Source organism: Protopterus annectens, chromosome 4.part0 (genome assembly GCF_019279795.1).
Source record: "Protopterus annectens isolate FY-2018-M chromosome 4.part0, PAN1.0, whole genome shotgun sequence".
NCBI classification, from domain to species: domain Eukaryota; kingdom Metazoa; phylum Chordata; order Ceratodontiformes; family Protopteridae; genus Protopterus; species Protopterus annectens.
In genome coordinates, this window is record NC_056733.1 from 1,326,190,373 (window position 1) to 1,326,334,551 (window position 144,179).

Consider the following 144,179-nt stretch of genomic DNA (forward strand, 5'->3'; position numbering starts at 1 on the left):
CTTAGACACCAATTTCTTCCTCTTATTATAAAGCCTGTTAATTGCAGTTGTCCACCAGACAGGTTTGCTCTTCCTTGAGGAGCTTGTTTTGATCCTATCAATGCAGTTATACAGGTGTTTGCATAATACATTGGTGTAGAGCTTAGCATAGTTGCCAGTTCCATCTGAGGCAGGAGATCCCATAAGAGGTTTTAATCTGTTTTGGTGATTTTTTTTTTCAGTTTAGTTGCTGCTAGGGGAGGGGACAGGTGTGACAGTTACTTTGAATGAGACCGATTTGTGGTTAGATCTCACCAGGGAAGACATCAAAGTGGGGGTGCTACAGTGGTCCCCATATTGATAACCACCAGATTCAGGATGTTGGCTCCCCTTATGGGGGTGATAACCAGCTGGTCCAGGGCATTGCAGTTAATGAAGTCAAGGAACCTTTGGACAAATGAGTTTGAGAAGACGTAATATGCCCAGTCAATGGGGGTCTATATTACGTTATCGAAAAACATGGTCATCAAACACGTCTTAGCCGACCAATAAACAGTGAAATCACTAATCTCCAAACAGCCACTTCAGCAAATTTTTTCCCGAGGGAAAAAAATCGCTTGATCAAACAAAAACAAAACAAACTTTCAAACCCTAAAAAATGAGGGGCTTTGCCACCAAACCTCAGATGTGGGTGGGGGGCTGTGCCTCCCACACCCCCCAAACTAAATATACCAACTCCAAGATCGTACTACAGTGGGGAAAAGGACAAATCCCTGATGACAGCTAAGTGTTTTTTTCCCTGGAGAAAAAATTTGTTGAAGTGGCCATTCAGAGATTAGTGTTTTCACTGTATATTGGTCATCGAAGACATGTTCAATGAACACATTTTTCGATAACGTAATATAGGCCCGTCAATGGATGGGTAGTTAAAGTCACCCAAAAACATGTTTTTCAGATGTATCTTGATAGAATCAAGTATATACTAATAAACAGAGTGAGTTTCCTGATTCATGGAGGGGGTCCTGTATCTGGCAATGACTTGAATAGGTGCCCTATAAACAGCTAATTGCACCTGAAGTGTATCCAGGGAGTCATAATGTTTAGTCAATCTGGATGTATATTTATCTTTAATAAATAGTGATACATCACCTCCTTTATTTTTCACGCCCTCAGTTTGAAGTCTGAATGTGTGGTAGAAGGTGTAACTGGTATGGATGGGGGTGCTCTCCATAGCCTTGAAACAGGTCTCTGTGACCACGCAAATATCTGCATCTTCCAAGGCGAGGACAGCTTCCAGTGAGTGCAGTTTCATAATGAGACTTCTACTGTTTAGCTGCATAACATTGAGTTTGTTTTTGGATGAGCTACTACAATGGGAATTTTGTCCTTGAGACACTGCCTAAAAAGGGCACTATAGGAGTGGCAAGAGCATTGGCCAATAGCTGAAATTCCAGGGGTGACAGATGAAGACCCTCTCTGGCAAAAGATCAAGTCTGTCGATCATGTCATCCCACGCTGACATATACTGCATCCCCTTAGAATGATACCCGACACTAAACTAATTATGGAGGTCAGTCATTTTCTGTTTGTATTGAGGCATCATCCTAGGTGAAGGTGAGATTCTGCTCAAGGCTAGGGACATACCTGCCTGAGACACATAGTCCAAGAGTTCAGTCATGTCTCTTTACATATAGTCCAGAGAGGTACAGCTCAAGTTATTCACACCAACATGGACTATGATAGAGTCATAACAGTACCTGTTATTGACAGACTTGAATGCATGTGTGATATGTCATATCCTGGCACCTGACATACAGCTGACCATGACCTTTTCTTTATCCAGTCTAATGAGAGAGACATCAGTGTGTATCACAATGGAATCACCTATAACTATTATGTTTGTTTTTGTGTTTTTCCTTAGATGTTTACCTGGGGAGACACTGGCGCATCAGTTATTATGTGTAATGTGTTCTGCAGACAAAATATTATGTGTAGCCTGCCTGTGTTTGTGTTTTTGGAGGTCTCTGGTGTTTAGTTGTGTTTCTGGTAATCTTCTTCTTCTTTCGGCTTTTCCCGGTTGGGGGTCGCCACAGTGGATCACCTGTCCGCTCATGATTGGCAGTGGAGTTTTATAGTGTTGAGTTGCCAGCCCAGTACCCAACTTTCCACAGAAGGTACACATATGCACACACTCACACCTAGGGCCAATTTAGAGTCTCCAATCCATCTACAGCATGTCTTTGGGATGTGCGAGGAAACTGGAGCACCCGGTGGAAACCCACACGACCACAGGGAGGACATGCAGACTTTGCACAGTAGGCACCCCAGCCAAGGATTGAACCGGAGAACCTCTTACTGTGAGGTGGCAACGCTAACTGCTGCACCACCGTAGCTACCCCTAGTTGTGTTTCTGGTAATGACCTCCACATATGTAGGCATGTGTGATGTGGGCTTGGGTGGAGGAAGAGGGGAGGTGTGCATGCTGGCAACTCACTCATTGTTATATGTACTGACTGGCGTGAGAGAGAGCATGGATTCAAGGTTCTTAAAGGAGTTGCATCTCTCACACGTTGCATTTTTGTGGACTAGGAGTAGAGGTGTTGGTGACGCTGTCCACATATCTTCAACAGACACTGCTAATACCATTAGCAATAGATTATTGCCTGTGTGTACTTTACAACAGGCCATGGGTAGTCAGTGGCCTGACAGATGCTTAAATTTCAGATGTTATTACCATTGTGGTGTCTTTCTAAGGTAGAACAGTACCTGACAGTGTGAGATAACATGGTGTATTGAGTATGCTGCTTTGCCAGGTATATGGCACTTTCCTGAGCCGTAATCCTGCTATTAGGCAGGGCTGCAATAACAGACTTACAAATGCGACAATGTACAGCTACAACAAAGTAAGGCTCATGCTACTGCACCCTTGGAGTTCACAGCCTCAACCATACTCTCTGTATGCACTCTTTGCAGTGAAGATGTGGGTGCCTGTGCATGCACAGAAAACCTGTTCAACTTTGCAGTAAGTAGTTTGGCATTGTAAGGCTACAATGCCATCAAACAACCACACAGCAAATGGATGTTGTGTGAAATAATGTGGCACTACAGTTTGGTGTTCTGGGAACCTAAATGTATAGTAGGACCTACCTAGGATATGCTGTAGGGACAGGAACATCTCCCAAAGGTGGCTACTCCTCTGCAGTAGGCCTCAAATCCATGTCACGCAGATCACCTCCATTGCTTTGTTGAAGGTTAGGCTGCTTGAATTGCTTTGAAACTGCTACCTAACATGGATCACTGCCACTGTGGACCTTGCTAGAACAACCTTGGACATCAATGTCACCTGACATTTAACATTATATTATGATGCAGCAGCTATGTTCCTAATAACTATCAGGTCAGTACACTAGTCAAGTCCTAGAAACTTTGGAACACAAGGCATAATGCATGCAAAACTGAATTGATTTGTCTGTTTGCTATTTAAGACATCTACCTGGAAAAGGCTACAAGCCTACAGGCCCTTGCATCATCTGGGACAAGTGTGTGAGTCAACAAACAAGCTGTGGTGTGCTTCTTATCTTGGCAGTGGTGCTAAGGTTTTGCTTCTGGTGAGAGGAAAAACAAGCTGTGTTGTGCTTCTTATCTTGTGAGTGGTGCTAATGTTTTGCTTCTGGTGAGAGGAAAAGAAAAGGAAAATTATATCCCAGCAGAACAGAGCTGTGGTGAGACCAGCTGTTGTAATAGCCAGGCAGTAGCCATTTATGAAAGTCTCCTGTTTTCAGCATTCTTCACAAGGTAATTCTTTGTCTTCAGTAAACACTGCTTGATTTGTGTCTAACTTCAGAATAGGTGCCTAAATACTCCATCCTTAACTTTTCAGGGTGTGTTTATCAGTTTCTCCTCCAGTGTTTGGCATTACTCTGTACAGACTCAGACAACTTGAGTGAAATTTTACCTGGGAAAGTATGATGAAACTTACTCCAATACTGAGTTGCACATGGGGCAACAAGCCTGCAGTGACAAGCACTGTCCCCATAGTTGCAAAACAGATGCTTGTGACATTGATTGATATTCTCAATACAATTGTTTAATCAGAAAAAAAGGGTTTGTTCCCATGGATATGACCTTTCCCACTGTGACTGTTACCACATTGGTGGATATGGGCATCCTGAGGCAATGTAGAAATTGCCTCATGTTTACCAACAACCAGTTCATTCTCAAACAAACTGATATAGTATGTGAGAGATGTATTTACACAGAGAATGTCACTGAAGGCAAAGCTCTCACATGACAGTACTCCTAATGTCAATAAGATAGTTAGTAGTATACACACCGCACCCATTACACACAATTCAAAGCAGACGTGTGCTGAGGCACTGAAATAAACTTTCATAAATCGCAAAGACCTCATAGACAAAGTGCAGATAACAAGTACCCTCAGCAGCCCCAAATGCACTCTGCAAAAACAACACACATATCAACACATAGAGCTATATCTCATGGACGCTCAACCTGTAAGCCCATAAGGCAAGCTAACACACAATCCAACATTTTAATTATTGCAGACTCCATTGTGAGACAAACTGATGTCCCTCTCACCAAGCTGAGTAAGGAGAAAGGCACAGTCATTTGCTTATAAGGGGCTAAGATCCACCATATTATGCGTGCACTCATGTCATTGGACCACAAGTAATGCAAATTCAGCATGTCAGAGATGTAACTATATCAGCACCCTGGACTGCAGGCTATCTTGCACGCCAGTCAGTACATATGACAATGAACAGGTTGTCACCCTAAACACCTCACCTACCACCTCATCCAAACTCACATCACACATACCTACATATGCGGAGGTTATCACCAGAAACATGCATACACATCAGAGACCTCCCAGACACAAACATAAGCATGCTACTCATAATACATCCACTGCAGAACACAACACACATAATAGTTCTTGCACCAGTGTCTCACCTGTCAAACCCTTAAGGAAGAACACTAAAAGCAACATATTAGTCATAGGCGATTCCATTGTGAGATACACAGATGTCCCTCTCACCAAGCTGAATAAGGAAAAGGTCACAGTCAGCTGTCTTTCTGAAGCCAGGATCTGCCATATCACACATGCACTCACGTATCCCCAAAACAGGTACTGTTGTGACTGTCATATTACATGTTGCTGTGAATGACTTGAGATGTATCTCTCAAGAGATATATGACTGAACTTTCGAACTATGGGCCTCAGGCAGGTATGTCCCTAGCCTTAAGCAGCATTTTACCTTCATCTAGGATGATGCCTCAGTACAAACAGAAAATAACTGACTTCAATAATTACCTTAGTTTCTGGTGTCATTCTAAAGGGATACAGTATTTGTAAGCCTGGGATGACATAATCAACAGACTTTGATGCTTTGCCAGAGATGATCTTCATCTGTCACCCCTGGGATTTTAGCTACTGGCCAAGGCTCTTGCAACCCCCATAGTGCCCTTTTTAGACCACGTCTTAAGAATAAAAGTCTAGACATGAAAACCCCATATAAAAAAAAACCCTCACGGTTATGCTGCTTAACGAATGCTGTCTTAACATGAAACTGCACTCACTGGAGGCAGTCCTCACCTTGGAAGACTTACACACTTGTGCAGTCTGTAGGGAGCATCCCAGCCATATCAGGCTACACCTCCTTCCCCATGTTCAGACCACAAACTGAAGGCATGAAAACTAAAAGAGCCGGTGTATCGATATTTATAATAGATAAATACAACTCCAGTTTGGTTAAACAGTAGGATTCCCTGGCAATACATCAGGTGCAATTAACTGTTTGTAGGACACCTATTCAAGTTATAGCCAGCTACAGACCCCATTTGTTAATCAAGACACCTGCTCAGCCAATTTGGATCTGTTTGAGTCAATCAAGATAAATCCGAACATCCTGGCTTTGCGTGACTTTAACTAACCATCCATTGATTAGGTAAATTACTCGTGCTGTAACTCACTTTCCCAAAGGTTCCTCAACTTTAACTCCAAGGCACTGGACAAGCTGGTTGACACCCCCACAAAGGGTATCAACATCCTGGATCTGGTGCTTACCAATATGGGGGAGCCAGTCCAGCACAATCACTGTGAAATCTTTCATAGTGATATCTGACCAAAAATCTGTCTCATTCAAAGTAACTATCACACTATCACCACCCCCACAGCAAAGAAACAGTTCTGCAAAGCACATTATTATTTCTTACAGGATGGTATAAATAGCTGCACTGCACCTCCCCCCTCAGATGGAACTGGCAACTATGCTGAGTTCTACACCAATGCTTTATAGAAACAACTGTTTAACTGCATTGACTTGGCCATACCTAATAGGAACAAAACAAGCTCCAGAAGAAAATCAAACCCGCCTAGTGAACAACTGCTATTAACAGGCTTTACAATACATGGAATAAATTTCAGTGTAAGAGTAAGAGGGAGGGGGCCCTAAACTGAAAGCACTCCCTCCTCAGCTTAAACAAGCCAATAAGACTTCTTGTGAGGTCCTCAAAGGCAAACTATGAATCCAAATTATATTCCTCAACTAAAGACAATCATAAGGTGTTCTTTAATTATATCCATTACCTAAAAGGACAGGCCTAGATTTGTGCCAAACTGGTAGCTAATAATACTACATATACTGAGCCTGTGGACATAGCTAACCTGTTAGCTGACAGGTCCCTGTGACATGTACCTCATGACATTTCTATCACTTGTCCCCTATCTTGCATCTGTAGAGAGCAAGTTGTAAACACCCTCTCTAAGGCCAAAAACACAACATCTATGGAACCCGATAACATCTCAGGCTGCATCTTACATGTGCTCCAACAAGAATTAGCAACACTATTGAGAACTCTTTTCAACCATATTATAAGCACAGGCTTAATTCCAGATGAGTGAAAAATGGCCAAAACTACTCACCTGCACAAACTTGATGCTTCCATGACACAGGGAACTGCAGACCTATTAGCCTGACTAGCCTTATCTGTTAGGCCATGGAGTGAATCACCATAGACCTTACAAGTAAGATACAGCACCAAAAGATGCTGAAAAAAGCACAAACTGTTGAAACAAACACCAGACCATGGAAATGCCTCAATAAAACACCAAATTGCAGTAAACATGTAATAGAAGCACTGCAAGTTGTAAAATTATTCTTCCAAGTAGAATCACAAATGTATTAACACAAAAGAGTAGCACTTTCGTCCCTTCATCATGAAGAAACTTCATCAGATCTTACCTGTTTACTGCAACGTGATGTTTTATTGAGGCATTTCCATGGACCAGTGTTTGTTTCATCATGGACCTTATCAACAAAGATGTAGGTAAGCTCCAAACACTTGTCACTACTCAGTTTGGATTTGTCAGCGGAAGATAATGTCTGTGAAACATTGTGGACTTCTTCAAGACAGTCAAACAATTTCTTTTTAGGTCTTCTTTTTTTGCTCACATTAAATTGTACCTGGGATATTTGGGCGACTTATTTGTGGCATGGATAGGACCTAGGCACGAAATTTAAATTTTATCACATTTCTTAATGAAAGTACTAGTTTTCTGAAATTTACGGCTAATATTGAAACATATGAGATCCCTTATTTAGCTGTATTAATTACTAGATATAAAGATGGATACATCAAGTCTTTTATATTCAGAAAACACACATATTCAAATACTATGTTACATTTCTCTAGCAGTCATCCAAAGCATGTTAAATGTGGGATTGTAAAAGGGCAGCTAGCTAGAGCTACCTGTATGACATTTTTTTGAAGACTTTTTACAGGAATGTAACATTATGGCAAAATGTTTTTAGATAGGGGCTACTCAATACGACCTGTTCATAATATCCAGCAAGAAGTCATTGGTAAATGAAAAACAGGGATATATAAAACTATCTTAAATATAATAGAACAAGGTAACTCAGTCCAGGTAAACCCTTTTTTAATAACAGTAATGACTAGTACATCTGTCTTTAGGGCTGAATTTAGAGAAGAAATAGCAATGGTAGATGAAGTAGAAGGTTCTCATAATAATTTCATCAAAAAGGATTTTTGCCCTTTTGTCTGTACATATTCAAAAGATAGCCATATTATACAGGATGTAATGAAGAAAAATTGGACTATTCTTATGCAAGAATTAACTATGTATGACACATTTGGCCTATGCCCTGACATTGTTTTTAGAAAAAGTAACAACATGAAAAGTCTGTTGGAAAAACCTAAAAAAAGTATGCAAGAAGGACATATGTCACTTTGCGGATTATGTCAATAATGTAAACGTTATGAAAATCTCAACAGTTAAAATAGGGGGTAAGGTGATAAAAATCAATGGGAAATATAGTTGTTACACACATGCAGTTGTTTATGCTGGTCTTTGTTGTCATTGCAGCGCTTTTTATATAGGTAAAACACAGAAAACTAAGTCAACGTATATATGAACATTTTTATGAAATAAAGCAAAAGGATGAAAAAAATGCATTATATAAACATATCAAAGCTAATTCACATCACAGCTTCAAATTTGTAGTGTTACAACAGGTAAAGGGTGAAATAAGAGGTCGTCCTTGGAAACTTTATTTAGAGGATAGAGAGACCTGGTGGCAATTACATTTAAATGTTCATTCCCCACCAGGGTTAAACGATATTATATCCATTACAAGTAAGTTGAAGCTCAGAACCTTTGATAGACAGGTAAACACACATGCATTTATTTATATATATATATTTTCAAACATTTTTTCCCTATCTAGTAACAATCAGAATCTTGTTGATATAAATTATTGCTTATATAAATGCTTGTTTATATATATGCATATATTTGTTTATACTTGTATTTATGTAGTGTTTTATAAAATTATTTATTTATAGTACACTAATTTTGCATATAAATATATTTATTAATGGTTAGTCTAAGAACATTGATCCTATTTTTGTTTTTATAAATTTTTATAATCATGGTTTTGACAAAAGTAAGAAATTGGAAAGTATTGTTTTAAAAGTCCACTTAGTGATGTAATGAAGTGATTAAATTAATTAGGTATTTCATTGGTTGACATTTTAATTGGAATGAGTATTTTTTGAAGGGTTGGGATTTGTAATACTGTCTGATGAAGTCTGGTGATAGACACCGGATGAAAGCGCTAACCTTGTTTCAATAACATTTTATACTGACGTATTTCTATTGGTTCCAGCCTTGTGTGTGTATTTTGGATTCTTCAAGACAGTCACCAAAGCCCTGGACAAGGGGAAATCTGAGAGTACAGCCTACCTAGACATAGCCAAGGTGTTTGACACTATCTCCCAGTTAGGCATCATTGACAAACTCACTCAGCTAGGTATCAACCCTTATATCATTAGATGGGTCATTAACTGGCTCAGTGATAGAACCCATATAGTCAAAACAGGGGAATCCACCTCCACCAATATACCTGTAACCAGTGGTGTTCCACAGGGACCTGTCCTAGAACCTCTACTGTTTGGAACCTAGTTCTCCAAAGTACAAGCTAAAACTAAAGGTCTGTGGCTTACAAAGTTTGCTGATGCCTGCAAACTGGGAGCAGACATAGAATCTACAAATTATGTCAACATCCTACAAGAGGGTCTTACACATGCAAATATTTGATGCCAACGTCATGGCCTTAACCTTAATTCCAAAACATGTATTTTCATCCCTGTCAGTATGTTCAATGTTCCTGCTAACTACCACATAAATAACAAAACACGAAGTATGCACTCACTGGTGCGAGACCTGGGCACATAGGTTGACAGTAACCTTAGCTTTGATCAGCATGTCTCCACAGTGGTAAGAAGGGCATTCTATAATGCTCACCTCATAAGTAAGGCCATTGCATCCAGAAAATGAAAGAAGTTATAACCTCTCTGTACTCTCCTCTCATCAGGCCAATAATGGATTACAACACCTTTTTTGGTATGCACATTTCCAAGCACCTGCAGCAGTTGGAGAGACCATAAAGGTTCCTCACAAGGATAATTCAAGTTCTTCAGCATCTCTCCTCTGTGGATTGTGAGAGATCACTGTCACTTCATTCTGTTTCATGCAGACTACTCATAGGCGATCTATGCCTTGCATATGAGACAATCTTTGACCATGCTTTATTTGAAATGCATATCCGAAAATCAAATGGTACACGGGTTACTCAATCTAAAGACCTTAACCTTGTATGCAACAGTATTAGAGCATGCTGGAGGGTCAGATTTGTCTCCCAGTGGTTACCGCACCTTTGGAACAGACCCCCACTTCATGTCAAACAGAGGACCTCGTTGCTACTTTTCAAACACAATGTGGACAATTTAATGTGTAACCGTAAATTCACACTGGGGGTTCTACCTGTGTTCTTCTTGGGCCGGGGCAATTGTTGCTGATCTTGAAAATGAGGGTAGAACTTGGCTAGGCTTGTAACACCCCGAGGTCCATTAGCCTAGTAACTTCCTAAGATATGACTCAGTCATAGTCCATGTGGGAGTACATGACTTGTGACATACCTCCCTAGACTATACTTAGATAGTTATTTGTGGTCTCAGAAGACATCTGTGTGGTCCCTGGCACATGACTTAAAGGCACAAAGAGCAAGATTATTAGGCCTCCTATGCATTGAGATCAGCTAATTCACAGGCAGGGCTAAAGGGGGAGATGTCTCTATGTAAATCAAAACTTAAGATACTTCAAGGCTGGTTAAACAGGACAATGGACTTGAGCTGCTTCTGGTTAGATTCACAATAGGCAAAATCCAATACTACTTCCATGCAAGCTGTAAGGTCTCTCTATGACCCAGAATACCCATACGATGTATGTAAACTTATTAGAAACACTAACCATCCAACCCAATACCATATTCATCAGTGACTTCTATTATCCCACTGTTAACTGGGAATCCTATATGACAACAAACATACTGGCACAGACATTCCTGGCTTTTGTAAACACAAATTCATTGGACCAGATAGCTGATACACCAAACACGGGTGCAACTATATTGGATCTGGTCTTCAACAATATGGGTGAGTGATGCACAACCCCATACTGAAATGTCTTCCCTGGTAAGGTTTAAACACAAATTGGCTTCCGTTGAAGTAAACATGAGACACGGACCTCTAGCTGGACATGGAATATTCAGAAACTATTCTAAGGTTAACCTCCAGCTATTAGTTGATAAACTAGCCAAATTTCAAGCTCCAATAAACACTGATATCACAGCACCCTCTGCAGCAGTGTTCACAGAAACCCTGTGCGAGCATGTTAATAGCTGCAAAGAGACAGCCATACCCACCAGGGAGAAGTACAGAACTAAATGAAAATCAAACCACACTGGTGGAATCACAGAATCAATAGGCTGTATAACAGAAGGAAGAATTCATAGCAAAAGGTAGGAAGTGCAGTACACAGCAGGATAAAAGTACTGTCATCAAAGTGAACAAAAGAGAGGAACAATTAAGTCTACGAAAGCCAGAATTTAGGTGAGTTCAGACTCCCAGGCCAAGGATAACCACAAAGCATACTTTAGCTATGTCTGCAACATCAAAGGCAAGCCACAATTGTGTGCATATCTCATTGTAAATGGAACCACTTATAATGAGGCAGAAGAAAGAGCAAACCTCCCGGCTGATAACTTGAGCCCCAACTTTACCCCTCTCACCCCTCAACCTTCCCTCAGGAAATACCATCAAATAGAAGTAACCCTGCTATCACCAGGAAACAGGTCCTTAATGTTCTCTCTAAGAACAAGTGCACTGCATCAATGGGCCTAGACAATATCCCAGCATGCCTTCTAAATAGCATGGAACATGACCTTTCATGGCCTCTGGAATTATTAGTTCACTGTAGCCATCAAACAGGCTTTGTGCCTCATGAATGGGGAACAGCAGCAGTCATCCCTCTGCACAAGGGTGGGCCATCTACAGACCCTGGAGTCTCACTAGTCTGATATGTAAAGTCATGAAAAGAATTATCATGGAAATAATCAATAGAGATGTAGTACACCCAGAGACACTGTACCAAAACCTAGTTTGGTTTCATTGAGGGCAGATCATGCTACCCAACCTGGAAAACCTATTTGAGAAGGTAACCAAAGCAATGAATGAGGGAAAAATGGTTCACACTGTCTACTATATCCTGACAAGGCACGTGACACTATACCTGCATCAAGCATTGTTAAACTCAAAATGTTAGGTACAAACTAGTCTGCCAGCCTGTGGATAGGCAAGTGGCTCACAGACAGGACCCCAGGAAGTTAGCATAGCAGAGTCCACCTCTAGAAACAGGCCAGTCCAAGTGGACTCCTTCATGAATCATTCCTGAGTGCTCGTCCTAGGCATTTACTTGTCTGAAGCAATGCTACTGTCAATGGCCTCTGGCTGACTAAATTTGCAGATGATTGCAAATTAGGAGCTGTCACTGAGTCTGTGTTTTGGGAAGTCATCGACCCCTGGTAAGTATCATATGGACAGTGCACCTCTAACAGTTGACCCAGTAGTGAAGGACCTAGGGACACACATAGATAGTGATCTAGCCTTTGACTAAATGTCTACAGTAGTGGGGAAATCATTCTATGTTATGCAACTTATTAACAAAGGTATGGCATGTAAGTCCAGGGAAGTCACTGTTCCAATGTATTCTGCATTCATCAGACCTATCATTGAGTGCAGTGTCACCTTTGGTATGTACCAAGCCAGGCATATCCAACAATTGGAACATCCACACAGATTCCTCACTAAACCAATACAGAGTGTACATAAAATGTCCTATGCAGACTGTGTCAAGGCCCTATCCCTGTATTCTGTGTCCTACAGCCTTTGAAAGGGAGACATATGCCTTTCATACAGGGCATTGTCTGACCCCACTGTGGACCACCTGCATAGTCACAAAACAACTATCACCAGAATTACCCATTCTACAGACCTACACCTTGCATGTGGTATAAATAGGATGTGCTGGAGAGACAGGTGTCTATCCTACAGACTATGCCCTACAACCATGTGAAGCAGAGTTCCACCCTTATGTAAGTCAAGTGTAAGTTACACACTTTGCCCTGAGTGAGGCTTGAAGTCACAGCCTTGGCATTGTTCTAGTACTGTGTTTAAGTACCACATGCTAACTGAGTGTGCCACTGGAAATGGAGGGGGAACAGGACAAGCATCCCTGGTTTGGGACCTATGTCTCTAACTGACACAGTGAAACTATAAATGGTTCATTTCCCAGGCCCCTGCTTGTAAGTGTTTCATCTCCCAAAACCCTGCTTACCTTGTCAGAGATTTTGGATGCATGCCTAGGCTTAAAGAAGCCCTTGTGTTTGTTAGCCTAGTAAACACCTATGAACCTGTGGACCCATGAACCTATGCTGTATTACCTTTCTGATGACATTTCTCTCCTGTGCTAACATTCAACCTGTGCTGTAATGTTGATGGGTTGATTGTAGATGTGTACCCATCGGTGTGTCCATAATCCTGAAAGTGAAATGTAAACATTTCAGACACATTTTATTGTGTGACTCCATAGTCCTTACAACAGCATCTGCCATAACATATACATGTTATGCTATACATATTCTAAATGGTAAACTACAATATGTGTAAATGACCAGTACAAGTAACATGTCTACAGCATCAATGGATTAAATGAATTCATATTAATGTAGATAGCCACTCTGTGCATCACACACATAGCTTTATTTCCCTGCATCTATGAGAAAGATGATAAGGATGTGACACAGTTATCATCACATGCACAGGGTGTTGTGTGAGGGTGCAGGAGGCCTAGGCTGACCCAATAGGTTGGCAAGCGTGTGTGTGAGTCAGGAAGGGAAGCAGGCAAGATGGACCATGGAAATGTTGCATGTGTGTCTGTAGGTGCCATCAATGTCACAGCGGTGCATGAGTGTCTGCATAAACACAGCCGAGATCAGTGCTAGCCCTATGTATCGGTATGTTGTACAGCTGTGAGCCACGCATGGTAGTGCTGACAGTTCATTGTCTCCACCATCAGACATGAGAGCTGGCACTGCCAGGAGTTGCACTGGCACCACCACGGCCAAGGTCAGATGATGTGATACTGCTGAGGGTGACTGATATCTGCTTTAGAATGTGTCCTCCACAGTAGTGCCTAGGACCATGAGCCCATGGCCTGCTACATCTTGGTGTGGACAGCACACTCCCCCCTGAAACATGATTATTATGCTTTCAATATATGTAGTAATACACCGCCATTCAGCATAGCACAGCATTGCACAAAAATTCTTTAAAGAAAAGAAAAATTGTGGATACAGGAAAGTGGTGAAATGGGGTGCAAGCAGGGGGAAATGCAAAGTGAAAGGCAAGTAGGTATGTGCAGGAAGCGTGTAGGAAAGAATCATAGCTATCCATTTCTTCAACAGCAACAACTTTGCACTTTAAAACAGTTTCAGTTGAATTTGGACTTCCACCCCCAGAGAGAGAGATGGCAACAACATAAGTGTGTTGTCAACCCAATTGGACCAAATTAAGTGTGTCCAGTGAACACGTGTGTGAAATGGAGAGCTATGTATGGGACAATAGATTTTTTGGGACAGGTGCCTTTTTTATTTATTTATTTTTTTTTTTAAGGAGAGAGTGGCATGCTGTGGAAGGGGCGTATGTATGTGTGGGGAAGGTAAGTTGGGAAGGTGAGGAATCATTTGTAGACAGGCAAGACATACAAGACAGCAGATAGGGTTGGTGAGGGACACAAGAGGGAGGGAAAACACCTTGGTTGGGGAGGGAGTTGGGGATCCCGGTCCCATGGACATTAGTTGGGGAGGGTGTTGGGGGATTCTGATCCCATGGACGTCAGACACAGTAACAGTGTGAATCAAGTCCTCACCAATGAGACTTTCTGCACTGCACCTTCACTGTTCCTGTGAAGGCAGTTGTCAACACTGGCACCTGGGGAGAGACTGCCCCACTAGGATGGACAGCATGCTCTCCATCCAGCATAGGCATGCACCAACAGTTTGGCACACAAGTCTATGCACCGTGCTTGGCAGTTGGTCTTAGGTGATGAATGCACCCCCTCCGCATACACCCCCAGAAGGGGGCACACCCTCAACCTGTGCGGTGGAACTACCCAATGGAGTAGGTAGTGCAGGGGCAGCCAAGGGAGTGCCATGAGGCTGCGGCCCAGATGTACTGGGCCCTGGTTCCTCGGCTAGTGGAGCCAAGGTAGATGGATCACTGGGAACCAGCATACCTTGTTGCTCTGTGGTAAATGACATATAAACATAAAGGGAAAATAAACATAACCCAACAAACAAATGTAATTAATAATATAAGAGAAAACAATAATGAGTAATGGAAACAAATTGAAAATAATATAATGAGGAACACAAAAATAAATAATGTAAATTAAAGTTTTTTAAAAGCAATGCAATATTAAATTATGCATAAGGCCAACATAAGTTGGCTGGTATCAGATTTGAACCCACAAGCAGAAACTACTGGAATACTGAACATTTTATTTGAAAAAAAATATCAGAGCACCATCTCCTTTTACAATTTATTGATTTGTGTTGTTTCAAATCTTGCATTTACACACATGGATAGCTGTCAAGGACTTCTGTTAAATTAAACATTTACCCTATTCATTCACTGAGTGCAATCTACAACATATTTCAGACAATGAGCAGACCAATACATTAACTAATGGTCGGAAGCTATGCTACACAGGATTGCATGCTTACTTGCTTTAACTTGCTGTACTAATTCAGATATGCACTGACACATTAATAAAACTCTTTGATGTCCCAGGTATTTCATATATGACTGTTAAGACTGCAATAACTTTATTTACTTTAATTTGTTATTAAGTTATGCATTATGTTATTATTTTATTGCATTTCTTACATACCATATGCTTGTCTCATACTTGCCAAATGCCTTGCATGGGACTGGACATTGAAAGCCCACTCTTCTGCAGTTGTGGTAAGAGAAGGAAACCATTATGCATACCACTTTTGCAAAGATTCAGCTTGTATATTTATAAATTACTAGAAAACATACTTACATATCTGTGGAGTGTGCCTATCCCTTGCTTCTTGGATCCAGGTATCTGAGTTCCCCTCTTCCTATGATACAGGTCATAATAGTTGTGACGACACTACTCACCAGTGTGTGGGGGAACCAGTTGCACTAGTCAGGCCCCTGGCCAAACTATCCCAGGCCTCAGACTTATACTCTGAGCCATGGTAGTCACCCTGCAGCAGCCAAGGTCTGTAGTGTTCTACCAGGAGTCCAATGAAAACCCTTGACTCCTGCACACCCCACCTTTGTGCACTAAATCACAAACCTTCCCACATGACAGCAGCCATACCCACAGTCAAAGTCAGGCGCCAAGGAATAATGTGAAATTCCCAACTATTGCCCTTAAAATAAACTGCATTCCCACCCTTGCACATCATACTGTAACTTTCAAAAAATGCGTTGCATTACTTAGTATCATGCAAACCCGCACAATCCATATTGAAGTGAAGCTTAACAGTGCTCAAACAGGCAAATACTATCTTTAACTATTTGGTTAGCATTGTGCACCTTTTTCTAAATGTAGCAATTATTTAATTTAAAGTCAACCGATGTTTCAGTCACCTAACACAGTTTCAGAGAACTATATGTAAAAGGTATTGCTGTCCATGACTCGATTCTGTGACCTACTGCACTGTAGGTCATGACTCAACCTATCTAGCCACTGAGATAGGGAAGGAAACTCCTATATCTTCAGATATACTGTGAAGGTGCCTGTCAGCATAGTGCAGCTTCACTGCATGGGTTTACATGCCGATAAGCACTGCAGAACTACAACTGAATGCAACCAGTTTCTATTCTTAGCTGTCCAGTGGACATCTAATGCATAAGTACACAGCATTATGCATAACTAAATAACGCAGTGCACTTGCAAACAAGCATACAAATATAAAAAAAAATTGAAACTGAATACATCCAATTTCTATTTTTAGATGTCTAGCAAATGTCTAATGCATGAATGTGCAGTGCTAAGCATAGCTAAAATAATGTGGTGCATCACGCAAACAAACACATAAAAATTAAAAAAAAATTAAAATTGAATGCATCCTGTTTCTATTCTTAGATGTCTAGCAAATGATTGAAAAAGCTGTTGTGAAAAGTTAAGCATAGCAAAATAGCACACTGCACCCCACAAACAGGCACATAAATGTAAAAAAAAAAATTTTAAATGAATCCAATTTACTGAAATACAATGTGTTATAGACCTTTTCATTAAGGTTAATGGGCTGAAAGGTATGTGGCTGTGCTGTCAGTCTTACACAGATTCAGTATCCATGTCGCTGTGACCTCCCTTAAGTGCGCACCATAATTAATATGTATGGTGCACTTCCGAGGTAGAATCATGGCCATGTACATGGATACATTCCATGTAGGCTCTACACAGAGCCTATACAGACTTTACTGAAGCCACAGGAATGTTTTTTTCTGCATTTAAAATTACTTTTAACATTCCATGACAGGATTACCCTGCCTCCATGAAATGAAAGTCTGTGTAGTCCTTTGGAAAGATAGCCTGTATTTCTGATGCAGAAATATCTCTGCTAAAACAGGTATATTTTCTGCACTGAAGTTTCTTACTTTAGCTTTAATGTCTACAGGTATACAAGATATCTATTTTATTTACTAGTATCACAAATATTCTTCTAAACTGAATGCTGCACACACACACACACACACACACACACACACACACACACACACACACACACACACACACACACATATGTTCTCCATGTGATTCAGAGAACCACTGTTGTTCTCTGAAGACTCACTTATTTGTCATATATCAAGTTTCCAAGTTTCCAGAGATTATGGATAAACTTTACTAGCATTTCTGTGTTCTAAATAAAGTGTATTACTTCCCGTTGTCTGTATTACTCATATGTCTGTCAGACGATTTAGTGGACTGTAATGTTTAAGATGACTGATGGTTGCCTATGAAATTATTTTATCTTATTCATTAATGCTACCTTTTATTATAGTCACTGAGCTACCACTTTTTGCACACTTAAAACACATTTCTTGCTCCCCATCAACAGTTTTAGCTTTGATACCAACATCATAGCATTTTACTTTGATGCTTCCCTGCTTCACTCCATTGATGCTTCTCCATTCAATTGATAGTGCACCCAGCCTTAAAATTTATATCCTTTGTGTCAACCACATTTTACTGAATATTTTGCTTTTTCAGCTGTACATTGTGGATGTCTGTGTTTTATAATACAATTTACCATTTAAAATTGTCTTTTTAGATTCTTCAGTCTTCTGATCATCCACTGTATCAATCTAATTCTAGGGTATATTCAATAAACCATACACAATCTGCTAAGACTGTGTGCATGTCTTGCCATGACATAGACATGGTAGCACACTGTTTTGTATTCAGTAAGTGGCTCTACATGATGTATACACACATCAATATAATGAAGACAGCATTAAAAAATATTTTATATGTTCAGGCACTATAGCTTGTGACATATGAGAATATAATATATGTTCTGCTGACAGTATTTTATGTGCACAGCTGTATGCATTGCCTATCTACAATGAGTACCAATCAGTAGCCTGCAAAATGCAAACATCCTGATGATGCTTGCTGATTATGAACTGTTGCAAAGAAATCTCTAGCTGCACAAGTGTCAGTAAACCTAGGTAGGCCGCAACTGTGTTTTAACAAAAACATCCAAGGTGTTGTAGGCAGATAGCATACCAGAGCTGAAATACAAGGCATGCTGATTACAAACTGTTGCAAAGAAATATCTAACTATATGTGTCAGTAAAGCTAGGCTATAAATGGGTTTTAACAAAAATTAATAAAAAAACCCCCAAGGTGTTGTATACCAATGCAACACTAATCTTTAATTGAAGGGCATGCCATACAGTCTACAAACAGCAGTGCAAATACTGCCACAGCAGACACCCATGCAGTCTATGAGTAGACAGGCAATAAACAACTAAGTCAGTGGAAAATACAGACACACATAAAAGTGTGTCAAACCATACATTATAAGCAGCAGCAATCAAAGCACTAAAACTTGTATTAAAGGCAATCACCCAGATTTAATAAAGCCTACATGGTGCTGCACCATTTTGGATTAAGTAGGTGGTACGCACCATGGCACAAACAAGGTAAACACAGCGGCATGCTAATTACAACATAAGCAGCTGAACTGTATGCTAATCAACCAATCTAAGACAGAGGAGCTATTCAACGAGCTATAAAGCAACCATGTAGACTCAGTGCTGTTTTTCTCTGTGAATTCCAAAACCTACTGGAACACAGCCACAGAAAGCAGTCTACACAGAAACAATGTTAGGGGCTGCTGTTGCTTTAATTCATGTGTATGTGCAACAGGCTGAAGTCTGGATTGCTTCTGCTGTTATTAGACCACAGCAAAGAAGGAGAAGAGTTTTCAGACCATGTTTAACTTATCATAACCTACATGATGTGGAAATTGTAGAGTGCTACAGGGTGGATAGAGACACACTACAGAAACTCTGCAACCTTTCTTGTCCTCAACGCAGACCCAGGGCAACCAAGGGGAACCAATACAATTGGAGACAAACTTATGTGTAGCACTTAGACTTTTTAGCTACAGGGACATGCTGAGGGTGTCACTATCATCCAGGATCATCCATCAGTTTCTGAATGCTAAGCTCCAACATGCCATTGACCACATATATGTTCACAGTACGTCTGAGGACAGGGCCAGAAATATGCAGGAGTTCTACCCTGTAGCACACTACCCTGAAGTACTGGGTTTCATAGACTGTACACATATAGAAAGCAAGGCACCACCTGGTGAACAGGGAAATGTCTACATAAATAGAAAGGGCTTCCACTCAATTAACTGCCAAGGCATGTGTAATGCTAAGGGAAGCATCTTGAATCTGTATGCTGGCAACCCAGGCAGTTACTACGACTCACATATCTGGCCTACCTCCCAACTGTATTAGATGTTCACAAGGGGTGATATCCCACAGAGTCATTTACTACAACACCCATCAGAAATGCACACACTCCTGCTGAAGAATGCTAAAATGAGGTACATGCTCAAACCAGAAATAACATAGAGTGTGTGTTTGACCTGCTGAAGTCACAGGTCCACTGCCAAGATACATCAGGGGGAGCTCTGCAGTACAATCCACATACATGTACTGAAATCTTCACCATCTGTGCCATGCTTCACAACATCATCCTGAGAAAAGAGCTTTAGCAGGACCAACAAGGGGAAGGGGCACACATCCCACCACCAGTGGCAAGGTCATCACCACTGCATACAGCTGAGGAGTCAGAGGGGGAACCAGCAGCTGCTGTAGGCAAAGCAGACATAGGTGTGCTCAAGATGCCTTCCCATTGGCTACGAGACAACTCATACCACACTCACTCACCACCTAAGGGGCTAAAATCTTCATCCTATGTAGATACATATAGTAAAATTGATGTCAGACAATGCTGACAAAATTTACCTACCAATGTAGGGCGGCGGCGCAGTGGTGCAGCGGTTAATGCTGTCGCCTCACAGCAAGAGGTTCTCTGGTTCGATTCTCGGCCAGGGTGCCTTCTGTGTGGAGTTTGCATGTTCTCCCTGCATTCGCGTGGGTTTCCTCTGGGTACTCCAGTTTCCTCCCACATTCTAAAGACATGCATCTGGAGCATTTCTCCCTGGGCCTCCGCTGAAAACAGGATCTGTGGAACCTAGTCGGACTTTCCCAGTCAACAAATGTTAAATAAAATATGTGTACTCCTAGCATGCAACAGAATTAGCCCTGAACTAAAACTGTAGCAACTGCTGGATTTATAAGGTGAGTATTGAACCTGGAGTGTTAAAACAGAATTGTGTAATAATACAACTGAATGGCATATCCTTGCATGTTGTTACTTAGTAATGTAAGTGAATGATGGATGATTTGTACAGCAATGACATTAACATGTGACAGCAGAGACTTATGTGAATACATGTGTGCTCTATCAAGCAACAGGCTTCAGGCATCAAAGATTCACACATTCATACTTCACAAAAGTACTGATGGTCTCCAAATGTCCTCAGCTTGGCCTCATACTTTTGTACTGGAAAATCATTAAAGAGAGAAGTTAAAAAGTAATGAGACACTTTCAGTTTCAGACTTCATAATCCTCAGAAGATTCTTAAAAATACTGATGCAAAAACTGTTTTGATTGTATCAACTGTCGAACTTTGTAAGACGAAAATATGTCAAAAGTACAATTAGCAAAACAACATCACAAACACAGCTATACAAAGCACTAAGTCAGCTATACAAAGCTTATCTGTCCCTGAATCTAAAACATAGAAAACAAGGATATGGCAGAGTTATAATCAGTTGCTCATGGTGTTGTGTGTGTGTGTGTGTGTGTGGATGGGGGGGGGGCCTAGGCTGACACAAATGGTAAGTGAGTGCATTTTAGTAAGAAAGAGAAACAGGCAAACGTGGATAAAGTAATAAATGGTCACTGAGATAGAATGAGCTTTAAGCTTCATTGCTGAAACATGTAACTGTCATGTGTGTCTGTATGGGCCTGTAAGTGAAATCAGTGTGCGAGTGTCTGCAAGAACACAACCAAGCTCTGTGCTAGCTCTACATCTTGGTATGTCAGACAGGTATGAGCCATGCATGGTAGAGGTGGCAGTTCATCGTTTTCATACCTGGCCATGAGATCTGGCTCTGCCAGGAGTTAAACTGGCACTACGATGCCCACGGCCAGATGCACTGCAGCTACTTGAATGTGACTAATGTCTGCTGGGCCAGTTCTCCTCATGAGGATGCCCAGGACCATGACCCCATGGACTGCCATGTCTGGATGTGGGCACCTCAACCACTGACAGAGCAGTGGAAGTAGTGCCACTATGGGAGAGTAATCAGGCATGGTTAAATTAGCTAACATCAGATGATGTGGCTGACCTACGTCCATGTGGATGCTATACCCCTCCCAGCAGATGTTCCATCACAGATACTGCCCATTACAATGTGTCATTCATCTGATCCATTGAATTGGCAACGTGGTAGAGGCAATGATTCATGTCAGCCTGTGTCATGTCTACAACCTTAAGCATTTCTCGGGAGGACCTATTGGAACATGCCTATGGTGGCCCTAACATACATTGAGTGGAGTGGGAAGACACACATGGATCAGGTGGAGGATAAACAGCAGGTCTCCTCCAAGCACTCCCAACAACCCTCTTGCATGGCACCTCACCCACACTTTGGCAACTGCCAGAGTTAACAAACACTAAAGCCACAGTAACCACACTGCCCTGATTGAATGTCTCACCCTCCACCTGTCCAGTATCTGAAGGCTCACTACAATGGTTTGACATAGGCCTACTGGCTGTATCCATTGGAATTACAGAGGGTGGCTGAATTTCAATCTCAGTGTTAGATTTAACTTCTGCACACCCTGACTGTGCCCCTCATTGGCCAACATCATCATTAGAGTGCCGATATACTGACATCAGGTGGTAAGAGTCCTACACTTCCACTGTCAGCAACAAACACAGAAAATAAATTAATACTACACTACTGTAGTCCAATATATGCTAACAAAGTAACAGTGATGCCACTATTACAGACAGTACAGCAATACACACAACAGTTCTGACACCCACATCACATATATGGATAAATTAAATATTTCTTTGAACTGCTCATCAGTACTGACAAAAATGTTTGGCTTACCATGTGCAGATGATTGTAGGCTCCCTATGGAGCAAAATGTAAGGACACCATAATCACAATTAACAGTAACACAGGGGGTTAAAATGTTTGCCCATTATATCTACATTAACAATACTTTTAACAAGAACTTGGATGACACATCCACCCCAGGCTCATGTGTAATCGACCAGAATGTGTTGTTAACCATACAAAACTACAACTATCCCCCCCCAAAAAAAATTATGTTAAACATAACTTAAGTATTGCTGTCAGTATTTTACTATACAAGAAGTATTTAACAATTGAGATAGGTAAGCCTACCTGGAAGTTCCTGCTGGGATGTACTTGTCCACCCTGAAGCAGCAGTACCAACATCAATGACATGCTGTTGTGCACTTTCCACTCAGTTGTCTGGATCCATGACAGTGGGACAGGAAGTCATTTGGCATCAGTGGTGGCTCTGTAGCAGCCCCCCCTGGTAGCTATCCATTCAGGAGCCACTGCAGCTGCTCTCCTCCAGGCTGATGAAAGCATGTCAGTGGCCCTATGTTGCCCCTAATAATATGCCTTGCTCAGGCCACCTACTGTGTTCACTGCAGCTACTCTCTGCTGCCAAATTTGCATTCTGCCAGACATATTACCATGTCCACTCTCAAGCAAAAAGGTATCATGTCACCTAAATGCTTCCATTATGACTTCATTATAAAGGTCACTGAAGGGGGGTTTGCAAGGATTAGGACACTTGGGTGCAATAGTCTTATGTGATATAAAACACAAAAGAAGTATAATGGACATAACAATCATATTAATAAAAGTCCTGCTTAGATATAACACATAAAATATAATATTTCAATATTACCCACTGGGGAAAAAAATTAAGATATTCAAATATAAAAAAGGAATTATGTGGTTGTAATATATTCCAATCACACACAAAACAATGTTGGATCCAAAACAAGGAAAGTAACAATAGCAAATTTGTTAATGACAATACAGAAATTGAACTTGGCTCCCCCACTACCAAAACAACAGGCAAATGGCATTTTTTGCTAACAAACCATCAGTGAATTGCTAGAAGTGCTATCAAATAAACTGTTCAAAAACCATGTGCACACATTTACCACAGAACATTCAATTTTATGCACTTGCCAGTCATGTCTACCTGTGGCCAGCACTCCCTTAGCAATGTCTATGAACCATCCTAGAAGGCTAACACTCCTGTGTCATTGACAATATAGGACATTTACATTGCACTTTAATAGCAATAGAAAAATGTAAAGAGAAAAACAGTTGTAACATTAGCACTTGTGATGACAGTTAATAAGGATGTGCATTTGAGAAAGAAAATGCCCTGAAAACATGCCTAAGCCATCAGTAAACCTCTAAGAAGTGTATACAGGTAGAAGTGGCATAGATAGATAGATGGATAGATAGATATATAGATAGATAGATAGATAGATAGATAGATAGATAGATAGATAGATAGATAGATAGATGCAGATATATAGATGTAGCTATAGATATTTAAGGAGCATATCCAGTATCTAACTGAAAATGTAAGCATACCTTATCAAGATCAGTGCAGATAAATCCAAAGTAATATCTTCTTCTGTGTTATCCACAATTATCCACAAAAACAAGTCTCTTCACCTTTAGGTTCCCTAGCTACACTGTTCCATTTTTAAAGTGTAGATTTAGGGTAGTGAGCATGGTGAATATGCAAATGAGGTATGAACTCATTAGAATTGCTAAATTCCAAATATGTGGCTATGTGTAGCTGATGTAAACATAGTGCATGAACTATGTTTATACAGTGTTTGTTGCTAATGAATTGCAACTGTGAATGATTATTGGTAGAGAGAAGGAAAGCATAACCACATATCAGGCTCCCTTACCTTCATTTCTTGTCAACTGTATATTATTCCCATTTAATATCCTCATACATTTTAAGGACAATGATACAGAATGCCTTACAGACTGCATGCCTCAGATTACTTGTGATTAAAGACAAGCACGAGCAAAAAACACAGACAGATAAGACAGAGCTGCATTTATGCAAACAATAGTCATTAGTGGTTATGTAAACACTCAGTGCACTACATCTGAAATTAATTCATTTAAAAACAACTGTCATATGTTTTGTTAATACTGTGGATGAAGTTGCAGTTGCTTGTATGTACAATTTATGTGGCAAAGAGGAATAAGACATCATTACTGTGTTTTGAATGTTCATTGGAGTGAGAGCTCAAATCCAGACCTGTGAAAAATATTTCATGTGTACCAGCATATAATTTTGAGATGCTATTTATTTAACAGATTTACTTTCTTCTCTTCTCATAATTTCACCCATTTTTAATGCCAGTGTTTGTACAGTGCGCAGCTGAGTTCAAACTGGGAAAATGTAAAAACACAACAAATGTCAAATTTAACTTTGTGGTCTCAGTTGCACGATGCTTAGCATGTGCAATCCTGGACTAGTGGCCCACACAGGAAGCACACAGAACACCTGCAGACAAGGTGCAGACATTCTAAATATCAAACAGGATACATTGTTACAGTTGTTGCTTTCCATCACACAATACCACTAACTGACATTGGTTGGTGGTTAGCAGGGTTCACAACACCTACAGCCATCAAACAATTGCAGAGAGGAAGCAGACAGTCAACAATTTCAAACCGGATACATTAGATTAATTCTGTTGGGCAAAGTGCAAACACAGTAAGTGACATTGCATGAAGGTTAACATACAGAAGTTAATAATGAATAGCCAGTTATTCAATTATTATTTAACTATTCCTGTGGCAGTAGGTGTAAGTGTAGGGCTGGAATAAAAATGGTCCTGGGTTCTATAACAGGAAGGCAGCATACATATTTTTACTGTTGTGACAGTTTAGTTTATAGTAATGAACAGGAACATGTCAAGTGTTAGTTCAATATTCCTGTGGCAATGGCTGTAAATGCAGAGCTGCCATACACATGGTACTGGATTCTAATACAGGAAACGTCAGACATATTTACTGTTGTTCCATTTCACATTATATTACATATCACGTATAACAATTTATACATAACTATAAATATTTGAGTTGATATGAATTATGTGTATGAGGGATAAAACTCTCTTACTGTATTTTGAAGGTTCAGAAGTATGGCTGAGGGTATACTGTCTACTATGTTTCTTAAATATAATTCTGTTATCTGGACTTCGATGGCCTTCACATTTAAATAAGATACATACACACGTGAATATATACATGTATACATATATATATATATATATATATATATATATATATATATATGGGTTCATATCAGATAAACGACACGTTGTTCCATCGACAGCCGGCAGATGGACTTCAATTAACCGAAACGTCAAAACAACGAAAACTAACATAAACGAAACTCACTCAACCGACAAGTCTAAACTACATACTAGCACTAAACAACACATACCTGCAAAGTACAATCACTACCACAGAAACACATACACAACTACATACATACTCGCACTGCTACCTACGATATACACCTCATACACTCCACACCACAACAACAATAATTAAAAAACAAAACAGATCCCCACTCAAAACACCACACACACAACACAAGCAAACCAAACTCCTACCAAAGCAACACTAAACCTGACATACACACCTATCGACAACCCTGACCCAAACCCTAACCCTAAGGTCCGTCACTCTCGCACACTCACCTAACCCGCGCCCTAACCCTAACTCACTTAACCCACCCCTAACCCAAAAGATATCACTACTACACACTTACCCGACCCGAGCCCTAACCCTAACTCACTTAACCCACCCCATCCCCACAGACCGTGTACATCGCACACTTACCTTACTCACACCCTAACGTCCGTCACTACTGCATACATACACATCCCTTACACATTTCGTTTACCTCCGCGTCGGTGTCGGTTGACTGACTTTCGTTGATTGAAGTTTTCGTTCCTTTGACGTTCGGTTAACTGACATTCGTTGATTTCAGGTTTCGTTCCTTTCACGTTTCGGTTACTTGAAGTCCATCTGCCGGCTGTCGATGGAACAACGTGTCGTTTAACTCATAGGAACCCCTATATATATATATATAGATATAAAATGACCTTGCAGGTGACACACATACATTGTTAATGCCTCAGTCTGTCATCTGTATTTATAAATGATTATTGACTATGTCTGAGAAGCACTTCTTCTGGGACAAAGATGGAAAATCACTACTGTGGAAGAAACTGTTTTGTCCTTAATACATAGGTTTGAATCCCACACCATAAAAATAAATTCTTATCGGTGTGTAAAGCCAAAGAAACATGCATGAGGTAATGAAATTTATGCCCATAGTGCATTTCAGCAAAGTTAAATCACCTAACAGTTACAGCAGCAAACACCTCTCAAATTAATGGCATGTGTCAGATTAACCTCACAAGATACTGCTGATGTCATCACCTATAAAGTGTTGTCTGACACTCTCCAAGACAGACTTATGCTGTGGCACTTGCTTAAATATGGAATTCTCTATTCAGTGTACTTAAGTAGAGATTCTGTTCTCACAGCAGTCAACTGGAGGGGATGTCTGTCTAGTCAGAACAGCATAATTGTGTATCCTGCAGTCACCACTCCAATCCCATAGAGTACCCATATTTTCACAGTTGGACATGGCTACACATCCATTTTATTCAGGCCTCCCAACATCTTCTCTCCAACATCCATTGCTGATGTCTTCCAGTATAAGTTGCCCTGCAGCCTTGTAAAAGTCAGATTTGTGCCATAGCACTTGCGTAAAATACTGAGTTCTCTAATCAGTATACCTAGGTATGGGTTCTGCTCTGAATGCAGTCAGCTGAGGTGTGTGTGTGTGTGTGTGTGTGTGTGTGTCTGTGTGTGTGTGTGTGTGTGTGTGTGTGTGTGTGTGTGTGTGTGTGTGTGTGTGTGTGTGTGTGGGTGTCTGTGTGTGTGTGCACTTGCTTGACATTAAAGGGAGCATTTTACACCAGCTAATGGGACACTGCTATTACCATTTTCTCCTCACCAGATACTGCTGATGTTATCACCTATAAAGTGTTGTCTTACACTCTCCAAGTGAGACTTACACTGTGGTGCTTGCATTAAATACAGAGTTCTCTAAATAGTGTACTTACATTGATAGGCATTCTGTTCTAACTGCAGTGAGCTGGGGTATGGGTGTGGGTGTTTGTGTACATGTTTGACATTAGAGAGAGCATTTTACACCAGCATGTGGGATACTGCTATTACCATCTTCTTCTCACTAGACTCTGCTTGTGTCATCACCTATAGCTGATTTGCAGATGTTCAGTACTGCCATCAGGACAGGGTCAGAGACTGGCCTGTAGGCCAGGCACAAGTCACCTCATCCTATACAATACAGATCACAGTGACAGGGCTTTCAGTCTATCCACATACTTCATGCCATGGTTTGTAGGCCCTGTATTTTCTTGTTGAGAAACCCTAGTTGTCTCTGCAGCTGCTGCAGGTGTGTGGTGAGGTACATGCAAAAGAGAGCATTATACTCTATTTGTGTTTTGATGAGGGTTGAGTAGAGTGCTGTCATAACATCCTCAGCTGTCTGTGAATAAGATGGCCTGATGTATGAGGTGCATGACATAGCCTTTCCATACCACTGTGGATATGTGGTGGTCTAAGTTCAAATTGCTATTTATTTGTGTTCCCTGGACTTGCTCGACCGTGTTTCATAGGGAGAGTGTTGTCAATGGTGTAATTAATGGGGAATTTCACTTTTCACAAGGCAAAAATAGTGACACATCTTTGCATTTATTTGTAGACAGCGTGGTTTTGGCACCAATCATTTGTTTGTGTTAGCCCATCCTCTAATATGTTAACATTGTTGGTGTACACAATGATTGCACCCAGTATGCAATAATCAGCAAACATGGTAAGCCAAAGGCTTTATATGTTAGCCTGGACTGTCAAGAAATAGATTCCAAACAGTAAAAAGATCAGCACAAGTCTGTGGGGTACACCAGTAGTACTGATAGAGCTTGATTCACCAGCTTTCACAGTATGTGTTCTGTCGGTGAGCCAGTTAGTTAACCATCTAGTGAAGTAAGGGTTAATCCCCAGCTGGGAGAGTTTCTCAATTATACCTGAGTAGGAGACTGTGTACAAACCCTAGGCCAGATCAAGATTGGCAGTACACACTGACATACCTTCAATTAGGCCTATCACACAGAATCAGTGGGCTTAGACAACATCACAGATCACCTATGGTATGACTCAGAACATACACCTACCTGATATGGTTGGATAAACACTTCAACACACCCTCAAGATGGAATATGTTCCCATAGAAGGGTGAACATCAACATGCATCCATCTGGGTGGGGGGAAGCAGCATCTGATGCATGCATGTATAGACATATCCCGACTCACCTCATTTGTGAGGTAGACTAACATGTAATCATGGACCTTTTCTAAATGGACACTAGTAATATTCTGGCTGTGTGCAACAGATATGTGGGAGTTGTCAATGCTACATCCGTGTCTGTTATGTCTGTTAGATATTGTCAAAGAGGTCATCATCTTGTGGAACTTGACCAAGCCAAGGCATTTGACTCAAATACAAATGTGACACAAATTTCACATACAAGTATAGTAGTGTCCCTCCTTATACCTCCAACAGATGTTGCAGTGTCGAGCTGGTGTGCTTGATTACCCTCATAGATTGCTGACATGTCATAATAGTTGTACAAGTGTGTTCATGCATAACCATCTATGATCACTCATAATCACATAATGTTAAGTCAGAGACAGGGGATTACTGGTGGTATTATTCTGATATTGTCCATGATTGTACATGCTTCTGTTTACTGTTATCCATGTGGCTGTAACTGTTCCCAGTTGCTGAAGACTTCTGCTGACATTACAGTGATATTCAGGCAAATCACTTTGCACAGCTTCACAATATGTACCCAACCCTACTTGTATATACCATCACTGATAGATGTCCTTTACATTGTTCATGTCAGGATGCTTATATCACAAAGACATCTCCGTTGTTATGTCACCTTGTCTGACAGTCACATAATATACATTTTCACTGTGCAATCCATACTGTACCATGCAAAACTAAAAAAGGCGGAGGAGTTGCAATTCTATTCAAAACAGAACTTAGTGTAACATTAATACCCTATGATAACCCAGACAGTAATAAGACTGAACTTCTCATCTCGAAGCTGCAACTAAACCCTAAAAAGTCCATCTATATTATCTGTATATATCTACCTCCTGGAAATAATTCCACTACTATAGAAAATATCCTTAGTTGGCTCACCACCTCCTATCCACAAGAAACCATAATTCTTGGTGACCTCAATCTGGACTGGTCCTCTTTAACCACTAATAACCCAGCTTCCCATATCAACCTCTATGGCTTTAGTCAAATAATAAACACCTCTACTAGGATTAATAAATCTAACAACAAAGAAAGCACTCTAGATTGGATACTTATTAACAAACCTCAACTTAAATATCAGTCTGGAACAGTACCTGATGACTTTAGTGATCACAATCTAACCTTTCTTATTAGGCAAAGAAATGCCTCTAACAATACACCTATCTATAGGACCCTATGTAATCTCAAATGTTTCAACCCTACTCAATTTAGAACTGAACTAAAGGCCTGCAATTGGAACCCACTAAAGACACTTCCCCTTGAAGAAGCTGTGCTTTACTTCAACACCGCTTTCCTAACTATTCTAGATAATCATGCACCATCATGCTCCATCTGAATTAAATCTAAACCTGCCCCCTGGCTATCTAAAGATACAAGACAAAAAATGTTACTTAGAAACAAAGCATGGAAAAAATGGCGAGCTAGCAAATCTAGTGTAGACCAACAGACCTTTAGACATCTAAGAAACTGTACCAAAAAAGCTATTTTCTCTGATAAAAGAAGTTATTATAGTAATCTCCAACAAGCTAACCACAATAACCCTCAAAAATTCTGGTCAACCCTTAACAGGCTTCTACACCCTGGACAGACTACCACTCCTTCCCCTACCGGATCTGAAAAGAATTCCACCCTTGATACTGCCAACACTTTCAACTCTTTCTTTATTGATACTATTAACTCTTTGGCCTCGCACCTCTTTAGTGACAACACTAGTATCCCCAACCCCGCCTCCTCCAAACTACCAACCTTTAGGCTACAACCCATCTCCACTGCCATTATACAAAAATGTATTCACAAACTCAAACCATGCACCCCCTCAGCAGACCAACTCCCATCTGAATTCCTTCAAAAAGCAGCCTCTGAAATTGCCTACCCCATATCTATTCTCATTAACAGAACTATAACTGAAGAAACCATACCTGACATCTGGAAAATCTCTCACATCATACCCTTACACAAAGGAGGTAACTCCTATGAATACTCTAATTATAGGCCCATAGCTCTCTTGTCCCCACTAGCAAAAATCATGGAAAAATGTGTCCATTATCAGTTAATGGACCACCTAATAAAAAACAACATTCTCACTCCCTGTCAACATGGCTTTAGGCCTTTTCATAGCACAACCACCGCTCTCCTCACCTCTACAGACCTTATTAACAAGAACCGAAATAATAACACCCTGTCTTCAGCTCTCTTCATTGACCTATCTAAAGCCTTTGATATGGTCAACCACTCTATTCTCTTAAAAATTCTTGAATCTCTCTCCTTAGAATCTAAGGCTGTCCACTGGTTTTGTTCCTATCTTACAAACAGGAAACAAGCCGTTCTCTGGGATAATAAACTCTCATCCCTTCTCCCAATTTCACTTGGCATCCCCCAAGGCTCTATTCTTGGACCACTTCTTTTCTCCCTCTTTATAAATGACTTACAAACAGCTATCCCCCAGGCTACTTGTATACAATATGCTGATGATTCCACATTAATTTGCTCTGCTAAATCCATCTCTGAACTTCAAACTAATACTCAAGCTGTTTTCTCTAAAGTTGAAACTTGGTTCTCAAAACGCTGCCTACTCCTAAACGCTAAAAAAAACAAACTCCTACTCTTTAAGCCCACTACCAGATCCCCTACATTAGACTTTACTATCCTATCTAACAATGGAACCATTATATCACCTGACCCCAATACCAAACTGCTAGGTGTCACGATTGACAACAACCTTACCTTTGATTGTCATATCAACAATACCATTAAATCTGTAAACAGGAAACTCGGCTCTCTCTATAGAATTAAAACTTTCTTAACCTCCCAAGCCAAAGCTACTCTTGCCCACTCTCATCTTATCTCGACTCTTCTCTACGCCTCACCAATCTATACTAACCTTAAGAAAAATAATCTCTCAAAATTATCGTCCACGTACAATAATATAGCTAGATTTGTCACTGGTAAACCCTTCAGAGCTCACCACTGTCTGAATCTGCAGCAACTTAACTGGCTTGAACTGTCAAACATGTTGCTTCAGTCCCAACTGACATTTGTCCAAAAAGCATTCTACCAACCTCACAACACACCTATACTCTCCAACCTCATAACCCCCTACTCTAATCTGAACTCCCTCCGGTCATCAAGTAAGCTGCTAGTTACCTTAACCAAATCCAATAACCTAGCAGGTGATTCCCTTTTCTCTAATACTATTGGAAAACACTGGAATCAACTGCCTACTGAACTTACTTCCATTGCATCTACTGTTCTGTTTAAACAAAAACTCAGAATTTACCTTAAAAGCCACTGGATGTGTCCCTGCTCTAATCCTGACTAAAGTAATTTGCTTCATCTAATCCATCTTTGTCTCCCTACTTTTCTCTCCATCCTGCTTCCTCTCTTTACCTTTCTATCTCTACCTCTTTAAACTCCTCCTCTTCATCTTTCCTCCTTATGGCTACAAATCTCTTTCAAACAAGTATTTGTCTCTTTTCTGCTCTCTCATTTTTCGCTGCTTCTCTCTCCTTGATCTTTAATCTCTCTTCTTGGTATTAAAACATGTTAGTATGTTCATCATGATGTTACTTATTCCCTAGAAAGTCAACTTCCTCTTCTTTCTTTTGATAACTTTCTTTCATTTCTCTTGCCCTGCTCTTACTCTTACTATTCTTGTTCTAGAAATAGGTAATAATGTGTATTATGATATTTGTGCTTAAAATGTATTTCCTTTTGTTTAAATGTGGAGCTTTTCTCCCCGGGCCTCTGCTGAAAATGGAAATATATCCAGTTAGACTAGTCCGGTCAAGAAATGTAAAATAAATAAAAATAAATAGTGCTCCTGCTACAGCTGTCTTTCATTTACATGCCATCATCTGCTGTACATTACACTGTTTCACTTGTCCTTTTTCCCTGTGTTCATTCCTACAGTTCATCTGTGTGTCCCTATTCAATGCACACACTTCCCTTAACTGTTTATTTTAAATGGCAATTCATTTACCCTTACAGATCATTTACACACATTTTGTGCAGAATGCCTGGAATGGGATCCCACAATACTCTGCACTGTAGACACTGTCCTGTAATGTGTTTGGACAATATACATTGCTATATGATAAACCCTGGTAATCATTGTGGCATTTCGAGTAATCCCGCTAACCTAGTTTGTTAATAGATAAACAGGTTTGCTGTCTGTGTTGCTTTATATGGTTTCCTTGCCAGCAACACTGTTGCTACCCATGAAGTCATGCTTGTTTATATTAAAACATAGTACATGGCATGAATATATAATTAGCTCTGCTGCTAACTGCACAAAAATCTAAATGCCATGTAGGGATTCTCATGAAGGCTAAAATGGAGTTTATTGAATCCTGGTGTCTATTATTCTCTGAAGGATGTTACACTGACTACATTATCTATCTGCCTTCTCTGCTTTGACCAAAAAGAGTGATTTTATTTGGAACTGCATTGTGGTCTCCTAGCACAAATTCACCTTATCTGTGCACTAAGTCACTTGATATTCTGCCATCTTTTAAGTTTTCCCAAAGTAAGACTATCATGAGGCAGAAGGTGTTCTTTATTATCTGTTTCTGTCTCTGCCATGTTTATATTTTGCTACTTTTCTTTATGGACCAGATGCATCCAACCTTCTTTCTTTTGCTTAGATCTCGTGCATTGTGACAGAAATACTATTACAGATCTGTTCAAGGTTAGAATAGACTACATTCTCCTTTTTGTCTGTTATGTAACTCTTCTTCTGTTCCCTTCTGTTTCAAATTTATTGAATACCACCACCATCCTCTCAACTCTTTCTTCTCCTCTAGTTTGTCCACCCTCAGTCTCAGTATGACAAAGCACAACCCTCTCAATTTATTTTCTCCCGACATCACTATCCCTTTGCAGGGGGTACTTAAGATCAGAACCAATCTTCATTTTTACATTTCTCCTAAATTACAGATATCTGTTGCCTACAACATTGCCTTATTTTAGGTTTCTGAGTTACACTGACAGAAGTTGATTTAAAATTCTCACCAGGTACTGTATCTCCTTTCAGCTACCGTAGTGAATATTTGTTTACTGTTACGTTCCTCCCTTTCAATACCCAAACTGCTGCTTAGAATTCTCCAGTGTTAGTGGAGTAACATGCAGTATATTCACCTTTCACGCAGAAGGCTGGGGGTTCTGCTCCCACACTACAGTGTTACATAAGAGAGAGTGCTCCCCCCTGAGTGTATTGTCCTTTGGATAAGCTGTTAAACCAAGGTCACATCTGCCTGAGTTGATGGCATTTCTGATGGGTGTAAGAGTAGGGGAAATTCCCTAATACCTTGGCCAAAAAATAATAGTAATAAATATATAATATAATAATATATATAAAATATAAAATAGATAATATATATTATACATAATAGTAATATAAATGCCACCTTGGATCTACCCTGCAAAGAGACTGCTAGCACAGTGGGACTAACCATGTCAGCAAAGGATAAATAAAAAATAAATACACTTCTAAGACTTTATGTTTTTGCTTGTTGACATGTCTAGAAATCAACTCAAATTTTATATTTTCCATACTTCACAACTTTTTGCTTTATAATGCAGTCTCTCAAGTAAGTGATTCTTTCTGTTTGGTTGCGCTAGTTACTTTGATTTCCTGCTCTCAATATTTCCAGTCTGAAGTAATGTTTTTACTCTCTGCTTTGTAATATTTATGTCTGCAGTTGTTATATCTACTCTGCTTTGCAATACATCTGGACTGAAATATCCTGTTGTGCAAAATATCCTGTTGTGCAACTCCCTTTCTTTTACAGCTTTAGCTCTTGTAGACTGCTATATCACAGCATGCTGTGTAAGTTCCATCTTCCTACATGTTTTATTCTTGCAAGCTGCCCTAATACAGGGAAAGTTGACGCATATCTTTAAATGGTGAACACTGTTCTTCACTGTATCCCCCCAGCCAATCATTGTACGCTTTCCAGTAGCATATCTAGATCCTGGTTGGATTCATACACTTCAGTGCATGTGTCTGGCTTTTGATCTCCCTGTCTCTAATTTGAGCAGATGCATATCTGTATGTTTATTCACTTACTACTTCCCTTCTTCACACTAATAGTGTGGTCTATCAAAGATGCATTGTCTTCCCAAACCGTTTAAAGAAGGGAAACTCTTTCATAATTATCATATAATTTGTTAAATAAGGAATGATAACAACTGGATGAAGTTCCTTCTTAAACACCATGTGTATTCCTGTTTTAATGCACATACCACCTCTGCTGCTTTGTTAGTAGCAGTTTACTTCTTACATACACTGTGATCTTTTATGTGTTACCATACAGCCAGAGTGTAGCACTTCTTGCAGTTCTCTGCCATCTTTTAAGATATTAAACTTAATTTTGTATTAGGGCAGAAACAGAATTCAATTTTGACCATCTTACCACAAAGTTTATCATATTTCTTAGGCACAGCATCACTAGTAGCATGCTTTTCAGATGCAATGTTTTTCACATGTGTAACAGTGATACAAAACCCAGCTATAACTTTCCACATTTAAATCAGAGCATATCAAAAGTTATTACTTTTTGGATACAGGTTTTACTAAAGTATGTACGGTTCATTTATGTGCGTAGTTTCACAGAATAACAATCTTTCTACTAAAGCAACAAAACTTTCAGTCTTTGGTGTCAGTCTGACATACCCAGTTTCTTAAAGCAGTAAGTAAAGTTTTTTTTTTTTTTAAGTTGCTATCATTTTGGATTTTATTATGATGACCCTCAGAATCTATCCACAAAGAAATTACATGCTTTATGTCAGATAATTATAACATTACCATTTTATTATGCCAATTACAAAACATTTGAGTTTGTTTGTTTGAGGTAACAGCAGTTCTGGGAAATAAAGCCTTTTTAACTTAATCATAGTCCTGGTAATCAGCCCCCTTTATGTCCATGAAGGCCATCAGCGGTTCTCCATTTAACTGGGCTAATAAAATCCTGTCCCAGTTAGCTTGATCACTTCCTCTTATGATGGCCATACCAATCAAATGTGATAAGACATGCCTGAGATCATTTTTCCTATCAGATGTTTTAGTGGTGGCAATGTCCTTGGGGAAGGCGTTGACTTGGACTCAAGTTACAACTTGTAGTAACTGCACTACTGCAGACATCTTGGCAGATGAATTCACAAAGAGGTGCACAAAAAATTCCAAACACACAGCAATGCATTACTTTTTGGAGAAATGACATTCATGTTGGCAGCAATAGGTCTCAGGTCTTTGGCATAAGTAACTAGTGCCAAAATGTTAGGTGCAATCTACCACTGTCGATAATTAGTGTAGCTGAGACCTCCAGTCCCTATAAAAAAAGTACAGTTTATTATGCAGTGTTGCAAAATTAAGTCTTACGTTTTTTAAATAAAATACACAACTAGTACCTTTAGTTCAGCCTTATATTGTTTTGAAACTATCTCAGACTGTAGCTCTCTCTCTCTCTATCTCTCTGTATTCCTTCTGCCAGAAATATCTTCCAACTTCTTTTCCTAGGTTGTTCTTCACCTTGGCTGGTTATCTCTCTTTCTTCCCCTAGAACCACTGCTTTGGACACTAAATTCCCATTAACAAAGACAATCACTCTCTGCCTGAGCTTTTCCCAGCCTTCTTTTTATATTGGCTCTAAATGTTTGCTCAGCAAACCTGTTCTTACTAGTACTCTTAAAGTAACACATACAACTGAATACAACAATGATTACATTTAAAGCTTTATAGGTTAATACTAGGTTAACGACATCAAAGGCCTTTATAAGCCTAGCCTTGCATCCTGACCCAAATTGTGTCCCTTTGTATGTGAGGCATTTATTAGGAGGGGAGTATGTTAGTTTGTTTCTAAAGGTTACATAGGGAGTATGTTAGTTTGGGTATAGTTGCTGCCTACCTCTGTCTAACAGAGACATGGGGGCCAGACCCAAGGTGAATTTCCAATTTCCCATCCATTAGTCAGGATTATACTTAAATAGGTTTAAGGATGGACTATGCTTTACTCAAATGGGGAGCCTGTTCCAGAACATGAGGATCCTGTGAGACACATATCTGTCTTACTAGCATGCTCTATTCATGTTGCAATCAAAATTAAATCCTTGGATCTAGTGGTTTTAATGTTGATCATTCTGTGGATGTGGAAAATGTCCATCAGTGCTGGATTAGAGGATGTTCTGTATGCCAGGCACAGGATTACCTCTCAGCAACCTGTAGGAGACTGAATATAGAGATAGAGTCTTAAGGTGACCCATTTATGATAAAGTGGTCATACTCTAGACTCTTTTGGTGAGGAATTTTTGTGGGTGCTCTAGCAGTTGCATGTGTTTGGTCACACACATGCCAAAGGGGGCTTTATACACAATGATGGGTGTGAGAAGGGCAAACTTAAGTGGCACTATGACTTCCTTAGACTTTCATGCCATGCCCATACTTATAGGTTGGGTGACATAGAATGAATTTCTTACTATCTTGGCTACATATTGCCCAAAGGCCAGATTACTGTCCACATATGTTCCAAGATCCCTGACTACTGAGTCACCTCTTACAGCTGTCTCCTAGATGGAGATATTAGTCTGGATGGTCTTATTCCCTAAATGCACTTTAATGCATTTCTTGCCATTGAGTTTTAATCTGTGTCGTTGGCACTAGTCATTTGTTTGTGTGAGACTCTCTTGCAAAATGTTTGCATTGTGGAGTGAGTCTATAATAGCTCCCAATTTGCAGTCACCTTGAAGCTTGGCCAGCCAAAAGGCCTTTGACATTAGTCTTGACCTCCATGAAGTAGATGCCAAATAGGAGTGGGCCTAGTATGGAGCCTGCCAGTGACCTGTCTCTTAGTGGAGGTGGTCTCATCAATCCTAACATCCTGAGTTTTGACTCCGAGTCAGCAGATGCTCCAGTGAGTTATGTAGGTGATTATGCCCAGTTTGGTGAGTTTGTCAATTATACCTGAGTAGGGTATTGTATCAAACACTTTAGCCAGATCCAGGTAGGTAGTATGTAGCATTTTCCCATCATCCATTGCCTCAGTGACCTTCTCAAAGAAATCCACCAGATCTGATAGGCATGACCTTCCCTTGACAACCTTGGGTCTGAAGGTTGCCTATGTCCCTTTTGATCATATCCATGATAATTTGCCCATGGTCTTGCATATTAGAGTAATCAGGCTAATGGGTCAGTAGTTTCTGTGAGGAGAGCTTGTAGGGTATGGAGTTTGTTGTTAAGGTTCCTAGCAGTGAGCAGTATTATATTGATGTGTAAACAGACTACCTTTAAAGAAAAAAAGTAGCATATTTATGCATTTCTGCATGACAAAGATTATTTACACAACAACACACACATGTTCAGGTCACAAACATTATTTACACTACTAATTACATGAATTTTAGTCACTTGTACTTATATACATGTATGTGCATGTCTGTGTAATTTGTCATAAACATGAAATAACACAGAAGTGTATATTAAATATACAAAAATTATGTTTACCAGGGTAACACAGATCTTCACTGTTTATTATTAAATCAACTATAGTGGCATAAAAAAGGATGTCCTCAAACTTGCTAACTCAAACTTTTGAATCCTTTTACATAAATAAATCACTGATTTCAGATTATGCTGTGCTGCCTGAAACTGCACATCCCTGTGCCTCCTGTACTAGAAGTTAATGATACCAAACCCTTTACATCTGGGAATTTGACTTTTCATGGATTTTGAGATGCTTGTGACATGTTTGCAGCAATTTTAATTCAGTGCTTATGTTGCTGTTGTCTCTTGTGAGAGGAGGGTAGCCTATTGTTCTCTAGGTATTTAATTGCTATAGGCTGTTTCCCAAGGGGTGTTCTGTTTGTGTACTTGAACTTGTCTGTTTTAAATTCAGTTTAATTGAGCAACATAGTGCTTGCCGGTGCTCATGTGCCCCATACTACATGTCTGTGTACCCAAATTTCTGGAAAAGAAACAGAAACCATGCCCTTAATATCTGGGAATTTAATTCTTCAATAGAGTTTCAGACTCCTGTCTCCAGCATTTGGTAATTTTAATTTAGAGCTAATGTTACAATTTACTTTGATAGCTGGACTGGAATCCTGCAGTGTCCTAAGTATTTATTTGTGAACAATGTCTGTGGGGTTTCGAGTTGCAATGGATATGCATCAGCACTAAGCACTGAACTCACTCCTGCTTATATTGGTCAGGGACTACATTAACAAACAGGCTGGAGGGAAGAGATGAACAAACCTGATGCATGCAGACAATGTGGCACTAAAAGCAGATTCTGAAAAGGAAAAGGAACTTCAGCAAATGATACAAGACTGGAATGTAAACCTAAAGGCACATGGAATGAAAATGGATACATTCAGGGCAGTGCTCATGTCAACAAATGAGAGACATCCAAAAAACCTGAAAGCTGAGGCAGAGAGAAAGTAATGGAACAAGTTAACAGCTTTAATTCATGTCAAGGAGAAGAGAAGTCTGAATGTGAAGGTCAAAGCTAGAATCAGAAGTGCTGCAGCCAACTGCCACATCATTTTGGGGTAGAGTGTGATGAAGAATGATGAAAAAGTTGAACAGTAAGGGGATACAAAACAGTGGCATAACCAGTGCTTTTGTATTGCACACAAACCTAGGCAGGGAATGCAAGGAAGCTGAGAAAGCTAGATTTGATGTGAGTCAAATCCCTGATAGAGGTAAAAGGATGCTTACCATGGTAAAGATGAAGATATGAGCACATCAGAGAGGAAGCCAAAGGAACTTCAATTGTAGAAAAGATCAAGAACTGATTATGGTGGTTCAGCCATGTGAAGAAAAATAGACGATAATATGGTAAATACATTTTGGAAAAACTGGAATAATGCAAGAAAATGTGAAGATGTCCAGCCAAGAGATTGATGGCTTTTAGAAGCCTACACATGTGATTCTCATGAATGACTGCCAAGGAAGGTAACAGAATGGCTATGACTCGAGGGAGTTGGCAATAGCTGATGTGACACCAACTCTTTCTGGAAATGGAAGAAAGGGGTTACTAATTATGATGATGGTGATGAGGATGATGATTTGATGTATGTTATTTATCAGATTGGGGTTCAACTGGCTAAGTGCTTGAATTTGATTGCTATAAACTCAGCTGTATTGCAGAGCATGGTGCTTGCTTGTACTGAGCTGTCCTGTGCAGTTGATATGTATGCCTAAACTACCCAGAGACACTTATACCAACCTGTTAAATCTAGGGATTGTTGGGTTGTGTGCAGAACTGTGGAGGTATGTATTAGATAATAGCTAGTAGGGAAATATCAAAACTCCTAGAATTTAAGCAGAGCACTTTATTTCATGCCCTTAGACTTAGCAATTCTCCACCTAGATCTAATTGTTTTCTACATTTGAAGAGATCAATTTAAGGATACATAAAGCAGGATACGTGGCAAACTAAACATAAACAGAGATTCACTATTTCTAACTATATGAGGAAGAGTATTTATTGACCTTATATTTTGAAAATCATGAATGTGTCCCTCATTTGGATAATCTGATATGATTTGTTATGACTAGTACTATGATTTTTAATGATCAGAAGTTGAAATTATGTCAATAGGTGCTTTCTTTGCTTACCAGCTACACTCTATTTCACGTATCCCTTTTCTGTAAACCCTGCAATGTCTAGCAATTGGAAGTCAAGAATCCTACAATCAAACTAATTTTGCAGCTGGGAACTCAGTGCAGCAGTGCTAGTTAGCATTGTTTAGAAGCCATCATGTGCACTTTTTCATTTCTTCATCCTGTTGTTTCCATAGATCCCTATTATGGTATAACTTTCCTAATTGTCCTGCAACAGCAATGTAAAGGGAAACTTTTACTATAGTATCTTGCTGCATTACATTTTATTTCCTTTTGTTATTTATTGTTGTATCTAAATGTGCATTGTATACTATAGTTGTGCTTTTTTGTTGTATTCTCCAGCCATTAATGTATTGTAGTGTCCGTCTACCTATCATTTATTGAATCTCTCTGGTAACTGCAACATTGTCTAACTGCACTTATCTAATATCCAGTTATTTGGTCCAGACTGAGTTAGCATTATCTGTTTGGTTCCAACCATATATGTTCTGTATTATTCATCCAGCACTGCAGTTCCTTACCCACATCAATACTACACTTATCCATTTCATTGCATGTACATTTCACTGTATGCATTTTTTTGTATTTCTCTATATAATGAATTCTATTTCTCTGAGCATATCTCAACAGTGTCTCACTGCCTGCAGAACAAGGTTCCCTAGCCATATCAGCACCATTTATTTTTTTGGAGTTATAATGCATCTTTTATTGTGATGTATAAGCCCTTCTTATTATTGGTGTTATGCCCTGAGTGCACTGTCATCCTGACACATCATACTATGATACCCAGTACCTTATTTTCTATTATGTAAGCATATTGTCACATAGTACCTTGTTTTCTACCCTTTAACTATATTGTTGCATACTATTTTACTTTTAACTATCCATGCCCACCGTAATCATGGCAATGCTGCTTGCACTATTGAGATATTCTGATAAATTCCATTGTACTGCCCTGAGTTATACTACACTGCATTGCACAACACCATGTATCTGCTTTCTAAACCTACTTAAGCTGTAGCACTTATGCATACACTATTCTGATATGTTATGCATCTTACATTCTGCTCTACTTTGCTTTGTTTTAGAATAGTTTTCACTATGTTGTACACTCCTGTACTGTTCTATATATTGTATGCTCTTAAAGCAATCAGTGCATGCAATCAACCACAGCAATGTTTTAGTAAAAGACTCAATTGTCAGACATACAAATTAATCAATTCTTCTGGCGGAGCAAGGGTAGAGTGACAGCTGTCTTTCAGGTACTATGTTATACTGGATTTATAACGGAAGATTCTGCTGGGCACAGTGCAAACACAGTAAGTGGCATTGCATGAAGGTTAACATACATAAGTTATCCAATTATTATTTAACTATTCCTGTGGCAGTAGGTGTAAGTGTAGGGCTAGAATAAAAATGGTCCTGGGTACTAATACAGGAGGCAGCTTATTTTTACTGTTGTGACAATTTAGTTTATAGTAATGTACAGGAAAATGTCAAGTGTTATTTCAGTATTTCTGTGGCAATGGGTGTAAATGCAGAGCTGCCATACACATGGTCCTGGGTTCTAATACAGGAAACATCAGACATTTTTACTGTTGTTCCATTTCACATTATATTAAATATCACTTATAACAATTTATACATAACTATAAATATTTGATTTGATATGAATTATGTGTATGAGGGATAAAACACTCTTACTGTATTTTGAAGGTTCAGAAGTATGGCTGAGGGTATACTGTCTACTATGTTTCTTAAGCATAATTCTGTTATCTGGACTTAGATGGCCTTCACAGTTAAATAAGACACATACACAAGTGAATATATATATGTGTGTATATATATATATATATATATATATATATATATATATATATATATACACACCTATACATATATATATATATATATATATATATATATATATATATTTATAGGTATATATATATATATATATATATATGTATATGTATATATATATATATATATATATATATATATATATATATATATATATATATATATATATATATATATATATATATATATATATATAGGTATATATATATATATATATATATATATATATATATATAAAATGACCTTGTCAGGTGACACACATACATTGTTAATGCCTCAGTCTGTCATCTGTATTTATAAATGATTATTGACTATGTCTGAGAAGCACTTCTTCTGGGACAAAGATGGAAAATCACTACTGTGGAAGAAACTGTTTTGTCCCTAATGCATAGGCTTGAATGCCACACTGTAAAAATCAATTCTTATCAGTGTGTAAAGCCAAAGAAACATGCATCAGGTAATGAAATGTATGCCCATAATGCATTTCAGCAAAGTTAAGTCACCTAACAGTTACAGCAGCAAACACCTCTCAAACTAATGGCACATGGCAGATTAACCTCACAAGATACTGCTGATGTCATTACCTATAAAGTGTTGTCTGACACTCTCCAAGACAGACTTATGCTGTGTCACTTGCTTAAATACAGAATTTTCTATTCAGTGTACTTAAGTAGAGATTCTGATCTCACAGTGGTCAACTGGAGGGGATGTCTGCCTAGTCAGAGCAGCATAATTGTGTATCCTGCAGTCACCACTCCAATCCCATATAGTATCCATATTTTCACAGTTGGACATGCCTACACATCCATTTTATTCAGGCCTCCCAACATCTTCTTTCCAGCATCCATTACTGATGTCTTCCAGTATAAGTTGCCCTGCAGCTTGTAAAAGTCACATTTGTGCCACGGCACTTGCGTAAAATACTGAGTTCTCTAATCAGTGTACTTAGGTATGGGTTCTGCTCTGAATGCAGTCAACTGAGGTGTGTGTGTGTGTGTGTGTGTGTGTGTGTGTGTGTGTGTGTGTGTGTGTGTGTGTGTGTGCGTGTGTGTGTGTGTATGTGCACTTGCTTGACATTGAAGGGAGCATTTTACACCAGCATGTCGGACAATGCTATTACCATCTTCTCCTCACCAGACACTGCTGATGTTATCACCTATAAAGTGTTGTCTTACACTCTCCAAGTGAGACTTACACTGTGGTGCTTACATTAAATACAGAGTTCTCTAGTCAGTGTACTTACATTGATAGGCGTTCTGCTCTAACTGCAGTGAGCTGGGGTATGGGTGTGGGTGTTTGTGTACGTTTGACATTAGAGAGAGCATTTTACACCAGCATGTGGGATACTGCTATTACCATCTTCCTCTCACCAGACTCTGCTTGTGCCATCACCTATAGCTGATTTGCAGATGTTCAGTATTGCCATCAGGACAGGGCAGAGACTGGCCTATAGGCCAGGCACAAGTCACGTCATCCTATACAATACAGATCACAGTGACAGGGCTTTCAGTCTATCCACATACTTCATGCCATGGTTTGTAGGCCCTGTATTTTCTTGTTGAGAAACCCCAGTTGTCTCTGCAGCTGCTGCAGGTGTCTGGTGAGGTACATGCAAAAGAGAGCATTATACTCTATTAGTGTTTTGATGAGGGTTGAGTAGAGTACTGTTATAATATCCTCAGCTGTGAATAAGATGGCCTGATGTATCAAGTGCATGACATAGCCTTTCCATACCACTGTGAATATGTGGTGATCTAAGTTCAGATTGCTATTTACTTGTGTTCCCTTCACTTGTTCCACTGTGTTTCATAGGGAGAGTGTTGTCAATGGTGTATTTAATGGGGAATTCCACTTTTCACAAGGCAAAAATAGTGACAAATCTTTGCATTTATTTGTAGACAGTGTGGTTTTGGCACCAATCATTTGTTTGTGTTAGCCCCTCCTGTAATATGTTAACATTGTTGGTGTACTCAATGATTGCACCCAGTATGCAATAATCAGCAAACATGGTAAGTCAAAGGATGTATACGTTAGCCTGGACTGTCAAGAAATAGATTCCAAACAGTAAAAAGATCAGCACAAATCCTTGGGGTACACCAGTAGTACTGACCGAGCTTGATTCACCAGCTTTCACAGTATGTGTTCTGTCGGTGAGGCAGTTAGTTAACCATCTAGTGAAGTAAGGGTTAATCCCCAGCTGGGAGAGTTTCTCAATGATACTTGAGTGGGAGACTGTCTACAAACCCTAGGCCAGATCAAGATTGGCAGTACGCACTGACATACCTTCAATCAGACCTATCACACAGAATCAGTGGGCTTTGACAACATCACAGATCACCTATGGCATGACTCAGAACATACACCTACCTGATATGGTTGGATACACACTTCAACACACCCTCAAGATGGAATATGTTCTCATGGAAGGGTGTACATCAACATGCATCCATCTGGGTGGGGGGAAGCAGCATCTGATGCATGCATGTGTAGACATATCCTGACTCTCCTCATTTGTGAGGTAGACCAACATGTAATCATGGACCTTTTCTAAATGGACACTAGTAATATTCCGGCTGTGTGCAACAGATATGTGGGAGTTGTTAATGCTACATCCATGTCTGTTATGTCTATTAGATATTCTCAAAGAGGTCATCATCTTGTGGAACTTGACCAGGCCAAGGCATTTGACTCAAATACAAATGTGACACAAATTTCACATACAAGTATAGTAGTGTCCCTCCTTATACCTCCAACAGATGTTACAGTGTCGAGATGGTGTGCTTGATTACCCTCATAGATTGCTGACATGTCATAATAGTTGTACAAGTGTGTTCATGCATAGCCATCTATGATCACTCATAATCACATAATGTTAAGTCAGAGACATGGGATTACTGGTGGTATTATTCTGATATTGTCCATGATTGTACATGCTTCTGTTTACTGTTATCCATGTGGCTGTAACTGTTCCCAGTTGCTGAAGACGTCTGCTGACATTACAGTGATATTCAGGCAAATCACCTTGCACAGCTTCACAATATGTACCCAACCGTACTTGTATATACCATCACTGATAGATGTCCTCTACATTGTTCATGTCAGGATGCTTATATCACAAAGGCATCTCCGTTGTTATGTCACCTTGTCTGACAGTCACATAATATACATTTTCACTGTGCAATCCATACTGTACCATGTTATGTGATTAGTGCTCCTGCTACGGCTGTCTTTCATTTACATGCCATCATCTGCTGTACATTACACTGTTTCACTTGTCCTTTTTCCCTGTGTTCATTCCTACAGTTCATCTGTGTGTCCCTATTCAATGCACACACTTCCTTTAACTGTTTATTTTAAATGGCAATTCATTTACCCTTACAGATCATTTACACACGTTTTGTGCAGAATGCCTGGAATGGGATTCCACAATACTCTGCACTGTAGACACTGTCCTGTAATGTGTTTGGACCATATACTTTGCTGTATGATAAACCCTGGTAATCATTGTGGCATTTCGAGTAATCTCGCTAACTTAGTTTGCTAATAGGTAAACAGGTTTGCTATTTGTGTTGCTTTACATGGTTTCCTTGCTGGCAACACTGTTGCTACCCATGAAGTCATGCTTGTTTATATTAAAACATAGTATGTGGCACGAATATATAATTAGCTCTGCTGCTAACTGCACAAACATCTAAACTCCATGATGGGATTCTCATGACGGCTAAAATGGAGTTTATTGAACCCTGGTGTCTATCATTCTCTGAAGGATATGTTACCCTGACTACATTATATATCTGCCTTCTCTGCTTTGACCAAAAACAGTAATTTTATTTGGAACTGCATTGTGTTCTCCTAGCACAAATTCACTTTATCTGTGCACTAAATCACTTGATATTCTGCCATCTTTAAAGGTTTCCCAAGGTGAGACTATCATGAGGCAGAACTTGTTCTTTAGTATCTGTTTCTGTCTCTGCCATGTTTATATTTTGCTACTTTTCTTTATGGACCAGATGCATCCAACCTTCTTTCTTTTGCTTAGATCTTGTGTATTGTGACAGAAATACTATTACAGATCTGTTCAAGGTTAGAACAGACTACATTCTCCTTTTTGTCTGTTATGTAACTCTTCTTCTGTTCCCTTCTGTTTCAAATTTATTGAATACCACCACCATCCTCTCAACTCTTTTTTCTCCTCTAGTTTGTCCACCCTTTAGTCTCAGTATGACAAAGCACAACCCTCTTAATTTCTTTTTTCCTGACATCACTATCCCTTTGCAGGGGGTACTTAAGATCGGAACCAATCTTCATTTTTGCATTTCTCCTAAATTACAGATATCTTTTGCCTACAACATTGCCTTATTTTAGGTTTCTGAGTTACACTGACAGAAGTTGATTTAACATTCTGACCAGGTACTGTATCTCCTTTCAGCTACCTTAGTGAATATTTGTTTACTGTTATGTTCCTCCCTTTCAATACCAGGGGCGGCTTGTGCCATAGGACTGCAGGACTGCAGCCCTCCCACCTAAAAAACAAATGAAAAACAGAACAGAGAAACACAAAATCAATTCCTGGACATGTACGCATGAGCACACACTCTCAGACTGCTTTCTCAGCAGTCTAGATAGGGGGAAAGGCATCTCAGCCCCAAGATGCCCAGAAGTCTGAGCAGCGATGACGTCACAAAATGGAGGCACTCCAGACTGCAGCAGTCGCAGGCAGGACAAATTGCAGATGTGGACTGCAAGGAATACTTTGGGATGGACCAATCGTGCAAGGAATACAGGTAAAGGGGCTGCTTGGATATTGGCAGCAACCGAGCAGTAAGTGGAAGCAGTTATTTAGCTCGTCAGTGGGGCTGGGGCTGTTCGGATATCGTGAAAGCAGTTATTTAGCTCGTCGGTGGGCTGGGGCTGTTCAGCAACAATGTAAGCATGCAGAGTGTGTGTGGAAGCAGTTACAGTTATTTAGCTTGTTGCAGTTCGGCGACAAGGAGTGTGTGTGTGTGTGTGTGTGTGTGTGTGTGTGTGTGTGTGTGTGTGTGTGTGTGTGTGTGTGTGTGTGTGTGTGTGTGTGTGTGTGTGTGATGCCCCAGTTACTATATACTGGTGGCTAGAGCAGACTCATGGTGGTGAGTTAGGGAATACCTCAGGCTTGAACCCTGTACCTTGTATGCAGGTGTTAAGGGCCTGAATTCCCTACCCACCACCATTTGTAAAAAGCTTGCAGATTTTTGCCTCATATTTGATCTGTTCTGTTCCTCATAATATCTGTGGTTTCTAAATATTTAAATGTTTGATGTTTGATGATGCAGTGGTAGCATTGTTGCCTCACAGCTGTATGTTCTCAGGTTTGATTCTTGGCTGCGGTGCCTTCTGTGTGGGGTCTATATCTTCTCCCTGTGTTTGTGTGGATTTGCTTTTGTGTCCTCCCATGTTACAAAGACATATCTGCATTATTTCTTCCTGGGCCTCTGCTGAACATTTTTTTTTGTTCCAAGTCAGACTGTCCTGGTTAACAAATGTTAAATAAAAGTGGCAGGCATTTGAATTTCAGACTTCAGGTTTCTGAATGTTGAATTCCTTATATATTTGATGGTGCAGTGGTAGCATTGTTGCCTCACAGCTATAGGTTTTCTGTTTTGATTCTTGGCTGGGGTGCCTTCTGTGTGGAGTCTGCATCTCCTCCCTGTGTTTGCGTGGGCTTGCTCTGGTGTCCTAACATTTTACAAAGACATGTGTCTGCAATATTTCTCCCTGGGCCTCTGCTGAAAATTGTTTTTGTTCCATCAGAAGCAAAACTGGCAAGCATTTGAATTTCATACTTCATATTCTTCAGAAAATACATAGTAACACAACCTTTTATTCTAGCAATTTTCTAAGTTTATAAGATAAATATTTGAAATTTGTCACTATTTTTGGGACTGTATTCCCCCATTATTGGCTTTGTCCAGGTTTTTTGTGCTAAGGTTGACAGGTATGGCAAGAACTGAATTCACTGAATATGTTTGAGGGCTGTATTCCCTCATTACTGGGTTTGTCCAGGTGTTTTGTACTAAGAGGTTGACAGCTATGGTGAGAACTGAATTCACTAAATTATAGCCATTTAAGTTTCAGTCTTCCTCTCTTTCACAAAGCAGCTGATTTGCATATTGGTATGTTGCTCTGACTGTTTTGCACAGGGACCTTGGCAGTAAAATGTATGGTGGTAACACAGCATTTTTTTTCTAGCAACTTTCCAAGATTATACAAGCAATGTTTAATGTGTCCCTGGATTTGGGCTTTTGAACCCCCCCCCCCCCAATAAATGTTGGCTTTTTCCAGATTTCTTGTGCTGTGAAGTTGAGGTGCAGTTGAGTATTAAGTAGATTTTACAAGGAGCTGGGAGCTGCAGGGGAAGAGAAATTTAGTGCTGCTTATGCTGAGTTGGCTTGCATTGTTAATAGCACAACAGGTTGTGTACTTGTTGTTGATGCAGAAGGCTGTGGGTTCTACTCCCACAAGGGGTGGATGCTGCTGTACTGAGAATGTCCTCCCTGGTAAAGAAACTAGCTATGAGCTTGTTATCAGTTTGCCATCCATTTACTCTTGCAATATTACTAGCTTATCATTTTTTAATGTAATATAGGCAATGTATTCCTCAGGGGCAACAGGCACTATTTTTCGATGAAACCATGAAATATAAAGGTGTTTGCTAACAGCAACTTCTTCATTAGTTACAAATTTCTTTAATGTGAAATTATTTAGATGACTTTTACTTCAGAGATTGTGCATATTTACTGATAATGGACTGTAGAATTGTGCATATTTACTGATAATGGTGGATTGTAGAATTGTGCATATTTACTGATAATGGTGGACTGTAGAATTGTGCATATTTACTGATAATGGTGGACTGTAGAAGTCTGAGTAGACTTTTATGATGGAAATGTTCTGAACTGGGCAGTTTTGTCATTATGGGTGCATGTGTTTTGTTTCATTGCTTACTGGAAAAATGTTCAAAACAAATTTAAAACGCCCTCTAACAACTGCACTGTATTGTACAAGGAATATAATTTAGTACAATCAGGAAGGTGTATCAAAGAGCAGATGTATGTTTCATATGCAAGGGGCCTATGATTTGAAAACAGCCCAAAATTAATCTTTATCTGCCACTGGCAAAATGTATTTTCTTTGAATGTGGGTTTCAATGCTGTTTCAATGAATGTGAGTTTCAAGGGCAGAGAAGTTTTAATGCTAAGTCTGTTTTCATTGTGAGACTGCATTGCTTTGTTTAGCAGATGTCTTAGTGTTTGTGCTGTAAAATGCAAAATAAAACTTTCAAATGAAGTCCAAATCATCATAGAAGTAAAGCAGTATGCACATTAGTGTTTATGGTAAATGGAGTGAAATAGCCAAGTAATGGATCATTGGAATGGCTGCAGAGGCTCCATTCGACTATGATTTTGTGAGAGGGAAGGGCAGCAAACTCAGAGGCTCAGCTGAACCTCCCAACTGTCCAGATTTTCAAAGAATGAATAGATTTTTGCTTCTTATTTTTGGTTTGTTCCTCATAAAATTTGTAGTTTTCTGGCAAATCATTTAGGAATTAAGTCACTAAATAATGATACACTGAGTTTCAGACTTCATAACCTTCAGAAAAATGCATGCTAAAGTAAGACCTGTTATTCTATGAACTGTCTCAGTTTATACAAGAGCAATTTTAGTACTGTTTATATGTTCCCCCAATATATTTGGCCTTGTCCAGATTTATTGCATTAACAGGTTGAGAGGTGCATGCAAATAAATTGCTTTATAGAATTAGGCATAGCCAGCCTCTCGACTGTCCCTGATTTTGCCTCAAAATGGTGCTCTTCCCCCTAATAATCCCTCCGCAAAATAGCAAAATTGGAAGAAAACATGTAGGGTTTACAATTAAAAAATAACTGTAATAATCAAAGTTATAGAATACTTGAAATGCATGTAGATTATTTTATTATGTCAGCTGTTCAAGTTAGCAGTGCTAATATTAAAGTGTCCCTTCTTTGACAGGTTCCCAGCTGTATTGTGTGGCTATTTTATATTTTTGCATCACATTTTTGGTCCATTTTTCGTGGGGTTTTTTTTGGCAAATTAGTGACAAATCATTAAAGACTGAAGTTAGAAAATAATGACAGACATTTGAGGTTCAGATTTCATACCCTTCAGAAAATTCATACTAATGCAAGACCTATTCTATTATCTTTCGAAGTTTATAAGAGCAATATTTAAAAATTGTCCTTATTTTTGGGCCTTTGTCCCACTTCTATGTATGGCTTTGTCCAGATTTCTTGCTCTGAGGTTGAGAGGTAGGACAAATGTGTCAGGGCCATCACAGTCAGCCAGAGACATTTCAAATTGTGACATACCTGTTGCACCCCACTTCCCCATGTAGTGACTCTGGATGTGTCCAAGCAAGGCAAGGAGTAGTTATGTAGTGTAACATGTACAGAGTGTCCCCCCATCCAGGGTAGACACAAGTACTACAGTGGTTTTTTCATCTGTCCTTGATTTTGCAGAATGGTCTGGTTTCTGTCATATTTTTGTACTGTTGATTTATGCTTATTACTCAGAAAGTGCCTGTTACTCTGTGTTTAAGTAGCAATGCTTTAATGACCATAAGATAAGCTTGTCTGAGATCGTAAGATGCAAGTAAGCTTTAATAAGTATACTGTTAAAGAATTGCCAACATTGAAAGCCTTTCTGTTGTTGCCATTCAGATAATACTTAACTAGATAATGTATAAGCCATGGGTATTGAAGGACAGGATTACATTATTTTAAAAAGCTCATTACACTTGTTGGAGACTTCCAGTCATCTCTACAGGCTTTACTCATAAACTAAACAAAATGCCAATCATGTGTGGTCCATAACCTGTACAGTAATCCTTTAAGCAATGTATCTTGAGCTTGTTTCTTGTTTGCTTTTCATTTTTTACTTTGATCATGTTTTCCCCATGAAACAAGTAGATAGTTGTCAGGCAGCAGGTCTTTTTTGGATAAGAAACATTTTTACAAGTGGGGGTATCACAGAGATTTCTACTTTCAGCATGTTACTTGGTACTTTAATAAAGCTGAATATAATTTATAATTAGAACTGCAGTGCAAGGAGAAGTGGTTTGAATTGAGTGTTGCTTGTTTTTCTTATACTTGATTTTGACTGGCATTCCAGTAATGTATTTAAAAAGTAATTTATTTTTTCATGCCTCACAACCTTTTGTTTCCATCTAGATATTAAGTAAGCTGTCATGCAGCCAATGCATTGAAATGTTTTTATTCTTCTTCACTTATTTTTGTCTTGATTGGACTCTCATAATGACGGTTTGGCACTCAGGGCAGCGAATTTAATTAAAGTTAGTTTTTGTGGTTTTGAGCATAGCTCCTCCACTTTGTAGTTGGTCACACCCCTTCCCATTGACCCCACCTATTCAGCTGTCTCCTGCAGCTCCCCTTTGATTTGAAGTCACCAGCCGCCACTGTTCAATACCCAAACTGCTGCTTAGAATTCTCCAGTGTTAGTGGAGCAACATGCAGTACATTCACCTTTCACGCAGAAGGCTGGATGTTCTGCTCCCACACTACAGTGCTGCATAATAGAGAGTGCTCCCCCCTGAGTGTATTGTCCTTTGGATAAGCTGTTAAACAAAGGTCCCATCTGCCTGAGTTGATGGCTTTTCTGATGGGTGTAAGAGTAGGGGAAATTCCCTAATACCTTGGCCAAATAATGATAGTAATAAATATATAATATAATAATATATATAAAATATATAATATATATTATATTAAATAGTAATATAAATGCCACCTTGGATCTCCCCTGCAAAGAGACTGCTAGCACAGTGGGAATAACCATGTCAGCAAAGGATAAATAAAAAATAAATACACTTCTAAGACTTTATGTTTTTGCTTGTTGACATGTCTAGAAATCAACTCAAATTTTATATTTTCCATACTTCACAACTTTTTGCTTTATAATGCAGTCTCTCAGTAAGTGATTCTTTCTGTTTGGTTGTGCTAGTTACTTTGATTTCCTGCTCTCAATATTTCCAGTCCGAAGTAATGTTTTTACTCTCTGCTTTGTAATGTTTATGGTCTGCAGCTGTTATATCTATTCTGCTTTGCAATACATCTGGACTGAAATATCCTGTTGTGCAAAATATCCTGTTGTGCAACTCCTTTTCTTTTACAGCTTTAGCTCTTGTAGACTGCTATATCACAGCATGCTGTGTAAGTTCCATCTTCCTACATGTTTTATTCTTGCAAGCTGCCCTAATACAGGGAAAGCTGACACATATCTTTAAATGGTGAAAACTGTTCTTCACTGTATCCCCCCAGCCAATCATTGTACATTTCAAGCTTTCCAGTAGCATATCTAGATCCTTGTTGGATTCATACGCTTCATTGCATGAGTCTGGCTTTTGATCTCCCTGTCTCTAATTTGAGCAGATGCATATCTGTATGTTTATTCACTTACTACTTCCCTTCTTCACACTAATAGCATGGTCTATCAAAGATGTATCGTCTTCCCAAACCGTTTAAAGAAGGGAAACTCTTTCATAATTATCATATAATTTGTTAAATGAAGAATGATAGCAACTGGATGAAGTTCCTTCTTAAACACCATGTGTATTCCTGTTTGAATGCACATACCCCCTCTGCTGCTTTGTTAGTAGCAGTTTACTTCTTACATACACTGTGCTCTTTTATGTGTTACCATACAGCCAGAGTGTAGCACTCCTTGCAGTTCTCTGCCATCTTTTAAGATATTAAACTTAATTTTGTATTAGGGCAGAAACAGAATTCAGTTTTGACCATCTTACCACAACGTTTATCATATTTCTTAGGCACAGCATCACTAGTAGCATGCTTTTCAGATGCAATGTTTTTTACATGTGTAACAATTATACAAACCCAGGTATAACTTTCCACATTTAAATCAGAGCATATAAAAATATATTACTTTTTGGATACAGGTTTTACTAAAGTACGTTCTGTTCATTTATGTGTGTAGTTTCACAGAATAGCAATCTTTCTACTAAAGCGACAAACCTTTCAGTCTTTGGTGTCAGTCTGACATACCCAGTTTCTTAAAGCAGTAAGCAAAAATTTTTTTTTTAAGTTGCTATCATTTTGGTTTTTATTATGATGACCCTCAGAATCTATCCACAGAGAAATGACATGCTTTAAGTTAGGTAATTATCACATTACCATTTTGTTATGCCAATCACAAAACCTTTGAGTTTGTTTGTTTGAGGTAACAGCAGTTCTGGGAAGTAAAGCCTTTTTAACTTAATCATAGTCCTGGTAATCAGTCCCCTTTATGTCCATGAAGGCCATAAGCAGTTCTCCATTTAACTGGGCTAATAAAATCCTGTCCCAGTTAGCTTTATCACTTTCTCTTATGATGGCCATACCAATCAAATGTGATAAGATATGCCTGAGATCCTTTTTCCTATCAGATGTTTTAGTGGTGGCAATGTCCTTGGGGAAGCCATTCACTTGGACTCAAGTTACAACTTGTAGTAACTGCACTACTGCAGACATCTTGGCAGATGAATCCACAAAGAGGTGCACAAAAAATTCCAAACACACAGCAATGCATTACTTTTTGGAGAAATGACATTCATGTTGGCAACAATAGGTCTCAGGTCTTTGGCATTAGTAACTAGTGCCAAAATGTCAGGTGCAATCTACCACTGTCGATAATTAGTCCCTATAAAAAGTACAGTTTAATATGCAGTGGTGCAAAATTAAGTCTTATGGTTTTTAACTAAAATATACAACTAGTACCTTTAGTTCAGTCTTATATTGTTTTGAAACTATCTCAGACTGCAGCTCTCTCTCCTTCTCTCTCTGTATTCCTTCTGCCAGAAATATCTTCCAACTTCTTTTCCTAGGTTGTCTTCACCTTGGCTGGTTCTCTCTCTTTCTTCCCCTAGAACCACTGCTTTGGACACTAAATTCCCATTAACAAAGACAATCACTCTCTGCCTGAGCTTTTCTCAGCCTTCTTTTTATATTGGCTCCAAATGTTTGCGAAAAACAGAAAAAACAGTAATCCTCCAAAACACAGGTAACCTTAAGTCCTAAAGCCAACAGCCAAAACAAAAAGTCTTCCTTAACGCAGAATTTATTACTTAAAAAATAATAACAGCGTTTTCGCCACTTACACTAAAGCAGATTCATCAGAGATACAAGTGCAAGCAGTTAGTACTAACTGCTTGCACTTATATCTCTGATGAAGCTGCTTTAGTGTAAGTGGCGAAAACGCTGTTATTATTTTTTAAGTAATAAATTCTGCGTTAAGGAAGACTTTTTGTTTTGGCTGTTGGCTTTAGGACTTAAGGTTACCTGTGTTTTGGAGGCTCCAAATGTTTGTTCAGCAAACCTGTTCTTACTAGTACTCTTAAAGTAACACATACAACTGAATACAACAATGATTGCATTTAAAGCTTTATAGGTTAATACTAGGTTAACGACATCAAAGGCCTTTATAAGCCTAGCCTTGCATCCTGACCCAAATTGTGTCCCTTTGTATGTGAGGCATTTATTAGGAGGGGAGTATGTTAGTTTGTTTCTAAAGGTTACATAGGGAGTATGTTAGTTTGGGTATAGTTGCTGCCTACCTCTGTCTAACAGAGACATGGGGGCCAGACCCAGGGTCAATTTCCAATTTCTCACCCATTGGTCAGGATTATACTTAAATAGGTTTAAGGATGGACTATGCTTTACTCAAATGGGGAGCCTGTTCCAGAACATGGGGATCCTGTGAGACACATATCTGTCTTACTAGCATGCCCTATTCATGTTGCAATCAAAATTAAATCCTTGGATCTAGTGGTTTTAATGCTGATCATTATGTGGATGTGGAAACTGTCCATCAGTGCTGGATTAGAGGATGTCTTGTATGCCAGGCACAGGATTACCTCTCAGCAACCTGTAGGTGACTGAATATAGAAATAAGGTCTTAAGGTGACCAATTTATGATAAAGTGGTCATACTCTAGACTCTTTTGGTGAGGAATTTTTGTGGGTACTCTAGCAGTTGCATGTGTCTGGTCACACACATGCCAAAGGGGGCTTTATACACAATGATGGGTATGATAAGGGAAAACTTAAGTGGCACTATGACTTCCTTAGACTTTCATGCCATGCCCATACTTATAGGTTGGGTGACATAGAATGATTTTCTTACTATCTTGGCTACATATTGCTCAAAGGCCAGATTACTGTCCACATATGTTCCAAGATCCCTGACTACTGAGTCAACTCTTATAGCTGTCTCCTAGATGGAGATATTAGCCTGGGAGGTCTTATTCCCTAAATGCACTTTAATGCATTTCTTGCAATTGAGTTTTAATCTGTGTCATTGGCACTAGTCATTTGTTTGTGTGAGACTCTCTTGCAAAATGTTTGCATTGTGGGGTGAGTCTATAATAGCTCCCGATTTGCAGTCACCTTAAAGCTTGGCCAGCCAAAAGGCCTTTGACATTAGTCTTGACCTCCATGAAGTAGATGCCCAATAGGAGTGGGCCTAGTATGGAGCCTGCCAGTGACCTGTCTCTTAGTGAAGGTGGTCTCATCAATCCTAACATCCTGAGTTTTGACTGCGAGTCAGCAGATGCTCCAATGAGTTATGTAGGTGATTATGCCCAGTTTGGTGAGTTTGTCAATTATGCCTGAGTAGGGTATTGTATCAAACACCTTAGCCAGATCCAGGTAGGTAGTATGTAGCATTTTCCCCTCATCCATTGCCTCAGTGACCTTCTCAAAGAAATCCACCAGATCTGATAGGCATGACCTTCCCTTGACTACCTTGGGTCTGAAGGTTGCCTATATCCCTTTTGATAATATCCATGATAATTTGCCCATGGTCTTACATATTAGAGTAATCAGGCTAATGGGTCAGTAGTTTCTGCGAGGAGAGCTTGTAGGGTATGGAGTTTGTTGTTAAGGTTCCTAACAGTGAGCAGTAATATATTGATGTGTAAACAGACTACCTTTAAAGAAAAAAGTAGCATATTTACACATTTCTGCGTGACAAAGAATATGTACACAACCACACACACATGTTCAGGTCACAAGCATTATTTACACCACTAATTACATGAATTTTAGTCATTTGTACTTTTATACATGTATGTGCATGTCTGTGTGTAATTTGTCATAAACATGAAATAACACAGAAGTGTATATTAAATATACAAAAATTATGTTTACCAGGGTAACACAGATCTTCTCTGTTTATTATTAAATCAACTATAGTGGCATAAAAAAGGATGTCCACAAACTTGTTAACTCAAACTTGTGAATCCTTTTACATAAATAAATCACTGATTTTAGATTATGCTGTGCTGCCTGAAACTGCACATCCCTGTGCCTCCTGTACTAGAAGTTACTGATACCAAACCCTTTACATCTGGGAATTTAACTTTTCATGGATTTTGAGACATTTGTGACATGTTTGCAGCAATTTTAATTCAGTGCTTATGTTGCTGTTGTCTCTTGTGAGAGGAGAGGAGGTTATTGTTCTCAAGGTATTTAATTGCTATAGGCTGTTTTCCAGGGGGTGTTCTGTTTGTGTACTTGAACTTGTCTGTTTTAAATTCAGTTTCATTGAGCAACATAGTGTTTGCTGGTGCTCATGTGCCCCATACTACATGTCTGTGTACCCAAATTATTGGAAAAGAAACAGAAACCACGCCCTTAATATCCGGGAATTTAATTCTTCAGTAGAGTTTCAGACTCCTGCCCTGTCAGGCTTCTGGTAGTTTTCATTTAGAGCTAATGTTACAATTTACTTTGATAGCTGGACTGGAAACCTACAGTGTCCTAAGTATTTATTTGTGAACAATGTCTGTGGGGTTTCGAGTTGGAATGGATATGCATCAACCCTAAGCACTGAACTCACTCCTGCTTATATTGGTCAGGGACTACATTAGCAAACAGGCTGGAGGGAAGAGATGAATAAACCTGATGCATGCAGACAATGTGGCACTAAAAGCAGATTCTGAAAAGGAAAAGGAACTTCAGCAAATGATACAAGACTGGAATGTAAACCTAAAGGCACATGGAATGAAAATGGATACATTCAGGGCAGTGCTCATGTCAACAAATGAGAGACATCCAAAAAACCTGAAAGCTGAGACAGAGAGAAAATAATGAAACAGGTTGACAGCTTTCAGTGATGTCAAGAAGAGAAGTCTGAATGAGAAGGTCAAAGCTAGAATCAGAAGTGCTGCAGCCAACTGGCACATCATTTTGGGGCAGAGTGTGATGAAGAATGATGAAAAAGTTGAATAGTAAGGGGATACAAAACAGTGGCATAACCAGTGCTTTTGTATTGCACACAAACCTAGGCAGGGAATGCAAGGATGCTGAGAAAGCTAGATTTGATGTGAGTCAAATCCCTGATAGCGGTAAAAGGATGTTTGTAAGAAGAAAAATTCAAACGAGTCACATCTGCCTCAAGTGATGAAAAACTTCTTTATTAGCAGCTAACCAGATTACACATCATGTTGGCCAAGATGATCTCCTCCTCTGGTCAACTTGTTTACTGACATCAACTTTTATACTGCAAGCAAAACAACTTTTTGTTACATTTCTGACCGTTGACAGGTGGCTATGGAAAAACACCTGTGGTAAACATGTTTACTACAAATCACCTCAAACCAACAGTTAGTACAGAATGTTCAAGAAGCACAGAATGTTTAGTTCAACAATGGTAGCTCAAATTTTCCAGGACACACAGCCTGCTTCAGTAAATTAACTCTTACTCGGCCGTGTGTCCTTATCCCAGGCTTCACTAAGCTATAACCAAGTCTCTTTATTCTGAAAAGCAGAAAACAGGTATTATTCAGGTTTATAAGCAATGCTGCATTTTGTTCACAGATGAGGCCCATCTTTGATAGGCATATCCCAACAAATAACATGTTCACTTTGCATGAAGAGGAAAAAGACAAATAACAGTATGTTTTTAAAACTTTTCTCTTAACATTTCCCCCCTGAAAACACTTTTTATTTGTCTTTTTATTTCAGCAATATATGGTAAAAACTAAGTTTTTCTTTGCATACATTACTTCATTGGCAAGACAAACTTTTAAACTTCAAAAACATTTGCAAAAAGTCACATTTCAATGTATTCACTTTCACCAGTCTGTTGCAATTGCTGGTACATCGTCTTCGTAACAGCAGTATCAACCAGTCTTTGTAAAAGACCTCTGATACAGGGTATACAACAGCAACCACATACCACCACGATAGCCACAGCAACTCCAATGGACACCAGGAAACTGCTGATGAGATGACTTCATTTTCCAAACCACGCTTGTAGAAAGTCTGTAAAGGGATTATTTACCCCAGAGTTCTCTGCCAATTCTTCGGATAACATTTCCAAACCTTTCAAAGCTTGAGTGATACTTCCGTCAGGTGCAGTGTTGTTTGGAATGTACGTACAACAGAAAGTCCCAAACATCCTGCAAACTCCTCCTTCTTTGGCCAGGAGCATATCCAACGCAATTCGATTCTGCCATGCCACCTGCGAAGTGGCCTCTAGTTGTTCAGCAATTCCTTTCAATGCATCTTTGGTATAGTTCACAAAACGCTGCTGGCTATAGTAAATGTAGTTGATCCAGTCCACATTCTTATTAGGTTGAATCCAGACAAAGATGGATGTGAAACCAGCTGCTATTTGGTTTATTGCTTTGTATTCATCAGGTACGCCTCTTGGTATGCCAATGCTATCGATGTAGACACCGTTATCAAAGGATTGCTTCAGTGCCTCTCTTTTTCTCCTACTCAACCACTTCGGCTTTATTTCAGGTTCTCTTACGAAATTGCTTGCTGGAACTGGGAAAATGTAGAATGGCAGAATTAACTTTACAAGTGCACAAGTTCCCTTCCAGGGAATCGTAAGCCTTGATCTGAGTTTGTTGTCTCCACATAACCACCATACGTCTGCTAAACTATGAGTTTGGTTCTCCAGAAATGGATTCTCATTGCCATTCACAGTAACATTGCAATAGTTCCGTCCCATATTGCCATAATTCTTCCCTGTGCCATCTCTGGAAATGCACATATACGAACCTGGATAGGAAATCGCTGCAGGCGGTTTCTCAACTTTACTTATGACTGGAAAATGCTGAGTTTCATTTTTGCATTTATCTTCAGTTTTGTTGAAGAATAATTTTAACAGACACGTTAGGTTACCTTCATCTCGCATCAATGGGACTGTCGCTAGTTGCTGTTTACCTTCAGCACAAGAAACACAGTTCTCATGATGTGCCTCTCGGGTACTATATCTAACCCAAGATAACCATTCATTATGGTGTATGAATCCCATCTCGAGTAACAACTGTTCTTCTTCTGTGAAGGCAAAATCTGCTTTACTTGTAGCATTTTTAAGGTTTTGTACTTTAAGTTGGAGGGTCCCCAAAGGATCAGTTCCAATTGGAAGAGACACTCCGATTCCATAAACTCCTGAATCACTTTCTTGTGGTGACACAATGGTTATAGTAATTACTTCGGTACCTTGGAAATGCGCAATTTTTATTTTTGTTGCCTGCTTTTATCTTTCTCTGTTGACCACCAAACATTTGACCAGGACATACAGTCTCTATTGCACAAGTATTTTGCACGAGTCAAGAAATCATTATTGTTCCATTTAGAACAGTCCAAGATTCCTTCACAAAGTTTAATCTGCAAAGGAGTCATTGGTTATAAGAGACTTGACATTTAGCAGCTTCTTCATATAATCTGCTAGATCCTCACCCCCCTCACGTTCCACTGGCAACAATCCTTGCCACTGCGTGACGTAATATGGTCTCCCAAACAAAAGTTCAAATGGTGTAAGTCCTTTGTAGGAGGGTGAGATTCGCATAAACAGGAGTGCCAAAGGAAGGCATGAAGTCCATGATCTATGTGTTTTTGCCATCAGTTTGCGGAGTTTACTCTTCAAGACACCGTTGTGTCTTTCCACCAGTCCAGCTGACTGGGGATGGTAAGCACAATGATACTTGAGATCAATTTGAAACACTTGACCCAACTTCTGAACAATCTGGTTAACAAAATGAGACCCATTATCACTGTAAATGCATCTTGGTAAACCAAATCGGGGAATTATTTCTGTAGTCAAAAGTTTTGCTACTGTGTGTGCATTTGGATGCTTCACTGGAAAAGCTTCTACCCATTTAGAAAAAGCATCAATAATGACTAAACAGAACCTTTTTCCCTCTGAGGGTGTCAGTTCAATAAAGTCCATACAGAGTGTGTGGAATGGATATGGAGGGGTAGGGAATGCCTGCTGAGACTTTTTAACTCCCCCCTGAGCATGATACTTTGCACACAATAAACAAGATAAACAGAATTGCTTTGCATAAGTTGAAAACCCCTTATACCAAAACACCTTAGACACTGTTTGAATCATTGTCTGTACTCCTACATGGGCAGGTCCATGGCTAACCAATGCCGCATACCTAAAAAGGTTTGAGGGTAATACCATTTTGCCATCTGATGCCCTATATAACCCATCCTGTTGAGTGATACCATATTTTACCCAACGACATTTTTCCTTCTGTGTTGTCAATGTTTGCATTACTTTTAGTGTCTCTAAGTCTAAGAGGTGTCCAGGTTCTAAATCATTGTCATGTAAAAGCAAATCATTTTCTTGAGCTGCCTTTTTTGCAGCCATATCAGCAAGGGCATTTCCCCTGGAGACAGGATCTTTTCTGTTGGTACGTGCGGAACATTTACATATCGCTATCTGAAGTGGTAGTTGCACTGCATCTAACAACTGTAAAATTAAATCTCTGTGATTTATTGGTTTGCCTGTCGCAGTAACCATTTCCCTATTCTTCCATTGTTGAGCGAAAACATGTACAGTGGAGAAAGCATATTGACTATCTGTATAAATTGTCACTTTTTTACCCTCCCCTAAAGTACAAGCTCAAGTCAAAGCCATCAACTCAGCTGCTTGTGCAGAATAAATGTTTGACAATCTTTTTGCCTCCAAAACTTCAGTTTCTGTGGTGACAGCATACCCTACTAGTGTTTTTCCTACAGTGTCTTTCTTTGCTGATCCGTCTACAAACAAAACGAGATCAGAATCTACCAATGGAATATCCATTAAATCTGGTCGGGGAAGCACTTTGTCATGAATGCTCTCTAAACAAACGTGTGGAGTACCTTCTTCTGGAGTCGGCAAAAGTGTCGCTGAATTAAGAGTAGTACATCTTTCTATGGTCATATGAGGCTGTGTCAGCAGCACTGTCATACATGACAAATGTCGACTAGGAGATAAAAAGGTTATCTTATCTTGTAAAAGTATAGTAGCTACTGAATGTGGAACCTGTAATTGCAATGGGTGAAACAAAACTAATGATGCTGAGGCTTGTACTGCCATGGCGGCTGCCACTACAGCTTGAACACAATGTGGCAATGCCCTTGCAATAGGATCTAATCTGGAGGAGTAGAAAGCTATCGGTCTCTGTTTATCCCCATGTACTTGTAACAGAACCGAAGTCATATATCCTCCCTCACAATCAACCATTTGTACAAAAGGCTTAGAATAGTTCGGAAAACCCAAAACAGAGGATCCTGCTATCAATTGCTTAATTCTATTAAATGCTTGTATTGCCTTATTTGTCCACTGTATATTATTCTTAGCTGCCATGGGAGTGTCATAGATTAGTGTGGTCAATGGCCCTACTTCCTCAGCATAGTTAGGGATCCAACTTCTACAAAAATTAGTCACACCTAAAAAGGACATAATTTCCTGCTTAGTCGTAGGCATAGGTGCCTCGAGAATTGCTTGTTTTCTTTTGTTCTCTAATTGTCTACCTGCCTGCGAAATTAAATAACCCAAGTACTTTACTTGTGCTTTCCACAATTGTAACTTTTCTTTATTTACCTTATGTCCTTGCTCAGCTAAAAAACTAAGAAGGGCAAGTGAATCCCTTCTACAACTTTCCTGCATGGGTGAGGCCAACAAAATATCATCTACATACAACAGAACCTGGCTTCCCTGTGGGGGAACAAACTGAGCTAAATTCGCAGCCATTTCTTGTGCGAATATTGTCGGACTCTCACAATAACCCTGTGGCAATCTGGTGTAGGTGTATCTTTTACCATGATAAGTGAATGCAAACCAAAATCTACTTTCCTTATGTAGTGGTATGGAGAAAAAAAGCATTGCTTATATCTATGACAGAAAAATATCTGTTCTGAGGTAGTAAATCATTAAGTAATGTATAGGGGTCAGGAACCACCGGTGCTCTTGGGATCACAGCCGAATTAACTGCTTGTAAATCCTGAACCAACCTCCATGACCCATCTGGTTTCTTTACAGGAAACAACGGAGTATTGCAGGGTGAATCTGTGCATTCAACAAGAATTCCTACCTGTTTTAGCTGCTCAATAACTGGCTTAATTCCTTCCTCTGCTTGTTTACTTAGCGGGTATTGGTGCTTACGAGGTCTGAAATCTGACTTTGGAGTTATACAAACTTCACCTGCTGTTTTCATCAGTCCCACATCCCCTTTACCTTTTGACCATAAATCTACAGGTAAGGCACTTAACGCACTATCTTCTTCTTGAGTTAGAAGGATTTGTCATGCCATTTCTGTTTTGTCATCCCTGAAGTGCACACTTGGTTGTGCCCAAGTCACCCAATTTAATCTTTGTACCTGGATCTGTTGATCCTTCAACTGACTTTCGGACATTGTGTCCCAATTCGTTACCTTTTTCGCCAAATCTACCCAATGTGTCCCCACCGCTTTAGTAATTGAAATATGTGGGCTATAGCCTGAGCGATATAAAGAACTCATTTCCTTGGTTAAAGTACAGGTCACTACTGTATTACCTTGTGTATCCCAAAACATATCATTCAAAATTATCCTTGCATGTTTGTACTTAAAGAATTCTTTTTCAAATTCTTTATCCAGACCAGGGGCCTTCCTATAGAACATTGTACAATGTAAGTGCGCCGCAACCTGCGGTGACCCGCTCCTAGATTTACTTAAAGCTAGGTTGATCTAATCTGTATCAACCCTCCCCGGGCCATTTGAAATCAAGTCTAGGCTATACCAGTAAAACAAGTCTTGTACTCCCTGTACCACCAAGCCATCCACTAACCTTTTCGCCTCAATGCCTTTAGGTGTGGGAATTGCCACTATTCCAAACAAATGCATCAAATCTCTTTCCAGCAAATTAACTGGACAATATATAATTACCCTACACCTAACAGTTTGGTTTGTTTGCGGATCTGTGAACAATAGAGGATGTGAATGTGGTTCCTTATAGATTTTCCCGTTTGCCGCTTTCACAAGGACAAACTCATCTGTTTCGCAGTTCGGAGGCAGAACTGCTGGACCCAAAAGTGTACCCGATGCACCTGAATCACATAGAAACTCCACTTTCTGTCCCTCAACCAAAAACTCTATCATGGGTTTTTGATCTAGATGCATAGCAATACCCAAAGTTGCCAGGTTTATGACTTCACAGTCACAATCCCGCCCTTCCTTATGAGTGTTCTGACATTCATCGCAGAGAGTATCTGCCTCATCATCATCACAATCATTCTCACTTTCTTCTTCTCTACAATAATCACAATAATGAATTTGGTGCCTTCCTTTACTATCATATAGTCATGCGGAGCCCTTGTTCGTAAGCTGTGGGGGGTGTTGCCACTCTTCACAGTCGGCAGCGAAGTGCCCACATCTACCGCACTTAAAACATTCTCCACGTTTTAACCTTCCCTCATATTCCTCTGAATGTCCACCCAGTTTATTTAACGTGTCCCATTTCGGGACCCCACATTTTTTTTACGCCACCACGGTGCCCTTGCCTCCTTTGGTCCTGTACCAAGAATATACCACCATCATCCCCTACTGCTAACACTTGTACTTTCTTTTTCTTTTTCAAATTGAAATGTCGCTCAGCATGCCGTGCATATTCAAACAAAGGTTGCAGTCTACATGTTCTATGATCTACCATATGCTTAGTTATAAAACTACTTATCGGAGCCTTACAACCTTTAAGAAAAGCATTTTTCAATTGCTGTTCATACGGACTATCATTGGTCTTATCCTGCAGAATCATCATTCCACAATGGTTATTGAACACTTCTGTCAATCTTACAATATAGTTATCTACAGATTCATCATCATTTTGGATGCACTGATTTATTGCTGTCCAATCTGCTCTTGGACGCCACTTATCAGAAATTCTCTTTAACAGATCAGTGACTTGCATGTCTAACACCCCAGAATTATGCTTTAATGTAGTGCCATCATCTGCCTTATGTGTCCAAGTACCACAAACTAAGTGCCAATCTGGACCCAGGATTTGTCGCACTACTTGTTCTACTTCTAAACCATTTAGATGATAACTTAAACGCATACCAACTACGTCCTCAGAAAACTTTTGAAAATTAACCTTGGGATGAAGAATACCATCTGTAGCTCGTTTTATATCCGCTCTAGCCCAGGGACGATAAACTAAAATAGTTGGCTCTTGCCCAACATCCCCTGCTTATGGGTTTGTAACTTGTATTAAGGGAAGAGCTTCTGAGTAGTCAGAAAGTTTAATGGCCCAACGTCCTTGCCCTGCTGGTCCTGACCTTAACTGCATAGGTTGGTCTACCTGTTGCAAAGCAACCTTGGGTACTACGGGAATTTGCAGGTAAATTGGAGGGGTCACAACACTTCCTTGAGCAGCCAATAACCCACCCTGCTGTACAGATCCCACATCTTCAGACTGATATTGAGGAGGTTCTGCCGGTACGGCAGCAGCAATTTCCTCATACGGTGGGGCAGTTGCCTGCCTTTGTACCGCACAAACTGTATGATCATCCTCCTTATCTAAAAATAAAGCTACTTTTCCGCTTAGCACCAGTGATCCCTTTTGATTTATTTTTTTCTTTTTCCTGGCACTATTTTTCTTTTATAGCTCGTTTATTTGCTTCTTCTAACCATTTTTTGTGCTTGGGGAAATCCCAATTGTCTTTGCTTTTTAGTTCTAGTTCCCGCATCTCTTTTCAAATCTCTAACCAATTTTGCACAGGCATTCTTATTCAGGGTACCATCAAAATCATATTTCAACTTCCACTTTTTCAAAAATTTAACATTATTTTTGTTTAAACCTTTCATATACTTAGCATCAACATTTAAACAGACATCACTCTCACACTTGCAGCAACTCAAACCCATGTTTCCCCTAGATTTCTTACTTTAGCACTGTATCAAAGTTATTTTACAGGGCTTATTATAAAATGGGGCTATCTTAATGGGTGATCCTAACAAAATAATCTTAACAAGTAATCCTACCCACCCTTAACTAAAAATAAAACAATTGTCGACAAGGTTAAATTAAAATTAAAAGAAAATTTAGTTTTCATCCTACCTGAACCAGATGAGACTCCGTTTCCCCTTTTCGTTCGGAAACCGTCCCTCAGATAGGGATCAGAGAGCAGCCGGCCTCCTCTCAATGACAAATCAGTCAGAGGGCTTTCAGTCGAGGGAATCTTAAGATGAGAAACCCTCACCTGCACAGGTTTTTCAGTTTCTCTGTCGGTCTGATCCGTATCTTCGTAGAGGTGTCCGGTCCGAAGGACCAAAATGTCAGAAGAAAAATTCAAACGAGTCACATTTGCCTCAGGTGATGAAAAACTTCTTTATTAGCAGCTTACCAGATTACACATCATGTTGGCCAAGATGATCTCCTCCTCTGGTCAACTTGTTTACTGACATCAACTTTTATACTGCAAGCAAAACAACTTTTTGTTACATTTCTGATCGTTGACAGTTGGCTATGGAAAAACACCTGTGGTAAACATGTTTACTACAAATCACCTCAAACCAACAGTTAGTACAGAATGTTCAAGAAGCACAGAATGTTTAGTTCAACAATGGTAGCTCAAATTTTCCAGGACACACAGCCTGCTTCAGTAAATTAACTCTTACTCTGCCGTGCGTCCTTATCCCAGGTTTCACTAAGCTATAACCAAGTCTCTTTATTCTGAAAAGCAGAAAACAGATATTATTCAGGTTTATAAGCAATGCTGCATTTTGTTCACAGATGAGGCCCATCTTTGATAGGCATATCCCAACAAATAACATGTTCACTTTGCAAGAAGAGGAAAAAGACAAATAACAGTATGTTTTTAAAACTTTCCTCTTAACAATGCTCACCATGGTAAAGATGAAGATATGTGCACATCAGAGAGGAAGCCAAAGTAACTTCAATTGTAGAAAAGATCAAGAACTGATGTGAAGCCATGTGAAGTAAAATAGATGATAATATGGTAAATACATTTTGGAAAAACTGGACTAATGCAAGAAAATGTGAAGATGTCCAGCCAAGAGATGGATGGCTTTTAGAAGCCTAAACATGAGATTCGCATGAATGACTGCCAAGAAAGGTAACAGAATGGCTATGAATCGAGGGACTCGGCAATAGCTGACGTGACACCAACTCTTTATGGAAATGGAAGAAAGGGGTTACTGATTATGATGATGGTGATGAGGATGATGATTTGATGTATGTTATTTATCAGATTGTGGTTCAGCTGGCTAAGTGTCTGAATTTGATTGCTATAAACTCAGCTGCATTGCAGAGCATGGTGCTTGCTTGTACTGAGCTGTCCTGTGCAGTTGATATCTATGCCTAAACTACCCAGAGACACTGATACCAACCTGTTAAATCTAGGGATTGTTGGGTTGTGTGCAACAATGTGGAGGTGTGTATTAGATGATAGCTAGTAGGGAAATATCAAAACTCCTTGGATTTAAGCAGAACACTTTATTTTATGCCCTTAGACTTAGCAATTCTCCACCTAGATCTAATTGTTTTCTACATTTGAAGAGATCAATTTAATGATACATAAAGCAGGATACGTGGCAAACTAAACATAAACAGAGATTCACTATTTGTAGCTATATGAGGAAGAGTATCTAAAGACCTTATATTTTGAAGATCATGAATGTGTCCCTCATTTGGATAACCTGCTATGATTTGCTATGACTAGTGCTATGATTTTTAATGCTCAGAAGTTGACAATTATGTCAATAGGTGCTTTCTTTGCTTACCAACTACACTCTATTTCACGTATCCCTTTTCTGTAAACCCTGCGATGTCTAGCAATTGGAAGTCAAGAATCCTACAATCAAATGCATTTTGCAGCTGGGAACTCAGTGCAGCAGTGCTAGTTAACATTGCTTAGAAGCCATTATGTGCACTTTTTCATTTCTTCATCCTGTTGTTTCTATAGATCCCTAGTATGGTATAACTTTCCTAATTGTCCTGCAACAGCAATGTAAAGGGAAACGTTTTCTGTAGTATCTTGCTGCATTACATTTTATTTCCTTTTGTTATTTATTGTAGTATCTAAATGTCCATTGTACACTATAGTTGTGCTTTTTTGTTGTATTCGCCAGCCATTAATGTATTGTAGTGTCTGTCTACCTATCATTTATTGAATCTCTCTGGTAATTGCAAATTGTCTAACTGCACTTATCTAATATCCAGTTATTTGGTCCAGACTGGGTTAGCATTATCTGTTTGGTTCCAACCATATATGTTCTGTATTATTCATCCAGCACTGCAGTTCTTTACCCACATCAATACTGCACTTGTCCATTTCATTGCATGTACATTTCACTGTATGCATTTTTTTTGTATTTTCTCTATATAATGAATTCAATTTCTTTGAGTATATCTCAACAGTGTCTCAGTGCCTGCAGAGCAAGGATCCCTAGCCATATCAGCATCATTTTTTTGCAGTTATAATGTATCTTTTATTGTGATTTATAAGCCCTTCTTATTATTGGTGTTAAGCCCTGAGTGCACTGTCATCCTGACACATCATACTATGATACCCAGTACCTTATTTTCTATTATGTAAGCATATTGTCACATAGTACCTTGTTTTCTACCCTTTAACTACATTGTTACAATGTATTTTGCTTTTAACTATTCATGCCCACCGTAATCATGGCAATGCTGCTTGCACTATTGAGATATTCTGATAAATTCTGTTGTACTGCCCTGAGTTATACTACACTGCATTGCACAGTACCATGTATCTGCTTTCTAAGCCTACTTAAGCTGTAGCACCTATGCGTACACTATTCTGATATGTTATACATTCTGCTATACTTTGCTCTGTTTCAGAATAGTTTTCACTATGTTGTACACTCCTGTACTGTTCTATATATTGTATGCTCTTAAAGCAATCAGTGCATGCAATCAACCACAGCAATGTTTTAGTAAAAGACTCAATTGTCAGACATTCAAATTAATCAATTATTCTGGTGGAGCAAGGGTAGAGTGACAGCTGCCTTTCAGGTATTATGTTATACTGGATTTATAACAGAAGATTGATGTTTCAGAATACTGATTCCTAAAAGGTAGCGACCATATGGTCAAGATTCTAAAACATCAAACAGATAAAAGAACCCACTACCAACTGTGTATTTGTAGGGGGTTCCCCACTGCACCCTCCACACACCCTGCTTATTGTATCTACTGACTCTGAGATCACATTACAGAGAAGAAAAAAATTCCTTGATCCCCATTGCATCGCAGTCTCAATGCTGTGATATGCCCATGCTGCCAACTGGACCGATGAGGAGATGGTCCAGATGTTGATAGTCTATGCTGGATTGGAGTAGAGGATGAGACCCAGGCCTAGAAACTTTGCTATGATCAAAATGTGGAACTGAATCACAGGGCGTCACTGATGGAGGATGGGGATTTTCTGCACTGGAGTGCAGGTTCATCACCATGATAATGATCTGCACTGGAGGGATGTAGCTGAGCTTCAAAAGATAGTTGATGAGGTGTGGAGGCAGCCCATAGATGTCTACAGTAAGTACCAATATTCTGCATATTCCTTAGTATTGCTACAGTATTTACAGATACTTATTTGACCCATATATCTCATATACATTTTGTTATGAAGACATTTTAGCTACAGTGTGAATTAGCTCATGGGGATATTTCATTGGAATTTATACTCACTGTCCTCTTGAATATGGGTGTGATACCCATGTTGCTATTTTATCAAATAATTAATAAATAATAGTACCTGTGACTTTTGAAGTTTTACATATGTTTCACAACATTTAAATACATAGTTTCACATAGCCACTGTCCTCATGTACCACTGATGCCTATAGTGCTTATACCACGGATGACTACACATTTCTTATTTTTCTGTTATAGTCCCATTATTTGACCCATATATATATATATATATATATACATATATATATATATATATATATATACACACACACACACACACACACACACACACACACACACACACACACACACACACACACACACACACACACACACACACACACACACACACACACACACACACACACACACATATATATATATATATATATATATATATATATATATATATGGGTCTCTATCAGATTATCAAAGTTTCAGAACTTCAAAAGTCATATTGTCAGGACCATATGATGAAAGTACAGTGCAGAAATGGAAATGTACCCTTTTCTGCAATGTAGTGTAATCTTTGAGTTGGTATAGTTGATTAGCAGGGCGTGTGGGATGCAAGGAGGCTTGCCCTTCTGCAAAAATGTTAAAAATAGATTTTTTATTAAATGTTTGACATTCTGAAACTTTGATCATATGGTCTCGGCCATATGAATTTCAAAGTTTCAGAACGTTGATAATCTGACATTGCTCTCTCTCTCTCTCTCTCTATATATATATATATATATATATATATATATATATATATATATATATATATATATATATATATATATATTTATATATATATATACATATATATATATATATATATATATATATATATATATATATATATATCATATAGATGTTTTTATAAAGATGCATTAGCTGCTGTAAGAATTAGCTTGTATGGATAATTCAGTGAACTTTATGATTAACGTCCTTGTGATTGTTGGTTCAGTTCCCATGTTGTTATCTTATGGCATAATTAAATAATAACCATAACTATGCCCTTTGAATATGTACATATGTTTTATTACATCTAACCAAATTATTTCACATAGCCACTGTCCTCATGCATTGCTGGCACTTATAGTGCCTAGGCTGCGGATGACTGCACATTTTGTAGTTTGCCATTATAATCTCATTGCATAACCTACTAAACTGTTACAAGATGGAAGTCATACAAATATATAACTTAATTACATCATTCTTCCTTGTTATCCACGGTAGTGGTGCTGCAGTAGCGTTGTCGCCTCACAGTAAGACGCTGTGCGGTTTGACTCTCAGCTAGAGCGTCTTCTGCGTGGAGACATGCATGAATGGGCGTACCTTCGTTGAAGGTTGTGCGCCAGGGCTGGCAACTCGGCACGTAAAAATCAGCTGCCAATCATTAGTGGACCTGAGTTCCTCTGTGGCGACCCCTAACTGGGAAAAGCCGAAAGACACAACAACAAGACACAACAACTTACATCATTCTTACTTCACAAGTACACAGACACGTTTAATGAATGTACAAATGAATGCTCATAACATTGATTAAACATATTTGGTTATGTATGCATTGATAGCTGTTATGGCCTCACTATGAGAAGTGAAAAATGGTATGCATTTTCCATATTCTGCCATTTGTCACAGGAGTTCTAATAAACAGCTGAAGTAACTGTCTCAGTGAAAGCCTAGTACAATTTATCTTGACCTGTAAAGCAACTGACCAATATGTCTACATTTTGGCATGTTGTGGGTTCAAAACCAAATAGGAAAACGTTACCTTTGTTAACTTCACCAATAACATTTTTTCTAGAAACATATTGCAATTATTTATATTACGTTTTATGTTGTGCATGATAACTATACACTGGTCTAGGTTTTCTTGGAATAACACCATGATATGTAATGGCCTAACAACATCAGTTGTTGACCAATGGTGTTTAAAGCACAGTACCTGTTTATTTATGAGCGGCTTGTGCTGAGCATTAGATCATTTGTAAGGATGCAGACCAGCATGTCTATATTTTGTGTGCTGTGTGTTCAAGTCTTGAAAGGGAAAAATATATCTTAAGCTGTTATATTGATGTCATATAACCATAGTATTCTTTTTCAAAGCATTTTACATTTAATGATATTAATTTCTAATTTGAGTGTTGCTGTGAATAACTCAGTTATTCATCAAATTAATACTGATATATTTGTAATCCATAGCATTCCATTAACATCAGCTATTTAACAGTGGTGGCAGTACGTACTGATAAATCATGTTATACATATGAGGAATGTAGTAGTTTAATATTGTACACTGTTTAAAATGCTGTGAAGCACTGCTTCATCATGAAATGCTGAAGTCAATTTTACAACAGGCTCAAACTGTAATTTTGAGGAACTTTGATGGGCCTAATAACAGTTGCAATGAAGACCAGGGACGATGTATGTATTTAACTAGTGATGCACAATGTCAAAAAATAATGGTTCTGACACACCTTTCTGTGTCCATAATGTACAGCAACATGTATGGTTCTGTTCACACAAGCTGGAAGTTAAAAGACACTGTTACACTGTATGAGGAATGAATTATCTCAGTTACTGTTAATTTCTCTGAACACAGTGCTAACAGGAATGTAATTTGAAATCAATTTAGATACATGAGCAGCATGTGTTCACAGTTTGCAGTCCTAACTCAAGATCATTCTTAGTATACCATCCCTATCAGGATGATATCATAACATTTGCCTGGAAAATATGTTTTAGCAGTTACGTTGTGTTAGGTAGACAGATAGGTTTCAAATTTAGAGTTTGCCAGTAGGTTGTGCTTGCAGGTTTTACTCTCATGTCATCCAGTCTGTGCTCAGAGATGTTAATACCTAAATGTTACAATGTCAATTGAGTATTGTGCTAAACTAGAATAACAGTCTACACGTGTTGTGAAATGTTTATTCTTGTAATTTAATTCATAATTTTTAAATATTTTCTTTTTTATTCCAGACGTCAAGGACAGCAGTTGGAACACGGTGATGTGCATCAGCAGATGCACGGGCTTGAACAGGAGCAGAGGGAGAGAGGTCTGTTGCATAATTCATGTATATTATGAACTGAGATGTATATTCCACTGTTTTCAGGACATTATTTTTCAAAAATATATGTTTATTAATTAGAACACAGGAACACCATCATGCATCAGTTAGATAAGTGCAATCAGCAAATGTTAGCTGTCATTACAACAATGTATATAGAACTTAGAGCACTGATGTATTTTGTAGTATTGATACATTTTGTCACTACATATTTTTTATAAATGTATCTGCAACATGAAGAACAGTTTGTTGTGCGTATCTGACACACAGGTCATAAGCTGAATGGTTTACATATATATGTAAGTATTGTGACTATTGTTTATAATGTATAGCTTGGTACACTTGTAGGTATGGCTGTGTTTTGCAATGTTTGATATGTTGTGCATAGTCTTGTCTCTTCACAGAGTGAGTGGTAACTGGCAGTGACACTGTTAACAGAACTGTTTGCAGACTGAGTGGCATGGCCTTCAGTTCAACTTTGTTTTTTACTTCTCTCACACATCATGTGTATGTTTGTTAAAACACTGCTATAGCCTAGGTAGACTGATATTTGATCAGGTACCCATTTGATAGCAACGATTCATAAAGAGCTCCCCCTGCATGTTAACATTGGTATTGTTTCTGTCTCTAAATAATTTTTTTATTTTATTTTTTTTAAATATTGCTATAGTCTAGGATGACCGGCAATCAAGCAGGTACTGATTTAATAACACAGTTCAGTGTTCACCCTGCAGGTCAACAGTGGTATTGTTTCTGTTTCTGAACACCTTTTTTTTAAACAATGCTATAGCCTAGCTTGACTGACACTTGAGCAATATACATTTGATAGCGACAGGTCTGATCTTCATGAGATTGTTCAGTGTGATAGACATTATTTTCTTTTCTGTTGTGTTTTGAAAATAATCATTACAGAGCATGGTACCCAAGGGCATTAACCAATCCAAAGAAGATGACGTGCACTTGTGAGGCTGTTGCCTGAATCATCCAAAGAAGATGATGATGATGATGATGATGATGACAATGACAACCAGAAGCCTGGACTTGCCCCTGCTCAAGGCATCCTGCCTGCAACCCAGAGGAGACATCCCCATGGCCATGACAGAGACCATTTTCAGGAAGAGATCAGGGAGCTCATTACCGATGGGGACCTTCTTAGATGAGATGGCAAAGGCCATGTGTGATTGGTTCGGGATGATAGGACATGACATCATTTGGTAGTCTGATCCACATTAGCCTAGTCCCTCCAATCAGGACTGTATATGCACTCTTGTGCATGCATAACATGTGTCTGTTATGCTTATGTGTTATTATCGTGTGACATTTACTGTGGTTTCCATGAGTGCATGACGCACGTTAGCATATTACACTGTGCCCACGCACATTCAACTGTCCATGCAATGTGGCAGTTAACCTGTTGATAGTGCTGCAACAGGCAGCCTGTAAGCATTTGTCTTACTGGGATGACTGCCATACAGCATATGTTGTCCATAGTCCAACATTACCAATGTCATATGCCTTGGATGTCTGTTTTGCCATATCAGGTATGTGCAACATAGAAACATGTCATTCAATATGGTTTTAGATGACAGTTATGATGTCCCACTCTCATGAAGTGTTGTGTCATGGTTTGGCAATACCGATGCCATGTGAGATCAGGTACAGGTATATCCTGTGCATGTACAGTCCTCCTTATCTGACTGCATCAAAGAGCAAGATAACATTAATCTGCACATGATGTTACAAATTACACAGTCTTTCACAATACATTGAAATAAGTAATATGGACCAGCATAAGGAAGCCATGTTAAAATATCAGGAATTGTTAAGTAAGAGCTTCAGACTGGGTTATTTTTCTAAAGAAGACATTGAGGGGAAGTTTATATTAATGGATGTGAGATGGCCACTTTTTATAGCCTTCCCAAAATACACAAAATGTATATATTGTACCCCTGGATGATCAATAGTATCAGCCTGTAATTACCTTTTACATAAAATTGGAAGATTTTTGCACAGTTATCTATTCCTATAGTTAAAAAACAGTCTCCATATATGAAAGGCACTTTTTATTTTTTGGGTAAAGTGTCAAGTTTAGAACAGACAGATGATACATATTGGTTTGTAGTAGACATTAAAAGTCTCTATACAAGTATACAATATAATTTTTCTTAGGAGATAGTCCGGTAACTTATTACATAATAGAACTGATTGATTTTAGTTTAAAACATAATTACTTTGAATTTAATGGAGAACTGTATCACCAGCTACAGGGAACAGCCATGGGGGCACCTTTTTCCCCTATATATGCTAATATAATGATGGGCCTGTTTGAAGTGGACTATCTTTATGGACATAATTTTGTGAAGGGAGATGTCATAAAATACTATAGGTAAATAGGTGATTTGATTTTCATCTGTAGATAGGGATGTGAAAAAGTGGAGACATTTATTCAGGATAGGTTTGGTTTGCAATTTGATGGACTCCAATATGGTAAAGAAGTTGTGTTTTTGCATGTCCATTTAGAAGGAGTATTGAATGGGGGTTAAAAGTATGGTACATAACAAGTTCAAAGATGGTACCCACTTTTTGGATGGCCATATTTGAAGCACACCCCCATCTACTCAAGGCATTGCCATATGGAGAACTATTACGGGTCAAAAGGCTCTGTAATGATAGTTATGAGATAGATAGGAACTAGAAAATATGGTACCATGTTTATTGGGACAGGCTATAATAGGGACTTAGTAATGACCTCCTAGAAAAGAGTAAGACAGAATACTGATGGGTTGGTTATGTATATTAATAATCACAAATATAAAGTAGTAAATTGAAATAGATCTGGTGATGATCCAAAACATATGTAGTTGCAACATGTGATTTATTAAGTGAGCAGTTTATAAAAAATATAAAGCACTATTGAGGCTTTCTATTTAAGTTTAAAGAAGTTTTTAATAGTTTATATAGGATTCCCATTTTATCTTTCCATAGAGGAAGGAGTACATAGGACATGATTGTTCATAGTAGATTTAATATTCTTACTAATAAAATACATAGAAAGCCTGCACAGATGGAACATTTGATTGTGGCAAGTGCATTAGTTGTAGGTTTATAGTTAGGGTCTTTGATAAAATTAATGGGATAAGTTTTAAAGTGAATGATAAATTTTGTTGTGAAACAGAAGGTATTGTGTATGCACTGAAATGTCTCTGTAGTATGTTTTATATTGCGAAAAGCAAGAGGGCTTTCAAGTTAAGATTGCAAGAACATTTAAGGGATATAAAAATGAGAAACTTGAAAGCCCTCTTGCAATGCATTTTAAACAGTACAATAATGGGGATCCAGGGGGGTCTTCAAGGTACTATTTTGGAGAAGGTTAATATATAAGATGAATATACAGAGGTTAAGAAAAACTTCTGTGTAAGGAAACATTATTCATTCTTAAATATGATACCCTGACCTCTGCTGGTATAAATGTCGTTGTAACTGGAGGGTTTTGATTTAATTGAATATTTAAATGTAATTGTTTAAGTGATGTGATTAAATGTTTAAAGGAGGGTATATAAAATGTTTGAAATTGTGTGAAGCTTTTAACTCCTTTGAAGGCATTGTTGCTGAGGCACTAGAGGTGCTTTAATACATTTCTTAAATAGAGTTCTGAGTCACTGGACTTTGGTCATTTTATTATTTTTGCTTTTCGTAGTGGTTTCATTTAGCCTGTAAACATAAGTCTTACTGGAATGACTGACAAGACAACATATGTTGTCTATAGTCAAACACTACCAGTATCCCATGTCTTGAATGTCTGTTTTGCTATATCAGGTATGTGCAACATACAGCTATGTCATTCGATGTGGTTTTGGATGACAGTTATGATGTCCCACTCTCATGAGGTGGTGTTGTGTCATGGTTTGACAATACTGATGCCATGTGGGATCAGATACAGATATATCCTGTGTATGTGCAGTCCTCCTTATCTGACTGCATCAAAGAGTAACATAACATTAATCTGTATACAGTGTTACAGATTACACAATCTTTCACAGTATTGTATGTAGCATTTCCACACTCATGGTGTAGTAACATTGATGTATACCTTCCATAAATAGTTGTATACAGAATGATTGCACGTGTGTGTGTGTGTGTGTGTGTGTGTGTGTACATAGATACATACTGGCACAAATATGTAGATTTGACAAGTTAGCACTCAGTGATATACTGCAAATGTGCTGTAATGATGCTCATAGATGTGTCCTCTGCTGCATAATGAGCAGTACGTTTGACATGCACATGCTTTTCTTTATTTGACATTGGCATGAGAGTATATGTGCATGTGATTGAAATTTTTAACTTGCTTACTTCCATGTTGATATGACATGATTGTACACTACTGTGTATGTGTGTTTTAAACACGTCCAGTTTTGTGGATTTCAGCAGTCCATTTGTCCATTTGATATACATTTTCTATTTGTTTAAATGGATGTCTATGTGTCTTCTACAGTACCGTGTGTGCTTTGCACATACATTTGCATTGTTTCACCTTATTGTCTCATGTTTTACCATGATGTGGTCCCAGGTTGTCCATCTGCATACCACTTTACTATGTCCCTAGTTTTTATTGCACGTATGTTTGTTTTTGTCAAAATTACTGTCCATTGCCAGTTATTAATTTTAAATGGTGAACATGTGCCAAATGTATGGGCATTTTCCAGTGTGGTGAATCTGCACACAAACTGCTGGCTAATGCTTGCAATACGTCATTGTTTTCATTCTACTTACATCTTCCCCACTGTATTTTTGTCACATCCATATGCACAGCCTTCTATATTCAAGATTCTGTAATGTTAGGTTTTTAACATATTATTACATATTATTGGTGTATGTTATGTAGACTGGCTGCAGTGGTGCAGCTGTTAGCATTGCTGCCTCACAGCAAGAAGTTCTCTGGTTTGATTCTCAGCTGGGGCGCCTTCTGTGTGGAGTCTGCATGTCCTCCTTGTGGTCACGTGGGTTTCCTCCCACATCTCAAAGACATGCTGTAGGTAGATTTGACACTCTCAATTGGCCCTAGGTGTGTGTGCATGCAGGTGTGTGCCTTTTGTGGAAGGTTGGGCGCTGGGCTGGAAACTTGACTGCCAATCATGAGTGGATAGGTGTTCCACTGTGGTGACACCTAACTGGGAAAAGCCAAAAGAAGAAGAAGAATTGGTGTATGTTATGTGCATTGACCCTGATTTCATGTGCATTTCATTTATGCCACTGACACACATACAGACACATGTACACCAGTGAGTTGCCTTTGACATGGCATATGTGTGTAACATACACAAATTTGGTTATGTACACCCACTTGTGTATGCAGCGGCCTTGGCTGATCTTCTGCAGTACTCTTTGGCACTGTGCTTCATTGTTTGCCTTTAACATGCACAGTCATGGGTTTATTTATGTCCTCTGGAGATATGCACCATTGCTTGACCTGCATCTGTGATGTGGCTTGGCTAACACCTGCACTGATGAGGGACTAAATGGTTATGTGTGTGTGTGTGTGTGTGTGTGTGTGTGTGTGTGTGTGTGTGTGTGTGTGTGTGTGCGTGTGTGTGTGTGTGTGTGTGTGTGTGTGTGTGTGTGTGTGTGTGTGTATATATATATATATATATGTGTGTGTGTGTGTGTGTGTGTGTGTGTGTGTGTGTGTGTGTGTGTATACACAGTACAATGTGTACTGTGATCCTACTTTATTACCCTGGAACACACATGTACCATTTGTCATACATATACAGGTATGACTTTCACACATTATGCAACATGCGCTAACGTCATTGCGTTTTTTTTCTCTGCATCTCACCATGGCTGGTATGTATCCTCACCCTATTTTACAACTTTCCATTGCTCATGTTGTACAGTGTACTGTCTGTGTAACTCACCTGTCGATACTGTTTTTTTTAACCTTTGTATGTCTTGTGTTGTGCTCTATGGATGTACCTGCTGTGCTTACCTTCACCTCCCTATGTTTACCTTTCCTTCCATTCTTTAAAAAAAATAAAAAAATGGGGCTATTTTCCACAAAAATATTGCCAATGCCCCTCTGACTTTCCCTCAGATTTTTCTGTTCCAACATTTTTCTTGTTTGTCTCTTTTTTTCACCTATACTCCACATCCTGTTTTCTATTTCCCACTTTCCTTGAGTGTGTGCATTAATTGTGTTCCCCACACAGGTCACAAACCCATTGTTGGCAACTATTAGCTATGGCGAAGTGCCTGTGAATCCCCTCTGCCTTTAATTTTTTATTAGGAAATTTAAGGATTCTGTCTGAATCTGTAAATTCAAGTCAATATATTTTGTTTTATAATATATGTATTATGTAGGTATCCATAGTTGTCTCTGATTTTAATATAATGAGTGATGTGAATATATATTACAAAGACAAGCATCTGGAGCCTTTCTTCCAGGGCCTCCACTAAAAATTGGCTTAGTTCTAAGTCGGACTTTCCCAGCTAACAAATGTTAAATTAATAAATAAATAAAAATATGTATTACAAATAGCCTTGCAGCTGTGGAGCACATATTATAAGTTAGTGGATGGCAGACAGACATATTCGTGATTGTCTAATATATTTGTGTGTGTAATCCTAAAAATTTCTGTTATGATGGAGACTTACAGTTATAATAAACTGGAGTAATATATTTAGCTGATTTATAAAATAAAGAAGATTAGTTTGAGATACTTTGAATTTTTACTAATTGTGTTTTTTGGGGGGTGGGTTTATCACTACAGAGTCAGTAATATGTCGTAGTTGTCCATAAAGTTTCTTTACAGATTTTATCTTTCTAAACCACAATTGAGATTCTTGATTTCTGATATCTTTCCATTTGTCTGTTAATGTACAGCATTATTGGACAACTGTTTCTTATACTTATGGATTACTTGCACATTTCTATAGTGTACCATTGGAACTGTGATACTTCATTGTATGTTCAGGTATTCTGAGTTTCACCCAGAATGCTTTCTCTATTACCGAAACCTGGATGACAAATAATCACCTCGCCCTCAAGCCAAATAAAACAAAACTCTTGCTCTTTTCCTCCCAAAAAAAGTACTCTCTTCTCCTATCTTCTCTCCTCTATAGTGCCCCCATTCTGACAAGCATCCAGTCATCATTAAAAAATAAAATGGAGAGCTACTATAACAAAATTGCTAAATTCGTTACTAGAGCAAAATATTCTTCCCATCACTGTCACTCATTACAATCCCTGAACTGGTTAGAACTCTCACAACACCTAACTTACATACAACTAGCCACAGCACACAAATTCATCTATAATTCCTCCAAATGCCCAGCCCTGGCTTCACTTCTGACTCTTTATCAACCAAACTGTTCGCTGAGATCTGAAAATCAATCACTTATCCAAGTTAAGTGGCCTAAACTCCCTGTAGGCCAATACCTTTACTCTTTCACTGTAGATAAATTCTGGAATGCCCTTCCACCTTCTCTATGGACTATAAATAATGCCCCGTCATTCAAAAAAATCACTCTACTAACATCTCTCCTCTTATTGGCTATGCCATTGCACTATCCCCAATTCCTCAGTCACTTCATTACTAACCTGACTCATCTCTCAGACACCCACACTCTTCTTCACTCTCCCTATTGTGCACTCACCCTTAATCACAGCACAGTGTGCCTTACCCTGCCTCACATGGTGTGTAAAAATGGTGTAAGTGCAGATTATCATTATCTGTCTGATCTATTGAATACCTGCCAAGCACCCGAGTCTTCCACAAAATGTTGCTATACATTGCCTATGTTACTTTGTCACTTCTGACTCCTGTATTATTCTATTGTATATTGTTAAACACTGTTATTACTCTTGTATATTGTTAAATGCTGTTATTAACTCTCTAAATAATCTCTTAATTATGTACATTGCTTTTATTTTTTTTGGAGATTTTCTCCCGGGCCTCCACTGAAAATGTGCTCATTTCAGCCTAGTGGACTTTCCTGGTTAACAAAAGCAAATAAATAATATTAGCATATTACAATGTTATCTGCAAGTTTAGAGTTGAGATTAGTGTAATGGCCCAGATTCAGTGAGCTTTAATGAATCTCACCCCTCAAGCCTGATATCTTGATTTGTACATGGAATATGTTGATTTATTTGAGGAACTTTAAAAATACTGGAGAATATTGATTACTTGTAATGCATTATAGCTTCCTGCTTAACTGTAGCTAGAAGACTTACAGTTATAATAAACTGGAATAATATATTTAGCTGATTTATAAAATAAAGAACAATTCCACACATATAACTAACAAAGGAGCTGCAGATGAAACAAAATTTATTTTCTCCATACACAGCATGTATTTAAAAAAAACTAGGCAATGCCAGTTATAGATATATTGCATTTTATTTGTAGAATAATTTAATCATAATGTGCATAAATATTACACATATCTATCAATAAACAGTTTCATATAAAAGTTTACATTATGAATATTCATTCATAAATATTTTTTAAACATTTGCATCAAAGTATTAAAAAATTAAGTTGTCAAAAACAATAGTAAAATAAACCTCAACACATTAGGCCAGATTCCATAAATTTCATGGATTTTGGCTCATTACGATGATATCAGTGCTAAACTTGTAGATAATGTTGTAATATGTAAAAGTACCACAATAAAGTCAGAATAGCTCAATGCAGAAGTGGGTATCACAGTAGCAATGGCACACTAAACAAACCTGTAAGAAATCTGTAATTCCTGAGAAATAATTGCTGACAAAGTGCATTGTACATTTGCAAAGTATGGGAAAGATTATCACAATTCAAGCACTGTGATAATTATACATACATATGTCTAACAGGATCTGTCCAGTAAGGTTAAGGACATCTACAGAATATAATTGATCCATTATGATTAAAAAATGCCAACTATGCCAATGTAAGCTGTGTGGCATTCGTAATGCATATTTTCAGAAATTTCTCCAGAAATGTTTTGGACAACTATGGATATTTCCGTAATTCATTTACTAACAAAATATACTTGCATTAAAGCTCTATGCCTTTGTAACGCATATCATCAGCAATCTGTTCCGTTAGCTCAGAGACAACTATGGCTATCTCTGTAAGTCATGTATTAATAAAATATGTTTACTTGTAGTTATGGATTCTGAAGGAATCCATAAAATTAATAATAAAAAATTAAAGGTAAATGGCAATCATGGCCGCATCACCACAGCTAATATTTGCTAACAATGGGTTTAGGACTTGTGTAGGGAACACAAATAACATATGAACACCCAAGGAAAGTGGGGGATAGAAAAAACAATATGGGGTATGGGTAAAGAAGAAGGACACACAATATGAATGTTTGAATAGATAAATCTGAGGGAAAGTCAGAGGAGCATGGGATTTTTTTTTTGTGGTAATAAGCCCCATTCTTTTTTAAGAATATAAGGAACGATAAAGATAGGGAAAGAGGAGGAGAAGAGCATTACAGCAGGTATACCCACAAAACAAATAGCACAACACAAGACTGACAAAGGATGGAAAAAAAATAGTAAGAACAGGCAAGATAAGCAGATAGCACACTGCACAGCACCAGCAATGGAAAGTTGTCAAATAGGGTGGGGATGCATACAGCCATGGTAAAATGCAGAAAAACATATCTATCTATCTATCTATGCGCTATCACATTACAACATGTCGCAAACTGTGGCAGTCATACCTGAATGTGTATGACAAATGGTGGATGTGTGCTGGAGGGTAATAAGTAAGGATCATAGTACAAACTGGATAAATAAGCATACATATATATACAAGTAAAACGACCACCAAAGCAAAGACAGATGAAACAACCTATATATACTTATATATATACTATATATATATATATATATATATATACTTGTTTCATATATATACAAGTAGTCTGTCAGAAGTGCAAGTGCAAGCGAAGCAATATTGCAGATGAGCAAATGCAGGTCTAACAATGTTAGATATCTTTAGCAGAGTGCAGAACCAAACCTGCCACCATGTATGTGAAAGGCACACAACCAAGCACAATGCCAACCAAAAGTACTTCAGAAAAGCAACAAAATGGCTGCTACATACATAAGTAGGTGCACACAACCCAAACAAATGTGTAATGGAATGCATATATGTTACACACATATGCCATGTCAAAGACAACACACAGGTGTATATGTAGCCTAATGAACATACATGAAATGAAGGTCAATACACATATACAGACCAATGACATGCAAGAATATATACAAAAATATAACGCTAAAGCTTAAAAAAAAATCTATCATGTTGTGCACATTGACTTCAACAGTGTGCACTGGTTAACACACAGGTATAATGAGAACAAGGATGTATTTCAAGCATTTGAAAGCCGTTTGTGTGCAGATGTCCTACATAGTAAAATGGCCATACATTTGACATGTTCATCGTGTCAAGAAATATTACATGGCAATGGTCAATAATTGCAACAAAGACAAATATATATGCAAAATAATACAGAAATATGAACGTGGAAGGAAGGTGGACAACCTGGGCCCACATCAAGGAAAAGTAGGACAATTTAAGTTGACACACTGCAAAATGCATGTGTACAGCACACAGGGTGCTGTAGAAGCCAAACCAAAATACATTTAACCAAACAGAAAATCTATATCACATGGGCAGAATGATTTTCTGACATCCACAGAAATGGCAATGTATAAAATACATATACACAATAATGTGCAATTATGTGACATCAATATGCACAGGTAAGCAAGCTAAGAATTTCAAGCACATAGACATATACTGTCATGAAAATGTAGATTAAACAGACGCAGGTGTATGTCACCAGCCCTTGCTCATTACTGAGGAGAGAACAATCCTATGAGCATCGTTAAAGCTCATCAGCAGTAAGTCACTGAATGCTCACACATCAAATGTACAATTGTGTGCCATTATGGATATGGCTATGTGCATATATATATATATATATATATATATATATATATATATATATATATATATATATATATAGGTTCATAGGTTCATACTAGGCTATCTGCCCTAGGGCATTTATAAGCCTAGCCAGAGTGTGTTTGGCTTTCGCCACCCATTTTAAATGAATTTTGCTATGCCCTTTTTCGAGGTTAGCATACTGTGCCTCTGTCTAACCGTGACACAGAAGTGAACCCGGGGTAAACCTACTATCTCCCATCCACTCATCAAGATTCCTCTTGAAGAGAGTCAAAGAGGGACTCTGCCTAACCTGGACTGGGATTTCATTCCAGAGTGAAGGGAGCCTCTGGGTTATGAATCTGTCCCTCCAGCATGTCCTATTTATTTCAGTGCTGAGGTTCAAGTTTTTCGAGCACGTAGCTCAAAGGGATTTGGATTTGCTGAGGTGCAGCATGTCCATTAATTCTGGGTTGGACATGGCTTTATACATCAGGCACAGATCGCCTCTGAGCAGGCAGTATGCCACTGAGTAGAGCTGAAGTTTCTTTAACCGGGCAGCATATGGCATCTGTTTGAGCCCTTTGATCCTCTTGGTGAGGTACTTTTGGGGTCTTTCCAGTTGCTGCAGGTGTCTGGTAAGGTACATCCCAAAAGGGGCATTGTACTCAGTTATGGGCCTGATGAGGGATGAGTAAAGAGGCACGATGACCTCCCCTGATCTAGATGTGAATCCCTTCATGATTAGGTGGGCTATATAAAATGTTTTTCTAACCACTTTGGCCACGTGGTTGTCAAATGAGAGATTGCTAACAACTTGGGTCCCCAGGTCCCTAATTACTTCTTCCGTACTTAATGGATTACTACCTATGTGGTAATTTGTGGGCACTTTATTTTTGCCAAAGGGGATGACTATGCACTTTTTGGCGTTTAGTTTGAGGCCATAGCTCTGGCACCAGTTGTCTGTTTCTATGAGGCCCTTTTGTAGGATGCTTGTGTCGGCTGGAGAGTCTATTATGGCGCCCAGTTTGCAGTCATCTGTGAACTTGGTCAGCCACATTCCTTCCGTGTTGGCCTGTACCGCCGAGAAATATATATACCGAACAAGAGAGGTCCCAGGACTGAGCCTTACAGGACGCCACTTGTAAGTGGTTTGGAGTCTGACATGGCTCCAGCAATTCTAACCATGTGGATTCTGTCCTTGAGCCAGTTTGCAACCCATCTAGTGACATAGGGATTTATATTTAAGCTGGTGAGCTTATCTATAATGCCCATATATATACAGCCAATGTATACAACTATTTGCAGAAGGTATGAACTTATGTGAGGAAATAAAGGAAGTGGAAATTTAAGGTACAGTAAACATGTTGTAATGTACTGCTAACGAATAAATTATCTGTACCACTGTGTATAAATTAATGCTACATTTCTATTTGATGATGTCAGAAAATGAGGACTGCACATAGATATCATATACCTGTATATCATCCCACATGGCATTAGTATTGCCAGTGCATGGCACACAACAGCACATCATGCCAGTGGGACATCATGACAGCTGTCATCTAAAAGATATAGGAAATGACATGTACTTCTGTTGCACATACATGATATAGCAATACACATTTCCAAACCATACCACAGTGTAAGTGCTGGACTATATGCAACATATGTTGTCTGTTATTTGCCCTCAGTAAAACACGTTTACAGGCTAATTCTTACAGCAGTAGTTGCAGGCTAACTGTCACAATGCATGGACAGCTGAATGTTGGAAGAAAGTGTAATGTGTTACTGTTTGCCATGCACACATTGAAACATAATTAAATGTCATATAACGATAACATATAAGCTTCACAGCTACATGGTATGCATGCATGCACAAGAGTGGATATACAGTCCAGTCAATTATATGGCAGTCAGCATAACACAAATGGAGTACACAGACAATAATTAGGGACAGGAGGAGTCAGACTGATGGGGCTGAAGCTATTAAATGACATCATAGGCTGTCTTTCTGGATGGATTTCACATAGTCTATTCCATATCCTGGAAGAATGTCCCCATCATGTCCTTCATCTGTGTTCACAACACATCTGTTATGACATCCCAGATCTCCTCCTGATAATCGTCTCTATTTCTGCCCTGATGTCATCTCCTTTGGGGTGCAGCAGGCATGATGGCTCGGGCAGGTGTGGGTCTATCTTCCTCATAATCATCATCCTCGCCATCATCATCTGAAGACTCTGGCAGTGGCCTGGCATGTGTTTGTGGTCATCTGAAAGGTGAACATCCATTGGTTTCATGCTGTGTAAATGTATTGCAAAACATGACAGAAATGAAAAGCAAATGTCTGTCATGCAGAACATTCCCATGAAGATTAGAGTAGAATTTAATATTAAAATGAAAAATTGCTCAGATACTGAAAGGATGTCCATTATGGACAGAGGTACTTTATAAATGCCTGCCCTTCAATGACCTATTTGTAAAGAGGGGATCAATTTTTTTCTTTCCTGAAAACTTATATAGACTTAGAAGCACTCGCCTGTTTCATTAGCATTGTAAAAACATATGACTGTAGAAATCTAGAGATCATACTGTCTGCATGTTATAATTCATATGAATAGCAACCAAGTGTCATTGTTAAAACGAGGAGAAAGTGATATGACAATATTGTTAAAACTAGGCAGACCATATGACAAACATCTGAGCCAGGCAACATGATAATTGGCTGAACACATATCAATATTATGAAGACAACATTAACAAATATGTTATATGTTCAGGCACCACAGCTAGTGACATATGAGAATATAATATATGTTGTACTAATAGTATTGTATGTGTGCAACTGTATGCATTGGCTATCTACAATGAGTAACACTCAGTTACCTGTAAAATGCAAACATCCTGATGATGCTTGCTGATTATGAACTGTTGCAAAGAAATCTCTAGCTGCACAAGTGTCAGTAAACCTAGGTAGGCCGCAACTGCAATTTAACAAAAACACCCAAGGTGTTGTAGGCAGATATGATACCAGTGCTGAACTGCAAGGCATGCTGATTACGAACTGTTGCAAAGAAATGTCTAACTTCACAAGTATCAGTAAAGCTAGGCTATAAATTAGTTTTAATAAAAATTAATAATAATAAAAAAACACCCAAGGTGTTCTATGCCAATGCAACACTAATCTTTAACTGAAGGGTATACTACACAATCTGCAAAAAACAGTTTACCCTGACTCCGAATTGAGGACGACAGAGGTTGCAGAGTTCCTGGCAAATACTGCCACAGCAGACACACACGTAGTCTGTGAATAGGCATGCAATACATGACCAAGTTAGTAGAAAATAAAGCCACACATAAATGTGTGCCAAACAATACATTATAAGCAGCAATCAAAGCACGAAAACTTGTACTAAAGGCAATCACCCAGATTCAATAAAGCCTACATGGTGATACACTGTTTTGGATTAAGTAGGTGGCGTGCACCTCCGCGCAAACAAGGTAAACACTGTGGCATACTAATTACAACATAAGCAACTGAACTGTATGCTAATCAACCAATCCAAGATGAAGGCACTATTCAACAAGCTATAACTCAACCATGTAGACTCAGTGCTGGTTTTCTCTATGAATTTCAAAACCTGTTGGAACACAGCCATGGAAAGGAGTCTACACATAAACTTTGTTAGGGGCTGCTGTTGCTTTAATTGCTTTAATTCATGTGTATGGGCAACAAGCTGATGTATGTGCTGCTTCTGCTGCTATTAGACCAAGACCAAGAAGGAGAACCCTGTTTAACTTATCATAACCTACATAATGTGGAAATTGTAGAGCACTACAGGGTGGATACAGACACACTACAGGAACTCTGCAACCTCTGTCGTCCTCAATTCGGAGTCAGGGTAAACTAAGGGGAAGCCAACCCATTCCAGTGGAGATAAAGGTATGTGTAGCACTTAGAATCTTAGCTGCAGGCACCTCTCAGAGACTAACAGGGGACATGCTGGTGGTGTCACAGGCATCACCTCTATTAATTCTTGAATGCTATGCTGCAACATATCAGTGACCACATATATTTTCTCTGTACTCCTGAGGAGTAGCACACTACCCTGAAGTACTGGGTGCCATAGATTGCACACATATAGAAATGAAGGCACCACCCTTGAACAGGGAAAGCCCTACATAAATAGAAACAGCTTCCACTCCATTAACTATCAAGTCATGTGTAATGCCAAGGGGATCATACCTCCCATCATCATCATCATCTTCTTTCAGCTGTTCCCATTAGGGGTCGCCACAGCAGATCACCTGTTTCCATTTCTTCCTGTACTCTGCATCTTGCTCTGTCACACCAACCACCTGCATGTCCTCCCTCACCACATCCATAAACCTTATCTTAGGCCTTCCACTTTTCCTGTTACCTGGTAGCTTCATCCTTAGCATCTTTTTCCCAATATATTCCCTCCTCAGCACATGTCCAAACCAACGTAATCGTGCCTCTCTGGCTTTGTCTCCAAACCTTCCAACCGGGGCTGACTCTCTAATATACTTATTCCTAATCCTGTCCACCCTCCTCACACCCAGTGCAAATCTTAACATCTTTAATTCTGCCACATTCAGCTCAAACTCCTGCCTTTTTGTCAATGCCACTGTCTCCAACCCATATAACATAACTGGTCTCACTACCCTCTTGTAAACCTTCCCTTTCACTCTTACAGGTACTCTTCTGTCACAAATAACTCCTGACACTCTTCTCCACCCACTCCATCCCACCTGTACTCTCTTCTTCACCTCTCTTCCACACTCACCGTTACTCTGAACTATTGACCCCAAGTATTTAAACTCATACATCTTCGCCACCTCTACTCCTTGCATCCTCACCATTCCTCTATCCTCCCTCTCATTCACACAGATATATTCTGTCTTAGTCCTGCTGACCTTCATTCCTCTTCTCCCTAGAGTATATCTCCATCTCTCCAGGGTCACCTCCACCTGTTCCCTACTCTCACTACAGATCACAATGTCATCTGCAAACATCATAGTCCATGTGGACTCCTGTCTGATCTTGTCTGTCCACCTGTCCATCACCATTGCAAATAAGAAAGGGCTCAGAGCTGATCCTTGATGTAACCCCACCTCCACCTTAAAAGCATCCGTCACTCCCACCGCAGACCTCACCGCTGTCACACTACCCTTGTACATATCCTGTACCACTCTTACATACTTTTCTGACACTCCTGACTTCCTCATACAATACCACAACTCCTCTCTAGGCACCCTGTCATATGCTTTCTCTAAGTCTACAAAAATACAATGCAACTCCTTCCAACATTCTCTGTACTTCTCCATCAACACTCTCAGAGCACAAAATTACTTGGTTTTTACTGAGTTTTGGGGTACAAATAATGGGTGCCACAATTCCCGAGTGGCATCCCTTAATTTCCGAATTGTTTTTCCCTTTTTTATTTATTTATTTATTTTTTGCTTTTTGAGCTGATGTCATCACGTGTGCGATGATATCAGCTCCATCGGCCTACCAGCCTGTGAGAATTGAGCTCAAGGGCTCACGTGCACACATTTCCAGCTGGCTGGCTGCTTGCTCTGCGAGCAGGAAGGAATTATCTATCTTCTGGGTACTGCAGAGCTTGACCGGGAAGGACTGCTGCTTGAACTGGATCTGCGAGCGTGGGTACTGCAGTGTAGAAGTGGACTGCTTACTTCAGCGCATTCAGGAGTTGGATCTGTTGCGGTATTTACAGAATTACAGTGTGTGTGGTAACGTTCTGCTTTTAGCATTCTTCTTGAGGTTTTTTATTTTAAAATGAATGGACTGCTTCCGCTTGTGTGCTGTGAGCGAAGGGAATTGTTGAGGTGAGGTATTTACAATGTGTGTTGAGGTATTTTATTTTAAACTGTATGGACTGCTTCAGTATGTGATTTTCTCCTGAACTCTCCTGAACGGAATTGAAACTGCTGAAATGACTGCTTGCTTCAGCACAGGTATTTTAATCTGCTTGCTTCTCTTTTTTATTTTAAACTGTTTGCTTCTCTTCTCCTGAATGGGATTGTTGTTGAGGTAATTAATTTTAAACTGCTGAATGGTCAGCTTGCTTCTTGCTTCAGCACAGGTATTTTATTTAAACTGCTGAATGGTTGCCTGAATGGAATTGATTTATTTTGGTTGCTTCAGCTGAACTGTTGCCTGAATGGAATGAATGGTACTTTATTTAACCTGCTGAAGTTATTTTATTTAGACTGCTGAAGGTATTTTATTTAAACTGCTGCCTGAATGGAAGTGATTTATTTAAACTGTTGCTGAAACTATTTTATTTAAACTGCTGCCTGAACGGAACTGATTTATTTTGGTCAGTCCAGGTTTTTTATTTAAACTGCTGAAGGTATTTTTATTTAAACTTGGAGGTCAGTGCAATTATTTTATTTAAACTGCTGAATGGACTGCTTGCTTCAGTGCAGGTGTGTGTGAGTGTGTGTGTGTGTGTGTGTGTGTGTGTGTGTGTGTGTGTGTGTGTGTGTGTGTGTGTGTGTGTGTGTATTTTTATTTAAACTCGGAAGTGATTTATTTTGGTCAGCGCAGGTATTTTATTTAAACTTGAAACTGCTGAACGGACTGCTTGCTTCAGCGCAGGTGTGTGTGTGTGTTTTATTCTAGCAATTTTTTAAGTTTATATGATCAGTATTTGAAATTTATTTATTTATTTTATTTTATTTTACATTTGATGACCGGGCTAGTCTAGCTGGATATATTTCCATTTTCAGTAGAGGCCCGGGGAGAAAAGCTCCACACAGATATAGAAAGTATAAAATATTGTTACATGGTGAAAAAAAAGGATTAAAAATCAAAAATAAAAAAACAGGTAGTTAATACATTTCTTGAGATAAAAATACTAGAGAAACGTTAAAGTAAAACAGAGTAAAGTTTAAGAGAGCTAGAACAGATATAACACAGTAAGAGTTATATACAATAGATAAAAACACTTGAGAAACAGTACAGGGAGCAGAATACAGCTTAAGACAGCTCAAAAACAGAATAGTAAGAGTTATGTACAGTAGATCATATGAGATAGAATTATTTAAACACTAAGTTGATTAGAGTTTAGAAAGAGTCAGTCTTATTTACAAGTCAACAGCATGTAGAAGTTTGAGGTATGGAAGGAAGAAGAAGAAAGAGGGGTGAAGAGGATGGTTAGTCAGGGTTACTACAAGGGCATAGCCAGTGCATTTGGAGGTGTTTTCTAAGTTTTTGTTTAAAGAGTGGCAAGGATGCAGTTAGAGTTAGTTCAGTGGGTAGTAGGTTCCAGAGTTTTCCTGTTGTGTTGGTAAATAGAGAGTCACCAGCTGCATTATTAGACTTTGTTAAGCTGGCAAGAAGTTTGCTAGAAGAACGCAGGGAGTTCAGATTATTATATGGGACTATGAGTTTTGAGAGTATAGGGGTATTATTGGGTTGGTAAAATATCTTGTGGGCAATTGTAAGTTGGGGGATAATCAGATGGTTTTGGAATTCAAGCCAATTTAGTTGTTTAAGATTTGAACAGTGATGGGTTCTGAAGGGATTGCCAATAGCAAATCTAGCAATGTTATTAAAGGAGGTTACCAATTTGTTAAGGTTGGTTTTCTTAAGGTTGGTAAATATAGGTGAAGCATATAGGAGGGTTGAGATTAGATGGGAATGAGCAATCTTGGCTCTGGCTGCCGAAGTTAAGAAGGGTTTTATTCTGTATAGGGAGCCTATTTTTCTGTTTACTGTTTTAATGGTATTGTTTATATGGTAATCAAATGAGAGATTATTATCAATGGTTATTCCTAGAAGTTTAGTGGTAGTGTCAGGGAGAATAACAGTACCATTATTTGAAGAGATAGAGAAGTCTAAGGGGGAAGACCTAGTAGTGGGTGTAAAGAGAAGGAGTTTTTTTTTTTTTAGCATTAAGAAGGAGACAGCGTTTGGAAAACCATGTTACTACAGTGTTGAAAATATCTTGCGTAAGAGAATATAGTTCAGATGGAGAGGTTGATGAGCATATTAGTGTGGAGTCATCTGCATATTGAATACAAGTGGCTTGTGGAATTGCTACATGGAGATCATTAATAAATAAGGAGAAGAGAAGTGGTCCAAGAATAGAGCCCTGAGGGACCCCAACAGTAACAGGTAAAAAGGATGAGACTTGATTTTCCCAGAGGACTGCTTGTTGTCTATTGCTGAGGTATGATGTGAACCATTTTAAGGCTAGAGAATCAAAGGAGAGAGATTCCAGAATATTGATTAAGAGGGTATGGTTAACCATGTTGAAAGCTTTAGAGAGGTCAATGAAGAGTGCAGATGAGAGAAGGTTTTTGTTACGGTTTCTATTGATGGTATCTGTGAAGGATAGAAGGGCAGTAGTGGTACTATGAGATGGTCTAAAGCCATGTTGACATTGTGCTATTAGTTTGTGTTGAGAGAGATGGGGTAGAAGTTGTTTGTGAATGCATTTTTTTCATAATTTTAGCTAGGGGTGATAAAAGAGCAATTGGCCGATAGTTAGAGTAATCATGAGTTCCCGCCTTTATGTAAGGGGATAATGTGGGAGATTTTCCAAATATCTGGGATGGTACCTTCTTGGATTGTCCTATTTATAAGGATAGATATAGGGTAAGCAATTTCCTTAGCTGCTTTTTGGAGAAATTGGGAAGGAAGTTGGTCAGCAGATGGAGTACATGGTTTAAGTTTTAGAATAAGTTTAAAGATGAGAGAAGTAGAGATGGGTTGTAGTTTGAATTTCGAGAAAGAGTGGGGTAAGTCGATGGGAATGCTGGAGTTTTCTGAGATAAGTTGAGTAGCTAGAGATTGTAAAGTGTCAGTAAAGAAAGAGTTGAAGGTATTGGCAGTTAGATGGGGAGTATTTGGATCTGCATCAAGTGGGGTGGGTGTTCGGGAGTTACCTGGGGAAAGGAGCTTATTAATGCAAGACCAGAACTGTTGGGGATTATTTTGATGAGTTTGCTGAAGTTTACAATAGTAGTTTTTTTATCTGTAAGTATAGCTTTTTTTGTGCTGTTTCTAAGCTGTCTAAAGTATAGGTGATCAGAGCTATTTCTATAGGTTCTCCATTTAGTCCAGACTTTGTTCCTAAGTAGAATTTGATTCCTAGTTTCATTAGAAAGCCATGGGGCTGGGTTAGACATTATTCTAATGGAACGTTTGGGAGCATGCTTATCCAGGATAGATAAGAACGCAGTGTTAAAATACTGTACTGCCTCTTCAAGTGGGATTTTAATGGGTTCCAGTTGCATGTTTTAAGGTCAGTTTGAAATAATTCTGCCTTAAAGTGTTTGGTAGAGCGTGCTGTTCTAATGGTGGGGAGGTTTGGGAAGTCTTTCTTTTCTCTAGTAATGTAGGTCAAGGAATGATCACTTACATCATCAGGCAGGGTTCCTATTTTGTAAGATTGTTTCACTTTGTTTATGAGAATCCAGTCTAATGTACTCTCTTTTTTGTTAGGTTTGTTAATCCTGGTTGTAGAGGTTATAGTTTGGGTAAATCCATGGAGGTTAATATGAGAGGTAGGATTTTCAGCACTAACATTTTTCCAGTCCATGTTAAAGTCACCAAGTATTATAGTTTCTTGGGGCTAAGTAGAAGACAGCCAGCTAAGAAATGCCTCAATTGTAGTGATATTATTTCCGGGTGGGATATAAATGCAGATAATATATAAAGATTTGTTTATGTTGATTTGAAGCTTAGTAATGAGGATTTCTGCGTTGCTATCCTGGGTTGGATTAGATGGGAGGGTAGAGATATGAAGTCCATTTTTAAATAAAATTGCTACTCCACCACCTTTACATTTTGTTCGGTCTTGTCTCACTATATTATAGCCTTGGGGAATAATTTCATTATCTTTAGTTTCTGGTTTAAACCAAGTCTCAGTGAGGCAGAGGATATCAAAGGAGTGAATATCTAAGAGGGCATGAAGGTGCACTACTTTATTATTGATGCTTTGGATATTAAGATGCCCTATTCGGAAAGAGCTATTGAGATTGGGGTGAGTTGTTTGGGTTGTAGGGTTGGTAGGGCCAGGGTTGGGGTGGACATCACCATCTTTCAAGGTGGGACTATTTAGTTTTGTTCCTGAGTTGTATGTAAGGTAGGTTAACAGTTTCGATTTTTTTCTAAGGGTAGGTTAAGTTTAATGTGGGAGAGTCTATGGTATTTGGGTAGTAGGTAAATGGGATTGGAAGTAATGTTAGCATGTCTATCAAAGGATATGTATGTGTAGATTGCAGTTTGTTTGTGGGAATGGTTAAGATGGAAATGGTGCAATTTTTCAAGGGAGGTAAGAAGGTAGGTTGAGATGAGAGTAGTTGAGAGTATGATTGTAAGTGTTAGCTTGGTGAGATTAGGGAGAGGCATCTTGGAGAAGTTTGTAAAATAAGAGTACAAGTGTAGTGATATAATAGGGAGAAAGATGTGAAGGGGAGGAAGATAAAGGAGTACAGGAAGAAAAAAGAGGGGGATATTGTATGGATGAGTTAAAAGTAGGAGGATATGATAGGGGTACTCTAAGGAGTGACTTATTGAAAGTGATTGTTAAAGAGTTAGGGGTGTGGTTAGAGTTGGTGGGGAGGAGTGATGTATGGGATAGGTTGGACGTGAGAGAGGGTGTGGAATGGGAGGTATAAGAGTAGGACCCCTGGGGGTGGGTGGGAATTGGGGTGTAGGGTAGGGGAGTGGAGTGAGCCCGTAGGGCGAACGGAGCGGGTTACAGCTGAGAGAGGCTGAGAGGCAATCAGTTATGGAGAGAGACTGAGTTCTACAGGCACAGGAAAGGTAAGAGACAATATGTAGTTACTAAGTAGCAGAGAAATACAAGGTGAACAAAGGTATAGCTGTGCTGGGGAGATAGTTACGTGAAACAGATTTAGAAGAGAGAGAGAGGCATTTAGAGAAATTACCACAGGCAGGAAAGGAGGTTAATACAGAGGGAATAATTGAGGGGCCAGTAACAACAGTAGTGATAGTCAGAGGTAGTGATAGTCAGAGGTATCTATGTAGTAATGCTCCCTGATTTACCTAGGATAATTCCCTTTTCAAGCAGGTATGGGATGGGGGTAAGTACATGAATAGAAAGTACAGGCACAGATAACAGAGTCTGGCTGCTCTACAGGGCTAGATGGGTTCTACTACCATTTAGAGAAGTTCAACAACCAGTGGGAGAAGGTATCCTAAGCCTGAGCTCTGCTGCTCTCTAGTGGATGAGGCAGGGCAAGCACTAACTCAACTAGGATAGTAGGAGACGGGGGGAATAAGATAATAGAGAGATGGTAGGAGGGGAAGGTCCACGGGTGTGGTGGCCCTTACAAACTAGTTAACAATTTATAGCAGACACCAGTAATTTAAAGTTAATGCACTCACGTGGTTTTATTTAAACAAACATATACTGTAGGATAACACCTACACTGTGAGGCTGAAATGTAGAGGGTCCAGGAAGATCCTGAAGGGCTTCTAAGTTGAGTTTCCTTACTATTCAGTAGGATAATTAATTAGCCTTACAGGGATTCAAATGGAGGGACCGGCTGTGACTCCACACAGGACTTAGAGGACTGTGAGGCTGAAATGTAGAGGGTCCAGGAAGATCCTGATGGGCTTCTAAGTTGAGTTTCCTTACTATTCAGTAGGATAATTAATTAGCCTTACAGGGATTCAAATGGAGGGACCGGCTGTGACTCCACACAGGACTTAGAGGGGTCCACACAGCACCCGGAGAGCTAGGGACGTTTGGCCAGAGCAGAGGGATTTTAAAAAAAAATGTGTCCCTATTTTGGGTCTGTATGCCTCATTATTGCCTTTGTCCGTGTTTTTTGTGCTAAGACATTGAGAGCTATGGTGAGAATCATTTAGGAAACTGCTGATATGGCATAATGGTATGTTGCTCTGACTCTAGTGCATAGGGTCCTGGGTTTAAGTCTTGGCAGTGAAATGCATGGTTGTAACCCAACATTTTATTCTAGCAACTTTCCAAAATTATACAAGCAATGTTTAAAATGTGTCCCTGTTTTTTGTCCTTTTGCCCCCCTCAATGAAATTCAAAATAAGTGTGAAAAGCTATGTAAGATGCCTATGACTTACACTACTCTCATTCTACACACACACACACATATATATATATATATATATATATATATATATATATATATATATATATTGTGTGTGTGTGTGTGTGGAAGTAGACTTTTATGATGGGAATGTTCTGAATTGAGCAGTTTTATCATTATTGGTTCATGCATTTTCTTTCATTGTCTACTGGAAAAATGTTCAAACAATAAATTTAAAATGTGTTCTAAGTCTAACAAGTGTACTCTATTATACAAGGAGTATAATTTAATAAAGTCAGGAAGGTGTATCAAAGACCACATGCATGTTTCTTGTTTTGTGTGCAAGGGGCCTATGATTTGAAAACAGCCCAAAGGTAATCTTTATCCACCACTGGCCAGATGCATTTTCTTTGGATGTTGCTTGGGTTTCAATGCTGTTTCAATGAATGTGAGTTTCAAGGGCAGAGAAGTTTGAATGCTAACTTTCTATTTTCATTGTGATACAGTATTGCTTTGTTTAGCAGATGTCTATTAGTGCTTGTGCATTGTGGTATAAAATGTAAAAATAAAATCTAAATAATTATTTTAGAAGTAAAGCAGTATGCATATACATACATTAGTGTTTATGGTAAATGGGGCAAAATATAATGGCTGCAGGGGAACTCTGGTGCCATATTTTGGTTCTCTGTTGTTCAGTTTGTGTTTGAAAGTTGGTATCCCACAATTCCATTGGAGTGGGCGGGGTTGCATAATTATGTATGCACATTTTATGTTAATCAGCATACAGATTTGCACTTCTTTTTAATGAACCTTATCCAGATTTTTGATGTTTCCAGGCTGAGAGGTATGACTGGCATTATCTTGAATGCGTTTGCTGGCAACCCTGGCAGTTACCACAACTTACATATCTGGCACACCTCACAACTGTACCAGATGTTTACTAGGGGGGATATTCCACAGGGTCATTTACTCAGGGATGCAGGTTATACACGAACCATGGATGATGACACCCATCAGAAATACACTCACACCCACCAAAGAACGCCATAATGAAGCACATGCTTAAACCATAAACATCACAGAGCATGTGTTTGGGCTGCAGAAGTCACAGTTACAGTGCCTAGATATTTCTGCAGGAGCCCTACCATACAGTTCACAGACATGTACTGAAACAATCACAGTATGCACCATGCTCCACAACACCATCCTGAGAAAACCGATTCAGCAGGATCAACAAGGGGAAGGGGCACACATCCCACTACTAATGCCAAGGTCACCACAGCCACATGCAGATGAGGAGTCAGAGGGGGAACAACCAGCTGCTGTGGGTGTAAGCAGACATAGACATGCTCAATATACCCTCACATTGGCTAAGAGACAGTGCATAGCACACTCAATTACCACCTAACTAGCTAAAACCTTCCTCTTATGCACACACACACATGTGTGTGTGTGTGTGTGTGTGTGTGTGTGTGTGTACATATACAAACATTGATGCAGTGCAACTCTTAAAACCATTATTACCCATGTATTGGCTGGGTACTGCTTCTATCAGACAGAATCATCCCTGAACCTAAACTGTTGCTACCGCTGCATTTACAAGATAAGAACCATAAGGGATTATTTAGTTACATCCATAGTCTAAAACAAAAGGCTCAGATTTGTGCCAAACTGGTAGTTAATGTTACCACATATAATGAGCATGTGGACATAACTAACCTGTTGGCCAACAGGTTCTGTGAAAACTTCACTCCCCTGTCCCCACCACACGTACCACATGACATCCCTACCACCTGCCCCCTACCTTGTATCTCTAAAGAGCAGGTTGTAAACACCCTCTCTAAGGCCAAAAACACAGTATCTTTGGGACTTGATAACATTCCACACTGCATCCTACATGGGCTTCAACAAGAATTAGTAACACCACTGGGTACTGTTTTCAATCATTGTCTAAGCACCGGCTTCATGCCAGCTGAATAAAGAAATGGCCACTGTTATTCTCTTGCACAAAGGTGGTACTTCCACTGACCGCAGGAACTATAAACCTATTAGCCTGACTAGACTTATTTGCAAGGCCATAGAGTGAATCATAATGGACCTTAATAATATCACAAAGAGGAAATGTACAAAAGAAGATTAGTAAAGTAGAAGTTAAAAAAATAGAAGTTGAAGTTATGGAGTGCCTGCGAAGTGAAGGATTTGGTGTACAAGGTCTAACACAGGTTACATCACAGCATGATGGAATAAGTCCCCAGGGTAAGGAGAAACAGGAAGATCAGGAGACATCTGAAGAAGAAATATGGACATGGGAAAGAAAAAGAATTAATATAATGTAATATCTATGCAAAGGAGAAAGCAAAACTAATCAATACAAAAAGAGCGGCACCAAAGATATTTGAAGAGAAATACAGGCAAAGGAATCCAGACATGGAAAACTTTACAATACAAAAAATAAGAAGACAAAGAAAAAAAGTATAAAAGGAGATTAGTAATGGAGAAGTTAAAGAAATAGAAACTGAGGTTATGGAGTACTTGCAAGTGAAATATTGAGTGCAGAAAATCTAATTCAGAAAGCACCACAACAGGATAGAGCAATGGACATCCAAATTAAGAGGAAACCAGTGGAATGGAAACAATTTGTCAGGTGCCATATGAAGATATGTTGGAGTCTTTCACAGGAAACCAGTGTAAACGTTCACTTGAAGTTGCACAGCAAGGGAAGGAGCAGGAAACTGTGGAAACTCTGACGCAGTCAATGTTTAGGAGTGATAGGCCAGTAAGTTCCCATGAGACAAGATGAAACTGAAGAGGCTGTACCACAGGAATATGCTATAGAACTTTCTATAGAATGCCCACAGGAAATGGAAAACAAAAAATGTGCCCTTAGTTTAGAAGAAAATGTATTTATTTATTTTTATTTTACATTTGTTGACCGGGATTGTCCTACTGAGCTGAAGAGTCCTTTTTCAGCGGAGGCCCGGGAAGAAAAGCTCCAACATATTATACAATTTTCATTATAAATTAGTATTAAACAGCAGTGTTACAGGATTATTACAAGGCATTAAGTAACAATACAATGTTATATAGTGTCAATAATCAGGAGTACAGCATAACTATTTCAAGATGTATAAAAATAAATATGCCATTAAGATGAGTATAGTTTTTAGGGTAAGTGGTTACAAAAACCCAGTTTTGTCATGATGTAGATGCATGAAGGCAAGAAAATTACAATAGAATGTTTCTCTGAGGCAATTTGCTTAATAGATTGTAGAAGACAGTAGAAAGAGTAGTCAGTGAAGATTAAGAGAGCTAGTGAGAAGAGTGAGTTAATGGCAGAGAGTAGATTAAGGTATGAGAGGTAGGGGATGTTTAAGGAGGGAGAGTGCAGTGGCAGAACCAGTGACTTTTAAAGTGCTCTTTGGTGACTGTCTTCAATTGTTTAGGATATTTAAGGGTCCTGATTTCTAGTGGGAGCCTATTCCGGGTAATAATGGGATGATAGTAGTGCATGTTAAGTCCAAATTTAGACTTGGTTTTGCAGATTTGTAGTAGGTCTTGTTTAGAGCTTTGGAGAGGTCTGGAGGGAGAATTATGGGAGATGAGAGGGGATAGTGATGGGCAGTAGAAAGGCTGGTATAGGATTGAATGGATGATCTGGAGCTGAGAGAGAAGAAGGTGGTGGGGTAATACAAGCCAATTTAGCTGTTTTAGAGAAAGTCAGTGATGGGATTTGTAAGTTTGTTGGGCAGCAAATCTAGCTACCTTGTTGTAGGTAGATTTGAGTTTGGTCAGGAGTGTTGAGTTAAGATTTGTGAGAATTTGAGAACTGCACATTAGACTGGGTAGAATGTAAGTAAGAGAGAGAGTAATCTTGGCTTCAGAGGTAAGGAATTTCTTGTTACGGTAAAGGAGCCCTAGTTTTGAATGCATCTTTTTGATGCATTTATTAACATGCAAATCAAATTTAAGCTGATCATCGATGGTTATGCCTAAGAGCTTAATACTGGATTTTACCTGAATGGGAGTATTATTAAGGGACTGTATGGAGAAGGAGGGTTTAATATTGTTGAACTTTTTAAGTAGGAAGAGTAACAAATTTATTTTTTTTAGGGTTAAGGATGAACTGGTTGTTGGAGAGCCATGTTTTAACTAAGTTAAAAGATGCCTGAGTAGCTGAGAAGAGCTTAGATGGAGAGTTGGCTGTGGTGATGACTGTAGAGTCATCTGCGTATTGCACTAAAGATGACTTGAGGACAGGAGGTATAGAGCTGATTAGTAAAGATATTCAAAAGTAAAGGCCATAGGATAGACCCTTGAGGTGCACCCATTTTTACAGGGAGAGTAGGGGAGAGTGCAGAATGCCATCGCACTGATTGAGATCTATCAGTGAGGTGGCTGGAGAACCATGCAACAGTATCAGAGGAGAAGTTGAGGTTATGCAGTTTGTGCAGCAGAAGAGAGTGTGAGACAGTGTTGAAAGCTTTTGAGAGGTCCAAGAATAGGCAAGAAATAAGTTTATGGTAGTCCATGGCTATAGAGACAGTGCTGAGGAAGGATAATAGAGCTGTAGTGGTGCTATAAAATGAAATAAGTTCTGTAAAATGAGCTAAGAGAAGAGTTGCTTGATTTAATAGAGATAGACATATTAAGATCAATGAAAGAAATAAGTGGCAGAAGGTCAATAAAACCCAAAAAGTCAGAAGTTTGGTAAAACAAATGAACACAGTAATTAGGACTGTCCATAGATATATGTGATATAACAGAAGTAAACAGGATATATCACTGTGCAGCTATATTAATAAGTGATAAAGTTCTACCACAAGAATACAGGGTAGTGATGGAAAGGAAGGGGAGAAATCGAATACTATCTTGGAAGTATCAAATAGAGAAAACTATAAAGCAATTAACACAAGTAGTGTCACTGTTAGAAGAGTATAGAAGATGTAACAGATCAAAAAAATACTTACAAAGATCGACATGATAAAAGCAATGGGCGGTATTAGAACAGATCAGGATCTATCATGCACTGTCTCAAATAAACTAAAAATCTCAGCACAGGCAGAAAAACAGCAGATACGCAGATAAATATGAAAAAAAAAATACAAAATAAGCAATTTATTGATGACCCAAAAAAGCCTCTAACTGGAAACCCTAGGAGTACCTAACCTCTGGTTAAAAGTATTAACATATTTGCATAAAGATTTAGCCATGAGTAAGAACTATTTATATGTGCACCCTAAACAGACACCAACTTGGCTAACAACAAGAAAAACAATGCTCCTACTTAAGAGTAATAAAAATTACAAACCAATAACTTGCCTTCTAACAATGTATAAACTATATACTAGAATTGATGCTGACCGAGTTTATAGTCATTTAGAAGAAAACTCAATTATAGCAATAGAACAAAAGGGCAATAAAAGAAAGTCATAAGGAACAAAGAATCATTTCTTAAACATAGTCATAGTGGAGAACTATAAAAAGGGGAAGAATCTAAGTATTGCATGAATTGACTACAAAAAAGCATTTGATAGTATCCCACATTCATGGATAAAAGAGTGCTTAAAATGTATAAGATACACCCTACACTGATCGACTACATTACAGTGACCATGAAACAGTGACAGACCACTTCACAATTAAGCCATGATAAAGGAGAAATTATTATCCCAGGGATAACAATTCAAAGATTCCGGGGTGACTCTGTCACCACTGCTATTCTGTCTTGTCCTTAACCCATTAAGCTCTCTACTTAACAGCTTAGGCCATGGCAATAACTTGGCTACTAGAAAACAATAAAGTGTAAAGATTTATCTTCTCTTTGTCAATGATTTAGAAGTGTACAGCTAATCAAATGAGGAACTGAAGGCACAGCTGCAAGTTGTCAAAACTTTTTCAGATGATATAAGAATGTCATTTGGTCTTGATAAATTTGCAAAAGCAACCTTTAAAGCAGGAAAACTGCAGCACCAAGGAAACACAAGTTTGGGACAAGAATGTGAACTTAAGCAAGAGGGAATGTATAAATATTTCGGGAGTGATGAAGGATCAATAAAACACGAACAAATGCAAATAAAACTTAGTAAGGAATACTTTGGAAGACTTAAATTAATCCTGAAAACAATGTTGACAACTAGGAACAAAATTCAAGCTGTAAACCAATTTGTTCTTCCTGTCCTAAATTAAAGTTTTGGAGTGACTGACTGACCCCAAAACGTGTTGGATAGATTAGATAGGAAAACAAGAAGGATGCTTCATGCTCACCAAATGATTTATAAAAATCAGTGCATACCAAGATTATATGTCCCCCATTCCAAAGGAGGGATGGGCCTCCTTGGAAACTGATTTCATGCATAGTTCTGCAGTCGTGGAACTGTACACATATCTGCTGACCTCACAAGACCCAAACATAGTGACATTTTTGAAACATGAGGAGAATAAATCTAAGATGACTTCTTTGCTTAATCTAGCAGAATCATATCTGTGTCAGGCAGGAATGGAAATCAAACCAGAAGTATATAAAAATCAGGCAGCAAATGAATGTGCCAGAAAACAAAAAAAGAATGATAGGTGAAGGGCCAGATGAGAAGGCAAGAAATGTGGAAAATGCATAAATGTAGTTGCAAGTATAGTAAATGTCTGGAAGAACCTCATGTTGATCAGGATCAAACACAGGAATGGTTAAGTGGAGGCAAATTCAAACCAAGAGATGAAAGTTTAAATTTGGTGGCCCAAGATAGTGGGCTACATACACGTTAGTTTACAAAGTCTAGTGAACATGTGGGAGAAACAGATAAAAGTAAGTTTTGTAAAACAGAATTGGGAACAGTTGCACACCTCATTGCTGGTTGTGACATACTAAGGGCAGAAGGACTGTATACTGAAAGGCATAATAATGTGGCAAGACTGTTGGGACTGTGCAAACATTATGGTACTGAAGTGGTGAAAAACTCTGGAAACATGAGCCACAAAGCATCATAGAAAATTATGAAGTCGACATCACATGGGATCATCCATTACCAACAGTTCCAAAGACAGATGATAGAAAACCAGATATAGTGGTCCATGAAAAGACGATAAAAGTATCATTGATCACTGACATCACCACAACCAGTGACTATAGTGTCTTGTGTACAGATAGACAAAAAGTCATAAACTATCAGGACTTGCAGGCAGAAATGAGAGCAATGTGGAAGAAAGATACCCAGACACTTCCAACAGTAGTAGGAGCAACAGGTCATCTAAAATCATATTTAGATATGTTACTAATACATATAAACCCATATGAATTGCAGAAGGAGCCATTACTGGGCACATTGCGGGTGCTACGAAGAGCACTTCTGGCTGACATCAAAGATTGAAACAATACTAATTTCAGGAACTTTAATCGTACTTTGACTTAGGAATGGGGTCCATTCCTGTCATGATATTAGAAACCCAGAAGACTTGGAGAAGTTAAAAAAGGGAAAGACCTTGTCAACAAAGATATAGGTAATCTCCAGACACTTGACCCTGCTCAGTTTAGATTTGTCAAAGGGAGAGCATGCCTTTTAAACCTGGTGGAATTCTTCGAGACAGTCACCATTGTCATGGAAGAGGGGAAATCTGTGCATGCCACCTACCTAGACTTAGCCAAGGCTTTTGACACCATCACCCACTCAGGCATCATTGACAAACTCATCCAGCTAGATATCAACCCTTATACCATTAGCTGGGTCACTAGGTGGGTCACTGATAGAACACATGTAGTCAAAATAGGGGAATCCATCTCCCAACAGCCAACTTGTAAACAGTGGTGTTCCAGAGGGCTCAATCCTAGGATCTCTACTGTTTGGAATATGTTTCTCTGACGTACAAAGTTTGCTTTGCTGGGAGCAGTGTCATAGAATCTCCACATGATGTCAACATCCTACAAGAGGGTACTACACAATCAAATGACTGGTGCCAAAGTCATGGCCTTAAACTCAAAGCAAAAAAATGTATTATCATTCCTTTCAGTAACAGCAATGCTCCTGCTAACTACCACATCAATAGCAACACCCTAAGTATGCAATTAATTATGAGAAACCTGGGCACACAGGTTGACAGCACCCTTACCTTTGACCACCATGTCTCCATAGTGGTAAGAAGGTCATTCTATGTTGTTCATCTCATAAGTAAGGGCATTGCTTCCAGAAAAAAAGAAGTTATGACCTTCCTGTACTCTTCACTCATCAGGCCAGAAATTAAGGAAAATGTCCGTTTTTTTATGTACCTTTCCAAGCACCTGCAGCAATTGGAGAGAGCACAAAGGTTCCTCACAAGGAAAATTCAAGGTGTTCAGAATCTGTCCTATGTGGATCATCTGAAATCGCTGTCACTTTATTCTGTTTCATACAGACTGCTGAAAGGCTACCTCTGCCTGGCATATAAGGCAATCTCTGACCCTGCTTTACTGGAAATGCTGCATATCTGTAAGTGAAATGGTACACAGGTTACTCACTCTAAAGATCTTAACCTGATATGTGACATTAATTGAACTTGCTGGAGGGACAAATTTGTCTCCAAGAGGTTACTACACCTTTGAAACAGACTTCCACTTCATGTCAAACAGAGCACCTCATTGGCCCCTTCAAACACAGTCTGTACAATTGGATGGGTAACCGTAAATTCACGCCAGGAGTCCACCTTTGTCCCTCTTGGACAGAGGCATTATTAGGTACTGATTGTGGAAATAAGGGTTGAATCTGGTTAGACTTGTAAGGGCCCTAGGGCCATTAGCCTAGTAACTTCATATGATCATATGAACCTGGAGTGTATTAAGTAATAATATGAATGAGTGGCATATCCTTGCATTTCATAACCTGGTAGTGTAACCAAGAAAAATGTGGGAGATTTGTACAGAAATTAAGTTAACATGTGATAGCAGAGACTTATTTGACTTATATGTGTACATTATTAAGTAGTAGGCATCAGGCATCTAAGATTCATACAGTCAAATCTCTCAAAAGTAGTGATGGTTAGTACATGCCCTCAGTTAAGCACCATACATTTGTACAGGAACATCATTGGAGAGAAAGGTTAAAAAGTAATGATACATATTGCAGTTTCAGACTTCACAACCCTGACAAGATCACTCACAATAAAGTTGGGAAATGTTGATGCTATCAACTCTCTAACTTTGTAAGACTAATATACTAAGAACTAAGTCAGCTATGCACGTTGAACATCAGACACACAGCTTATGTATCCCACAGGGTGTTGTCTGGAGGGACAGGAAGCCTAGGCTGGCATAAAAGGTCAGTGAGTGCGTAAGAGTAAGAAAGAAATGTAGGCAGACATTTGGACAAGCAATCAAATGGCCAGTGAGACAAAATGAGTTTTAAGCTGAACTGCTGAACCAGGTAACTGTTATGTGTTTGTCTGTAGGGGTCCTCCAGGATAAATTGGTGTGTGGGTGTCTACATTAACACAGCCAAACCCTGTGCTAGCTCTACATCTTGCTATGCCAGACAGGCGTGAACCTTACATGGTAGAAGAGGCAGTTCTTTGTTGTCATCACCAACCATGAGAACTGGCTCTGCCAAGAGTTGCACTGGCACATCCACACCCATGGTCAGATGCACTGCAGCTACCTGAGTGTGACTAATGTCTGATGGGTGAGAACCCTTCACAAGGACACCCAGGACAATGATCCCATAGTCTGCAACATATGGGTGTGGACAACTCACTCACTTGTAGAGCAGTGGAAGTACTGCCACTATGGGAGCATAATCAGGCATGGGCACATTGACTAACAGCAGATGATGTGGTTGACATACATCCACAAGGATGCCATTCCCACCCAGCAGACTTTCTGTCATGGCACCACTCATTCCATTACAGACTCCCCTTGTTCCAATCTGTTATTCATCTTATCTATTGAATCAGCAACATGGTGGAGGCAGTCAGACATGTCAGCCTGTGCCACATCTACATCTCTAAGCATTTCTCTGGAGCACCTATGAGAACATGGCTGTGCCTCCATGATGGTCTTAAACATAGATTGAGTGGTATGGGAAGAGACACCTGGATCAGGTGGAAAATGGGCAGAAGGCCTCCTCTGAGCATCTCTTGCAACCCTACCCACACTTTGGCTACCACAAAAGTCAACAGGCACTGAGGCCACATATTCCATGCTTCTCTAATCAACTACCTCACCATCCACCATCAAATATCTGAGGGGTCACTGGAATGGTTAGGTGTGTATATATATATATATATATATATATATATATATATATATATATATATATATATATATATACAGCCAATGTATACAACTAATTGCAGAAGGTATGAACTTATGTGAGGAAATAAAGGAAGTGGAAATTTAAGGTACAGTAAACATGTTGTAATGTACTGCTAATGAATAAATTATCTGTACTACTGTGTATAAATTAATGCTACATTTCTATTTGATGATGTCAGAAAATGAGGACTGCACATAGATATCATATACCTGTATATCATCCCACATGGCATTAGTATTGCCAGTGCATGGCACACAACAGCACATCATGCCAGTGGGACATCATGACAGCTGTCATCTAAAAGACATAGGAAATGACATGTTCTTCTGTTGCACATACATGATATAGCAATACACAATTCCAAACCATACCACAGTGTAAGTGTTGGACTATATGCAACATATGTTGTCTGTTATTTGCCCTCAGTAAAACACGTTTACAGGCTAATTCTTACAGCAGTAGTTGCAGGCTAACTGTCACAATGCATGGACAGCTGAGTGTTGGAAGAAAGTGTAATGTGTTACTGTTTGCCATGCATACATTGAAACATAATTAAATGTCATATAACGATAACATATAAGCTTCACAGCTACATGGTATGTATGCATGCACAAGGTGGATATACAGACCAGTCAATTATATGGCAGTCAGCATAGCACAAATGGAGTACACAGACAATAATTAGGGCCAGGAGGGGCCAGGTTGATGGGGCTGAAACTATTAAATGACATCATGGTCTGTCTCCCTGGATGGATTTCACATAGTCCATTCCATATCCTGGAAGAATGTCCCCATCATGTCCATCATCTGTGTTCACAACACATCTGTCATGACTTCCCAGATCTCCTCCTGATAATCGTCTCTATTCTTGTCCTGATGTCATCTCCTTTGGGGTGCAGCAGGCATGATGGCTCAGGCAGGTGTGGGTCTATCTTCCTCATAATCGTCATCCTCACCGTCATCATCTAAAGACTCTGGCAGTGGCCTGGCATGTGTTTATGGTCATCTGAAAGGTGAACATTGATGGATCTCATGCTGTCTCAAGATGTATTGCAAAACATGACAGAAGTGAAAAGCAAATGTCTTTCATGCAGAACATTCCCATGAAGATCAGAGTAGAATTTAATATTAAAATGAAAAATTACTCAGAGACTGAAAGGATGTCCATTATGGACAGAGGTACTTTATGAATGCCTGCCCTTCAATGCCCTATTTGTAAAGAAAGGATATTTTTTTCTTTTGTGAAAAAGTATATAGACTTAGAAGCACTCACCTGTTTCATTAGCATTGTAAAAACATATGACTGTAGAAATCTAGAGATCATACTGTCTGCATGTAATAATTCATATGAACAGCCACCAAGTGTCATCGTTAAAATGAGGAGAAAGTGATATGACAATATTGTTAAAACTAGGCAGGCCATATGACAAACATCTGAGCCAGGCAACATGATAATTGGCTGAACACATATCAATATTACGAAGACAACATTAACAAATATTTTATATGTTCAGGCACCACAGCTTGTGACATATGGGAATATAATATATGTTGTACTAATAGTATTGTATGTGTACAACTGTATGCATTGGCAATCTACAATGAGTAACACTCAGTTACCTGCAAAATGCAAACATTCTGATGATGCTTGCTGATTATGAACTGTTGCAAAGAAATCTCTAGCTGCACAAGTGTCAGTACACCTAGGTAGGCCGCAACTGCAATTTAACAAAAACACCCAAGGTGTTGTAGGCAGATATGATACCAGTGCTGAACTGCAAGGCATGCACATTATGAACTGTTGCAAAGAAATGTCTAACTTCACAAGTATCAGTAAACCTAGGCTATAAAGGAATTTTAATAAAAATTAATAATAATAAAAAAACACCCAAGGTGTTCTATGCCAATGCAACACTAATTTTTAACTGAAGGGTATACCACACAGTCTGCAAACAGCAGTGCCACAGCAGACACACACACACACACAGTCTGGGAATAGGCAGGCAATACACGACTAAGTCAGTACAAAATAAAGCCATGCATAAATGTGTGCCAAACCATACATTATAAGCAGCAATCAAATCAGGAAAACTTGTACTAAAGGCAATCACCCAGATTCAATAAAGCCTACATGGTGATACACTGTTTTGGATTAAGTAGGTGGCACGCACTTCTGCACAAACAAGGTAAACCCAGTGGCATACTAATTACAACATAAGCAACTGAACTGTATGCTAATCAACCAATCCAAGATGGAGGAGCTATTCAACAAGCTATAAATAAACCATGTAGACTCAGTGCTGGTTTTCTCTATGAATTCCAAAACCTGTTGGAACACAGCCATGGAAAGGAGTCTACATAGAAACTATGTTAGGGGCTGCTGTTGCTTTAATTGCTTTAATTCATGTGTATCGGCAACAAGTTGATGTATGTGCTGCTTCTGCTGCTATTAGACTAAGGCCAAGAAGGAGAACCCTGTTTAACTTATCATAAACTACATAATGTGGAAATTGTGGAGCACTACAGGGTGGATAAAGACACACTACAGGAACTCTGCAACCTCTGTCGTCCTCAATTCAGAGCCAGGATAAACTGAGGAGAAGCCAACCCATTCCAGTGGAGACAAAGGTGTGTGTAGCACTTAGAATCTTAGCTGCAGGTACCTTTCAGAGACTAACAGGGGACATGCTGGGGGTGTCACAGGCATCACCTCTATTAATTTTTGAATGCTATGCTCCTACATATCAGTGACCACATATATTTCTTCTGTACTCCTGAGGAGTAGCACACTACCCTGAAGTACTGGGTGCCATAGATTGCACACATATAGAAATGAAGGCAACACACTTGAAAAGGGAAAGCTATACATAAATAGAAAGGGCTTCCAATCCATTAACTATCAAGTCATGTGTAATGCCAAGGGGATCATACCTCCCAACCGTGCCAAATTACTCGGTTTTTACCGAGGTTTGGGTCCAAATAATGGGGTGCCACAATTCCCGAGTGGCATCCCTTAATTTCCAAATTGTTTTTCCCTTTTTTATTTATTTACTTATTTATTTTTTGCTTTTTGAGCTGATGTCATCATGTGTGCGATTATGTCAGCTCCGTTGGCCTACCAGCCTGTCGATATTGAGCTCAAAGGCTCACATGCACACATTTCCAGCTGGCTGGCTGGTTGATCTGCAAGCAAGAAGGAATTATCTATCTTCTGGATACTGCAGAGCTTGTGCAGGAAGGACTGCTGCTTGAACTGGATCTGCGAGCATGGGTATTGTAGTGTAGAAGTGAACGGAGTGGACTGCTTGCTTCAGTGCATTCAGGAGCTGCATCTGCTGAGGTATTTACAGAATTACAGTGTGTGTGGTAACGTTCTGCTTTTAGCATTCTTGTTGAGGTTTTTTTATTTTAAAATGAATGGACTGCTTCGGCTTGTGTGCTGTGAGTGAATGGAATTATTCAGGTGAGGTATTTACAGTGTGTGTTGAGGTATTTTATTTTAAACAGAATGGACTGCTTCAGTATGTGATCTTCTCCTGAACTCTCCTGAACGGAATTGAAACTGCTGAACTGACTGCTTGCTTCAGCGCAGGTATTTTAACCTACTTGCTTTTCTTTTTTAATTTAAACTGGTTGCTTCTCTTCTCCTGAATGGGATTGTTGTTGAGGTAATTAATTTTAAACTGCTGAATGGTCAGCTTGCTTCTTGCTTCAGCGCAGGTATTTTATTTAAACTGATGAATGGTTGCCTGAATGGAATTGAGTTATTTTGGTTGCTTTAGCTGAACCGTTGCCTGAATGGAATGAAAGGTACTTAATTTAAATTGCTGAAGGTATTTTATTTAGACTGCTGAAGGTATTTTATTTAAACTGCTGCCTGAATGGAATTGATTTCTTTAAAGTGTTGCTTAAACTATTTTATTAAACTGCTGCCTGAATGGAATTGATTTATTTTGGACAGCCCAGTTTTTTTATTTAAACTGCTGAAGGCATTTTTATTTAAACTCGGAGGTCAGTGGAATTATTTTATTTAAACTGCTGAATGGACTGCTTGCTTCAGCGCAGGTGTGTGTGTGGGTATATGTATCTTTATTTAAACTCAGAATTGATTTAGTTTGGTCAGCGCAGGTATTTTATTTAAACTTGAAACTGCTGAACAGGACTGCTTGCTTCAGCGCAGGTGTGCGTGTGTGTGTGTGTGTGTGTGTGTGTGTGTGTGTGTGTGTGTGTGTGTGTGTGTGTGTGTGTATGCATGTGTAAAAATGCCCCATGTGAATACACCTGGTGCCTAGATGTACTGAGGCTCAAACCTACACACCATGACTTGTGAGTTTCTGCCTCATATTTTTGTTCTGTTCCTCATAAAATTTGTGGTTTTCAGGATTTTTGTGGGAAATAACTGAAGGATTGAATTCGCTAAATAATGACAGGTATTTGAATTTCAGACTTCATATTCTTCAGAAAATAAATAACACAAAGCCTTTTATTCTAGCAATTTTTTAAGTTTATATGATCAGTATTTGAAATGCGTCCTTATTTAGGGTCTGTATTCCCCATTATTGGCTTTGTCCATGTTTTTTTTTGCTAAGACATTGAGAGCTATGGTGAGAATCTTTTAGGAAACTGCTGATTTGGCATAATGGTATGTTGCTCTGACCCTAGTGCATAGGGTCCTGGGTTCAAGACATGGCAGTGAAATGCATGGTTGTAACCCAACATTTTATTCTAGCAACTTTCCAAAATTATACAAGCAATGTTTAAAATGTGTCCCTGTTTTTTGCCCCCCCCCAAAAAAATGAAATTGAAAATAAGTGCGAAAAACTATGTAAAATGCCTATGGCTGACACTACTCTCATTCTATACATATATATATATATATATATATATATATATATATATATATATATATATATATATATACATTATATATATATGTATATATATATATATATATATATACACACACACACACACACACACACACACACACACATGCACACACACACACACACACACACACACACACACACACACATATATATATATATTGTGTGTGTGAGTGGAAGTAGACTTTTATGATGGAAATGTTCTGAATTGGGCAGTTTTGTCATTATTGGATCATGCATTTTGTTTCATTGCCTACTGGAAAAATGTTCAAACAATAAATTTAAAATGCGCTCTAAGTTTAACAAGTGTACTCTATTATACAAGGGATATAATTTAATAAAGTCAGGAAGGTATATCAAAGACCACATGCATGTTTCTTGTTTTGTGTCTAAGGAAGCTATGATTTGAAAACAGTCCAAAGGTAATCTTTCTCCACCACTGGCCAGATGCATTTTCTTTGGATGTTGTTTGGGTTTCAATGCTGTTTCAATGAATGTGAGTTTCAAGGGCAGAAAAGTTTGAATGCTAACTTTCTATTTTCATTGTGATACAGTATTGCTTTGTTTAGCAGATGTCTATTAGTGCTTGTGCATTGTGCTATAAAATGTAAAAATAAAATCTAAATAATCATTTTAGAAGTAAAGCAGTATGCATATACATACATTAGTGTTTATGGTAAATGGGGCAAAATATCCAGGTAATGGCTGCACGGAAACTCTGGTGCCAGATTTTGGTTGTCTGTTCTTCAGTTTGTGTTTGAAAGTTGGTATCATACAATTCCATTAGAGTGGGTGGGGTTGCATAATTATGTATGCACATTTTATGTTAATCAGCATACAGATTTGCACCTCTTTTTAATGGACCTTGTCCAGATTTTTGATGTTTACAGGTTGAGAGGTATGACTGGAATCATCTTGAATGTGTTTGCTGGCAACCCTGGCAGTTACCACAACTTACATATCTGGCACATCTCACAACTGTACCAGATGTTTACTAGGGGGATATTCCACAGGGTCATTTACTCAGGGATGCAGGTTATGAACTGGAACCGTGGATTATGACACCCATCATAAATGCACTCACACCCACCAAAGAACACCATAATGAAGCACATGCTCAAACTATAAACATCACAGAGCATGTGTTTGGGCTGCAGAAGTCACAGTTACAGTGCATAGATACTTCTGCAGGAGCCCTACCATACAGTTCACAGACATGTACTGAAATATTCACAGTATGCACCATGCTCCAAAACACCAACCTGAGAAAACTGATTCAGCAGGATCAACAAGGGGAAGGGGCACACATCCCACTACTAATGCCAAGGTCACCACAGCCATATGCAGATGAGATGTCAGATGGGGAGCAACCAGCTGCTGTGGGTGTAAACAGACATAGACATGCTCAATATACCCGCACATTGGCTAAGAGAGAGTGCATAGCACACTCATTTACCACCAAACTAGCTAAAACCTTCCTCCTATGCACACACACACGTGTGTGTGTGTGTGTGTGTGTGTGTGTGTGTGTGTGTGTGTACATATACAAACATTGATGCAGTGAACTCTTAAGACCTTTATTACCCATGTATTGGCTGGGTACTGCTTCTATCAGACAGAATCATCCCTGAACTAAAACTGTTGCAACCGCTGCATTTACAAGATAAGAACCATAAGGCATTCTTTATTTACATCCATATTCTAAAATGAAAGGCTCAGATTTGTGCCAAACTGGTAGTTAATGATACCACATATAATGAGCATGTAGACATAGCTAACCTGTTGGCCAACAGGTTCTGTGAAAACTTCACTCCCCTGTCCCCGCCACACATACCACATGACATCCCTACCACCTGCCCCCTACCTGTATCTCTAAAGAGCAGGTTGTAAACACCCTCTCTAAGGCCAAAAACACAGCATCTCTGGGACTTGATAACATTCCACATTGCATCCTACATGGGCTTCAACAAGAATTAGTAACTCCATTGGGTACTGTTTTCAATCATAGTCTAAGCACCAGCTTCATGCCAGCTGAATAAAAAATGGCCACTGTTATTCTTTTGCACAAAGGTGGTACTTCCACTGACCGCAGGAACTCTAAACCTATTAGCCTGACTAGACTTATTTGCAAGGCCATGGAGTGAATCATAATGGACCTTAATAATATCACAAAGAGAAAATGTACAAAAGAAGAATAGTAAAGTAGAAGTTAAAAAAATAGAAGTTGAAGTTATGTAGTGCCTGCAAAGTGAAGTATTTGGTGTACAAGGTCTAACACAGGTTACATCACAGCATGATGGAATTAGTCCCCAGGGTAAGGAGAAACAGGAAGATCAAGAGACATCTGAAGAAGAAATATGGACACGGGAAAGAAAAAGATTTAATATCATGCAATATCTATGAAAAGGAGAAAGCAAAACTAATCAATACAAAAAGAGCAGCACCAAAGATATTTGAAGAGAAATATAGGCAAAGGAATCCAGACATGGAAAACTTTACAATACAAAAAAAAAAAGAAGACAAAGAAAAAAAAGTAGAAAAGGAGATTAGTAATGGAGAAGTTAAAGAAATAGAAACTGAGGTTATGGAGTAATTGCAAGTGAAATATTTTCAGAAAGCACCACAACAGGATAGAGCAATGGACATCCAAATTAAAAGGAAACCAGTGGAATGGAAGCAATTGGTCAGGTGCCATATGAAGATATGTTGGAGTCTTCCACAGGAAACCAGTGTAAGCGTTCACGTGAAGTTGCACAGCAAGAGAAGGAGCAGGAAACTGTGGAAACTCTGACGCAGTCAATGTTGAGGAGTGATATGCCAGTAAGTTCCCATGAGACAATATGAAACCGAAGAGGCTGTACCACAGGAAGATGCTATAGAACTTTCTGTAGAATGCCCACAGGAAATGGAAAACAGAAAATGTGCCCTCAGTTTAGAAGAAAATTTATTTATTTATTTTTATTTTACATTTGTTGACCGGAATTGACCGACTGTGCTGAAGAGCTCTTTTTCAGCGGAGGCCCGGGAAGAAAAGCTCCAACATATTATACAATTTTCATTATAAATTAGTATTAAACAGCAGTGATACAGGATTATTACAAGGCATTAAGTAGCAATACAGTGTTATACAGTGTCAATAATCAGGAGTATAGCATAACTATTTCAAGATGTATAAAAAGAAATATGTCATTAAGATGAGTTTAGTTTTTAGGGTAAGTGGTTACAAAAACCCAGTTTTATCATGATGTAGATGCATGAAGGCAAGAAAATTACAATAGAATGTTTCTCTGAGGCAATTTGCTTAATAGATTTTAGAAGACAGTAGAAAGAGTAGTCAGGGAAGATTAGAGAGAGTTAGTGAGAAGAGGGAGTTAAGGGCAGAAAGTTGATTAAGGTATGAGAAGTAGGGGATGTTTAAGGAGGGAGAGTGCAGTGGCAAGACCAGCGATTTTTAAAGTGCTCTTTGGTGGCTGTCTTCAATTGTTTAGGATATGTAAGGGTCCTGACTTCTACTAGGAGCCTATTCAGGGTAATAATGGGATGATAGCTGTGCATGTTAAGTCCAAATTTAGACTTGGGTTTGTAGATTTGTAGTAGGTCTTGGTTAGAGCTTGGGAGAGGCCTGGAGGGAGAATAATAGGAGATGAGAGGGGATAGTGCTGGGCAGTAGGAAGGCTGGTATAGGGTAGAATGGATGATCTGGAGCTGAGAGAGAAGAAGCTGGTGGGGTAATTCAAGCCAGTTTAGGTGTTTTAGAGAGAGACAGTGATGGGATTTGTAGGTATTTTGGGCAGCAAATCTAGCTACCTTGTTGTAGGTAGATTTGAGTTTGGTCAGGAGTGTTGAGTTAAGATTTGTGAGAATTTGAGAACTTCACATTAGACTGCGTAGAAGTACTGCGGTGCTGGTGCTGCGATAGCGTTGTCGCCTCACAGTAAGACACTGTCCCATTCAATTCTCAGCTAGAGCGTCTTCTGTGTGGAGACATGCATGAATGGGCATACCTTCGTTGAAGGGTGTGCATCGGGGCTGGCAACTTGGCATGTAAAAATCTACTGCCAATCATTAGCGGACCAGAGTTCCGCTGTGGCGACCCCTAACCAGGAAAAGCCAAAAGACACAACAACATTAGACTGGGTAGAAGGCAGGTAAGAGAAAGAGTAATCTTGGCTTCAGAGGTAAGGAATTTCTTGTTATGGTAAAGGAGCCCTAGTTATGAATTAATCTTTTTGATACATTTATTAACACGCAAATCTAATGTAAGCTGATCATCGATGGTTATGCCTAAGAGCTTAGTGCTGGATTCTACCTGAATAGGAGTGTTATTAAGGGACTGTATGGAAAAGGAGATTTTAATATTGTTGAACTTTTTAAGTAGGAAGAGTAACACATTTGTTTTTTTAGGGTTAAGTATGAGCTGGTTGTTGGAGAGCCATGTTTCAACTAAGTTAAAAGATGCCTGAGTAGCTGAGAAGAGCTTAGAGGGAGAGTTGGCTGTGGTGATGACTGTAGAGTCATCTGCGTATTGCACTAAAGATGACTGAGGACAGGAGGTATAGAGCTGATTAGTAAAGATATTAAAAAGTAAAGGCCCTAGGATAGACCCTTGAGGTGCACCCATTTTGACAAGGAGAGGAGGGGAGAGTGCAGAGTGTCATCTCACTGATTGAGATCTATCAGTGAGGTGGCTGGAGAACCATGCAACAGTATCAGAGGAGAAGTTGAGGTTATGCAGTTTGTGCAGCAGAAGAGAGTGTGATACAGTGTTGAAAGCTTTTGAGAGGTCCAAGAATAGGTCAGAAATATGTTTATGGTCGTCCATGGCTATAGAGACAGTACTGAGGAAGGATAATAGAGCTGTAGTGGTGCTATAAAATGAAATAAGTTCTGTAAAATGAGCTACGAGAAGAGTTGCTTGATTTAATAGAGATAGGCATATTAAGATCAATGAAAGAAATAAACCTCAGAAGGTTAATAAAACTCAAAAAGTCAGAAGTTTGGTAAAACAAATGAACACATTAATTAGGACTGTCCATAGATATATATGTGATATAACAGAAGTAAACAGGATATATCACTGTGCAGCTATATTTATAAGTGATAAAGTTCTACCACAAGAATACTGGGTAGTGATGGAAAGGAAGGGGAGAAATTGAATACTATCTTGGAAATATCAAATAGAGAAAACTATAAAGCAATTAACACAGGTAGTGTCACTGTTAGAAGTGTATAGAAGATGTAACAGATCAACAAAAATACTTACAAAGATAGACATGATAAAAGCAATGGGCGGTATTAGAACAGATCAGGATCTATCATGCACTGTCTCAAATAAACTAAAAATCTCAGCACAGGCAGAAAAACATAGCAGATATGGAGATATATATGAAAAAAATACAAAATAAGCAATTTATTGATGACCCAAAAAAGCCTCTAATTGGAAACCCTAGGCACAAATGCAGTACCTAACTTCTGGTTAAAAATATTAATATCTTTGCATAAAGATTTAGCCATGAATAAGAACTATTTATATGTGCACCCTAAACAGACACCAACCTGGCTAACAACAGGAAAAACAATGCTCCTACTTAAAAGTAATAAAAATTATAAACCAATAACTTGCCTTCTGACAATGTAGAAACTATAAACTGAAATTGATGCCGACCGAGTTTATAGTCATTTAGAAGAAAACTCAATTATAGCAATAGAACAAAAGGGCAATAAAAGAAAGTCATAAGGAACAAAGAATCATTTCTTAAACATAGTCATAGTGGAGAACTGTAAAAAGGGGAAGAATCTAAGTATTGCATGGATTGACTACAAAAAAGCATTTGATAGTATCTCACAATCATGGATAAAAGAGTGCTTAAAAATGTATAAGATACACCCTACACTGATCGACTACATTACAGTGACCATGAAACAGTGACAGACCACTTCGCAATTAAGCCATGATAAAGGACAAATTATTATCCCAGGGATAAAAATTCAAAGATTTCAGAGTGACTCTGTCTCCACTGCTATTTTGTCCTGCCCTTAATCCATTAAGCACTCTACTTAACAGCTTAGGCCATGGCAATAACTTGACTACTAGAAAATAATAAATAAAATAAAAATGTATCTTCTCTTTGTCAATGATTTAGAACTGTACAGCTCATCAGATGAGGAACTGAAGGCACAGCTGCAAGTTGTCAACATTTTTTTCAGATGATACAAGAATGTCATTTGGTCTTGATAAATTTGCAAAAGCAACCTTTAAAGCAGGAAAACTGCAGCACCAAGAAAACACAAGTTTGGGACAAGAATGTGAACTTAAGCAAGAGGGAATGTATAAATATTTGGGGAGTGATGAAGGATCAATAAAAAATGAAAAAATGCAAATAAAACTTAGTAAGGAATACTTTAGAAGACTTAAATTAATCCTGAAAACAATGTTGACAACTAGGAACAAAATTCAAGCTGTAAACCAATTTGTTCTTCCTGTCCTAACTTAAAGTTTTGGAGTGACTGACTGACCCCAAAACGTGTTGGATAGATTAGATAGGAAAACAAGAAGGATGCTTCATGCTCACCAAATGATTTATAACATTCAGTGCATACCAAGATTATATATTTCTCATTCCAAAGGAGGGATGGGCCTCCTTGAAAATTGATTTCATGCATAGATCTGCAGTTGTGGAACTGTACACACATCTGCTGACCTCACAAGACCCAAACATAGTGACATTTTTGAAACATGAGGAGAATAAATCTAAGATGACTTCTTTGCTTAATCTAGCAGAAGCATATCTGTGTCAGGCAGGAATGGAAATCAAACCAGAAGTATATAAAAATCAGGCAGCAAATGAATGTGCCAGAAAACAAAAAATGAATGTAAGGTGAAGGGTCAGATGCGAAGGCAAGAAATGTGGAAAATGCATAAATGTAGTTGCAAGTATAGTAAACGTCTGGAAGAACCTCATGTTGATCAGGATCAAACACAGGAATGGTTAAGTGGAGGCAAATTCAAACCAAGAGATGAAAGGTTAAATTTGGAGGCCCAAGATAGTGGGCTACATACATGTTAGTTTACAAAGTCTATTGAACATGTGATGTGAGAGAAACAGATAAAAGTAGTAGGAGCAACAGATCATCTACAATCATATTTAGATATGTTACCAATACATATAACTCCATATGAATTGCAGAAGGAGTCATTACTGGGCACATTGCGGGTACTACGAAGAGCACTTCAGGCTGACATCAAAGATTGAAACAATACTAATTTCGGGAACTTTAATCATACTTTGACTTAGGAATGGGGTCCATTCCTGTCATGGTATTAGAAACCCAGAAGACTTGGAGAAGTTAAAAAAGGGAAACACTTGACCCTACTCAATTTAGATTTGTCAAAGGGAGAGCATGCCTTTTAAACCTGGTGGACTTCTTCGAGACAGTCACCATGGTCCTGGAAGAGGGGAAATCTGTGTATGTAGCCTACCTAGACTTAGCCAAGGCTTTTGACACCATCACCCACTCAGGCATCATTGACAAACTCATCCAGCTAGATATCAACTCCTATATCATTAGCTGAGTCACTAAGTGGGTCACTGATAGAACGCATGTAGTCAAAATAGGGGACTCCATCTCCCAACAGCCAACTTGTAAACAGTGGTGTTCCAGAGGGCTCAGTCCTAGGATCTCTACAGTTTGGAATCTGTTTCTCTGGCGTACAAGCAAAAAACAAAGGTCTGTGGCTGACAAAGTTTGCTGATGACTGCAAATTGGGAGCAGTGTCATAAAATCTCAACATGATGTCAACATCCTACAAGAGGGTACTACACAATCAAATGACTGGTGCCAAAGTCATGGCCTTAAACTCAAAGCAAAAAAATGCATTATCATCCCTTTCAGTAACAGCAATGTTCCTGCTATCTACCACATTAATAGCAACACCCTAAGTATGCACTTAATTATGAGAAACCTGGGCACACAGGTTGACAGCACCCTTACCTTTGACCACCGTGTCTCCATAGTGGTAAGAAGGTCATTCTATGTTGTTCATCTCATAAGTAAGGGCATTGCTTCCAGAAAAAAAGAAGTTATGACCTTCCTGTACTCTTCACTCATCAGGCTAGTAATTAAGGTCAATGTCTGTTTTGGTATGTACCTTTCCAAGCACCTGCAGCAATTGGAGAGAACACAAAGGTTACTCACCACGAAAATTCAAGGTGTTCAGAATCTGTCCTATGTGGATCATCTGAAATCGCTGTCACTTTATTCTGTTTCATACAGACTGCTGAAAGGCTACCTCTGCCTGGCATATAAGGCAGTCTCTGACCCTGCTTTACTGGAAATGCTGCATATCTGTAAGTGAAATGGTACACAAGTTACTCGCTCTAAAGATCTTAACCTGATATGTGACATTAATTGAACTTGCTGGAGGGACAAATTTGTCTCCAAGAGGTTACCACAACTTTGGAACAGACTTCCACTTCATGTCAAACAGAGCACCTCATTGGCCCCTTCAAACACAATCTGTACAATTGGATGGGTAACCGTAAATTCACCCCTGGAGGTCACCTTTGTCCCTCTTGGACAGGGGCATTATTAGGTACTGATCATGGAAATAAGGGTTGAATCTGGTTAGACTTGTAAGGGCCCTAGGGCCATTAGCCTAGTAACTTCGTATGATCCTATGAACCTGGAGTGTATTGTGTAATAATATGAATGAGCGGCATATCCTTGCATTTCATAACCTGGTAGTGTAACCAAGTAAAATGTGGGAGATTTATACAGAAATTAAGTTAACATGTGATAGCAGAGACTTATTTGACTTGTATGTGTACATTATTAAGTAGTAGGCCTCAGGCATCTAAGATTCATACAATCAAATCTCTCGAAAGTAGTGATGGTCAGTGCATGCCCTCAGTTAAGCACCATACATTTGTGCAGGAACATCATTGGAGAGAAAAGTTAGAAAGTAATGATACACATTGCAGTTTCAGACTTCACAACCCTGACAAGATCACTCACAATAAAGTTGGGAAATGTTGATGCTATCAACTCTCTAACTTTGTAAGACTAATATACTAGGAACTAAGTCAGCTATGCATGTTGAACATCAGACACAAAGCTTATGTATCCCACAGGGTGTTGTCTGGAGGGACAGGAAGCCTAGGCTGGCACAAAAGGTCAGTGAGTGTGTAAGAGTAAGAAAGAAATGTAGGCAGACATTTGGACAAGCAAGCAAATGGCCAGTGAGACAAAATGAGTTTTAAGCTGAACTGCTGAACCAGGTAACTGTTGTGTGTTTGTCAGTAGGGGTCCTCCAGGATAAATTGGTGTGTGGGTGTCTGCATTAACACAGCCAAACCCTGTGCTGGCTCTACATCTTGCTATGCCAGACAGGCGTAAGCTGTACATGGTAGAAGAGGCAGTTCTTTGTTGTCATCACCAACCCTGAGAACTGGCTCTGCCAAGAGTTGCACTGGCACATCCACACCCATGGTCAGATGCACTGCAGCTACCTGAGTGTGACTAATGTCTGATGGGTGAGCTCCCTTCACGAGGACACCCAGGACAATGACCCCATAGTCTGCAACATCTGGGTGTGGACAACTCACTCACTTATAGAGCAGTGGAAGTACTGCCACTATGGGAGCATATTCAGGCATGGGCACATTGACTAACAGCAGATGACGTGGTTGACATACATCCACAAGGATGCCATTCCCGCCCAGCAGACTTTCTGTCATGGACACCACTCATTCCATTACAGATTCCCTTTGTTCCAATGTGTTATTCTTCTTATCTATTGAATCAGCAACACGGTGGAGGCAGTCAGACATGTCAGCCTGTGCCACATCTACATCTCTAAGCATTTCTCTGGAGCACCTATGAGAACATGTGTATGCCTCCATGATGGTCTTAAACATAGATTGAGTGGTATGGGAAGAGACACCTGGATCTGGTGGAAAATGGGCAGAAGGCCTCCCCTGAGCATCCCTAACAACCCTACCCACACTTTGGCTACCACAAAAGTCAACAGGCACTGAGGCCACATATTCCATGCTTCCATAATCAACTGCCTCACTGTCCACCATCAAATATCTGAAGGCTCACTGGAATGGTTAGGTGAAGGCCTACTAGCTGTGTCTGAAGGAATTGCAGGGGATGGCTGTATGTCAACCTCAGTGCAGATTCAGCCTCTTCACTTCCTGACTGTCCTTTTGTTTGGCCAGCATCATCATCAGAGTTCGTTGATACACTGATATCAGGTGGTATGGTTCTGCTAGACTAAGTAGGGAAGCCATCTTAGATTTATGCTCCTCATGTTTCAAAACTTTTACTATGTTTGGGTCTTGTGAGGTCAGCAGATATGTGTGCAGTCCCACAATTGCAGATCAATACATGTAATCAATTTCAAGGAGGCCCATACCTCCTTCAGAATGGGAAATATATAATCTTGGTATGCACTGATTTTTATAAATCATTTGGTGAGCATGAAGCATTCTTCTTGTTTTGCTGTCTAATCTATCCAACACATTTTGGGGCCAGTGAATCACTCCAAAACTGTAAGTTATGACAGGAAGAGCAAATTGGTTTATAGCTTGAATTAAGTCTTCTAAAATATTCCTTACTAAGTTTTATTTGCATTTGTTCATGTTTTATTGTTCATCCTTCATCACTTTCCAAATATTTATACAATTTATACACTCCCTTTTGATAAAGTTCTTTTATATCACATTCTTGTCCCAGACTGATATTCTTGGTGCTGCAGTTTTCCTCCTTTAAAGGTTGCTTTTGCACATTTATCAAGACCAAATGACATTCTTATATCATCTGAAAAGGTTTTGACTACTTGCAGTTGTGCTTTCAGTTCCTCATTTGATGAGCTATACAGTTTTAAATAATCAGCAAACAGAAGATGAGAGGTATTTACACTTTGTTGTTTCTAGCAGCCAAATTGTAGCCATGGCCTAATCTGTTAAGTAGACAGCTTAAAGGGCCAAAGGCAAGACAGAATAGCAGCAGTGACAAGGAGTCCCCCTGGAAAATCCCCCTTTGAATTTGTATCCCTGGAATAATAATTTGTCCTTTATCCTGGCTTATACGGAAAGTGATCTGCCACTGTTTCATGGTCACTGTAATGTAACTGAGCAGTGTGGGATGTATCTTATACATTTTTAAGCACACTTTCATCCACAAATGTGGGCTATAGCAAATGCTTTTTTTTTTTGTGGCCGATCAATGTCATATTTAGATTCTACTCCTTTTTACAGTTCTCCATTATGACTTTATTTAGCAACAGATGATCCTTTGTTCCATATGACTTTCTTTTATTATGCTTTTGTTCTATTGCCATGATTGAATTGTATGACTGTCAGCAACAATTCCAGTGTATAGTTTATAAGTTGTCAGAAGGCAATTTATTGTTTTTTTAATTTTTAGGATAACTTGCAGGTTTACTCTTAAGAGCATTGTTTTTCCTGTTGTTAACCAGGTTGGTGTCTGTTTGGGGTGCGCATCTAAATATTTCTTACTCATGGCTAAATCCACATGCAAAGATGTTAATACTTTTAGCCAGAAGTTAGGTACTGCATCTGGGCCTGGGGTTTTCCATTTGGAAGCTTTTCTTAACTTTATCGCAATCTCTCTGGCTGTTACTTAATCCCATTTCATATATTGTACCTTTGAACATCTTATTCTTTCTTTTACTTCTTCTATACATTTAGCATCTTTGTTATATTCCACAGGATCTTCACATATATTTCTCAAAAATGTATCTATTTCTTCTTTTTTAGGGTGGTCTTTCAATTCCTTTTACCTTGTTTTCCCATTCTCTATAGAACTGTTTAGGGTCATCAATAAATTGCTTATTTTGTACTTTTCCTTTATCATTATATTTATCTGTGTATCTTCTAAGTTTTTCTGCCTGTGTAGAGATTTTTAGTGTATTATTTGCAATAGTGCAAGATAGATCCTGGTCCATTATAATACTGTGCATTGCTTTTATCACATCTATCTGAGGACTTTTGTTGATCTGTTCCTTCTTCTATACTCTTCTAACAGTGACACTTCTTGTCTTAATTGCTTTATAGTTTTCTCTATTCAATATTTCCATGATGGTATTGGCTTTATCTCTTCCATTCCCTTACTTCTCTGTGTTCTTGTGGTAGAATTTTATCTGTTATTAATTTAGCTGCACAGTAATATATCCTGTTTACTTCTGTTATATTGCATGGATCTCTGTGGAAAGTCCTGATTACTGTATTCATTTGTTTTATCAAACTTCTAACTTTTTGGGTTTTGTTGACCTGCAGTCTAATTTTTTAATTGATCTTAATATGTCTATCTATCTCTATTGAATCAAGCAACTCTTCTCTTAACTCATTTTCTTCTAAACTAAGGGAACATATTTTGTTCTCCATTTGCTGCAGGCATTCTATGGCGAGTTCTATAGCATCTTCCTGTGGCACATTCTTTTCAATTTCATCCTGTGTCATCCATTGTTCTGTCATATAGGAACTCATGGCCTCATCACTCCTCAACATTGACTGTGTCATAGTTGCCACTATTTCCTATTCCTACCTGTGGAATGCTCCAAAATATGATCATATGGCATTGCCCAGTTGCTTCCCATTCCACTGTTTTTTCCTTAATTTGGATGTCTATTGCTCTATCCTGCTGTGGTGCTTTCTTAGTTAAATTTTCTACACTGAATCCTTCATTTCGCAGATACTTCATAGCCTCAGTTTCTATTTCTTTAACTTCTCCATTACTAATCTTCTTTTCTGCTTTTCCTCTTTGTCTTCTTATTTTTTGCATTGTAAAGCTTTCTTTGCCCAGATTCCTTTGCTTGTATTTCTCTTCATATATATTTGGTGTTATTCTTTGTGTATTGATTAATTTTGCTTTCTCCTTTGCATAAATATTACACCATATTAAATCTCTTTTTCTTTCCCATGTCCATATTTCTTCTTCAGATATCTCCTGATATTCCTGTTTCTTCTTATTTTGGGGATTTGTTCCATCATGCTGTGATACAACCTGTGTTAGACCTATTACACCAAATCTTTCCCTTTGGAGGCATTCCATAACTTCAGCTTCTATTTTTTAACTTCTACTTTACTAATCCATTTTTCTACATTCCTCTTTGTGATATTATTTTTTTCATTGTGAAATTTTCCATATCTGGATGCCATTGCCTGTATTTCTCTTTGAATATCTTTGGGGCTGCATTTTTTGTATTGATTAATTTGGCTTTTGACTTTGTATAAATATTGCACCATATCACATCTTTCTTTCTTTCTCATGTCCATATTTCTTTTTAATACTTTTCACAAATCTCTAGGTTTTCTTGTTTATATTTTCACATGTCCACAGATGCTTCTTTTTTCACAGATCAAACTTTTTTGTCTATATAATGTTTTTCACAAATATGTTGTATTAATGAGCACAATTTTTTTGAGGCTTATACTGGTTTCACTTGTGGAAATATTTTTCTTTCCTCTAATTTCTCTCTTAATCTTTTTATGTATCTTCTGTCTGGAAATTCTGCGATTTTTGTGGACTGCTACTTCCTTCTATAACAGGGGGGGGCCACCCACCCCCTGGGCCTGGCCTAGCCCCGATGTAGGAATGTTTCTGTAATTTGAGGATTCTACACTGCCATTTTTTCCACTCCTGGCACCAGTGCTCCTACCAGGATTGGGCACTTTTTTATCCTGGGTCTTGTGCGCCCAGCTATCTTTTTTTCATTTTTGACCTACTTCTGTCCATCTTCTTCTTCTTCTTTTGGCTGCTCCCATTAGGGGTCGCCACAGCGGATCAACTGTTTCCATTTCTTCCTGTCCTCTGCATCTTGCTCTGTCATACCAACAACCTGCATGTCCTCTGTCACCACATCCATAAACCTTATCTTAGGCCTTCCTCTTTTCCTGTTACCTGGCAGTTTCATCCTTAGCATATTTTTCCCAATATACTCTGCATCCCTCCTCAGCACATGTCCAAACCAATGTAATCTTGCCTCTCTGGCTTTGTCTCCAAACCTTGCAACCTGGGCTGACTCTCTAATATAGTTATTCCTAATCCTGTCCATCCTTGTCACACCCAGTGCAAATCTTAACATCTTCAACTCTGCCACGTCGAGCTCTGACTCCTGCCTGTTTCTCAGTGCCACTGTCTCCAACCCATATAACATAGCTGGTCTCACTACCCTCTTGTAGACCTTCCCTTTCACTCTTACTGGTACTCGTCTGTCACAAATCACTCCTGACACTCTTCTCCACCCACTCCATCCTGCCTGTACTCTCTTCTTCACCTCTCTTCCACACTCACCATTACTCTGAACTGCTGATCCCAAGTATTTAAACTCATCCACCTTCGCCACCTCTGCTCCCTGCATCTTCACCATTATTCTATCCTCCCTCTCATTCACACACATATATTCTGTCTTAGTCCTGCTGACCTTCATTCCTCTTTTCTCTAGAGCATATCTCCACCTCTCCAGGGTTTCCTCCACCTGTTCCCTACTCTCAGTACAGATCACAATGTAATCTGCAAACATCATAGTTCACGGGGACTCCTGTCTGATCTTGTCTGTCAACTTGTCCATCACCATTGCAAATAAGAAAGGGTTCAAAGCTGATCCTAGATGTAATCCCACCTCCACCTTAAATGCATCCATCACTCCCACCGCAGACCTCACTGCTGTCACACTACCCTTGTACATATTCTGTACCACTCTTACATACTTCTCTGACACTCACAACTTCCTCATACAATACCACAACTCCTCTCTAGGCACCCTGTCATATGCTTTCTCTAAGTCCACAAAGACACAATGCAACTCCTTCTGACCTTCTCTGTACTTCTCCATCAACACTCTTAGAGCAAACATCGCATCTGTAGTGATCTTTCCTGGCATGAAACCATACTGCTGATCACTAATCATCACCTCCCTTCTTAACCTAGCTTCCACTACTCTTTCCCATAACTTCATGCTGTGACTGATCAGTTTAATCCCTCTGTAGTTACTACAGCTCCGCACATTACCGTTATTCTTAAAAATCGGTAACAAAACACTTTTTCTCCATTCCCCAGGCATCATCTCACTTTCCAAGATGTCATTAAACAATCTAGTTAAAAACTCCACTGCCATTTTACCTAAACACCTCCATGCTTCAACAGGTATGTCAGCTGGACCAACAGCCTTTAATATATGCTATATAAAATACAGTCTATATATCAGTATCATCTTGGTAATATTTTGTGAAAAACAGGGTCTACCTAGTGAAGGTACTCACCAATACTTCAGGACAAATTCAGTTTCAGCAACACTACTCGGCTTTGCTTACTGACTTATCATATTTCCATTCAGACCTATTTATGCCATCACTTAGGATGCTAGAGTTTGCTCTGGAGAATTCCAGCTGTGTGAATTTTTCAATGACGCTTAAGTGGGGAATTGTAGCAAAAGCCTTGACTAAGTCAAGATAAGCTCTATGTATTGTTTTTCCTTCATCTACAGCTTTGGTGACATTCTCAGAGAGGTCCATTAGGTTTAATAAGCATGATCTACCCTTAGCAAAGCCAAATTGGGTCAGGTCAAGAGTTTGAAGGTCACCTAAGTCTTTGTTGATAAGGTCCATGATAATTCTCTCCATGGTTTTGCAGATAAGGCTGGTTAGGCTTATGGGTCTATTGTTCCCAGGATCGGCTGAAGGACCAGCTTTGTGCAAGCAAATTACTGTTGCTGTTTTCCTCTCTGCTGGGACAAAACCAGTACTTAGACTGTGGTTGAAGAGAGTGCCAAGTGGTTCTGCTAGGTCCTGTTTTAGACCATTTAGTAGGCAGCCAATGTTATCTGGTCCCATGGAGGATGAGTTTTTGGACATTGAGAGTGCAGCTATGACCTACTTTTTGAAGATACTAGGTAGAGGACTGGTGACACGTATTATTTGGAGTATGTCTGGTGAGGATAGGGGGTAAAGTTTGTGCCAAATCTGATAGCAGGTTAACAATGTCCTTAGGGTCAGTATGAGTGGTACTGTCCACTACTATGTCAGCACAAAGTTGGGCTTTCTCTTTTAGATTTCTGACTTAGCTAAAGAATGCCTTGTGATTATCCTTAGTTAGGGATGCTAATTTAGCTTTGTAATTGGCTTTAGAGGACTTTACAAGACAAATAATTTGCTTGTTCAAGTGTTAGAAGGTGTCCTTCTTCTGCTGATTCAGTTCCCTCTTGTTCTTGGACATTAGTTTCATCCTCTAGTTGTATAACCTATTTATGTTTGATGCCCACTAGGGTGGCTTTTTTGTCAAAACCTTGTTTTGATCTGTTCCGGTATAGTTGATTCTATATATTTGTATTGGTGCTTATACAGGGCATTTGTATAAACCTACCTTTCTATAGGAGTTATTGTTGACAGTGGTAGCAGGGGTTTGATACTATTTATGCTATCACATAGGAAGCTATAATATGCTGTAGAGACATTTGTCATCCTTTTTGCTCTTGGGGGGACAGGTTTGATTGTTAATTTGAACAGGACTGAATTATGATCAGAGCTTACTGGTGGGGCAACACTCTGGGAATAGTGCAGAGACCCCCTATGTTAGTGAGTACAAAGTCTAGGGCATTCAAGTGCCTTGTGGGGGTATAGACTAGCTGTTCCAGAGCATTTGTATTAACAAAAATCCAGAAACCTTACAGCAAGTGTGTTTGTGCTCATATATGACTCCCAATCGATGGACGTATAGTTAAAATCACCCATGACCAAGGTGTTTGGCTGTATAGTGAGTGACTCAAGTAGTCCACATAGGCAAAGTGGTTCTCATGATTTATAGTGGGGGAACCTATAGTTAAAATGATGTGGATTGAGGTTGAATGTATACACACTCAATTTACCTACTGTCAGATTAGATCCTGTAAAATATAGTTACAGATGCTGTAGAACACAGTACTTAAGGTTATTGCCATAGCACAAGTTTGACTTGAAAAATGGTGCACTTTATACAGGATGACATAATCAGTGCATGTTACAAGAAAATGTTTGGAGGAATGTATGACATATCTGTGGACTCACATGCTGTTCTAAAATTGTCATCATTCTAATTTTTGAATGAACACACACACACACACACACACACACACACACACACACACACACACACACACACACACACACACACACCAGTTGACTGCAGTGAGAATAGAAATCCTACCTATCTACAGAACACAGTACTTAATGCAAGCACCACAGCACAAATCTAGCTATTATAGTGTCAAACAACACTTTACAGCCGATGACCTCAGCAGGGTCTAGAGAGAAGAAGATAGTAGTAGGAGTTTCTCACATGCTGTTCTAAAATGGTCCCTGGAATGTGAACTAACTGAACAGAAATGCACACACACACACACACACACACACACACACACACACACACACACACACACACACACACACACACACACACACACACACACACACACACACACACTTACAGATTGACCAAAGTGAGGCTAGACCCCCTTCCTAACTATCTAAAGAACACAGTACTTAATGCACCACAGTACAAGTCTACTACAATATCAGACAACATTTTATAATGATGACATCAACAGTCTATGTTTGCGAGAAGATGTTGGGAGGACTGTATGAAATGGCTGTGTAGGCATGTACAGCTGTCAAAACATTTGTTCTGCATGGGACTGGATTGCTGACAGGAGGATACAGACTCATTCTCATCTGACTGCACATATCAATTGAGTGCATTAAGATTAGAACTCCTATCAAACTAGTTACCAAACTAAAGAAGTCAGTGCTTAATGCGGTGGGATACAGACTCACTTTCATCTGATTACACCCCCCAATTGATTACAGTAAGACAAGAACCCTACCCAACTAGTTACACAAGCTAGAAAACTCAGTATATAATGCAGGTGCCAGGGCACAGGTCTGACTATTACACTGCTGCTGAACAATTTGTAGTAGACAAAATCATCATTGTATGTTTGTGAGAAGATTTTGGGAGGCCTGTTTGAAATAGCTGTGCTGGACATATATGACTGTCAAAATATTTGGTCTGCATGGGCCTGGAGTGCTTATACTAGGATACTGACTCATGATCTTCTGATTACACAACTACAACAGTTGACTTCGTTAAGATCAGAACCCCTGCCTAATTAGTTATACAAGTTAGAGAAGTCAGTAGTTAATACAAGCACCACAGCACAAGTCTGACTTTTATACTGCTGCTGGACAATTTATAGCGGACAGCATCATCACTGTATGTTTGTGAGAAGATGTTGGGAGGCCTGTATAAAATGGCTGTGTAGGCAGGTACAACTGTAAAATATTATTTTTCTGTATGGGGCTGGATTGATGACAGCAGGATAGAGACTCATGTCTTTCTGACTCTCCACACACTTACATATTCATACAGACACACGCATAATGTGGCTGTTGTGTTAATTTAACCTTCATGTAAGTATGTTTTTCCTATCCACAAAACACACTAGTTAATAAATGCATCATTCCAGGAGTATGCTTTTGCCTTGTTATATGGTCTTTATAGTTGAAGCCATCATCATCATATGATGTTGGTAATATATCCTGTTATGACAGTGTCAATGTGCATGTATACTTTAGAAGTCAGCTTCTCAAACTGGACACAAAAAGCTGTCAGGAATGAATGTAGCAGAACTGAGACATATGCAGCTGTTTCTCAAGATGCTGTGTACATTACACAATACTGTCACACGCAGACACAAACATATCTTATAATCACCATACATGCAAATGTGTATGTATATGGGTCCATATTTGTGATAAATTGATGTCCAGAATAATACATGTATAAGATGATCTTAGTATGTCTGTTGTCAGTATAAAGCTTTAGATGATGTTACAGGTTGGCATGGTGGCCTAATGGTTAAGGTGTTTGCCTTACAAACACAAGGTGCAAGGTTTGAGTCTCACAAGGGATAATTGGCTATGCTTACAATAGCTCTCAAGGGCAGTTATCTTAGCACTAATCTATGAACCTATGAACCTATGAACAATGCAGCTGTGCTACGTATTTCTGTACCATAAATGAAATTTTAGAACTAGTACTGACATATCCATTTGCATGTGTGCAGGTGATTCTGTCTGAGTAAATATGTGTTCATTCGGTATTCCTTTGGTTGTGGTTTTAAATGGATTATTATGGGATGAAGAGTACCTGGGCAGTAAACATACTAATACTAATTCCTGCCAATCAACTATTTCAGTCACGCACCGCCAAGCAGTTGGCTTACGCAATCAACAGAAAGGTGTTTCTGCATGTGAGATTTACATTATATGACTACTCCTTGAACTTGAGAAGTACTTATGCATATCAGCTATGGTAGAAATAGCTGAGAGATACTGTGATGTTCATAATGTATTTTATATTGCAAATGTGTCAGAAATGTTCTGACATGAAGAACCATAACTATTGCTTTCCACATCTGCTCAGAGTTAAGCAATGAGTAAGGGAAGAATGTTGGGTAAGAAATGTAGGTATGTTAGGATCAGGTAAATAAGGTAGGTGAGGAAGTGGGTGCAGACACACAGGACAACAAGACAGAGACAAGGTGGTGAGGGACACAAAACGTAGAAGGAAATCCATGATTGGGGATGGGAGCGGGGACATCGGAGGCCCATGCCTATCAAGCACAAGGACAGTGAGAATCTAGTCCTCATTTTCAGAATTATCACCAATGTCCCCTTCCTCAGCATGCTGTTGGAGTTCTTGTTTTTTTTTTTTCGCAGCATTCCAGCAAACACCTTCCCCATCCAGCTGATGTGTGCACTAATGGTACTTTCTAAGACCTCATGCACCATGCTTGACATCTCCTTATGGTGGCAAAATCCCCACCTCCACCAATACTCCTGGAGGGTACAACTGCCCCAGCTACCAGGCTAATGCTATCTGATGTTTTGGGCACAGGTAGTGCAGGGGCTGCAGAGACAGTACTACCAAGTTGTGTCCAGATGCAATGGGCATCAGTGTGCCAGCCATTGGAGGGGTGGTAAGCTGAGCCACATTGGTTAGCCTACCTCCCTGTGCTGGAAATAATTTTGCCAATTGATGATAGAGAGAGATAAGGGGTGGCATAAGAGACAAAAAAAAGAAACCATCATATGTCACATACAATAAATTGTTATGATATGAATAGATTTTTACTTTTACATTAACTATACTTTTTAAACACTACAAATGAGGACTGATACTTGCTCCAAATAATCCCTGCAATATGCATATATTGCACATATATGTTTCCAAATAATACAGATTAAGTTAACAACATGGCATTTATGCCAAATTTTGTTGCAATTATTTATATATTTATGTATTTTACATTTGTTAACCGGGGGTGTCTGACTGAGCTGAAATGGCCCTTTTTCTGCAGAGGCCCTGGGAGAAAAGCTCCACAAAGAAAAATTACAGCTACATTTAGTTCGACATGATCAGTATACACACAAATTACAAAAGACATGTTTTTACAGTGGTATGCGGCACATCAACAGTTACAGTGGAGAGAACAAACAAAAAATATTAATTTAAAAATAAAGGTAATTAATAGATTTGTGGTGTACAGCTGAAATTTGGAACATAGGTAGAATACATACATTGTAGATTAGCCAGTGTTTGTGAGTAAGATAGAAAACTATTATCAAGTACTCTAGTATGTATACCTTATCCACTTTCACTAGCCTGGGGAGCAATCATGGCACTGCCAACTTTGCTTGAGATGTTGCCTGATGAGGTCTTTAAAGGAGGCTTTGGATGATGTGTTTTGAATTCTAGTGGGGAAAGAGTTCCATTTTTTAGCCACTGAACTACTATATAGCGCATCTCCAAAGCTATTGTAGCTGCTGGTGACTTCTAGTAGTAGTTTGCTTGATGATCTAAGAGGCCTTTTGGCTGAGTGATGTTGTATTAGGTATTTTAGGGCAGGACACTTATTGGGGAGGTAATAGAATGACAGAGGCAGAGCTGATTGTAAGTTAGGATGTTGGGCAGTTAGAACCAGTGGAGCTGTCTCAAAGCAGTACAGTTATGAGTTCTATATGAGCAATTTGCAGCAAAATGGGCAATTCTGTTATAGCAGACTTCCATTTTGCTTAGTTCAGTTTTGTTGAGATTAGTCAGAATGGAAGATGCATAGAGTAGGGTGGATAGAAGATGGGAACGAGCAATGGCTGATCTTGTGTTGTTGGTAAGAAATGGTTTGATATGGTAGAGTGATCCCAGTCTGGCATGTACATTTTTAATAGTTAAGTTGAGATGATTATCAAATTTTAGGTGGGAGTCTATGGTTATTCCCAATAGCTTAGCCTGGAGTGATTGGAGTAGCATTGGTGGAGTGGATAGTGAATTGACTGTTATCAGTGTTTTTGTTAGAACTGGTTATAATCATAAGCTGAGTTTTCTTTGGATTGAGGATAAGTTGGGCTTTGGTAAGGTAGTTTTCAATGTCAGAGAATGCTAGTTGAGTTGTTTGCAGGATGGTGAGAATGTTTTGTGCAGCACAGATTAAGGTAGTGTCATCTGCATACTGAATGATAGATGCATGCTGTATGGAGGTATGGAGGTCATTTGTGAAGACTGTGAATAGTAGTGGTCCTAAGATAGAACCTTGTAGGACTCCTATAGTTATGGGCAGCTGAGGAGAGAGAGAAGTTTCCCATTTCACAGCTTGGTACCTGTCAGTGAAGTAGCTTTGGAACCAGGTAAGAGTGGAATATGATAGTCAATATTGGTTTAGTTTGTTTAGCAGGATTTGGTGTGAGACAGTGTCAAATGCTTTGGACATATCCAAAAAAAGAGTTGACACCTGTAGGCCTTCATTTTTGAGATGGTTTACTGTGTCTGTGAAGCAGAGGAGGGCTGTATTGGTACTATGGGCAGGTCTGAAACCATGCTGAGTAGGTGACAGGATGTTGCTGTCTAGGAGATAGTTTAGCATGTGGGTATGCTTGCATTTTTCTAGGATTTTGGCTAGGGGAGAGAGTAAAGCAATGGGTCTGTAGTTATTAAGTTCAGTGGAGGTCCTGCCTTTATGTATGGGTGTAACATAGGATATTTTTCAGAGTTTGGGCACACAGTTTTCAATAATTGATCTGTTTATGAGAGTGGAGACTGGGATTGCAAAAGCATCTGCTGTGAGTTTCAAGAAATAGCTGGGGAGTAGGTTGGCTGCTGTTGATGAGGTTTTTATTTGGAAGAGCATGCTTTTGACTAAAGTGATGGAAATTGTTTTGAGGGTAAAGCTTGTATTAGTGTTATTTGTGTTGGGGAGATAGTGAGGAAGGAACTGTTCTGTGATACTAAGGATGGAATTGAGTTCACAAAGTGGGAGTTGAATTGTGCATCGATGGGAACTTTAGTGTCAGGGGTGGTTGGTTTGGGGGTAGCCTTTTGGGTCGGTTTTAGTAGCTGGTTTACATTTTTCCAAGATTTTTGGGGGTTATGTTGGTATTTAGTTTGTAATGTTGTGCAGTAGGATTTTTTGTCCAGCCTGTATTTTTTGGCATGGCTGCGCAGTTCTTGGTACTTAGTTAGGCTTTGTGTTTCTTGGGGGTTTTTTTATAGTAAAGCCAGGCAGTGTCTCTGGACTTGAATATTTGTTTGGTTTCATTACTGAGCCAGGGGTTTGTAGAGGTTCTAACCTTGATTTTGTGCAATGGAGCAACAATGTCTAGGTGTTGTAGAAATGTTTTGTTGAAATATGCTACAGCCTGGTCAAGAGGGAGGGTTTTAAGGGGGTCCAGTCACAGTTACAGAGTAAAGTGTTGAGGACCTCAGGAGAAAATGTTTTTGTGCGTCTAGTGGATATATAGTTAGTGGTTTTGCATATGCTTGTTCTACTATGTATAAAGTATATTATGTTGTGGTCACTTAAGGTGTCTGGGAGACTGCCTGTGTGAGGGCACAATGTGGGGTTGTTAGTTAGGACCCAGTCAAGGATGGATTCCCTTTTAGATTTTTTATCACATCTAGTTGGAATTTGGACTAGCTGCTGGTAGCCATGGAGATTTATTAGATTACTTGGTGGTTCTGATATACAGGTGAACCAATCTAGGTTGGAGTCCCCCAGAATAAGGGTTTCTTGTGAGTATGTGGAAGAACACCAGGATAAGAAATCTTCAAGGCTAGCAGGTGTATTACCAGGTGGAATATAGATCACAATTGTGGCAATGACCTTTTTAGGGTGAAGTTGAAGTTGTGAGATAAGTATGTCCCAATTATTGGGGGAGGGGTAGGAGTTTGGTAATTGACAGTTAAGTTAGATTGTACAGTAAGGCAGTTCCACCCCCTTTACGAAGTGGTCTGTCTTGTCTAATGATATTGTAGCTGGTAGGGAGAACTTCTGAGTTAGCTATGTTTTTATTTAACCAGGTTTCCGTTAAAGCAACTATGTCTGGGGAGTAGTGTGCCATTGTGGCCCGGAGTTCAGGTATTTTATTTTTGATACTTCTAATATTAATATTTAGCATTAAAAGATGGTTGGTTTTGCTGCTGTTTTTGATTTGCCCAGGGATGAAGAAAGTGGGGTTGTTATGTTCTGACATTTATGTTTGAGCAGTTTGTATTGGACAGGATGGATTTGAGCCTGGGTTGGGGTGGATATCCCCACTTATGGTGAGCCTGCTGTTAAAATGGTGATACTGATGTTGGAGCTTGGTGAGGAGTGTGAGAAAGTATTGTGTTTTTTTGGAGTAGGAATGAGAGCATATGTACTTAGTTCTGAATTTGTCCATTATGTAGTTCTTGAACAATTGTGGGAAGATATTTTTATAATGTGTGGTGTCTGTATATGAGAGTATATAATGTAGTGCTGTGCTACTAAGTTTAGGGATATTGCTAGAGTGATAACTTGTGGTATAAAGAATTATAAGAAGACACACTAGACTTAGTTGTGTGATAGTCATGGTTATAAAGTTTAAGTTGGTTCTAGGTGGAGATTCTAAATAGGAATTATAGGGTTGCACTATATGTGGATGGGGAAGTAGTGTGGGTGATGTAAAAAATGCCTAGTTGGAATGAGAGTGATTGGGAGTAGTTTGTGTGGAGCAAGTTGGTGTGGTATAATGTGATATGACTTGAGGAGATGTGATTGGTGGAGGTGATGTGAGGGTAAGCTGTGGGTGTGGCTATGATTACTACAAATGTAGAGGTAGTGGGGGCGAGAGAGAATAGGGGGCAGGGCAGGGGAGCGAAGAGAGCCCAAGCGTTAGCGAGGGCGAATGGAGTGGGGCAGAGCCCACCAAGACAAGAGAAAATAGTAAGTATTACTTTACAAATCTGAACACTTTAAACAAATTCCTGAGGTCTAATGGCATACCAACAAGCAAAATGTAATAGCTGAAGAGCACTTGTGTCCTGGTGGGAGTCTAGAAATTTAAAGATGGCTCCATGCTCAGCAGGAGACGGGGGAGAGAGATAGCACAAGGGGTGTAAACCAGGTGGAATGCAAAAAAAAAACAGAGAGGCAATCAGTGAAAATCAGTGAAGGCCTCAGAGGGGGTAAGTAATAATTCAAACTACCTGTAAAGTGAAGGAGAGAAGAGACAGCAAAGTTTATTAAGGTTGGGAGTGTGTCTTCACATTGACTTGCTGATTAGTAACCAGTTTGTGCACAGATTAGAGTAGGCAGATACATTAGCGTAAGCCAAACATACTCTGGCTAGGCTTATAAATGCCCTAGGGCAGATAGCCTAGTATCAACCTATGAACCTATGAACCTATGAAGGGGAATATATAGAGATACAAATAAACAGGTGGGCCTCCAAGTGATACAAACTAAGGCAGAAAGCAATGATATTGCTGCTTGATGGTTAATTTAGTCACAGGGATCTGAATTAAATGTATACTATCTATTGGACAGTTAGGGTTACTGTACTAGCTGGGGGGGGGCACAGGGCTACAACAGTCAGTTTTATTAGCACACTGAGAACTACTAAGAAATACTGCTAATGAAATAGCTTTATTCTCATAAAACATACAAGTAGAATGCCTGGGTGGACTGACCCTGCTCTTGAGACTCAAAATGTATATCCTTGTTTAGTTTGCTGTACTCATTCCTTCTTATACTGTATGGTTGGAGTGGTAGCCACAGACTGCAGATTTGCTTGAGTGTGCTCCTGCTCTTGAGGCTCAAAATGTACATCCTTGTTAAGTTTGTAGTGCTGATTCCTTCGTATACTGTATGGGTGGAGTAGTAGCTGCAGATTGCAGATTTGCTTAAGTGTGCTCCTGCTCTTGAGGCTCAAAATGTATACCCTTGTTTAGTTCGCAGTACAGTACTGATTCCTTCTTATACTGTATGGGTGGAGTGGTAGCCGCAGACTGCAGATTTGCTTGAGTGTGCTCAGCAAGCAGAATGTAACTGCTGAAGAGCACTTGTGTCCTGGTGGGAGACTAGAAATTTAATATTTAATATTTTTTATTATTTTAGTATATATTTGTTACATGTGGGATTTGAGCCCATGACATCTGAATACACTATTACAATTGATTACTACTATTGCCTTGAGCTACAGAATGAAGCATGCACGCTTGCTTTTACAGTTAAGATATGTGTGCTTAATTTGCTACTAATGTATAGAAGAGCAGTACTTTTAATACAATAATAACTATTTTGTGCTGCATACATACCTTTTGCTTCTCTTAGCCTTTCTAAACATTCTACATGGGTTCCCTGTTCACTGCAATCTTCTGGGCAGATGGAAAATACAGAAGACATAAAAAGAGAAGATCATTATGTATACCAGTGTTGCCTATCTCCAGCTTTAAGCATAATTTAAAGTATCTTTATATGTATACTTACACAGCTGTGGGATGTCAGCAGTCTTAAACTTATCCAGCCACTGGTAGAGTTGTGCCTGCTTGTGCCTTTTTAGGCAATTGAAGTGGTGCCTGCATTGCCCTCCAGTATGTGGAATGCCAGTTGCACTGGAGACTGCCCTGGAAAGACTATTTCAAGCCTGTCATTTATATTGAGACCTGGTATAGGGCTGTGGCACTTCACAAAGAGTCCAGTGAAAATATCTCATCTTTGAGCCCTAAATTGGGCACCATCCTTTCTTGCTCCTACCATGTCTGCACAGGTCATACAGCAACAGTTAAAGTATTTTCCCACAAATTCATGATATTGTATTTAATGGTCAGTGCTCAAACCCGCACAATGATGCCAATCATGTTTACATTTTGTTAAGTGGAGAGCAACAATGCCAACAAGTGAGGAAGACAGTTTATGAATTAGGAAGGGTGATGCGACAGTTGGTATTAGTTTACGGGTTGGATGCTGATGTACCTATTAGATGAGTTAACTTTTTAGACGTTTTGGAGTGTATACATTTTATGAACTGACACATTTTTAGGTGGCTTTACACACCGATAAAAGTGATTTGTACAATTTGGGATTCAAACCAATGTAAAATAGACAGTGCATAATCTTTCACATAGGTGTTTTTATCTTCTTGCCACAGCGGAAGTGCTTGCCAGACATGCTCATTAATTACACAGACACATTTAAGAGTGAGTGGTTAACCATGTATGTGTATGACCTGACAATGTCCTAGTTTATACATTTATGTGTATATGATTATCATTAAAGTATGAAGTCCATTCCGGGGCAGAAAAGTCACTTTTATGTACAGTAACATAATTTTCAGTATACCCTAAGTCACACATATAATTTATATGATATCTACTGCTATACAAAGTAATTTTTATATTTATATTGTTAATTTTATATAAATTACAATTGAACAGCATTAATAAAACTTGGAGTTAGCTGAATTGGAATCCTGGCTCACCTGTATTGCAGTCATAATCTTACATGATTTTCCTCAGGGAAGGTTGGGCAACAGGTGTATTTTTTACAGTCATTACTGTGCAGACTGATCATTGCAACTGAGGACAAACTTGTTACACATACTTATTAGTTATATATACACAATAAAGCGATGGGAGATTAATCATGTATGTGTGTGACATGAACGTGCAAAAAATAAATGTTTAATTGTAGATCATGATTATACTCATAACTACACACATACAACATATATGATATCATGCATATGCTCAATCCACCTACTATACTTGGTAATATTTTTTTATAATTATTTTTATATTGTTAATTTTATATCAATTACAGTGGGCCTGCATTATTAAAACTTAGGGTTTGCTGGATTAGAACCCTAGTTCATCTATATTGTGGTCATTAATGACATCTGTTGCCACAGGAAAAGCTAGATATCAAGGTGAATTTTTTACACTCAGTACTGTGTATGAGTGCTGATTGTAGCACAACACCACTTAGCATGTTTGTGTGATGGAAGGCCACACACGTTGCAATGTATCTTTTTAGAAATTGACAAGTCTGCAGGAAGTCTGCAGGAAGTATGCTGATCACTGCCTAATGCCACTTAGCATGTTTGCATCATGGAAAACACAAGCCACTGGATTCTGCATGCCTGCATGGCACGCAGGAGTAGTGCTGGAGCTCCAGCAGGCAATATGTCTGCCATGCGATCCAGGAATAACCTGTAGGGGCATGCACGAGTGCTCCTGTAGGGGCATGCACGAGTGCTCCTGTACTAGTCCTGCACGGACTCAGCCCCTGTATGCAAATTACCCCATTTACAGGAGAAATCCATACAAATGAGGTGAATTTACAATCCAGGAAGCTGGAAAACAGCCATGCAGGACTAGTGTAATCTGCAGAAATGTACTCCGCCAGTAACAAAGTACATTTCTGCAAATTACAAAACGGAGCCATGACATCTCCAAATAAAGGGTGGATATGATGTTGAAAGCATACCAATGGCCAACTATAAGGCCATTGGCATGGAAAACATTTGCAAAATTAAAAAAAAAAATCAACTTTAATTTTATTTTAGCCTATCTCGACTGTGTAAGCGTAGGGGAGCGACGCGCAAATGGGATTGGGCCAAAAATTAGAAAAAAAAACATAAAATAAGCATTCTAACCAAAATCACTATTTTGCCATTATACTCAATGACAGGCAGAAGACAACATGGCCAGTGAATAGTGGTTGCTAAGGGGGGAGTCTCAGTGTTGGATATGTAACTATGCATTAGCAGGCAATCCTATGCAAATGAGGGGAATGACACTGAATCCCAGATTTCCCCTGCATGCTAGTCAGCACCCAACACTGTAAGAGCAGGAATAGCTTGGTGCAAGCCTAGGAGTTAGCTGGCATCATAGGGGTGCATGTCAGGCATACTGTAAGTGGATTGGAGCCCTGTGGCTTGGGTTTGCTCCTAGCTTAGCAGAGCTAAGCAAGGGTGTGTGTCTGAGGGTGCCTGGCACACTTTACATTCCCTAAGCGGATGTGCGTGCCATGCATCGGGTTTTAAAGGGAAAAAAAAGTAAACCAAGAAATAGTAGCTCTGTGCACATTTGAGCACTGCATTTGCACGGTGCACCCCTGGGCTTAAACAGAAAGGCAATGGGAAGGGAAAACAGCAGTAGGAAAGTAATCTAAGAGAACTAGCATAGCTGGCAGGTGAAATGTATAAGAATCAGCCAATTACACAGGCAGTAGACTAGCCCAGCCCAGAACACTACTATAAACTATGCAAACACATTTACCTCTAGTTTTTCCCATACTCTACACCACCGGTGTATACAAGCGGGTAAATTTTAACAAACAAAACAACAAAATGATAGGGGATGCAATTGCTATCATACAACAACATGTGGAAGAGGCTGGGGTTGGTGAGGATGTGAATACTGTCGACCAATCCACAGTGAGGAGATGGAGAAGAGTGTACAGACCCAGGTTAACTTACCAGGGCTACATGAGCTAGAGATAGTGGAGCGCTATAGGATGGACAGGGTCCTCTTACAGCAAACTGTTGAGCTGTGCCAGCCACGCCTCACACACAGAACTGAGAGGAACCCATCCCAGTAGATACCAAGGTATGTGTAGGTCTAAGAATACTAGCTAAAGGTACCTTCCAAAGGCCAACTGGGGATATGATGGGGATCTCACATGCATCAGCATCCAGGGTACTTCACCAGTTCCTTGATGCCATGTCAGCACATGCCAGTGAGCACGTATATTTCCCCAAAACCCATTAGGGTGTTGGCCAGCAATATGCAACTGTTCCACCAAACAGCAGAATACCCTGAGGTAGTGGGTGCTATAGACTGCACGCACATACACATCAAAGCACCACCCGGTGAGCGGGGTAGGGTCTACATCAAGCGCTAGAGCTTCTCCTCCATCAACTGCCAGGTTGTGTGTGATGCCTAGGGCATAATAATGAATGTGTGTGCTGGCTGCCCTGGAAGCTGTCACGATTCCCACATCAGGTATCTGACACAGCTGTACCAGAGATTTGCCAATGGGGACATCCCTTACAGTCACCTAGTGGGGGATGCTGGTTACACACTGGAGCTGTGGCTGATGACACCCATCTGAATTGCACACACAACTGAACAAGAACTCCATAATGAGGCACATGCACAGACCAGAATTATAATAGAGCATGTGTTTGGGATGCTAAAGTCATGGTTCCAGTGCCTGGACACATCCGGTGGAGCCTTGCAGTACTCACCAGCTACATGTACCCAAATTGTCATCATATGTGCCATGCTACACAGTATGATCCTACAGAAGCAGCTGCAGCAGTAACAACACAGGGCAGGGCCACACAGCCCCCCACCAGTGCCAAGGCCTGCACAGGTACAGAGGAGGAAAAACCTGAGCCTGCTCAGTAGGCAGAAGGAGGCATGCCCAGTATGCCCTGGCCTTGGCAAAGAGGCAATGCATAGCACATACACTGACACAGGAGGGACCCAGGGAATGACACCTCTCTCTGACTCACACATACAGTAAAAGGGATGCCAAACATGACACTACCTGTGCTCAACCATATGTAGGGAGTGTACTATGTGCATCTGACATAGGTAGCCCTGCAGCACCACCCTTAATACTGGCACACCCACAAGGTAAGTCACTCAACCTACCAATTGCCAAATGGAGTAGTATGAGTTGTTACCTGTATCTATGGTATGGATGTGAGCAGGCAAGGGAATTGGGTGGCTGAACAGGATGCCAGCAGATAGTAGACACCTATAGTGGCACCATGAGATCTGTAACAAATACTGGTGTCACCATAGTAGCCGGTACTACACAGGGCAACAAAACCCACTGCAGGAAATGTGCCAGGCCACATGTGTGTGTCCATATGACTCACACATGCCAGTAAGGGAGGTTCACATACCCAACAACAGTCTCAGCCAGCAAGACAGGTGTAGAAAACCACAAACAAAGGCTGTGCTATGGCCTCAGAATAATGCCTATGGGTAACCCCCCCCCCAAGACCTACACAGACAGACTACATCAGGTTAGGCAGTGGGATGCTAGTTCTGAAGGGAAGGAAGTCAGAAACCAATATGTCGGCCAATCAAACCTAAGATCTGTAGTACACTGATATGCCTCTAGTCAGCATGATAGGTTAGAATACAGAATGAAATGGAGTACCTGACATACCAGTACAGTCAAAGCAAATGTGTACAAGTGTCAGGTGTGCCCCCGTAATCCTGTGTAGAAATATAGAAACAGTCAGGTGTGCCCCACAACCCTGTGTAGAAATGGAGAAATAGTCAGGTATGCCCCCCCAATTCTGTGTATAAATGTAGAAACAGTCAGCCGTGCCCACCCATCCTATATAGAATGTAGTAACAGTCAGGTGTGCCCCCCCAATCCTGTGTAGAAATGTAGAAACAGTCAGGTGTGCCCCCCAATCCTGTGTAGAAATGTAGAAACAGACAGGTGTGCCTCCTCCAACAATCCTGCATAGAAATGTAGTAACAGTCAAGTGTGCCCCCCAAACCTATGTAGAAATGTAGAAACAGTCAGGTGTGCCCCACTAACCCTACTGAGAAATGTAGTAACAATCAGGTGCCCCCCAAACCTATTTAGAAATGTAGTAATGGTCTGGTGTGCCCCCCAATCCGATGTACACACATCATAACAGTCAGGTGTGCCCCCCCCCACAACCCTATGTAGAAATGTAATAACATGTATGTGTAGGTATAATACCAGTGAAGCACAAATGCCCAGAGGTGGCCAAGGTAGCAGGATAGATTGTAGCATTTATACAATATGCAGGTATGTGTGTGTTAGGTTGGTGTGTGTTTCATATTGTGTGAGAGTGGTCAGTATGTATGCATGTTGAGGTATGACCTGGTGGCCATTGCCCACCACTGCTGATGACAGGGCCAAGTCCTCACAACTGCAGTGCCAAAGACAATTCCCACCAGTATAACACATGCTAGCAGTAAGCCATTGTAAATGTATGGTGGTAATATGTGTCACCATCTGAAAGATTGACATGGCATGGCTGTTGGGCTAGATATACAAGCAGTATGCAGGGGAAGGTACCCCAAGCATACAGTATATATTGGGTAACTGAAATGGACACACCCTTGGAATTGTACAAACAGGTATGCATCACATTATCTGGTCCTGTAGTCGGGGATACCGGTGTTGTCTGCCCAAACACTTGCAGATCACAAAGGAGGAAGGACTGATGTATTGGGAAACAGCTGATGTACCTCCACATGCCAGCATAACTGGAATGGAATGCCCCGTGCATATCTGTGTGTCAGGTGCAAGTAGTGTCCATAGCACACATGCACCCATCTTACCCAAATACCACCCACAGGTACTTCTCTGGTTGTATCCCTGCTGTGGGGAATGGGTACAATATGACCCCACCTGTATATGGCAATAGCGAAGGAATGCAGCATGCAGTGCAGGTGTCTCATGCAGGTGTGTCCCTAGCCACAGGTAGCACCCTGCCAGCATCCACACCACCTGATCAAGACTGATAGAAGGTATTGGCATAAGCATCTAGCACACCTACCCTGTCACCCCAGGGGAACATACTGTATGGTGGTCTGAGACTGTAGGACTGACAGAATGCAACAGCCTACCACACCTGACCTACATCAACACCAAATGGCCCACAGGCCTCTGCCAAAGGCCTGTGTCTCACACATACTGTCAATGCATGTTATGCCATGGACACCCAAATAACATAATACACTCCACATAAGCCATATGCAAGGCCATGTAGGCAAACCACAGTAGCATGTCCACCATGTCCCACTACATGAACTGTGGACCAACACCAAAACACATCTGTGATGGGGTGATAACCTTAGGGAAAGTATTAGAGAATGTATGCATAACGTATGGAAGAGGATAGAATAACAGAGGGGGGGTGGGAGAATGGGCAGCATGGAATGTGCAATGCACAACACAAAGCTGTGTGCACACACTATCCCTGGCTGCAGACACATAAATGAGTGGCTACACACCATGATAGGGGGAATTTCCTGACTCATGGCCCCTGCCTCTGGGTAACCTGTACGAATATGTACAGCTTTGAGGTATTGCCACAGCAAGATAAGGCCATACTGTCATGTCGATGGATGTACAAGTATGGGATCCTCTACCAGCACTGTACCAAGGTGCTGAACTGGATACACAGACCCAGCAGCAAGTGTCTGCAGCTCTGCCTCCAGACTGGCATAACCTACCATTAATATGTAGGCATCTGCCCACAATACCGGACACTGCTACAGTCTCCCTTGTCCTCCAAGACATCACTGTGAGCAAGAATGTCCACCTGACAGTACATGACGACAGAAATTATCACAGTGTATAACAGTACACTTGTCTGAATATCTCTGCTAACAGCAGTTCTATGTAACTGAAGCAGCACAGACACAATCACCTACAGTACACACTATCCCCTACACAGTTTGTCTCCATATTGCCAAATGATTGACAGATACCCTGCAGAAACAGCTCGCTACCTGCAGGTGTACAACACAAAGGTCTGCACTGGAGTACAAACTACCTGGAATCGATCCACACATTCAATACAGAAGGGCATACTGAACATGTGCACACACTTAAAAAAATGAAGGCAATGTCAGACAATAACATACTGCAAGGTCACACTGGACATGCTCACACACTTAAACAAATGAAGCCCATGTCTGCAAACAACAGTGGACCATACATATCTGGCAGTTGCAAATATTAGTGCATACATTCCTCAGTATGCATTAGTCATGCTTTGCACACACAGTGGATCGGAATACAGACATATATCCAAGGACAACACACTATAATAAGCCAAACGTAGACGTACATAGATG